Source organism: Lemur catta, chromosome 1 (genome assembly GCF_020740605.2).
Source record: "Lemur catta isolate mLemCat1 chromosome 1, mLemCat1.pri, whole genome shotgun sequence".
Taxonomy (NCBI): domain Eukaryota; kingdom Metazoa; phylum Chordata; class Mammalia; order Primates; family Lemuridae; genus Lemur; species Lemur catta.
Window position 1 is genome coordinate 102,915,424 of NC_059128.1, and position 140,056 is coordinate 103,055,479.

Genomic DNA, 140,056 nt, shown 5'->3' on the forward strand with positions numbered 1-140,056 from the left:
ATCTGGGCTCCAGAATTAGAGGGTAGACCCTGTTCAGCATCTCCCCAAGGAGGCCCACCAACAAGCAGGATGTCTCTTAGCACTGGCTTTGGGGAACAAGAGAAGAGGGAACCCCAGGCACTAGGGAAAGGCTGGAGCAATCAGAAGCCAGGCACCCATTCCATCCCAAACAAGAAGCCAGTGAGTAAGGCGGAGACCAAGGATGCTGTGTCCAAAGCAGAGAGGAAAGGGCAGGGTGGTGCTGACACCCCAGCCCTGGTTCTGCATGCCAGAGCCCCACTCACCAGATCTGAGTCCCCAGAAGCCCCTCTTACTCCCTGCTTCATTCTCTCCTGCAGGGGCGAGTCTGCGGCTTGGCTGGGAGCTCCAGGGACTAAGCGAACCCTACAGCTGTGGGACCCGCGCATAGCTAAAACCCGGCGGGCCCTAGGGCCCCGCGGAGGAGGCCCCAGCAGGCGGACCAGGCAGCCGAAACCTCCCGGCGCTCCCAGCCTGTTGCTTATTCATTCAGAGTTGGAAAGCGCCGGCCCACGGACAGCCAGTGCCGGCCGGCCATGTAAGGCCCCTAGGCGGTCCTGCCTGCTCCGTGCCCTGCGGAGAGCCTCGTGCAGCCCTGGGCGCCGCCCCTACCCTGCCCTGACCCCTTGGCCTCGAAATGCTGTCATCGGAGGAGCCGTCCCGCTCGGGACAAGGCCAGGATGGACAAAGCTAAAGCCGGGACAGGCAAGGAGCCGTCCTGTCCGCGAGGCCGTGGGAAAAGCAGCACGCACAGGGGGCCACTTCTGCGAGCCTCTCTGTCCACCAGGCCTCTGCAGAGGGGCCACCATGGCTCTGGGCCGAGCCAGCTGGAAGCTGGAGGCCCTGGTGTGGGGCGCCTGCTTGTGCGTCCTGGTACACGGGCAGCAGGTACAGCCAGAGCAGGGCTCGGACCCGGGGCGCTGGCGGCAGCTGATCCAGTGGGAGAACAACGGGCAGGTGTACAGCCTGCTCAACTCGGGCTCAGAGTACGTGCCGGCCGGGCCTGCGCACGCCGAGAGTAGCTCCCGGGTGCTGCTGGCGGGCGCGCCCCAGGCCCAGCAGCGGCGCAGCCACGGGGGCCCCCGGCGTCGGCAGGCGCCGTCCCTGCCCCTGCCGGGGCGCGTGGGCTCGGACACTGTGCGCGGCCAGGCGCGGCACCCATTCGGCTTCGGCCAGGTGCCAGAAAACTGGCGCGAGGTGGCCGTCGGGGACAGCACCGGCATGGCCCGGGCCCGCACCTCCGTCTCCCAGCAACGGCACGGGGGCTCCGCCTCCTCCTCGGTCTCGGCCTCGGCCTTCGCCACCACCTACCGCCAGCCGCCCTCCTACCCGCAGCAGTTCCCCTACCCGCAGGCTCCCTTCGTCAGCCAGTACGAGAACTACGACCCCGCGTCGCGCACCTACGACCAGGGCTACGTGTACTACCGCGGCGCGGGCGGCGGCATGGGCGCAGGGGCGGCGGCCATGGCCTCGGCGGGCGTCATCTACCCCTTCCAGCCCCGGGCGCGCTACGAGGACTACGGCGGCGGCGAGGAGCAGCCCGAGTACCCGGCCCAGGGCTTCTACCCGGCCCCAGAGCGGCCCTACGCGCCGCAGCCGCAGTCCCCCGACGGCCTGGACCGCCGCTACTCGCACAGCCTGTACCACGAGGGCACCGCGGGCCTCGAACAGGCCTACCCCGACCCCAGCCCCGACGCAGCGCAGTCCGCCGGCGGCGCCTACGGCGGCGACCCCCGCCTGGGCTGGTACCCGCCCTACGCCAACGTGCCGCCCGAGGCCTACAGCCCGCCGCGCCTTGTGGAGCCGCAGCCCCCCTTCCGCGTGCTGGAGCCGCCCTACCTGCCCGTGCGCAGCTCCGACGCGCCCCCGCCAGGCGGGGACCGGAACGGCGCGCAGCAGGGCCGCCTCAGCGTGGGCAGCGTGTACCGGCCCAACCAGAACGGTCGCGGTGAGTACGCCCCGGCGCGCTGGGCCCCCTCTGTAGTGCTCCCGGTCGCTGGTGGACTGCTCCAGGCGCCCAGACCCCCTCCTGCATCCCATGCCAAAGGCCTCCCCTGAACTGCTAAAGCAAGGACCCCCCTCCACACCCCACCCCAGCCAACAGCCCCACAGCATCTCGCCTCCCCGCCGCCCCCCAACCCACGCAGCATCAGTGTCAGGGGTTGGCCAGGCAGGCATGGGCCGCGACCCCGGCTTTGAGGGTAAGGGGGCAGAGGGACCAGCTGGGCTTTGGGAGACCCCTTCCAGACCTGGCTTGGGTCGTCTGGGGACAGAGGGAAGGAGCCATTCTCCCTGCCTCTCCCTCCTTCCAATCAGGGCACCTCCTTCTTCACCTGTAGGTGCGCCTGTGCCAGCCCACAGGTGAGGCAGGGAGCATCTGAAGCCTGCGTCTGCAGGGCCAGCAAGGGGAGGTGTGACAAGTGCCTGTTACGGGGCATCTGTGAGCTTGGCCTGAGTGATCAAGAGGTTAGCGGGGCCGGGCGCGGTGGCTCACGCCTGTAATCCTAGCACTCTGGGAGGCCGAGGCGGGTGGATCGCTCAAGGTCAGGAGTTCGAGACCAGCCTGAGCAAGAGCGATACCCCATCTCTACTAAAAATAGAAAGAAATTAGCTGGACAACTAAAATATATATAGGAAAAAAAAATTAGCCGGGTATGGTGGCGCATGCCTATAGTCCCAGCTGCCCGGGAGGCTGAGGCAGTAGGATCGCTTAAGCCCAGGAGTTTGAGGTTGCTGTGAGCTAGGCTGACACCACGGCACTCACTCTAGCCAGGGCAACAAAGCGACACTTTGTCTCAAAAAAAAAAAAAAAAAAAAAAGGAGGTTAGCGGGGGGCCTTTGCCCGGGCAGGAGCCCACACTAGATGGCCAGAACTCCCTGAGGGAGCCTCTGCAAGGCCAGGATTAGAGATATCAGTGAGACACTGACCTGGGCACAAATTCAAGGGATACCCCAAACTCAGTAATGGAGATAAAGTAATATCTCAATGCATTATGTAAAAATCAAAATTAATGCAAAAAAATCCATGATGAAAAAAATATTCAAATTGTATTGTATTTTATTATTATTTTTTTTAGTGACAGGGTCTCACTTTGTCACCCACCCAGGCTGGAGTGCAGTGGCACGATCACAGCTCACTGCAACCTCAAACTCCTGGGCTCAAGCGATCCTCCTGCCTCAGCCTCCTGAGTAGTTGGGACTACCAGATGTGAGCCACCGTGCCCAGCCAAAATATTCAGATTTTAAATAGAATCAGTAACAGTGCTATACCGAGCCATATTGGAATTGAGGCAAACTGAAAAAGCATCAATATAGATCCTGTCTTTATTTGAAATTTGGATATCTTGTTGCTCACAGATTTTTTTGGCATTAATTTTGATTTTTAAAAATATTGCATTATATATTACTTACCTGGGCTACTGAGGTTTTTGGAGCCCCCTTAAATTTTGCACTCCAGGCCAGTGCCTCTCTGCCTCACTCCCCTCACCCTGGTCCTGGCCCCGAGGGACAGCGTCCCAGCAGGCAGCTTGGACAGGTCTCCCTCTGGCTTTTCAGGGAGTGAAGATAGAACCCAGTCTTGGGAAGGCCCGAGCCATCTGCACGTGAGGGCACAGTGGAGGGACAGCCTTCCTTTTTCAGATGGGCAGTGCCCACACGGAGATGGAACTACCATGGCAAGGGCCTGCTGGTGGGTCTGGCCCCTTGTCCTCTGTCCTAGAGTCCCCCTTCCTGCTTTTCTCCCTCAGGGGCAGTCAGCTTTTTGGTCAAGGTTTTCCGCTCAGTCCCTGATGCTTATTCAGTCCACCCCCACCCTACCTCTGTCAGGCTGGAGTCAGTTCCCTGTATCCACGATCCTCCGCTCCCACCGAGGTTGCTGTGCCACGCCCACGAGGTGAGGGCAAGCCCTGTGGGGACCAAGGGTGCAGGTGCGACAGCCACAGCCTCTGCTCTTCAGCCTTGGGATGATGCCTTGTCTCCAGCCAACCTGACCTCGGGTGAGGGGGCTGCTGCAGTGGCTCCTGCCTCCCTGGGGATTGCTGGAGCCCAGGGCTAGGGGAGAAGAGTGCCCACAGGTAGCACCCACTTCTCACACTGAGGTGCAGCCCTTGAGTTGGGTGCTGAATCCCACTTTGAGAACCAGCAGGAGCTCAGGCTGTATCAGATGATGGTCGTTCTGTGGTGTGAGGAAGGGTGCATTCACCCCTCTGGTCCTCACCTGGAGCGTGCATGAAGCATGCCTGCAGCAGGGTGTGTTACAGCCATGCGGCAACTGCTCTTAGAGCCCCTTGGAGGAGAGGATATTTTCCTTACAGGGTGCTAAACTTTTGCGGCAGCTTTTCTTAGAATGCAAGACCTCAGCAAGAGGCTCAGGCAGAAGGGCCCCACCTCTGGGCAGAGGAGAAAACCAAGGCCTCAAATGCCACAACGCTGGCAGACCCAGGCCTGGGACTCAGCGTCTGGGCTCCAAGCCAGTGAGTTTTCTAGGGCCCCTCTTTGGCCTGTTAGTTCTTAAGGAAGCCAGTTGGTTCAGAGGCTACAGGGCAGGGCAAGGCCGTGTCTGGAGTGGGGGGGTGCCGGGTGCTTAGCAGGGCTTCTGGCCCCTGCCCCGGAGCCCCACAGTTCACTTTGGGTCAAAGCTATTTCTTCCTGAAAGGCAGTATCCTAGGTGCCAAGCTGAGTGTGCTGACATGCATCCAATCTGGGCCCTGCCCTGGGGGAAGCGTAGCAGGGGGGGCTCCTCAGTGCTGGGATTAGGCAAGCATTGGCGGGGCCAGGGGCTTTGGGAGCCCAGAGGAGGCTCCTCCTCAGTCAGGGGCTGGGGTTCAGGAGGACTTCCAGAGAAGGAGGTCTCCAAGCATTGCTGCAAGAGGTGGTCGTCAGCACCCGCCAGGTACCCTAATCATTGAGGGCGTGGGGTGGGAATGTGTGGGGGGTGGTGCAGGCCAGTCTGGGGCTCATGAAGAGGCCAGAGAGGGAGCAGTAGTCTCCCCATCCTTGGTACCTCCCTGTCCACCCTGCTAGGCCGGGACCATGGAAAATCCCAGCCCAGGGAAGGCCAAGCCTTGTACTTGAGATCAGACCCCCAGGCCTGGTTTGGGAGCCCAAGACAGATTCTCCGAGACTGACTTCATTCCTCCTGGCCACACACCCAGGGGTCTGAGGCGGGTGCTGGCAGCCTGCACATGTGTGTGGGCGTGGATGTGTCCTCACAACACCAAACACATGTGAGCACCGCCCACATCCCTCCATGGGTGGGTGGTTTCCAAGTGCCTGTCCGGAGCCTGATTCCTTGGGTGCCTGCACCCTCTGCCTTCCCACCCTGGGCACTGGGACTGCCCGAGGCCTCCTGCAGTTCCATTGTCTCCAACTCTGAAACATGTAACTGCAAGGGATGAGAGGAAGAAACAGAAGCCCAGAGAGGGTCACATACTTTGCCTGACTGTCATAGCCAATGCTCCAAGAGAGGCCTTGGAGGGTGGCCGGTTGCTTCCCAGGCCCGGCTGTGTGCCCTGTGCCATGCCAGCTCCCATGATGTGACCTCTCCCTGTACCACCACCAGGCTCTTCTCTCCTGGCATGCCCTGCCCCAGCTCTTGCCTCCTACAGCCTCAGCTTCTCTGAGCTGGGGGTCTTAGTGCCAACCAAGCAGATGACCCCTGGCCCCAGAAGGCCAAAGCTCCTCTGCCAGGGCCTCCCCTTCCATCTCCGGCCTGACTCACTGGCTTTGGCAGCCCCGTGAAAGGAACATGGAACAGGCTGCCCTGGGCATCCTCCCAGGGCATCTCGATGGCTGTGCCAGCCTTGCCTGGCATGTGTCCTCTATTCCTGTCCTCACATGGCCAACTGGAGGCCAGGAGGGAACAGCAGCTGCCTCCTCCCTGGTCCCCTGCTCCCAGTCTCTCTCTCTCCCGTCCGTCCTACTTGGGGGGCAGATAAACCCTTGCAGTGCTGGCCAGGTTACTCCCTGCTCAAGAAGATCCTGTGGCTCCCCAGGGCCTTCAGGACAAAATCTAAACGTCTCAGTCCAGCATTCCAGAACCAGAGGTACCTCCTTCCTCTCCTTTCCTCTCCTTCTTCCTCTCTCAGGCCTGCACAGCCCCCACGGGACTCTGCTGCTCCTGGGCCTAGATGTTCCATCCCCCTACACACACCCGAGGGTGTTTCTAAGGTACCCCCCTCTCTGGACAGCCTCCTGCTCCCAAGAGGCCAGACTGGGACCCTCAGTCTCTGAGAGCAGCCCTGGCTCCCACAACCACCCCTGCTGCCTGGGCTGCGAGCTCACCTGGGCCTGCCCCCCAAGCCACCTGCTCTTCCAGGTCACCTGCCTTCCTCTGCAGGGCTTGGAGGAGATGCAGGGAGAACCAAAGCTGGCCTCCACTCCATGCTTCCAACTCGGCCATTTGCTGAGGAGCACCTGCTGAGCTTGGTGGCTTCACTGTGCGACTTCATTGTTCCTCACAACCTCCTAGTGAGGGGGAGATTATGGTTTCCCTGGTACAGATGAGAAAACTGAGGCCTAGGGAGATGGCACAGCAGGGTGCTCCTGAGCCAGAATTCAAAGCGAGATGACCCAGGATGCCACGCTCACCCTGCGGGCTGGGCAGGCAGGCACAGGCGTGGGCCCTCTGCCAGCTGTGCCTCTCTGGGCCTCAGCTCCCCCACCTGCATGCAGGGGAGAATGCATTTACCGGGCACTTTACACATCATCTCCTTTAATTTCCAGGTCCCAGCCAGGTACTGCTATTTGTCACCTTTTATAGATAAGGTGACAGGCTCACTTGTTGACTTTCAGTAGTGACACTAGCATTTGCGTCTCTGTATGACTCCCTGTCTTAAGTTCTCAACAACTGTGTGTTATTTTTAAAAATACGTTCGCTCATCCTGTATACCACATTCATTCACTCGTTTAACAGCTATTTGACTGTCTTCTGTATTCTGGGCACTGGCTGTGACAGAGTGAGATGGGACAGTGGGTGTGAAAGACTCCGGGAGCAGAGTCCCTCCCCAGTGTGGCGTAGGGTAAAGCCCTGTGATTCTCACTCCAGACTCGGAACGCTTACTCAACAAGCACTCATAGAGCGCTTACCGAGCGCCGGACGCTGTTCTTGCAGCTTTACAGTTAGAGCTGCTTAATCCTTACAACCCTAGGAGGTAGGTACCGTTACTGTCCCCATTTTGCAGATGAGGAAACCAAGGCCCCGAGAGGTAAAGTGACTTGCCCTGGAGCCAGAAGCACAGATCAGCATCCCTCCTTCCTTCCTGCTCCTTCTGAAAAAAATCCAGTCTTCAGGCTGAGAGAGCTGTAGAGGGGCCTGGGTCCTCCTCCTGCCTCCCTGTTTGTCCACGGAGAGTCATTAGTGCCTGAACAAACTCGTGCTGTCCTGAGCGGCCCATCCCAGGCAGACTTCCTGTCTCCTCTCTTATCACTGGCTCGCAAGGCGCTTCCTCTCTCTCCTGGTCTCAAACTGGACTGTCCCTGCAAGAAGAGACAGCTCCTGTTTTAAATAAGAAGACGAAGAATGGCTGATATTTATTGACTGGACACCATGCCAAGCATTTTATTTTCTTTTTGTCCTTTCTTTGTCTCATTTAATCCCCCTAACAACCTTGTGAGATAGAATTATGTCCACTTTACAGATGAGGAAACCAAGGCTCAGAGAAATTCAATAACTCGCCCAAGGTCTCGGGGTTAATGAGTGGCAGCTGGACCCAGGCTGCCTGTCCCCTCCATTAGGCAGCCCCGGCCTCAGCCTGTTCTGCCTCTCAGGGAAGGGTGTTTTACAGTTTGTGTCACCTGTCTCAGTCTTCATTGTTTCTCTCAGGTCTAAACCCCCTGAAAAAAACAAGATTTGGATTTTTGCCTCAAGTTGGCAGGCCCCACAGTCGTTGGGGATGGTGGCAGGGCAGCGGGGAGCCATTAGTGCCATTACCGGTGCCAGGTTACTGCTGGACTCGGCCTGGGCATTCTGGCCTTTTGTCACCTCTCCTCCCTGTCTCCTAACCCCAGGGGTTCCCGTCTCACAATGTCCTCTGCTCTCAGAAGTGGCACCCCTCCGCAGTAGCTCCAGCCTGAGTCCATCCTACTTCCTTTCCAAGCCAAGAACACATGGAAAAGTCCCCAGGGCAGTGGCTGGACCGGGCAGGAGAGGGAGGGAGCAGGGAGGGAGCGATGGTCTGCCCGGGCAGCCCACACCTGCTTCCAATTGCTGTGCCCCGCATTCCTGCGGGGGAGCAGTCAGGGCCTCGGACATGTCCCCTGCCCTGGCCTAAGCACCTCCTCGCCACAGGCAGCTGGACCAAGAGGGCCTCTTTGTCTGAACTCAGGACCATAAGGTGGGGGTTGGTCCTGGGGCCCTCTTCCCCTTGCTGATGGGCACCCCAGAAACGGGGCATTTCAGTGTCACCTGGACACAGGGTGAGGGGTGACAGAACGCCAGAGCAGGAAGGGACTAGGGTTGGTAAGTTGATGTCCGAGAGGCCTTTGCCATCAAAACCTTGGGAGACAACCCACCCTTCCCCCTGTTTGTGGGCCAACATGGGTTTTCCAAGCCCCAAGCTAATTTTTTTTTTTTTTTTTTTTTTCAAAAGAAAGGACTTTTTGAATCAATTCCAGCCTCTGCTTGATAATGAAGTCTGTGCTCCCGCAGGCAGATGCCACCAGACCCTTTGTGGGATGCGGGCATTCACACACACGCTCGCCAAGGGCATACAGGTGCCAGGCCCTGGCATGGAGGATTCAGGGACGCCCCAGACCCATCCCTGCCTCACCAAAGTCTCAGCCTGGCAGCGAGAAACCAGCAACCGGGATGCAGAGTGGCCCAAGCCCCTCCGTCTCTCCAGCTCCCGGCACCTGCCGTGCACCTGTGAGACCTGGCTGGGCCAGCAGCTGAGTGCAGGCAAGGACGATCCTGCCCGCCTCTGCCCTCAGGGGCTGTCACCTGGTGGAGATAGCACATACCATCTCATGAGGAAACACGTTCATTCAACAAATATTTATCGAGTGCCTTACTGTGTGCTACACTGTTCTAGAGCTGGGTATTCAGTAGTGAAAAGAAAGACAAAATCCTTGCCCTTGTGCACCTTACATTTTCATGGATGAACATAATAAATAGGTAAATAATAGAAGATAGTAAGTGCTCTGGAAACAATAGAGATAGGTAAGAAAGATGCGGTGGGTCTGGGAGGGGCAGGTTGCAGAGGTGGTCAGGGCAGGCCTTATGAAGGTGACATTTATTTGAGCAGAGACTTGCAAGAGGCATATGAGTGGGCCGTGCAGCTCTCTGCAGGAAGAGAGGGTTCCAGACAGGGGAAGCAGCAGCAAAGGCCCTGAGGCAGGAATTCCCTGGGCTTTTCATATATGTTCCAGTGTGGTTAGAATGGAGCGGAGTGGAAGTGGGGGCATAACAGGAGGCAGGGCAGAGAGGTAATGGGGCGCTGACTGTGGAGGGCCTTGGGGGCCACTGTGAGGAACTGGGCTGTTTCTGTGCACCAGGAAGCCACTGCAGGCTTTGAGCTGAGCAGTGACATTTGAACAGGACCCCGACTGCCTTGCCAGGAGTGGGCAGTGGGGAGGTGGAGAAGGGGCTGCTGCAGAGCCCCAGGCCGAGGGAGCGGCGGAGGAAACCGCTTTGGGGTATATTCTGGAGGCAGAGCTGCTGGGATTCCTGGTGGGTCGGATGTGGGGGTGAGAGAGAGGGGTCAGGGACAATGCAGTGGCTTATGGCTGTGCCACTGGAAGGTGCAGTTCCGTGAGCTGAGGTGAGAAGGCTGTGGGCAGAACAGGCTTTGTAAGAAAGATAAAAATTTCAGGTCACTGTGCAGGGTCTGAGCAGGCAGGGAGTGAACCCCTGAGGCAACCGAAGCATCAGGGGAGGCTTCCGGAGGTGGGGTAGGGGGCACCAGGCTGGGCCTGCGTAGGTTGGGTGGGCTTTGGGGGCGGGGGCTGTGTTTATAGGGGGAAGATACATGCAAGAGGTGTGCAGAGGCGGCCTAGGCTTGGCCTGAGAAGGGAGCTGACCTCCCCAGAGGGTAACCATGGCCACCTCCCCGCTCCCCCCATCCTGCTTCCTGGGCAGCTGGCTCCACCAGGCACACATGAAGGTTCCCTTCTGCACAGAGCGAGCCTTCGCTGCCACTGGGCTGCCTCTCCCCATGGGGTGGGGGGGCTGGGCAGCGCAGGTGAATGCTGTAGGAGGGTGCAGGGGGTGGTGGAGGGGTGGTCAGGGCTGACAAGGTAGGGTTCGGGGCATGAGCAGAGCTGGGCTGTGTGCGAGGTGGGGGGCTGTGGTGATGTCTAGCAGGGAACTCTAGGACAAGGGCACCATGGGGTCAGAGGCTGGGGGGAGAAACGGTCAAGTCTGCTGCTAGGGACCTGCCTGTTGATCCTTAGGGTTAAGAGTTCTAGAGGCCAGCTTAAAGCCAGATCACAGAAGGCCTTAGTTGCCACCCCGAGACTTCTGGGCTTGAGTCCGTGGGCAGTTGGGAGCCATTGAAGATTGTGGCCCTGGCTTTATGGCCGGCATAGCTCATTTGCTGGACTGGGATTGCCCCTTCCTGGTGGGGCAAAGCAGACTGTGCAGCCACCTCACCTGCCTGCTCTCTCCAACAGGTGTGGTACCAACAGGTGTGGTACCGCCAGGCCTGCGCTGACAATTCAGTGTCCTGATTATCAGATAATCATTTCCTGGGGTGCCAGCGGCCAGCTCCCCGCTGGAGGCGCTGTCTGGCTCATCATTATTCCAGGCCCTGCTCGGTGGCGCTTTCCGCTGCTCCCCCACCTAGGGGCTCCTCCGGAGTCCGGCTGCGCTGGCCAAAACCCCGCTCAGCACATATTTCACAACGACTGACCGGTTCCTGCTGGACTTTGTTTATCCTCCAGCGCTGGGCTCAAGAGATTAGGGCTCTTTCGCATTCCACTTTCCATCGTCTGCTCCTCGTGAGCAGCGGGCTTGGGGAGGGTGGATTTCAGAGATGAGGTTTATCGAACCCACAGAAAAAGGGAAGCCAAGAGGGAAACAGGTGAGGTGTGGACAAGCGGTAGGAATGTAGCCACAGGGCCCTGGCGCTGAGCAGCCTCCAGGAACCACTGGGCAGGAGGGAACGGATTCCTAATGAAGCAGGAAGGATTTAGATCAGACGGTGGGAGAATTTCCTGCCTGCTAAAGTATCGTCTGTGAGGTTGTGAGAGGTCTCTGGCTCTTGCCCAAGGTTGGAGAGTGGACTAAATAGCTCCCCAAAAGTATTTTAATCCCCAAGTGTTTATCAAGCCATCCAACCTGTGCTCAAGGGCAGTTAGTCCAGTCTCCCCCATCGGGCAGATGGGGAAACTGAGCCTCAGAAAGGGGCATGGGGAGGTTGGACAAGACGGTAAACTCACCTCTGAAGTCTTACCCCTGAGAAGGCCCCAGGTGGATCCAGCCAGGGAAGGGGCACATGGTCATTGTCCTTGGGTTCCCAAGGGCTGGCACGGGAGCTGTCAGTATCTCCAGACCCAGCCTGGAGCAGAAGAAAGGGTGAGCCTGCCTTGAGCACATTGGCCCCAAGAGTCGTGTGACGGTTCTCCCTGCTGAGGTCCTGAGGCCCCCACAGAGGAAGCTCCAGGGCACAGCAGGGACGCAGAACACGGGGCCTTTCCCCTCGGCTCTGTGCCCTCACTGCCCTGGAGGGTCTGAGGGCCCTGCCACAGCAGAATGGCTCCCCCAGACCAGTGGCTGGCTGCCTGCGGAATGGCCCCGGGACCCAATTCACTCACGACAGCCCCTCCCCAGCCGAGCAGCCTGGCTTTGGCCATCCCAAGGGTCTTTGCTGCCCTCTGACCCCGTGTCCCTACGATGAATCCGTAAGGTCAGCATCTTCTGGGGAAGAGCACCCGTGGGGGCCAGCACAGGGCTCTAGGCCTCGAAGGGGGTGGAGGACAATTAGAAGAGGACAAATGGAGGCTATAAAGCCCGAAGAGGGGCTCAGTCAGCCCAGGGCCACACAGGTGTATGACAGAGTAGGGTAAGAACCCAGGCTCCTGTCTCCCTCCTGGGAGCAGGAGGAAGGACTCTGGTGGTGGCCAGGGCCTCCCTGGGTAGTCTGAGCAAGACCCTCGGCCCCAGTGGTGGTCAGACCCCTCACCCCACCCCCACCAGCGGTGCTGGGGACTTGGGGGAGCTGCACAAGGCGGGAGGTGAGCCGGGAGCTGGTCGCACAGCCTCGCCAGGTCCCGGAGGGGTCTGTGCAAGCTGTCCACTGGAGCACGTTTGTGGAGCGGGGAGTCGGAGGTGACCTGGGAGTCTACACGGGAGGCTGGCCAGGTGGGACATGGCAGAGACACACTGTGGAATCCTAGTGAGCAAGGCAAGCCAGGTACTGGATAGATCTTAAAGGTTTACATTGACTGCAAAATCAGGAAACAGAATGAGATCCATACTTTAAAAATGCATACCCACCCCCAGGGCACCGCAGATGCTATACAGACAGCACAGACGGTCACGGACATGTCTGAGGGTCGGGGTGAAGATGAAGGTAAAAAGAATTTGATAAGACAAGAAACAGGCCTTGTGTAGACCAATGATCATGGTTTGCTCTGAACTGAGAATTAGGATTAATTCAGTTCTCTGCATTTATAAAAACGGGAGTCTCTGGGGAAAGTGCTCATTGGAACCCACTTTTTAGAGTCTCCAGTTCGAGGCCCAAGGGCTGGATGACGCCATATGTGCTGGCAAAAGAGATCCCAGCCCTCCTCAAAATTATGTCTCCATGACGGATGGCTGCTCCTGCGTTTGGAGTAGGCAGAAAGGCCCTTTCTCCAGGATCTTTCTTTAAAAGGCACACGTGTTGGGGTGGGGGCCTGATCACGCTGTTTGGCTGTCACTGGACTGAACCCAGCATTGGCCACCCTGCCTGGAGGGCAAGCCCCTTCCCACATCACGCAGCCCCCCACCTCCAGCCCTACAAAGGGGCTGGGATCCCGAGCCCGCAAGCCTGGCTGCTGACGAAATGTCCCCTGGGAGAGCAGCCCGGAGAAGGAGGCATTGTTCCTTCCTGAAAAAACATACCAGCCATGGGAGGGAGCCTGCTGTTCCTAGGGACCTCAGCAGGGGATCCCGAAGGTGAGGGGGGGACCTGCCTGAACTCCTGAGGCTGCTCTTTTCCAGTAGCTTCCCCAAGCTGCTGCCTCTCGGGGCAAGGAGGGTATGGGGGGAGCACAGCCAGGCAGGGGGAGGGGGTGCAGAAGGCCCCAGTAATGGCCTGAGATAGGGAACAAAGAAAACTATAAAATAATGGTAAGACTAATCCCATCGAAAAGGCATAACTAATCTCTGGTGATGGAAAAGCAGATCCGTGGTTGTCTGGGGTGGTTGAGGGGCCAGGGGTTACTGGCAAGGGGCGGGGGTGATGGAAACAGTCCATAGCCTGACCGTGGTGGTGGTTACATGGCCTTATACGTTTGTTAGAACTTATCAAACTGTACACCTGAAATCTGTGCATGCGACTGTGTATAGATCATACCTAAAAAAAAAAAAGAAAAACTTAAAAAAGTTTACTTTTGTAAAAGGAAGAATGACAAGAGGAGTCCTGGGAGGAGGTCAGGAGTTAGCATCTCCTCCTGGGGCTGCCCTGACCCGCTGTGTGACCGTGGACAAATCCCTTGCCCTCTCTGAGCCTCAGTCTCATCCAGCACTTCCAGAGGCCGAGGGGACTTGGGCCCGTCAGTCATCCCCAAAGCACAGATTCCTGAGCACCGTGGATGACCCTGCTGAGTTTCACTCACGTGGGACTCGGGCCCTGCCCTCAGAGAGCCCAGTCCAGAGGGGAGGCGACACCAGTAGATACGATGAAATCCAATAGTCTCACTCCGAATCCCCACATGTGGTATGCTACAAATGTCCCTCCCCCCAGAGCCCTGGAGCTCATAAAAACCCCCATGCTACTCAGTTTCATCAAAAAGGATTGAGGGTGTCAAAGCAATTCCTTTTGTAAGGCTTTTTTTTTTTTTTTTGAGTACAGAGCCTTAGCACATCATCTGGGGACACACAGCAATGAGAGTGAAGTTCAGAATTGTTGATGGCTATCAGGACTCAGTCTGTAGGCTTTAGTCTGTGACCAGGGTCAGACTATGTGACCAGGAGCTGGGCTCAGTATGTGACCAGGGTCAGGGCTCAGTGTGTGACTAAGGTCACATCTCAGTGTGTGGCCAGGGTCATATTTCAGTGTGTGACCAGAGTTGGGGCTCAGTGTGTGACCAGGATCAGATTTCGGTGTGTGACCAGGGTCAGGGTGCAGTATGTGACCAGGGTCGGGGCTCGGTGTGTGGCCAGGGTTGGGGCTCAGCCTGTGACCATGGTCAAGGCTCAGTTGGAGGCCAGGAACAACATCGGCACTCACTGGCCCCACCTGGCCTCTTACTCAGCTGGCTCTTCCAACCTCCCTGGATTGCACAGCCAGCTCATGAAATGGCCTAAGAGGAAGGGTCGGGCCAGAAAAGCTTTGTGGAGCCATCTGTGCAGTATTTGTTGAAACTGGGCCTGGGGTGGGGGCGGCAGGCTGTCTGGTGCCAAATGCTGGGTCCCACGAGGCCTCAGGCCCGGCTGCCCCACCCCTGCACACTGCTGAGGGAGCGGCCCTCGGTGGACCATTCCTCTCGTCCTCAGCCCCCAGCCCCCAGGCTTCCGGGGACCAGAGGATGAGAACCAGCTCCCAGCTGGGTTTGAGGGCCAAGGGTCCCCTGGGAAATGACTGCAAACATTCCTGGAGGCTCGAGTAATAGGGCCTAGGCTGGCCAAGAAGTCCCCCATCAGCCAGGAGCCACCTCATCCTCACCCACCCTCATCCTCCAAGCTGCTTCTTCATTCCCAGTAGGTGAGGTCACCCTGGCTGCCTGGACCAGGCTCCCCCATGAGCCCAGGCCCCAGGGAGAGCAGGGCTTGGGCCTGGGAGCCCGGGGTGTGTGTGTTGGGGGTGCAGGCCGACACCTCTGTCAAAGGCTGGAAGCCAGACTTCCCCTCCTCTGCCTCAGTCTCGTGGACCTCAAGCTGATGAGATGAAGGGGTCTTTGGCAGCAAGACTCAACCCCTCTTGCTTGCTGTCATCCTTCCCACTCCTCCAGGAGCAGAGGGCTTGGAAAAAGCTAAGAGGAGCTCACAGCCTCATTCCATCATTTACCTCCCTGAGGGGAGAGGAGAGGGGGCTCAGAGGCCCCAGGCCCACTGCCCTTTAAGTTGGCGGCTGAGCTGGGATAGGGCCCAGGGCCCCCTTGCCCACTCCCAGCCCGCCTGTGCCCCCGCACTCCCAACGTTAAGATCACTCCTCCTTTATTCCAACGCAGGATGGGGTCTAGACACCGAGTTTGGTTTCTGCTTATTCCTAATAACTCTTAGTTGAATTAGTGCATGCCCTGTGGGGAAGGCGGAGGGGCAGAGCAGGGTGGACAGACCTGGTCTCTGGCATGTCCTGGGGAACAAGTGATCACAGGGCTGGAGCAGGCTCCAGACTCCCCCGGGCCTCCCTCAGGTTGGAGGCCAGAGGTTGCAGATGGGGAGGTTGTGGTCAGGTCTGGGGGGGCCGATGGCAGGAAGTGGTGGCAGGTGATGGGGGAAGGAGGGGCTGTGCCAGGAGGAAAGGAATCATGAGCAGGTCGGGCTGGGCGCCCAGGCTGCGAATCCTGCCTAGTCAGCAGCCCACTCTGGGGAAGTATTTTCCTTCTAGCCCATCCCTTCCTGCCCTCCCTGACTCCTGCCAGCCAGCATCCACCTGGCTCTGCCCATGAGGCTTCTGGGGCCCACTTCGGGCCAGAAGCAAGCCCAGGGCTGTCTTGGTGGCTCACGCAGAGCGCTGGCTGCAGGGGTGAGAGGAGCAGAGGGCGTCTAGGGGCTGGTGTCCAGAGGCCCGGGGAATAAGGACACGGAGGGAGTGTCTGTCAGGAAATTACTTGGTTCACTCGGTCCTGCCTTCAGGCCTTTGTTCATGCTGTTCCCCCTGCCAAGAACACCCTTTCCTGCTCCCTGGCTCTAAATTCCACCCCGTCTCCCAGATCTTGCTCACGTCCCAGCTCGCCCCACCATGGAGCTCCTGCTGCCTGACTTCCCTGACCCCACACCCGAGCCCAGGACCCAACGCCCAGGGAGAATGGAGGCGGGTGTTTGGGTAGGGAGCGGTCTCTGGGCATGAGCAGTGGCCAGCCTGACCCTCTCCATGTCACCCTTTCCCCCCACCCCGCTCTCTCCCACTGCCCACTCCAGGTCTCCCTGACTTGGTCCCGGACCCCAACTACGTGCAAGCGTCCACTTACGTGCAGAGAGCCCACCTGTACTCCCTGCGCTGTGCCGCGGAGGAGAAGTGTCTGGCCAGGTAAGGGGCCGAGGAGGAAACAGAGAGGTCGGGACAGTCCCTGGGAGTTGCCCAGCACCAGTGCTCCTGCCAGCCAGTCAGGCGACCCTGGCCACATGCCCAGGCCTCTCAGGGCCCTGACCTCTTCCTGTATGAGGCTGGCCTGCCCTGACACAGTCAGGAGGGGCGGGGAGGAGCAGGCACCCCGCATTTCTGTGTGCTGCGCGGCCCTGTGCAAGGACTCTACCTCTGCTGGGCATTTCATCCCCGCACGAGAGCGACGAAAGGAACTCAGACTTCTCAGATCTGAGCTGCCTGGTGAGCAGGTCCCTCATGGGGAGCCCAGGAATGCTCACACGAGGACAGGGAAGTCCGGCAGGGTGGGCAGGCCTGCGGGATACAGGCCGGGGTACGGAGCCATGTCCACAGAGGACAGCTGTGACTTTGGCTGGCCCAGGCTGTCTCTGCCTGGTCACAGTGGGCATGGTGACAAAGAGGCCCCATTCTGTGTGGCACTGGAGAGAGGGAACGGAGGCCAGTTTACGTGCACCCAGAAGGTGGGCAGAGCCGACTCGTTATTCGTGGTGCTCCTGCCTCCTGCAGAGCTTGCCTCTGCGTTTATTAGCAAGTTTCTGCTCTGCTCACATATGTGTGCTTGGGGGATACGTCCCTGTGCTAAAAGAACCAGTTAAAGATCGCATGGCTTCTTTGCTTGTATCCCTCTATGTTGAAAGCACTCATTTTTCTTAATTACTTCCTTTTTTTGACATTGGAACTCACTATTTACTTTTACTTTTTGCTGCCTTTGGAATGTCAGCATTTTCTCATGTCTAGAGCTCCTACTGGTAACAGTTCTAATGGTTCGCTGCCATGCAGAGAAGCTGACCGCTGACTGTTACCAGTCTGTGACAAGATAAGGAGCTTGCCCCGGATGTAACTCAGCTCGCTGCTTCCTTCGCTGGGAACGGCTTGCTTTTAAAACAACAGGCGTCAGCTGAACCAAGCAGGGTGCTTAGTACCCTCGTTGATTTACATTCTGGCGCAGGCTCCTAACGTCCTCACAGGCTGGCAGCACACGGGTGCGGGAACTGGCCCTGGTCGCGTTGAGTACCCCACAGCTGCCTGCCCATGCGGGACTTACCTCGACCCAGTTGTCCCCAGGAAGAGAGCACAGTGTCCCTGCTGTGACTCCACCAGTGGTGGGGAGCTTACAGCCTCATTGACAGCCTGTCCAGTTTTGAAGCGTTTTAGTAAAAGCCAAACTACCACTACATCTCCGCGGAGCATCCCCAGTGCCCAGACCTGAGCCCCCAGATGGGGCGAGGAGGCGGCCCTGGCCTCTGTCCTGGAGGAGGTCCTGGGCCAGCTGGAGAACATGGCCCTCCCCCGGGCCCCCGTGACAGGACCAAGCCACAGGTGTGGGACGAGAGCCTAAACGAGTGGTTCACAGGCCAGAGCTGTGCGAGATCAGAGGAGGGAGAGGTGGGCAAGGGCTGGGGCATCAGAAGAGCCTGGGCGCAGGAGTGCAGACCTGGAGACCCCCGCAGAACCGGAGCCCTGGCTGGGGAGGGCCCTCCAGGATCACTTGAGTGTGGCCCGCATGCCGGTGCCAGTCCACACACAGGCGGAACCCGGAGAAGGGAAGGGACTTGCTCCAAGTCTCGCTGCCAGCTGTGGCCAAGCTGGACCTAGGATCTAGACCCTGATGGTTTCCCACGGTGTGCGGAGCCGAGTGGAGAGGCAGGGTTTAACTGAACAGAGGGAAGGAGGATGTTTTGTTTCAACCCAGACACAGACAGATTCCAAGCCTCCCCCAGACAAGGCTGCGGGCCTTACGTCCTGGCAGACAGGAGTCTGAGCCGCCTGTTGTCCAGACATACTCTCAGAGAGAGCGCTAATCCCCATGACTGGCCACCGCTCGCCTCTGGCCTTGGGACTCAGACTTTAATGAGCTCCAGGGAAGCGCCCCTGAGGCCAGCCAGGGCAGCTGTCAGCGGTCAGCTAAAGAGGGGAGGAACCTCCAGCCAGCCGCCCTGCTCCTACAGCCTGTGTGTGTGTGTGTGACCGCCTCTGTATGAGCATGTGTGTGTGTATGCGTGTCTCCCCTCACTGCTGTCCCTCACTCCTCCTTCTGTCCTTCTCCTGCCTCAGTTGAGAATGTGTGGTCAGCAGTGGACTGCGAGCAAGCAGTCCACACGGACCCTGCTCCCTGAATGGAAAAAGGTGGGTTGCCAGCCCCTGAAGCCATGCAGTCACCAAGAGGTGGCCTGGTCACACCCAACCCAGTGCAGGGTGCAGGTGGTGACAGGCTGTGCTGCGGGCAGTGCTGTAGAGCTCACAGGCATCAGGAGTCCCCTAAGTGAGGCAATCAGAGCAGACTTCCTGGAGGAGGGGACTTGGGTTGGGAAACAGACTTGGAAGCAGGAACCCAGGTGTGCGGTGGATGGGGGTCAGAAGGGCAGATGGGACCAGGAACATGCAGAGGCTCTGACCGAAGGAGTGCAAGCCCCCTTTCTCAGGCCCGCGCCTGAGACGTGGCCTGCTTTGTCAACAAGTAGGGCCCTGTCTAGAGTGGGGAAGACTTATCAGAATCCCTGGACAGGGCTATGTTTAAATTGCCCTCCAAAGGTTTTTCTATGTCCCTGCCCCCAGGGGCCTGAGTCACCTACAGGCATCGGGGACTTTCCGAGGGCCATTGCGAGGCCTGATGCTACTTTAGAAAGACCCTGTTGGCAGCATCAGCCACGTGGTGGAGGCCAGGAAGGAGGAGACAGCCAGGCACTGATGGGGTCAGGAGAGAGAGGAAGAGGCCTGAGCCTCTGCCACAGTGCGGGGTGGGGTCAGATGAGAGGACCTTCGGGGCAAGGGGGTGCCAGAGGACCAATGGCCCCAGGGCTGGGGGTGGGGGCTGATGCAGCCCATGCTGTGTTCCGGTGTCACTGGACCCCAGCCCCACTCTACTCTCCCCACCTGTGCCCACAGCACAGCCTACGCCCCCGAAGCCACCGACTACGACGTGCGGGTGCTGCTGCGCTTCCCCCAGCGCGTGAAGAACCAGGGCACGGCGGACTTCCTCCCCAACCGGCCACGGCACACCTGGGAGTGGCACAGCTGCCACCAGTGAGTGGGGTGGGGCTCGGCCAGGGGCCTGGTGCCTAAGCTCCCCTCCCCCCAGTAGCGCCCTGGAGACCCAGATGCCGGCTGGAGGGCCCCGGGGAGGTGGTGTCTGCCGAGGATCCAGCGCTGGACCAGGAGTTGCTCAGAGGAACTTTAGCCAAGGCTGGGCTGGAGAAGGGGACATAGAAGGACTGGTTTTGGTGAGGGATGGAAATGTCTGGAACACGGGGTATTGCCCAGGGGAGGCCAGCACAGGTGGGAGCCCAAAAAGGAAGTGAGAAGTCCTAAGGTGGTGCTCTCCTCGGGTGACCTGGCCAGGTGGGGAGCACCAGAGCTGCCACGCTGTGGGGCTCAGGGGATAGGAGAGCCCAGACCTGTCAGGAGGCTGTGTCACAGCAGGGTCCCCTGGGCCCATCCCAGGATGGGGACAGGGTGAGAGGCCCAGGGGATGCTAGGCCCTCTTCTCCCTCCTCCCCCTCTCCTCTGCCCCCAGACATTACCACAGCATGGACGAGTTCAGCCACTATGACCTGCTGGATGCGGCCACGGGCAAGAAGGTGGCCGAGGGCCACAAGGCCAGCTTCTGCCTGGAGGACAGCACCTGTGACTTCGGCAACCTCAAGCGCTATGCGTGCACCTCTCACACGCAGGTGGGGCTGGAGAGGCAGGGCTCGGGGCACCAGAGGACGGGGCTGGGGGAGGCAAAGAACGGTGCCAGCCAAGGCAGGCTCATGCCAAGGCTGAGGACAGGCTGGTGCCAAGGCTTATGGCCACTCAGCTCTGGGCAAAGCGAGGTCTTCTCACCAGTCCTCAGGCCACCACAGGGCCCTGTAGGGACTGTCCCCTCCCTTCCCAGGCCCCTTCCTGCATAATTCTAGGGGTGTCTGCTCATGGAGCGAAAGGAACATTGCAGCAGGTCTGGATAGCATGATGTCCCATCTGCCTGTGTGTCCACCCACCATCTGCAGACTGTCCGTCTGTCCAGTCTGTCTCTTTTTATCCATTGTTCCGTCTTTCTCTCCCTGGCGGCCCCCTGCCCTCATTTCATCCCTCCCAGCTGGCTATTACGTCTCTCTGTCTTCTCTCTGGTCCAGTGGCCTTGGGAAGGGGCAGACCCACCCTGAGCAGCTGCAGGTGGGCAGCACCCCACCCTCTCCACCTGTCCCTTTCCAGGGCCTGAGCCCAGGCTGCTACGACACCTACAACGCGGACATCGACTGCCAGTGGATTGACATAACAGACGTGCAGCCCGGAAACTATGTCCTCAAGGTGAGTCTCCCGGCCCCCGTCTGCAGGCGGGGCAGACTCTGTGCCACCTGGGAGAGAGATGGAGAGAGACCTCAGCTCCTCACGGGGCCCCCTGCAAAGCCAAGGGCTCCTGTGCTCAAGAGTCCTTTCTAGCCTGAACCCCTCCCACCCCAACGTACACTCACTCCTTTGTCCCTTCCCTTGATGGGGGGACAGGTAGAAAAGTGTGTGACAGCACAGCCCAGCTCGGTACATCCGTGCAGACCACCCGGTCATGGCCTCACCTGGGAAGCCGAAGCTCAGCCTCCTCCATGCAGGCACAGTGAGGGGGGATCATGCTACCGGTTCGCTTGGGCCCACTCTACGCAGAAGCTGAGTAGAGGAAGAACAGTGAGGGGGGCCTGCGGAAAGGCGGCTAGCGGAGACAGGCGTTCAGAACACAGTCGCCAGAGCGGTTCCTTGCAGGCTCCGTGCGTGCAACCCTGGTGGGCCTCACCGGGGCCTGGGGCTGTCTAGTGTGGTGTGTTCGTTCCCCTCCCTCACACATCAACTCATCGAACTCGAAGGCCCCTCTGAGTTCTAGGCACTGGGCTCGCAGACCGCATAAGCGGTACGCGGTTCCTGCCTTCCAGGAGTGTGCTTGGATTAGAAAGTAACATCATCGCATCTGTTCTTAAACGTTTTGCACATAACGCTGCCGCCCCCCCCCCCCGTTAATCCAGCTTTTTTAAGTGTTGCGTCCCAACAGCTCCTTTCCAGGCAGAAAGCAGAGGTTACTCTTGGACTGTCACCTCAGTGAACGTCGACAGCTCGGGCTCCAGAGCAGGGGCTGCCGTCTGGCCTCAGACAGGCCCTCGATGGGTCACCTGCACAGGGATGTTTGTGAGCAGCTGTGAGCCTCAGAGTCAGGGAGGCCGGGCATCGAGTCCCCGCTCGGCCCTCATTCCTGCCTTACCTGAGGCCCGCCAGGCGCAGGCGCAGGCTTCGGGGCAGCTCATGATCTTCTGATAAACGGGATTGGACTTTATCTTCCTGAACCACCTGCTGCCTCTTCTCTCCTGTCCGTGTCCCTAGCAGTGTCCCCGTCTCCACGTCTCTTGGCCTCACGTCGTCCTTCTCCATCTCCCTGTCTCCCTCCCTCTGTCACCTCCGTGTGTGCCTGTCTGTCTGCCTGGCCACCCCCTGCCCTGGTGACCCGGTGAAGTGCAGTCTCCCTGACCAGACCCGCTCCCTCTGGGCTGCCCTCCTCCGCAGGTGCACGTGAACCCGAAGTACATCGTTCTGGAGTCTGACTTCACCAACAACGTGGTGAGATGCAACATCCACTACACAGGTCGCTACGTTTCTACAACAAACTGCAAAATTGTCCAGTAAGTGCTGCCCACCACCCTTCCTGCCCACGCCCCTTTCTGGCCTGGGGAGCAGGCAAGGCCACCAGAGATACCTAAGACACCTGCACTCTGGGTCGCTCTGATGGCCAAACACAGCTGTGGCTGGGCCCAGCAGGAACAGCTGAGTGCTCGTGGTGGGGCTCAGGCTGTGGGCTTTGATCTGTGGCCCGATCACGTGGTTCCCCTTCGGGAATTTCCCAAGTGGAAACCAGGAGAAGGCAGAGTAGTTTGGTGCGAGCACATGGGCTCTGCAATCCTAGTTCTGTGGCTTCCTTGCTCTGTGACATTCAGTAATTCACCTCACCTCTCTGAGCTACTTTTCTCAACTGTCAAGTGGGTACTTCCCACACAGGCTTGGGTGAGGATTTATAGGCCTGATGTCTGTGTCTTTAAGAGCTCAGCACACAGTAGCACCCAGTGTGATCATTAGTGTCCTCATCAAGTGGATTGGATTAGACAGTCCCAGATAAGAAGTGATTCTGGCTGGAATGAGTGAGCCATCACCAGTCCCTAAGTCCCTACTGTAGAGGAAGTTAACAAAATCTGGGGTCAGGCTTTTGGCACATGGCTGCAGGGCAGGGTCCTCAGCTGCTACTGTCCTGGGCTTGCTGTCCTCAGTCCCTCTACTGATTCCCCACATGAAATTCTTTGCAGAGGGACCCCTGCTTACAAGCTCACAAAGAAATCCCACCCCATTCCGTGTGAATTTAAAATGTTTGATCAGATCAAAGCAACTCTTTTCCATTAAAAAAAAAAAAAGAAGAATAGTCTTAGAGCTTTAAGTTTTGACCATCAACTGGAAGAGTGGTCGAGACCCCAGGGTCCAGAGACGCATCTTTCCCCAAACGTTTATGCTTGTTAATGGATGGCAGGTGCGAGGTTCCGCCTGTGACCAGGGTCAGGGCTCGATGTGACTAGGGTCAGGGCTTAGCATGTGTTGAGGGTCAGGGCTCAGTATAACCAGGATCAGGGCTCAATGCATGACCAAGGTCAGGGCTCAGTGTGTGACCAGGGTCAGGGCTCAGTATTTGACCAGAGTCATTATTCAGTGTGTGACCAAGGTCAGGGCTCAGTGTGTGACCAGGGTCATTACTCAGTGTGTGACAAGGGTCAGGGCTCATTTCTGCTACCACTAACCTGACCATCCATAACATGCCACCACCGCAACATGAGTATTAAAAATGTGGGCCAGGTGTGGTGGCTCACACCTCTAATCCTAGCACTCTGGGAGGCCGGGGCGAGTGGATTGTTTGAGCTCAGGAGTTTGAGACCAGCCTGAGCAAGACCAAGACCCCGTCTCTACTAAAAATAGAAAGAAATTATATGGACAGCTAAAAATATATATAGAAAAATTAGCTGAGCATGGTGGCACATGCCTGTAGTCCCAGCTACTCGGGAGGCTGAGGCAGGAGGATTGCTCGAGCCCAGGAGTTTGAGGTTGCTGTGAGCTAGGCTGACACCATGGCACTCTAGCCCAGGCAACAGAGCGAGACTCTGTCTCAAAAAAAAAAAAAAAAATGTGAACAGCAGCCTCTGGTTCCATGCAGAGATTCGGTTCCTCATGAGTAGGATTAGACCCAAATTACCCAGGGCCCAGAGTGTGTTCGCAATGACTGACTCCTGCCCCATCACTGGCAGTTTGGCTCTGTGTGCACCTCGGTTTCCGGCACCTTCTGCTCCTCAGGGCCCGTCTCAGTCGCCATTCAAAATTCAGGGGTCGCCTAAGCAGCAGAGGCAATTCTAGGGAAGGAAGAGGAGGAAGGCAGGCAGGGGCATTCAGGAAACAGGGGGCCAGCTGGGGACTCAGGAGGCCAGGGAGCCCACATCCCCCTCCGGCCCCGCTTGCTGCGGGGAGAGGGGTGGAAGCAGCGTCCCCCGTCCCCCGCGGCTGTGTGAGCAGCCGAGGGCCCTCAGCAGGGCGGACAGAGGAGCAGCCCTTGCCTCCCTGCCGGCTCCCCGGAGGCCTGCGGGCAGCAGCAGAGGCCAGGGCCCTTCCTTCCGAGAGCTCTTTACATAAGTGCTTGGAAAGGCCCAGGTCTTATTAGAGCGTCTCCACGACCCTGACCGCAGGCAGGCGGCTGGGCCAGTGCGCACAGGAAGCCGGACGGAGCGTTCCCAGAAAGGCCACGGGACTGACGCCTGTGGGTTTCCATCATGTTTCTGAAAAGGAAAAAGGAGGCTTAAAAAAAAAAAAAAAGAGTATTGGGTTAGAAAAAACAAGAAAGTATTTCCAGACAGTAGCAGCTCTGCTAATGGCCTAGAAAACAACCCGGGACTAGGGCATGGGTGGGGGACAGGCGAGACCGTGCTCTGGCTGGGTGGGAGTGCAGGAAACCCTCCTTTTGGAGCTGGGCTGAGCGGTCGGCCCCTTTCTCCTGAGCCCAGAGTCCTGAGGGAAGTGGAGGTCGTGGGACCTGGGCCATGGGGCCGCAGGGGCCCTGCCTTGTGGCCGCCACTGACCCACTGTCTCTCTGCCCCCAGATCCTGACCTCCTCAAGGCATCGACGGCCGATCTCTCCCCTTCCAGAGCAGCCCCTGCTTCCCCGGGGCCTCCCGCCGAGGGGCCCAGCCCCCAACCCACAGGCAGGGGCATCCGTCCCTGCCGGCCTCAGGGAGCGAACGTGGACCGAAACCACAGGGATTCCGGATGCCAGACCCATTTTGTACTTAACTTTTCTCTACGACATTGTTTTGTCGGTTGTTGGTTTGTTTTTATTTTTTATATTTTGGCCATACCACAGAGCAAGTTTGCCCAGGTCTGGGCTGAATAAAACAAGGTTTTTCTACTCCGTGGCTCTGCGCGTGTGGCCTGCTGCCTGGCCACAGCTAGGCTGGGCCCAGGGGACGTCCCTGGGCTTCATCCTTCCCCTTCGAATGTGGGAGGGGCAGCCTCCACCCTGTCAGCACCACGGTGACCTCCAGGGTGTCCAGCCGCTGTGGAAACCCAGGGGAGTTTGGGGTGAGGCCGAGCCCACCGCATGGCGGGGGTGGGGGGGCCTCCTCAGCCTGCAGCCTCACACTCCACTAACACCTCGGGACACCCCGCAGCCCCAGGCAGTCACCACCTGCACCAGCCACTTACTCCCTTGCAATCGCACGTCCCCCGAGTGCTGGGTGCTACGTGGGGCACACACTGGGGCATCACAGTCCCTGCTCCCAGGGAGCTCACAACCACACGGGAATGGGGCGAACACCACACCTAGTGAGACAGAACCTGGGGGCCGCCAGGAGCCTTCACATGGGAGGTGGCCTCCTTCCAGGAAGGGTGGAAAAAAGAGTATCCCTGGCAGAGGGGACAGTGTGGGCAATGGCAAGAGGTGGGCTTGGAGGCTGACGGGTTGGGAGTGGGAGGTGGAGGGAGGCCCCGTGTCCATGCAGCCCCCTCTCCTGCCTGGCTGTGGCATCCAGGGGTCCTGGACACTGGGCCTGGTCAGGAAGAGGCGGGGTGCCGGCCCCTTCCTTCCCCTCCCATGAGCCCTCAGGGCACCTCTGCACCCTCCCATGTCCCCACGGGAGTAACACCAGTGAGAAAGGGAAAGGGACTGGTCCAAGAGCCAGGGCTCTGGGTTCCAGGGCCAGTCTTCCTGCTCACTGGCTGTGTGACTTTGGGCAAGTCATGCTGCACCCGTGGGTCTCAGTTTTCCTGTCAGTAAAATGGGAATGCCCTCCTGCATGGCTCACACGCTGACGTGGAGAGCCAGCGATCTGCTGCCCCGGGGGAGACCGGGTGGGCTACGGGTGTTGGCGCCCATCCCTCCAGGTCACTGCGTGCCTTCCAGCCCATTTGTACTCGGGGATCCTGCAAGAAGGCGTCCCCCACTTTTGGATCTGATGCTGTCCTTGCCTCAGAGTCCCTGGCAGCAGCTAGGTCTTCTGTTGAGAGGGAGAGGGAGGGCTTCTTGGAGCCATGTTGTGCTTCCAGAAGGGTCCTGGCCCCAACCCCCTGGAGCCCTTGGGCCACTCACCAGCCTGGGCAGCAAGGTGGAGGGGACGGTTGCAGCCCCTCCAGGATTTCACTCTCTCCTGGCACAGGGTAGGGGCCACGGCCCTCACTCTCCTGCTGGGGCTGAGCCAGGGGGACTGAGCAGGGGCACAAGACTGTTATCCAGGGTCACCATTCTGCTGCGGCCCTGCCCACATGTGCCTCAGAGATGCTGTCCTGATCAAGGCCCCACCCCCTCTCCCTTCCAGGTGCCCCCAGGAGTGAGCAGGGGAGGGCCAGGCAAGGTCACCCAATTCCAGACTGTCAGGAGGACTATGAAGTAGAGTCAGAGGTCCCCAATTCCTAGATGGGAAAACTGAGGCGTGAGGCCACAGGCAAGTGCAAGGCAGACACAGCGCTGGAACTCGTGTCTCCAGGCCCTAGGCGGGGGCCAGACACCGGGTGAGCAATTTTCTGGAGAGAAGATCTGCACCTTCAGGGGGGCTCAGGGGGGCCAGGCCTGAAACATGGGGTAGGTGGAAGGAGAGAACAGGGCTGGCTTTTCCAAAAGGAAGCACTTTACAAACTGTGGGGAGGTGGGGACACACGCACACAGACACTCCCAGACACGGTGTTCCTGTGTGCACAGGGCCCCTCGACCTGGAGTTCAGGTCCCAGGGGGCTGGCAAATGTCCCCAGGCTTGCCCTCAGGGTGGGGACACCCAGGCCAGTCCCCACGTGCTGATAAGACTCTCTGAGATGAGATTTCTGGGGAAGGGTTTCACCCCCATCCCTCAAAAAATTAGAGGAGGCTTCCACCCAGAGAGAGAGAGACAGAGGGGATGGCCTTGACGTGCAGGGACCCTGGGCAGCCCTCGCGCTTCCCTGCAGCCCCGTCTTGGCGTCTGGATGCCCTGTCAGTCGGCCTCACGGCACCGCCCCGCTGTGGAGCCTCTCTGGTGGGAGATGTGGCCTCTTCCCACCTGGGGCAGTGACAGGGCCTATGCCCGGGGAGTGGGGAGAGAAAAGTTGCAAAGATGGCAGGGGCTTGGCAGGGGTGTGGCTGTCAGGAGGCGCTAGGCTGAGTAGGAAGGCCAGGGAGAGGGTGCTCTCCCAACCTTAGCCTGGGCCTCTTGAGTTGTGTCTGGCTGTGTCCCTGGCGAGGAGCGGCCTGCTCTGTCCTCACTGTCACCTGGCTCCAGCCCCTCCCTAGTGCTTACTGGTGGGAGGGCATCACCTGGACCCCTCCCCACAGCCAGGCCCCAAGAGGGACATGTAAGGCCCACACGAGGCCAGGTCACATGACACAGAGACTCAGGCCCACTGGCCCCCTCACCCCTGTCTGTCCCTTCAAGGGACAGTTTAAGCCCCAATTCCTTGAAGCCTTCCCCAACCATCCCCCTCCCCCTTAAACTGGGGTGCACTGTGTGGCCTCCCCCAGGGCCTCCCATCCCATCCCTGCCATGGGCACCAGGGCCCGGCATGTGGGACACACAAAGGGTACATAGGTGCTGTCTCCACTCCTGACCCAGCACCTCCCTCGGGGCTGCACAGACTGAAGGTCTCCACCAGTGCACCAGGACTCCAGCTGGCTGCAACGGGCCTTGGGGTCACCTGCCCAGTATCCCCCCCGTCCTCTTCCTGCTCAGCCCCAGTGCTGAGAAGCACACCCCCTGCCACCTCCCCAGACACTGGCATTAGAGAGGCCTGAGGGGAAATGGGCCCCTGTGGCCTCCCCTCAGTCTGGCCACAGGGTCTGCTAAGTGACAGCAGGAAGGACAGAGAGAGCAGAGGCAATGCAGGTGACGGGGGCCCTGACTGCCCTCCAGTGGGCCTCAGTCTCCCCACCTGTCCCGAGGGGCTGGGCACCCTGGGCCCCCGGTGCTACTCCTTGACGGGCCGAGAAGAGGGACGAGCAGAGGGGAGGGAGGGCTTGGGCAGCGGAGAAGGAGAGGGAGAGGTGGCAGAAGTCCATCCGGGGGCAGCAGGGGACTGCCAGGGAGCCCAGAGCAGGGCAGCGAGCAGGGAGACTGCAGGGGCTGCAGCCTGGCAAGGGCTGGGCGTTATCCAGCTTGGGGGATACTAGACAGAGGCCTCAAGTGGGAGCACTGGACCCAAACTGGAGGCTGGGCCTGGAACCTTCAGAAGGGCTTACTGATAGGAACTGGTGCCTTGGGCCTGGGCAGGTGGCGTGGGCTGTGGGAGTTGGCACAATGGGTGGGCCCAGACCATCTGGCCACAGCGGTGGCCTCCTCCCCTCCCCTCGCTCCAGGTGCCTGTGGTGCCATGCCGTGCCCCTAGCCCGGGCAGCAGCACCCTGCCAGGGGGCCCCAGACTGACATGCCACCCATCCTGCTCCTCTCTCGCTCCACACAAACCCCACCTGCTTTGCGAATCGTGGGTGGGCTCGTGTTAAGGAAGCCGCCGATAACTGAGGCGTCAGTGGCAGCGCTGGCCTGATGTCCTGCCTGACGTTCGGATGCAGAGACCTTCATCCTCCAGCAAATGGCTCCTGAAAGAGCCAGGATGGTGGGCCTGTAACGATATTCGCAGATTCCTGAAAACAAGGCCTCCAAAGTTTAACCCTGGGAAGAGAGGGAACCCGGGGCCCCAACTGCTTACCCCGAGCCTGTCTCTGCAGGGAGGGCTCTCGGCCTGGTTCCGTGCACCTCACGCCGGCCCACGGGCCCTGGCTCACTCCCGACAGCCCCCTCAGGCCGGGTGGCATGGCCAGGACTCCCTCAGCGCCTGCCGAGGGAGGCTCCCACTTTCCCTGTTTACTCTAGGTGGAGGGGCGTCGGCCACACGCCCCTGCAGCCCTGGGGAGGGGCCTGCTTCCCCGCTTCCACCACGGCTGAGCCAGGGGAGGCCAGGCCCCTTGGATGTCCACACACAGCCCTGCTGCTCATGCCCAGGGCCGGGCCCTCCCCCGCAGCCACACACCTCCCGCAGCCCCCCGGGCATCCCCAGACTGAGTCACACAGGCGGTGCCTGTCTGCCCGCACACCAGGAACCTCACCGAGGCCTGTGCTCAAGGCTCCGGAGAACAGCCAGGTCGTGGGACCCAAGGGTGCGCATGACACATGCCACCCTGAAAGTCAGAGCAGAACTCGCTGAGTAGGATGAGAAAGTCCTAGAAAAGTTCAAATAACAAAACTCAACACGTGGAAAGCAGAGGCGGCAGGTATGGGTTCCAGTCCCCATTCACCCTAGTTATGTGAAATCACTTTTCTTAAAAAAATTTTTTTTCAAAATCAAATTTAATACGGTTTGAGCCCCCCAGCTACCAGGTGGGAAATTCAATGTCTTGAGTCATTCACTCCCATCCTGGAGGCCTTGAAAGACCCAGAACATCAGAGAGGGGCCTGCAGGCTTCAGTCCCCCGGTCATCACGCACAGGCTCATCGACTGACCCTCCAAGAGCGGTGTCTCCACCTCCCACAAAGCTTGAACACAAGGATACAATGCAGCCGTGTGCCCCGAGGTTTGCCCCCTCCCCAGGACACTGCCAGGATCAGGACACTGTCCTTGCCACCAGCAGAGCCATAGCCACCACCTCCCCAGTCAGGGGACACTCTCCCAGCCTCTTCCTCTGCCTGCCTCCACCACCCCTCCTACTGACTCGCTCCTTCCCTCTTCCTCGCTGGGGCAAACATCACCAGCCACCCCTGCCACGTGCCTGGGTTTGTGGAAGCTGCTTTGGATTCTGGCCCTTGGGGTGGGGACCACAGGTACCTCCCAGGAACAGGGAAGAGAAGACCCAGCAGGGGGTAGGAATGATAATGACACTAGCTAGCTTCTCGAACACCTAGCCATGTGCCAGGCCCTGTCCTCAATGCTGTACCAACATAACTCATCCAATCCTCACAACGACTCTAGAGGGGGGTGGCGAAGGGTAAGCTGAGGCACAGAGAGGTCAGGTGACTGGCCCCAGTTCCCTCGGCCAGGGAATGAGAGAGCCGGGATTCAAATAGGCACATTTTTGGAGACGGGGCCATGGGTTCGCCACATCCTCAAGGGCTCTGGGCCCAGACAAGAAGCCACAGGCCTGTGCTCTGACACGACCCAGAGGCTGAGCACCGTCCAGACCTTCACTCCTCCCTCCGTGAGCTCTCTAGAATCACACCCGGCCCTGGAAACAGCAGCTCAAAACGGGGATGGGCAAGGAGAACCATAATTCCTCCCAGAAGCAGTATAGTTCAGACCTAGAATGTTCTTTATGGACGGGGGAGTGGGCAAATTGAAATAGATAAACCATCAGCTAGTCAATAAAATATGAATACAAACTACAAGATTGGAAGGGAATATGAACACAGCCGTGGAAGTGACTTTTGAAATTTAAGGAGACTAGTACATGCTTACAAATTGGAGTGTTTCGACATTAAATAATACTTCTCTAGGAATATATTTCTGAATTGCCAAAATTGCACAACGAGCGAAAACCACAAAAAGACCAATTACCGCAGAAAAAACTTTAAAATTATCATCTCTAAAAGAGACACCAGACCTAGAGAGTTTTACCATGAGTTCTTTCAAACTGGAAGAACAGAATTTCTATGTTATTTAAACACTTCCAGAGCATATGGGGGAAATGCTGAATTGATGTTGTGCTTCTGAATTGATTTGATGAAGCTGACATAATCCTGACACCAAAATCTGACGAAGACTTGCCACCCTGTCCCACCCAACCTCACACTGATAACCACAGACTAATTTTACTCCTGCTACATATACAGAAGTCTCGGATAAAATGCCAGCACATGGAATCCTATACCATCGCGTTGTCAAATGCAGCCAGTGTTTGGCATGCTTTCTTCTACCCTAAATCTGTGCTAGGGCAAATCTGGAACTCAATATCCTGGTCCAGGCAATTTGGACACGACATTCACTTGTGTGGTGCTAAATGCCCCTCTCAGGAAGCAAAGAGAGTAAAATGAAGCAGGCGTGCAAAGCTTGCAAAAATACAAAAAGGCTACAGCGTGGACGACTGCGGCTTGCTAGCAACGTGGTTAGCCAGAACATCCTGTTAGGTTGATAAGTTGTCATTTCTTTTCTTTTTGAGTTCTTAAGTGTTTTGTTTTGTTTTGTTTTGTTTTTTTAATTAATAGGCGGTTACCTTCTCTGCCTTCTCCCTGAAAACTGGGGAACAGTGCTTGTGGTGCCCTGTGCAGCCGAATCTTGGGCCCAAGGAACTTGGTCCAGCTGGTAGTGCATCCATGCCCGATAAGAGAAAGGGACCTGGGCCTCTGCCTGGGGACCCAGCAACCTGGGGACTCCTCAGCAGGGGACAGATGGGCACTGCACCTGACGGCCACACGGGGAACGGGATTCTGTTTCCCTTACACTCTATGTCAGGGATAGGAGACATCAGATGCCTTCTCCTTTCTGATTCACAGCCATTGTCTCTTTCACTTCACTGTAATTCAGGTATATTGAGGACGACTTTGCATACAGTGAAATTCACCCTTTTTAGGTGTACAATTTCATGAGTTTTGACAAATATATGCAGTGATATAAATACTCCTACGATCAAGATGTAGACTCCTTCCATCACCCTTACAAGTCCCCTCATGCCTCTTTTTAGTCAATTTCCTTCCCCTCCACTCCCAGCCCCTGGCAACCACCAAGCTGTTTGCCTTTTCCAGACTCGCATATAAATGGAATTATATCGTATGTAGCCTTTTTGTATCTGGCTTGTTTCACTTAACATAATGCTTTTTTTAATTTAAGTTTTATTTTTAATTGTAAATTGACAAATTATAGTTGTGTGTAGTTATGTAGTAGGGAGCAATAGTATGATTTATGAATTCGATGTGAAATGATTAAATCAAGCTAACTGACATATCCATTGCTTCATCCATTGATCCATGTTGTGTTATCAGTGTTTTGCTCCCTTCTCTTGCTAAGTAGTACTCCATTGCACGGACTTGCCAGAATTTGTTTTTTCATTTATTAGTAGATGAATATTTGAACTGTTTCTAGTTTGGGGCCATTATGGGGAAAACTGCTGTAAACATTCACACACAGGTCTTTGTGTGGACATATATTTTCATTTTTCTTGAGTAAATACCCAGGAATGAAGATACTGAGTCATATGATAAGTGTATGTTTAATTGTATGAGAAACTGCCAAACGGTTTTTCAAAGTGGCTATTGTTCTACATGCTTACCAGACACACTGTGTCATCTTTTTACAGCCATTCGAGTCAATATACAGTGGTACAGTCGTTCCTCCGTACCTGAGGGGGGAGGGGTGGTTCCAGGACCCCTGTGGATACCAAAATCAGAGGATGCTCAAGTCTCTTGTATACAATGGTGTAGTATTTGCAGATAACCCACGCAATCCTCTCATACACTTTAAATCATCTCTAGATTATTTGTAATACCAAATATAATGTAAGTGCTATGTAAATAATTATTATACTGCACTGGTTTTTATCTGTATTATCTTTGTTGTTGTATTGTTCTTTTTATTTTGTTTTCAAATATTTCTGATCTGCATTTGCATTGTGGTTGGTTGAATCTGTGGCTGTGGAACCCACAGACACGGAGAGCCAACCGTACTTCACTGTGGTTTTACTTTTCGTTTCCCCAATGACTAATAACGTTGAGCATCTCTTCCTGTGCTTGTCTGCCATCATATCTCTTCTTCGATGAAGTTTCCATTCAAATCCTTTGCCCATTTCTAATTGGCTTGTTTGTCGTATTATTGAGTTAGAAGAGTTCTTTATCTCTTCTAGATACAAGTCCTTTATCAATTACATGTTTTGCAAATATTTTCACCCAATCTGTGGTTTGTCTTTTCGTTTTCTTACTAGTACCTTTTGAAGAGCAGAAGTTTTTAATTTTGGTAAGAGCCAACTTATCAGATTTTTTTTCTTTTATGGGTTGCGCTCTTTGTCCAATCTAAAAAATCTTTACCTACAAAAGGTCACAAAGATATTCTATAAGCACTGCTTTAAATTGTGTCCAAAAATCTTGATATGTTGTATTTTTACTTTCATTTAATTAAAATATTTCTAATTATCCTCGTGGTTTCTTCTTTGAGCCATAAATTATTTAAAAATATGTTGTTTGATTTCTAAATATTTAGGGACTTCCCAGACATCTTTCTGTTATTGAGTTATAGTTTAATTTCATTATGGTGAGAGAACATGCTTTGCATGACTTCAATTATTTTTAACTCGTTAAGATTTTGTTTTAGGGCCCAGAACATGGTCTATCTTGGTGAAGTTCCACACGCACTCGAAAAGAATGCGTATTCTGCTGTTGTTGGGTGGAGTGTCCCATAAATGACAATCAGATGAAGTTGGTCAATAGGGTTATTCACGTTACCATCCCCAGACTGATTTGCTGTGTACTCCCCCTACCAAACTCCTGCCAGGAGCGGATTTATCTATTTTTCCTTTGGGTGCCCATGTCCTGAGACTGTCCTCCAACGCACACGCATTGAGAGCTGTCACGTCCTCCTGACAAATCGACCTCTCTGTGTACGGTTCTTTTCTCTTGGAAACATTCTCTGTTCCAAAGTCTACTTCGTCTGATATTAATACAGGCACTTGAGCTTTCTCCTGATTGGTGCTTGCCTGGCACGTCTTTTCTCCACTCCTTTGCTTTTAGCCTGTCTAGGTCTTTAGATGTAATGTGAGTTTCATTTCAAACACCCCAGGTTTCTCGGCATTGGGGCTCCACCGTCCACTCCCTGCCCGCTTGCACCCAAGGGCCTCTGTGCTCTTGCTCCCCACCACCCCCACTGGGTGCGGTTGCTGCCCGTCAGTCTCGTGGTGGGGGCAGTCTGTGGCTGTGTGTTACCGTGTGCGGGATGCTGGGGTGTTGGGGGTGCTGGGGTGTTGCATGATTCTCCTGGCCCAGCCTCCACAAAGCCTGTGTTCTGGGGTGTCAGAAAGTGTGGCCTTCGAAGTCTCCTGCCCCTTGCCCCGGTGCCTTCTATCTCCGGTGAGTCTAGGACTGTAGAGGCTGTCCTGCCCCCGCTACGGGGCAGGTGCTGTTTACTTTGGTCCTGCCCCAGAAGCAGTGGGTCTTTGTTTCCGCCTCTCCCTGAGCAGGCAGGCCTGGCCTTCCCACGTGGCTTTGTCCAGGAGAACCCTCCCGAGGAAGCAGGTGCTGTTTCCTGCCACAGCAGCCGGACCCCTCGTGCATGCTTGTGCCACCAGCGCGGATGGGGGTGTCTCTCCCCTCTCCCCTCCTGCCTCCAGTCTTCTGCAGTGAAGGCCTGTGGACAAACACTAAGGAGGGGGGACACTCCCTCCCGCCCCCCACATGCTCTGCCCAAGGGAAAACAGTTGGTCCTGCTCGTCCTTGGAGGGGCTTGTCACTCTTTGGAATTCAGGTCTCTCGGTGCCTACGACCTAGGCTCTCTGATGGGTTCAAGGAATTATGGTTTTGCAAATTATTTGGCTTTTTCTTATTGTTAGACTGAGAATGACATCCTCTTCTGGCTTTTTCCACCCTAAGAGGAAGTGAAACTCCTCTCTTCACTGTTAAACCAAGAACACAGGGGTTTCCCCACACCGCAGGCCCTCCCAGTGACTCCTCGTGCCCTCCAGGGCAACGTCCCTGCCGTGCCTCGTGGTTTTTCTCGTTTCTCCCACAGTCAGAGCTGTACTTGCCACCACTCGTGTGGCTGACATTTACCAAGCCCTTACTGCGTCCCAGCACGGTTCTAAGCGTGTGGACTCCTTCAGAACCATCCCTGACTCCTCTTTCCCTCAACCCCACGTCCAGTGTGTCGGGTAATCCTGTGGGCTCCACCCTCAAAATATAGCCCATTCTTTTCAAAACTAACGATAGACTTACTGCAGGACCAGCCGTTGCACGCTGGTGCATCTGTCCCAGAGAAATGAAAACTTATTTCCACCATGGAACTTGCTCACAAATGTTCATAGCAGCTTAATTTATAATAGCCCCAAACCAGAAACTACTCACAGACTGTGGTACATCCATACCACAGAATACTACCTAGCAATAAAAAAGAATGAACTATTGATATAGGCAACAACTTGGATGAACTTTTGCTGAGTGCAAAAGCCAACCTCGAAAGCACACATACTGCGTGATTCCACGTGTGTGTCGGTGGCGGAAGAACATAATTACAGGGAGGGAGAGCTGACGGGTGGTGGTCAGGGCTTAGGGATGGCGGGGAGGGGAGGGTGTGGCTGTGAGGGGCGGCATGAGGAGTGCCATGATGATGGCGCAGTAGAGAGTCCTCACTGCCCTGGTGGCTCCTCAAGACTCCACATGGGGATAAAACCACATAGATCTACTTCGTGGTCTTCGCCCTGGCACCGAGTCAGTGGTCACGTTTCCAACACCAATTTCCGATTCCCCAACACCAACTAGGTGCTCAGCAGTTCTATTCTGACACTAGTTGTCTGGAATCAGTGTTAGACAGGTTAAGGGCTCTGTCCCACAAGATTGCCCCCGTTGAGAGGCAAGTCACAAGTACCAGGTCCCCAGGTTACTCACACTTCTGCCCTGCTGATGACAAATGTGGAGGTTCCCATGGCCCCCATCACTCAGGTTTGAAAATTTGCTAGAATGGTTCACAGAATGCAGGAAAACACATTGCTTACTGTTGCTAGTTTATTATAAAGGACACAAGTCAAACAGGCAAACGGAAGAGACACATAGGACAGAGGGAGGGGGACCATGGTGCAGAGCGTCCTTGCCTGCTCTGGGCACCACCCCTCCCGCATCTCCATGTGTGCACCCACGCGGAAGCTCTCCAAACCCCATTGTTTAGGAGTTTCATGGAGGTTCCATTACGCAGGCACGACTGGTTAAGTCCTTGGTCATTGGCGGTTGAGCTGAATCTCCAGCCCCTCTCCCCTTGCTGGAGGTCAGGGAGTGCGGCTGAAAGTTCCAACCCCCTAATCACCAATCAAGGCTTAGTCACTCTGGTGACTAGCCTGTATCTGGAAGCTATCTAGGGTCCCACTAATAGCCACCTCATTAGCATGCATTCAGATATGATTGAAAGGGGCTTGTTACGAATAATAAAAGACACTGCTATCACTTGGGAGATTTTAAGGGGCTTTGTGGGGCTCTGTGCTGGAACCCAGGGACAAAGACCAAATATATTTTACCCATTATATATACAATTTCCCATTTCCCACAGCTACACACAAACACACAAATGAGTGCTTGTAGAACCGGTGGAATCTGAATAAACGCTGTGCGTTGTGCCAATGTCAATTTCTTGGTTTTGGTATCGTACTGCGGTTAGATGGGATGTTGGCGGGGGGAGCTAGCATAGGGGTGCGTGGGACTTGCACATTCCTTTGCAACCTCCTATGACTCCATAATTATTCCAAAATAAAAAATGTAAAATGCATATAACCAAAATTCAGCTCCTGTGCTGCTGGCACGGTCCCTGTCACTATCATCTCTTGCCTGGATTATGGCAGCAGCGTCTTAATGGGTCTCCCTGCTTTACCCACAGCCTGTTCTCAACAGAGCAGCTTTGTAAAATGTGAGACAGATCCTGTCATTTGTGGAAAGGAACGAAGACCAATCAAACGAGAAACACAAATGCTATTTATTCAGAGTTTGCTATGGCAAGGGAGTGGGTCACTATTACTTTTGCTTTTGTAAGGACTCAAGACAGATCAAGGGGTGGGAAAGCCCTATAGTGGGAAACAGGGAAGGCTTCGGGAGCGTCCAACTGGGGGATGTTGGCACGGGAGGCTGAAGGTGGGACAATCAGGAGGGGCACCTGCTGGGACTGGTTGGGGTGGGGTGCACATTTGGCTCTCTCTGGTTGGCCCTAAGTTAGACTCGGGGACACAAATGAGAGAAGCTGTCAGACTTTAATCAAGCCCTGGCCATTTGGGGCTGATTGTTACAGAAGCTATTGTTTTGCTTCCTGGATGGTTGCTAGAGACTGCAATCCGGCTTCCTGCAAGTCTGGCTTAGAGCAGGCTGCCCCCTGGGCTGTTTGTCTTTGATAAAGGGTTGGTTTCCTGGGCAGGTTGCTGCAGGGGATGGGTGAGAGCTCTAGTTTACACACAGTCTGGCCACTGTGCATTTGTGTTCAGTCCCTCACATTCCTCTGCTCAGAACCCTGCAGTGGCTGCCTGTTGCAAACATCCTTCCAGGGGCCCACCAGGCCCTACAAAAGCTGGTCCCCCTTCCCCTCTGGCCTCATCTTCTGCCACTCCCCCTCTCTCCACCCCAGCCACACTGGCCTCCTCGCTGTTCCGGACCACACCGGGCCCTCTCCCAAGGCACTGACAGCCTCCTAATACACTGTATGCCTTTCTTGTTTTCAGTGCTTCTTGTTCATGTCTAGCTCTCCCAGCTAGAATGTAGGTTCCAAAGGACAGGGCTCTTGGTTGGGTTTGTTCGCTACTGTTTCCCCAGCACCTCCAACACTGCCTTGCCTAGCACATAGTGAGTGCCCAGGAAAACATTTATGAACGAATGAATAAATATGTGAGTATGTATGTGCAGATACATTTACCAACATCTCGTCTTTTCCATTGGGTGCTTGGAGTTTGCCAGACACTGTGCTAAATGATTTCATCTCTCGTCCCATTTTTATTCTTTATGGCTTTCCTATGGGTAGGTATCATCAGGGCCACTTTTTTTTTCAGGTAAGGTTGTCCCGAGGGGCATGCCCAGAACCCCTGAGCTACTCAGGGACCTACATAAATGTTTAAAACCCTGTGAAAAATCTTGCCTCCAAAATGCAAAAACTGCAGAATAATCCAGATTTAATAAATGTTTAATCAAATGCCTACAAAGTGTCATCGATTGTTAATTTATGTCATTAATTCTATATCAGCCTCTTTAATTATTAAATGTAGTGTTCATAAGAATTTCATTACATTTAGAAAAGAATTTATAGAATAGATGCTTTTTAACCCTTCGAGTACCGTCATCTGTGGCTTAACCATGGGGATACCTTCTGAGAAATGCATCCTTACATGATTTTGTTGTTGTGCGAACATCAAGTGTACTTAGAGAAACCAAGATGGTGTAGCCTACTGCACACCTAGGCTGTATGGTATAGCCTCCTGCTCCTAGGCTACAAACCTGTATGGCATGTTGCTATATTGAATACTGTAGGCAGTTGTAACACAATGCTAAGTATTTGTGTGTCTAAACAAATCTAAACATAGAAAAGGTACAGCAAAACTATGGTGAAAAGATAAAAAATGGTACACTTGTGTAGGGCCCTTACCATGAATGGAGCTTGCAGGACTGAAAGTGGCGCTGGGTGAGCCAGTGAGTGAGTGGCGAGTGAATGTGAAGGCCTAGGACGCTGCTGTACACTGCTGTAGATTTTATAAACACGGCACACTTAGTCTACAGTAAATTTATTTTAAAAGTTTTTTTCTTCAATAGTATATTAACCTTAGCTTACTATGACTTTATAAACTTAACTTAAAAAATTTTTTTTGATTCTTTTGTAATAACACTGAGCTTAAAACACAAATACATTGTATAGCTATACAAAAATATTTTCTTTCTTTGTATCCTTATTCTATAAGTTTTTCGTTTTTAATGTTTTTCTTTTTTTTTTTTTTTTTACTTTTAAAACCTTTTTTAAAAAAAACTAAGACACAAACACACACAGTAGTCTAGGCCTACGTGGGGTCAGGACCATTAATATCACTGTCTTCCACCTCCACATCTTGTCCCACTGGAAGCTCTTCAGGGGCAATAACAGGCCTGGGGCTGTCATCTCCTACGATAACCGCACCTTCTTCTGGATACCGCCTGAAGGACCTGCCTGCGACTCTTCTTGAGGAAGTGTCAGTCTTTTCAGAAATATGTCCATGGTGGTTTGCTTGGTTCATTTCTTTTTTGAATCTTAGATTTGCTTGAGTAGTTCGTTGCGCTATGACGTTAAGATGGTTACAACGTCACCACATGTTAGGAATTTTTCAGCTTCATTATAATCTTGTGGGACCACTGTTGTATATGTGGTCCATCGGTGACCTGAAACATCGTTATTTGGGGCATGACGGTACTTGAAGAATGCAAATGAGCACCCAGGAGGGCTGAGAACTCATGGGTAATTGTATCGTAAATGAATTACTCTTAGCCAATAATTTCCAAAGCAAGCATACAAAACTCATTTCATATTATCTTACAGTAATGTTATATTTAATGTAGGAATTCTGTGCATTTTAATATTTGATAAGATGTGGGAAAGAACCTTCAAAAGTAATAGCACCTGGTCCTAGGAAGGTCTTAAAATGCCTCATTTTACAGGTTTAACCCTGTGATCTGGTCACTCTAGTCAGCCTCCCCCTGTTCCTCCTGGCCAAAGCCTCTCTTCGCTCCCTACCCCCCACCCCGCCAAGCCCACCTGGACCGGGTACAACAGGGACGTTCGTGTGTGTATTGGAAAGGTCAGGGAAGGAGAACATCCCCTGGCTCCTCTCTTTCCTTTCACCCCACTATGGTAGCTGGCTGCCCCCAAGACCCTTCCTGGTCCTCAAAAGCCACCTCGGGTGGAATGAGGGAACCAGCTATCTCCCATATTGCCACCAGATGGCACCACAAGCCTGGGACTGGGCTTCTGTGGGTTCCCTTCAGGGAAACAGGATTCAGATCTGGGAGCCTTGTCCCAGGGAGGCCTCTGGGTGCCCCTTTCCTGGCTTCTTCCCCTCAGGGGTGACTCTGGCCACTCCGAGGTGACCCGCGTGGCTTTGATTTCACCGCTGTGGCAGGCACAGTGGTTTGGGTGCCCGTGGGGCCAAGAGCTGGCAGGTCTCTCTTGGGTCACTTTCTCACACCCAGCGTGAAGGCCAAGGTTGGGATGGAGGCTGAAAGGGGGTCACAGCTCCCGGACCCCAGACCAACTCTGAGAGCACCTCGCCATCCTTCCCACCCACAGGCACCAGCCATCCTTCCCGCGCCGTCTCTGCCTCCCCTGTGTTCCCCGTGGTCCTGTGCTCCGTCTGTCTCTCCCCAGGCTGGCCTGCTCCCCCTGCCATCCCGCTGCTCCTGTCTCCCAGTTCCTTTGTCTTTCTTTGTTTACCTTCCTCCCTCTCGCTCTCTCCCCCCTCCCCTGTTCTTCCCTCCGTCCCTCCCTCCTTTCAGCTTCCTCAACATCTAAGGTTTCATTCTTCTTATTCAACAAGTTAATTTTAAAAGCCAGGTGTTGGTGCCTGGTATACAGCAGACACTGTGCCAGGCTCTGTCTAGTCAATGACAGCAAATTGGCCTCCCAACCCGGAGAAGCTGCTCCCAGCACAGGAGAACTGTGGTGGGCCGACCCTCAGGGCCTGAAGGGTCTCTTTTATCTTCACTGCCCCCCCCTGGGCCCCCAACACACACACTCTGCTGGCTGAGTGGGGAGGATCTGGGGCCGTAGAGTAGGGACTGTGTGCCCCTCTGCCCCACCCACCCCCATACAGTGGCATCAGCCTTGGCAGAGCAGCTGGAAGCCCCAGGAGCTTGAGCCCCTCTTTGTTCTAACCCAGTTCCACCTCCCCGCAGTCGCAGTCATGGGCTGGAAGCCATGAGACACGTTCAAGAACTAGCTATGCCCCAGATTCCTCTAGGAAGTTCTGCTCTGGGTCCCAGTCTTCCCATCTGCGCAATGGGCTGGGTGGATCAACAATCTCCTGCCCCCTTCCCGTTTCCCACCCTAAGGCTTTCCTGGACTATCCCTTTACCTGTTTGTAGCTTCGCCTGGCACTCCCAGCTGCCCTTGCCAGTCCTGGGGACATTAGCCTTTGGTCATCACCAAAAGACATGCTGTCCTAGTTGGCTGCCACTTGGCCCAGGACAGGAATCAAGCACTACCCACCAGAAAGAGCCAAATGCTTTCTCCTCCCAGCCTCCCCCACTCCAACATACAAACAAATCTCCCCAGCGCCCCCTCCTCATCACTCCCACTCTGTGATTTTGGGCTGGGAGACCCCACTGAGGGGCTGACCCAGGGTGACCTGTGTGAGTGACCCATGACCAAGAGTTTTCCATTAGCACTTCTTACCCTTGAAGTTGTTACATGTAATGAACATCCCAGAGCCTAGGGAGGGAGATGGACCACCCAGATTTTCCACCTTCACCCAAATATTTACCCCCACCCCTATTTCCTCCCTTCTTTCTCCAGGGCAAGGTGTCACTCCTGAGTCCCTCCACTGGGGCTCAGCACCCCAGTCCCCTCTCTTGGTCTAGAAACTCTCTCTCTCTGTCTTCCATGGGACTGGCCTTTCCTCTCAGCAGGATAACCTGTCACAACCACTTCCATCTTAAAAATACCCTCCTCTATGCATGCCAGTGCAGTGAGACAAGGGAAATCATTTTAAATGTTAGATAAAAATTATAGGAAGCCATTGGTCTGGACTGAGCTCCTGCACTAGGCCCCACAGACCAAACCAGAATGAAATCACTCGTGCCTAAGTTCCATGTCACCAAACGGACACTAGGGTATGTTTATCCAACCTTCCAAGAAATGAGAAGAATGAGAGTAAGTAAATAGCCCAACTCCCAAACAGGCCGGTTTCAATCAGCATGGTAACGAAGTTCATCTGCCTTGAATCCTTACAACACAAAGTTACTTGCAGTAACCTGACCTTAACCAATCAGTTATTTTTCTACTATTCTGTTTCCTTGTTCCTGCCTTACAAGGAAAGTAACTTTGAAACTACCAATCTTCTCTTTGTTCTTTTGTTACAGCAAGTGTTACAGTGACTGGTCCCAAAGACAAACCGAGTGGCACACGGAGAGTCGGAGAATCAGGGTTTATTCGCCGGCGGGCTCAGAGGCATCTCGCCACCAAATTCTGAGCCCCGTCTGCCCAATTTTTCTCACTTTTATTAAGTTGGGGTGATCCAAGGGGTGGGGTCTCAGGTGACTAATGCCTGCCAGGTAATAGGTTAGGTTAGTTGCTGCACCAGGTAATAGGTTTAGTGTTATGCTGATGTGCCAGGTAATAGGTTTAATGTTATGCTGATGTGCCAGGTAATAGGTTTAATGTTATGCTAATGTGCCAGGTGATAGATTAGTATTATGCTGATGCGGGGTGGGGGGGGTCTCAGGTGGCTGCTTTGCTAAGTAATAGCTGGGGGTTTTCCTTATCACTTTGTCTCTGCTTTGTTCAGCACTTTCCTGTCTATAAACAACCTCCTTTGGCCAGCTTAGTGGAACACTCACTTTGTTTTACAGAACTCAATGATGCCCAATTTTTAAATTACAAATGAAGCCAATTAAGATCTAAACTGAATTTGTTGTAATTTTGTCTTTTTGTTACCAAAAGCTCGACACTTGTCTATGAGGCCACATCAGAGGAATGAGGACAAGTGGTTGAGGAAAAAGAAAGAAATTTATTACTTTGCTGGCAAAGAATAAAATGATAGACTATCATCTCCAAATCCAAATTCCTGTCAATAAGCAGAAACACAGAGCTTTTAAAGGGAGGGCCCTCGGTGCTAGGCTATTGTCATTTAACTACAGTTAATGATTCCAATTATCCCATCTCGGCCAAAGACAAAGCCAGGAACTTCTGCCCACCAGGGAGGCCCACCCAGACCTCCCCCAGCCTGGAGCGGGCCTGGGATGGAGCCTGCAGTTCAGCTGAGCTATCTTCTGCAGCACAAAAGAACAAGAGACATTCCCCTGCCCCTCCCAGAGGAGGCAACGCAGGTCTCATCTCCCAAAAAGAGTCAGGGAAATTTTAAGGAGACAGAAAACATCTTTTGCCGGTTTCCTTCCAGGCCATTCCTTCTGTTACGTATTCCCCATGCTCCATTTTACGCTTCCATATCTACGGGAGGAGACACAACTGCCCTGTTACATATTCCCCCTGTCAATTTTACCCTTCCATGACTATGGGAGGAGGGGCGACGTAGTCATCAGGCTACTTCCTGCTAAAGCCAGCGATGTTTTAGATGGAAGGTCCATACTTACGTATGTCATTGTGAAGCTTTGGCAGTATATTTACAACAACAGAAAAAAGTCATAAGCAATAACTGCAACGGTGAGGATTGGGAAGGCAAAATGGACTGTTGCCTTGCACCCGATGTCCGATGCAGGACATAGGAAGACACGTGGGTCCTCTGAGTACAGAGCTATTAGCTGCACCCTGTAGGTGATCCGAGAGACCAGCTGCTGTAAATTTAGAAATCACATACAGCACTGAACAAGGTTTAGGAGGACAAACCGAGCAGCAAGACTGAGCAACAGAAGAGGCAGTATCCCGGAGAAATCCTAACGCACCGTCTCTCCATCCTACAGACAGAAAAAATAATAATCAAAGAATGATTAGTAAAAATATTAACATTTTCATTTTTTCCTTTCTTTAAACAGTCACTTTAGATTGCCTAAAGTGTGGCCCCTCTGCTGGGGGCTTGCATGCTCTTCTTCCGTGGGACACCTCTTTACTCTGGTGTGATGGACCCAGGGTTTCATTTCTGACAATTTTAACAAGGTGTGAGTTATTAGAGGCACTTCATAGGGTCCCTTCAACTTCTCTATTTCCAACTGGGGCAGGGACCTGAAAGAGGCAAACTCATGCATAGTGGTTAGCACCTTACCCGCTCATTTGACAGACTGCTTTACTCGCATTTTTTTTTTTTTTTTTTACTCATGGTTATATTACCATACTTGCCTTGGGGTGCTAGGAAGGGTGTCTCATAAACTATTTTTTAGGGGCTTAACCTAAGCCTGTTTCTAGGGGTACCCTTATCCGGAGGAGGGCAACGGATAATACCCTATCTCACTTTCCTGCATCAGTTCCAGCATGCATGTAATTGCTATTCTAGATGTAGGACTCTGCTTATTTGCTGTGTTACCGCTGATTCAAAAGAGGGTCTGTTATCACTCTGCATGGAGGAGGGGAGCCTATGAACATCCTGATGACCTGCGTGATCATGGAGTCTACTGCGTCCAGCTCCTTGAAGAAAAGTCTCACCAGGTTCCCACTGAGGCTCTACTCAAAGAAGTTCATGGGTGACCACAACCACGGGAAGTAACACCACCATAGAGTTGTCACCTTGTGAAATGTCCGGGGCTCCCTGGGCTCCTGGGTCCTGTCGGCAATGGGGCTGTCAGTCCAGAGACTGAGCCAATAGTTGGAAGGCAGGGCAGCAACAAGAAAGGGAGTCCCAGGACACAGGCAGCTTGACCTTCCCTGTCTGAGCCTCGTCTGCCTGCATCGGTTTCCAGGTCCCTTCCTTCTTGGCCTCACATTTCTGCAGCTCGGCCATGATGCTGTGGTACCCGCTGACATCCTACTGTAGGAGGAGGAGCTGCTGAGCTGCCTCCGCAGCTGCCTGTCCATGGCGTCCATCACCGGCATGCCATCCTCCACCTGCTTGGCCTCCTTCCCTGGACTGCTCATGTCTGTTATCCCATCATCCTCTGAGGCCTCTTCCTGCTCCGTGCTGGTGTACATGTGCAGGATCTCGGCAAAGGGCCTGTCCTGGGCCAGCATTTCCTGGTAGGAGCCCATCTTGGAACTTTAGACTGTCTCTCCATTTGGTAAGGACAAGCCTCTCCCCAGCCTGAAAACTGCCAATCATTGAAAGGGTTGGGCCCCCCATGTTGGGCTGTCTGTGCAGTGGGTCACCTCTCTGTCTTTGGATTGTTTCGAGCACACAGTTTGTTGCACACGGGGTCCTCCCAAATGAGGTCCCGCCAAATCCATTAAGGCATCATGTCTATAAGGCGTGCGTTTGTGCAGGTGCCTAAGAGGCCAAACCAAAGCTTTAGGTGTTAGAACGAGTCCATGAGAATTTTGTCTCTACCTAGCTGTGCCATCCCAAATGTCAGAGCCCGGGGTCTAAGTCTAGCCAGGGTATCAAGGCCCCGGAGAACAGATTGCACCCAGTGGCCTCCTTCACTGCTCTGCCAGTGGCCTGACCTCGTTCCACCATGCTGGCCACCTGCTTGGGCTCAGCCACAGCCTGTATCAAGACCATTATTTCAGTGGCATACTTAATACTCCTATTTCCCGTCACCAGGAGACGCCTTTTCTTTCAAATGTCACTATAAGCATGTACAATAATAAAAGCATATTTAGAGTCTGTATAAATGTTTATCTTTTTCTCTCAATAACTGCAACTCAGCTTCCTGGGCTGAAGTCCCAGGGGGCAGTGTCACCGCTTTGATCACCACATATCCAGTCCCTCGTGGTCCATAAAGCTGTTCCATCAGTGAGAAAGATCCCAGTCTTGCTCTGGCCTCAGCTGATCTGACGGATCCATCCTGCTAGAACGCGTAGCCTCCGAAACTTATAAATAGTCATGTTACAAAGGCTTATTCTCTTTGGCTGGCAAGGGGGTGGCAGGATTGAAAATATTGTTCAGTGGTGGAATAGTTTTCAGTCACTGGCCTGGGACGGTCTCAAGGACCCCGTATGAGGGCTTTACCATCAGTCCAAAGTCTGGGGTCCAGACGCCATTCCTAAGAACCCCAGATAAGTTAACACAAGTTTGCAAACCTGTCTGATTGCAGGTGTCACAAGTCCCCTGCCAAGCTCCTATCACACAGGTAGGAGAGCCCTTTTAAACACATGAGGCAGCACAGTCCCAGGGTCCTGCCATTTAAATGTAACTGATTATTATTTAAAAGTTTTTTAGCCACTTGCCTAGGGCTGCCTCACTGCCACATGGCCCCTTACTCACCACTCCCTGTCTAGCTCACAAGGTGGCTGGAGCTGGGGTCCGGGCTGTGGCCTGAGGAAGGAGCCCCCCAAACTGCATCTGTCCACGAGGGTTGGCACCCATTGAATCCCCACTCTCAATTTTTCCCAGGGCTCCTGTGGGGATATTTGGAGGCAGGGGGCTCTGGCTCCCTCCTTTCCCATCTGACTTATAAAAACATTTTCTCTCCTGGGGGCTTCTTGCTACCTGGAGGCTTTTGCAACTTTTGGGCAATGCTCTTTCTAATGTTCTTCCTTTAAAAAAATAAATAAATAAAGGCACACTAACTGTAAATTTTCCTCCTCTGGTTACAGGCATCCCCTGGCCAAATGGAGCTTTCTGCTGGGAGAGGCCATTCCAAACTGTGAGTCATAACCTAGTGGGGGTGGGGCTGGAGAGTTCAAGGCAAGCCCTTCCCAGCCCCTCCCTCGGTGTCAGGGTGGCTGTGGCAGGCATCAGTTGCCCTGGGCCAGGCTCCGGACTCCCTGTGCGGAACCGGCTGCCAGCCTCTGGCAGGGGGCCAGGCAGTGGGAGCTCAGGCCTGCAGTGCCTTCCTGCAGACTGAGTCAACTCCTGCCCTGTAGTGCGCCTAGGGGTGGGGGTGGTCCGGTAATAGTTGCTCCCTCCCTGCCTTTCCCCATTCCTGTGCAGTGGCAGGCCATGCTCCTTGGTCCCCTCTCCCGCCAGGTCTGCCTCCAGGGCTGGGGTCCTACCTGTCACTTTGCCCCAGCAGCAGACCCGGAACTGGTGTGGACGAGCTGTTTAACAACCTATCATGAATATCCCACCCACCGCCACTAGAGGTCTCTCTCTTGTACCATTAACTTTCCCAGACCTTTAACATTGTATTAAGTCATTATGAAATATCCAGCCTCGAACCAAACAAGGGCATTGAACATTTCTTACCCAATACCTATGGGATCTTGTCTCATTTACCTGAACTTTGACAAAATACTTCCACTTATAAAACAGTATAATGCAAGGTTGCGTTTAACAGACCCTTCTCCTCACACTCCAGCACATATATTGGGTTACAATAACACCATTCTCTTTACACATAGATTTGTAGTGATGAGTTACTCATTCAGCCAAAATTTTTCCCAAGGGACTTTTAGATGGAACTTTCTCATGTTGCAACAGAACTTTACAAACACACAAACACAGACAGTACAGGGAAGCCCTAACACCAAATGCCAGGGCTATCAAACAAATAGGAATCCAAAGGGGCAGAGGCCACCCCACAATGCCCTGCTATAGGGCTCCAACAACTGCCCTGCCACAGAGCTGGAAGGTTCAAAACCCTCCCCAAATGGTGGCTTGGTCCCCCTATTCCCTGGGAACCTCAAATGAGCTCTGAATCCAAACCAAGCTTCCGAATTCCACTCAACCCTGCAATTTCACCCCCCAAATGGCACACCTCCAAAAACCAACAGAAAGGTATGAAAACCTCCCAAATGGGGGAAATTAGGTTCTCGGGGCATACCCTGGGGAACTTACAAAACAAAAAATAATGGCTATGGCATCTGGAAACTTCCCACATCTATTTCTTTCCCCTTAATGCAGTTCAGGCTGTGAGGAGCCACACCTACTTTGGGGGACAGAGACAGGAGTTCGCCGGGGCTAAAACAGGCTCCAGCAGCTGCTGGGAAGCATCTTCTGCCAGTGAAGACCCAAGGCTTGGTCCAGGGCTGCTCCCCTGCTTTGCGGTGCCATTTCACTCGGGTGCTGATTGGCTATACAGGGATGCCAAAATCTGTTACCAAAAGCATGGCACTTGCCCGTGGGGCTACAGCAGAAAAACAAGGAAAAGTGGTTGAGGAGAAGGAAAGAGAAGTTTATTACTTGGCCGGCAAAGGAGGAAAATGGTAGACTATCATCTCAAAATCCGATTTCCTGTACATAAGCAGAAAAACAGAGCTTCTAAAGGGAGGGCCCTCAGTTCTAGGCTATTGTTGTTTAGCTACAGTTAATGATTCTAATCGCCCCATCTCTGCTGAAGACAAAGCCATGACTTCTGCCCACCTGGGAGGCCCACCTAGACCTCCCCCAGCCAGGTGCCAGGCCTGGGATGGAGCTGACAGTTGAGCTGAGCTATTTCCTGCAGCACAAAGAACCAGAGACATTCCCCTGCCCCTCCCGACCATCTGCCCAAGGCAGGGATACAGGTCTCAGCTCCCAAAGAGTGGGGGAAGTTTTAAAGGACAGAAAACATCTTTTGCCATTTTTTTCAGGGCATTCCCTCTGTTACATATTCCCCATGCTCAATTTTACACTTACGTATCTATGGGAGGAGGGGCACCTACTCTGTTACATTTTGACATAAAGTATCAGAAAAGAAGAGATAAAGTTATCACCATTGGCATACAATATGACTAATGTAACTACACTAAAGATGAAATACTAGAAATAAAAATACATTAAATTAGTGTGATAATACAATATATATTTTTTTATTTTCGACCACAGTTCCTGGCTCACAGCCCCTATAACCCTTGTAATTTCCTAAAAGACTAGGGCAATAAGAGTATCTTTCATCAAAATATTTGGCCTTTTGTCCTTGGTTCCTGAAACAGCTGTGGAGTAGCTCCAGGGCAAGCATTAAGGTCAAAGACAATCTTGTTATCTATAACCACGCCTGACATTATGTTAACGAGGTGATTTTTGGAACCCTACATAATCTCTGGATGGGGGGCTGGCTGTCAAGGGAACAAACCTTGTGCTCAGAGGGTTGGGACTTCCCTCTGAAGAGAGAAGAGGGGCTGCAGGTTGAGTTGGTCACCAGTGTCCAATGACGTAATCGATTGTGCCTATGTAATGAAGCCTCCATAAAAACCCATAAGGACTGACTTCGGGGGCTTTCCAGAAGTGAACACAAGAACACACCCATGTTTGAGGAGAGTGGCACACCCCAACTCCACAGGGATGGAAGCTCCTGTGTTTAGGACTCTGCCAGACTTTGCTCTATGTATCTCTTCATCTGGCTGTTCATTTGTATCCTTTAAAATATGCTTTATAATAAACTGGTAAACATACGTAAGTGCTTTCCTGAGTTCTGTGAGCAGCTCTAGCAAATTAACTGGACCCAAGATGGGGGTCACAAGAATCCTGATTTATAGCCAATCATCCAGAGACACAGGTAAAACAACCTGGGGCTCGCAATGGGCATCAGAAGTAGGGAACAGTCTTAGGGGACTGAGCCCTCAGCCTGTGGGATCTGACACTATCCCCAGGTAGATAGTGTTGGAACTGAATGGGAGAACACCCAGCTAGTGTCCACTGCAGAACTGACTGCTTGCTTGATGAGGGAGATTCCCCCCTCCCCACATCTGGTGCCAGAAACATGTTGTAAGAGTATAGTAGGAGAAATTGAGTCGTTTTCTACTCATACACAGAGGTATGAAATTACTAAAGAGCAGTAAATTGCACTCAGTTCAGGTAATATAGTGGAAGAAAAGGCCCCATTTATAGTTGTATCAGAAGAGATAAAGTACCTAGGAATAAATGTTCAGAACAACATAAAGAACATACTAAAACTTCTTGTTAGGGTGGAAATGTACTAGGTGCTCACAGCAGGTTGGAGAAAGAATTCTCACACAAAGTTTAGGAAAGAAAGAAGTACGAAGTTTATTTATTTTCCTGAGAAGGAAGGAAGGAAGGAAGGAAGAGGGAGAGAGAGAAAGAGAGAGAGAAGAAGAAATGGCCACGGCATATAGAAAAAGAAGGAAGTCTTGGGTAGCTGAGGAAAGTTGCTTGGAGTTTTCAAAGGGTGAAAATGGCTTTTTTTTTTCTCTGCTTCAGCAGACTGACAACAGAATTGGTGGTGCGATGTCAGCGAGTTCTTTATTTTTTTTCTCTGTGAGGTCAACTTTATCTGATTCCTTGAAATCTTTTTTTCACCAGGAACTGAGGCAGAGAGCTGGAGCAGGGACCTCACATCCCTACTGTCTGCATAGGGCTCTTCAAGTCTGAGAAAGAACTCTTAGAGATAGCAAGTTAGGTCACCGATATTGTAATTAAACAAAGGGTAGTTGTGCTGTGAGTTTATTTCCCTTACTTTCTGTTAGATAGGTTATTTTCCTCTGTTAGATAGGTTATTAGTAAGGCCACCTTTCACTTCTGAAGGACACAAAAGAAGAAATAAAAACATACCATGTTCATGGATAGGAAGACCCAATATCATGAAGATTGCAATTTTCCATGAGTTCTTTACACATTTAATGTGTTCCCAGTAAAGATACTAACAACTTTTTTAAAAAACTAGATTAGGTAATTCTAAAGTTCATTAAAAAATAGGCAGACTTTCTTAAGAAACATTAAAAAGAATTAATCCTACAGAATTTAAACATTTTATGAAGCCTTGATGACTAAAAAAAAGTGGTCCTAGAAGATGGACAAATATTAGCCCAATAGAACAGAACAGAAATGCCAGTTATAGGCCCCAATACAAATTTATAGTGTTGAGAAAAATGTGGATCAATATTTTATATTTTATGCTCATTTAAATTCCAAATTTATATGTAAATTTCTATTTACATATTATATTTATATGTTAAAAATTTATATGTAAAAAATGATATAATGATAGCACATGAATTCTTTTATGATCTAAGAATGGGTTTTTTCTTATGACTTAAAATCCAGAAGTCATAAAATATTTATCAACTCAAATACATTTTTAAAATTTCATGGGAAAACATTGTAAGCAAAGTCAAAATAGAACCAACAAATTGAGTTAAAAAGATGTTTACAGCTAGTATCAAAACTAGCTAATCTCCCTAACAGATAATAAAAGCTCCCAGATGTCAAAAACAAAAATAGAAACAACCAACACCAGAAAAATGGGCAGAGTAGATAAAATGACAGTTCACAGAAAAGGAAGCACATGACTCTTAAACATATTATAAACATATAAACATATTATAAGATGCTCAACTTCACTCAAAATAAGAGAATTAAAAGATTTTAAGGTAATTCAATGGAGAAAAGATAGCTTTTAAACAAAGAGTGCTGGAACAGTTCATATCTACATGGGAAAACCTCCCAAATCTCAAACTTTAATTCACACCATACACAAAAATTAATTCAAAAATGGATCACAGGCCGGGCGCGGTGGCTCACGCCTGTAATCCTAGCCCTCTGGGAGGCCGAGGCGGGTGGATCGCTCGAGGTCAGGAGTTCGAGACCAGCCTGAGCGAGACCCCGTCTCTACTAAAAATAGAAATAAATTATCTGGACAACTAAAAATATATATAGAAAAAATTAGCCGGGCATGGTGGCGCATGCCTGTAGTCCCAGCTACTTGGGAGGCTGAGGCAGTAGGATCGCTTAAGCCCAGGAGTTTGAGGTTGCTGTGAGCTAGGCTGATGCCACAGCACTCACTCTAGCCCGGGCAACAAAGTGAAACTCTGTCTCAAAAAAAAAAAAAAAAAAAAAGAATCACAGACCTACAACTAATAGCTGAATCTATAAACTTTTAGAAGAAAATCTTTAAGACATTGAGACAAGCAAAGATTTCCTAGACCAGACACAAAAACCTCTAACCATTAAAAGGCTATAAATTGAACTTGATCAAAATTTAAAACTTTTGCTCTTCAAGTTAGAACCCTAAAACGCTAGAAAGACAAGTTACAGACTGGGAGAAAATACTCCTGCTAAAAGACTTGTGCCTAGAATATTCTAGGAAATCTCTCTCTCTCTCTCTCTCTCTCTCTCTCTCTCTCTCTCTCTCTCTCTCTCTCTCTCTCTCTCTCTCTCTCTCTCTCTCTCTCTCTCCCTGACTATATTGCCCAGGCTGGCCTCAGGAGTAGTATTGCCTGGGCTAGAGGGCTAGAGGCCTACAGTGCAGTGGCATCATCATTGCTCACCGCAACCTCAAACTCCTGAGCTCAAGTGATCCTCCTGCCTCAGCCTCCCGAGTAGCTGGGACTACAGGCACACACCACCACACCCGGCTAATTTTTTTCTATTTTTAGTAGACACGGGTCTTACTCTTGCTTAGGCTGGTCTCGAACTGAGCCCAAGTGATCCTCCCACCTGGACCTCCCTAGAGTGCTAGACTGCTAGAATTACAGGTGTGACCCACCGTGCCCAGCCCTATATTAAGAACTCTTAAAGCTCAATAATATTAACAGCCCATTTTTTAAATGGGCAAAATATTTGAACACACATTTCACAAAAGACATATACCCAATAAACACATGAAAAGTGGCTCAACATTATCAGTCACACCCACTGGAGTGGTTAATGTTAACAAGACTGACAATAGTGGGTCAACAGGCACGGAAAGTTCTGTGGCTGCTTGAGGCTGGAGGTGGTGAGCACTGACTGGGAAGGGATGGGGAGCTTTGTGAGCGCACAGAAATGTTCCGCACTTGATTGCAATGGCTGGTGGTTTCTCAGGTGTTCCTATTTGTCAGAACACATCAAAGGATACATTTTTTTTTTTTTGAGACAGAGTCTAGCTCTGTTGCCCTGGCTAGAGTGCCGTGGCGTCAGCCTAGCTCACGGCAACCTCAACCTCCTGGGCTCAAGCGATCCTCCTGCCTCAGCATCCTGAGTAGCTGGGACTACAGGCGTGCGCCACCATGCCCGGCTAATTTTTTCTGTATATATTTTTAGTTGTCCAGATAATTTCTTTCTATTTTTAGTAGAGACGGGGCCTCACTCTTGCTCAGGCTGGTCTCAAACTCCTGACCTCAAGTGATTCTCCCACCTCGGCCTCCCAGAGTGCTAGGATTGCAGGCATGAGCCACCAAGCCTGGCCAAAGGGTACATTTTAAATGGGTGCATTTTATTTTATGTAAATTATACCTTTTTAAAAAAAAATAAATAAATACTACGGGAAGACAGCAAAAATCTTGTGCTTTGCTGGGGCTAGACATCCAAATCTTACAAAGCAATAAACAGTTGAACAATAAACAAAAAACTACACTGGAAAAAGTTTAATAACACATTGTGTTGGCATGGCTATAAGAAAAAACACTCTCAATCACTGATGATGGGAGTGTAGATTGGTAAAATTCCCAGACAGGGCATTTTGACAATATTTTGGCAATATTTATTAAATTACGAATGCTTTGACCCAGCAATTCCACTTCTAGGATTTTATCTTTTATTAATAGATAGACTCAACCACAAGTGAAATAGCACACGTTAAAGATTATTCACTGCAACAGTGTTCCAAGTAGCAAAACACAAGAAATAATCTAAATGTCCATCAATACAGGACAGATTAAATGAACTTTGATACATCCATAGGATGGAATCCTATGTAACTGCAAAAAAGAATAGAGAAAGTCTGCCTGTGTTAACATGGAAAGATCTTCAAGGGGGTAATGTTAAGCGACACTGTGTGTCTATGTTGCCATTTGTATAAAAACAATAACAAAAACCCAAAAGGTATATATTTGGATTTTCTTGTATATGTGGTTTTTTTTTTTCAAAAAAAAAAAAAAGAATTTCTGGAAGAATAACTAAGATATTAATAGCAGGGAGGAAGGTGGGAGAAATATGTGGATGGAGTTAGGAGTATGAGGGGCAATTTTCATAACATGTCTTTTTAATCTTTTTAAATTTTTGAACCATATGAATACATTAGCCAATCAAAATTCAAATAGTTATTTAAAAATAACATCAAAATAACACATATCAGTATATTGACCAGCATAATATAACTATTATCATTATTCACTGGGTTATCAAGGAAAAAATAATATATAGGAAGTGTCTAGTGCAGTGTAGGCATAAATTTGGCAAACCACAATGGTTACTATTTTGACCCCTGCACACATCTGTCCCCACACTCTAGGTTCTAGTTCCCCGAAGCAGAGATGCCTGGCTGCCTCTTTCAGCTGTGCCCTCGCAGGGACTTCCCCTCCGCCACATGGCCTTCCCCATCCCTTCTCATGGCTCATATGGCTGCGACATGGAGAACCTCACCTCCTCAGGGAAGCCTTCTCTGATTGACACACGCCCTTGCCCTCCCTGCCCACACACAACCCCTTGGGGTCCGTCATCCTCACTCCCTGTCCTCCCTCCCTGTGGCCTGCAAGCTCTCCTCAGTGTTCGCAGCCCAGGGGCCACTGGGCCCGTGGGTCCCATTCCTGGAGTGCTGCCCAGGAGTGAGCGCCCTCCCCGGGGCGTGTTCATGGCTGGCCGCAGGGCTTGCCCTCCACCCACGCAGACAGCAGGAAAGTTTCAGTTTCCTGTAAACGTTAAATTGACTTCCTACGCCCATGGAGAAAATCGGGGGAGTTTCGGTTTCCCTAAGTTTCGATATCATTTCTCCTGCCACCCTGCCCCGCACAGGCGTGGCGCTTTCATGGCTAGGCCTGGGGTCCCCCGTCCCCGTGCGCTGCATGCGGCTGCGGCGCAGGGAATTCTAGCGGGCGCAGGCAGCTCCCGGCCAGCAGGGCCGGCAGGCGAGCGCGCCAGCACAGCAGCAGGCGGTGCGGACTGCGCAAGGATGGCTGCAGTGGAAGGGAGCCTAGGCGAGAACATAGAGGACCATGCTGCACTGGGCCTCTACCGGTGGCCGCAGTGTGGCCGGTGGGGACTGCAAGGCGGGTTTTCGAACAGACAGCCCCTGCTGGAAAGCCCTGGGAGGGCCCAGGAGGGCCCCCAGATGAGCCGGGGGTGGGGGGGAAGCAGCAGGTGAGGCAGGCTGGGACTCTAGAAACATGGACCCCAGTGGCCGTGGCGATGACAGTGGGGTCTGTGCTGGGCTTCAGGGAGGTGCCTCAGGCGATGTGGAGGACCTACGGGAGGAGGGACAAGGCAGTGTCTGGCTGGGCAGGGACAGAGGGGCATATGGAATGCGCCTGGTGCCTGGGAGGCGGACAGAGGACAGGCTGAGGGATGTTCTTAAAGGGGAGGCTCTCATTCTTGTGGTTTTGTTTTGCTCTGCCCCACAAGTCTCTCCAGGAAGTAAGCTAGCTTTCTTAGGACTAGAGAAGTCACAGCCCCCTCTTCCCTGGGGAACCCGGGGTGTGGGCTGGGGCACTGGAGCAGAAATCCGGGCTGGCTCCTGAGGCCAGGCCTCAATGACTATTTTCTTCCCTCAGCCAGTGGACAAATGGTGACCCGGGTGTATGTGGGGAAGAAGCTGATAGTGGCCCCAACTCCTCTCTTGAATGGGTTATGAGCCCCCACCTGCCCACCATTAAGTTAACATATTTGCAGGACCGGCTCTGGCGTGCTTATGCCTCGCTTTCCTGGCGGCCCTGTACCCCAACTACAAACAGGAACAGAGAGCTCTCCACCCTGCCCCACCCCACCTCTGCTCCCAGGGGCTTTGAGACACTCAGGAAGAAGAACTTCAAATATTGTGACGGTCTGTGCCAGCCCCCAGGGCCTTGGTCCCTGCCTGGGCCAGCAGGAGGGGCATTGCCTCACGGGCCCCCCAGCCCACCCCACACCCCTCAGGCCCCCCGCTCACCACTTCTCTCCTATACATTGTAAACACATTTATTTGTCTGAGGTTGGCAAACCTCTGGTAAAAAGCATAGGAACGCAGGGCTCTCCTTCATGCTGCCCTGGGCCCCAGCTCGTAGGGCATGCAGGACGGAGCTGGGCGACAGTCCAGGCGTCTTGGGGAGCAGCAGGCCCTGCTCTTTCCCATTCCCCCCTCCCCGCTAGGCCGGGCCTGGACTGCAAGCAGGAAGGCAGCGGCCCAATCTCCAGACGCTTGGCTGCAGTGACCTCTTCTTGGAGGCTGTTCCTTCTCCTCCCACCCCTCGGATCCCGGATCCCGCCTTAGAGCTTAGAGCCCGAGCCATGTGCTTTGTTCCCTCACACAGGGACCAAGTCTGCTGCCGGCAGACTGTTTCTCTGGGTCCTGCCTCTCCCGTCAGGAAGCACACGGGACAGGGCAGGCCTGGCTCTCCTGTTGTCACTCCATGTACTCAGCTCAGGGCGGGGCACTCCGCTGGGGACAGGGATGGGCAAAGGCTTGTCCAGAGAACCACTGGAGAAGTACAGGGCAGCCTGGCCCAGCCTCTCCCAGCTTCCATCTGTGGGCTGTTGGCTGGGCCTGAAACATCTTAGGGCCTCAACTCCCCAAGGTGCAGACCAATGCCTCCTCCTCCAAGAAGCCCCCCCCAGCTTGGTGCCAGGCTCGGGGCTGGGCCAAGGATGGTCAGCCAAGGCTGCTACTTCAGAGCCTTGAGAACAGCCTCCAGCTTCATGGCCACAGCCAGGTCGCCCTTCACCTTCAGCCGCCCACTCATGTAGGCCCCCAGGGGCCGCAGCTCCCTGCACAACAGGGCCCGCAGGTCTGCCTCAGCCATCTCCACCACCACGTCAGGGATGCCATCAGGCACCCCATGTCCCACCTTTCCTTGCCCTGTGGGGAAAAAGAAAACTGCGTATTAGCAGAGGGACAGCTATGGGGGACGTAGGGGTTATCATGTCCCATTGGGAGGAGTAGAGAGTACTGGTTAAGAGTTCGGGTGCCAACACCCTGGGCTTGAGTCCTATTAGTTGTGTGACTAGTTGGAGCCTCGGTTTCCAAATCTGTGAAATGGGGATGATGACAATCTCTAAATCATATTTGAGATGTAGGTGAGGTAACGCGCAAAAGGTGCTCGGCACAGAGCCCTCCTGCAGGGCCCCTGCTGTCGGAAGCCCAGCCATCCGAGTTGTCCTGCTGATGGCGGGAGACCAAGGCCTGGATAATCGCTGTCCAGAAATGGTGTCTGAGCCCAACTGCTGTGGGTTCACCCCAAACCGTTGGCAGGAGCAGGGGTAGTCTAAAATAGTGCCATGGGGGAGGGTAACAAGCAACCTGGGTGGCAAGGAGGGCACAGAGGGCAGCCGCACCTGTAGTGAGGTCCAGGAAGTAGATGCTCTGGGTGCCACCAGGCAGGACGACATTGAATTGGTAGCAGGCCCCGACCTGGCTGACCAGGGCCTCGGACAGGAAGGGCTGGAGAGCAGTCAGCAACCCCTCGGCCACAGGCTGCTTCGGGCTGGGCCCAGCACCGACGTGAGCAACAGGCAGCTCAACTTCACTCACCATCTCCAAGGTGTCCGCTGGGGGTGGCCAACGGGGTTGGGGAGGGAGGCAGAGAGAAGGAGGTCACTATCACTCACTGTGGCCTCCGTACCTTCTGTGGCAGTTTTCTCTTATATCCCCTTCAGGCCTCTGTTCGACCTCCTCCTCTGCTAAAATGCTACCCCTGAATTTTCAGCCTGAACTCCCAACCCTGTTTGAGCTACTCCAGCCTCAGATGTAAAACCCTTTCCAGCTGCCCTTCTGGTGCTGTAGCCTCCTCCCATGGAGGCTGCCACAGGCCTCTACACACTCGCAGACATCTGGACTCTTCTCACTGCCTTAGCTCTAGAATCAGCGTGGGCCGAACGCCTGGGCTGTGCGCTGGACAGCAGGGCTTGGTTAAGGGAGCAAGTAGCAAAGTCTGTACTGGACACCAAGTGGGTGAGCACCTCCACCCTCCTCCCTGAGGCTCCTCACCTGGCCCTGGAGGAGGGGCGCCTCCTGCGAGGAAGTGCAGGGCCAGCTGCTGGAGGGTGCTGTCCAGGCTGGGCCCGGCCGGGCTGTCCTGGGGCGGCTGGAGCACAGCCTCCACTGCCAGCTCCACGCGGTCCACCTCCAGCCCCCAGGCCCTGGTCACGTCGTTGATCTCCAGCTGGAGGACAGTGTGGGGAGAAATGGAATTCATTCAACAAACCTTTCCTGAGCAACTTTTTTGGGGCAGGCCATGACGACCACGCGTGGCCACGGAGACACCACGCTCGCCCTTGAGCAGCTCCCAGCCAGGGACATAGGCAGAGGGCAACCACCACGCAGCTATGGTAAGTGCCAAGGCAGGAGGGAGGCGGTGGGGACCCCCCGCAGAGGGGGGCAAAGCCAGCAGGAGGAGGGAGTCTCCAGGTGGAGGAGGAGCCTTCCAGGCAATGGGACCAGCATGTGCGAAAGCCTAGACAGGAGAACCTGGAATATTCAAGGAGCTGGGAGTCACCAGAGTTCCAGTTAGCCGGATCCTCAGGTGTGGGCTGGGGACTGGAGACAGCTGAGGGGTCAGAGGCGGGTTGTTCCTGCTCGCTTGGATTCATTCCAAGGCAACAAGGAGCCCCAGCAAGGAGTTTAAGCAGGGAGGTGACGGAGCAGACTTGCTTTCTGGAAAGATCCTGCTGGCTGCTGTGTGGACACTGACTTGGGGGGGCGGAGGGTGGAGACATGGAGACCAAGTAAGACATCATTTTAAACTGCAGCCAAGACATGCTGCAGATCTGGTACAGGACAGAGGGTGGGCTGGGAAGCCCAGATGCGCTGAGGGGGACACAACTCTGCCAACCGTGCCGAGCTCCAGCAAGATGCTAGAGAAGCACGACCAAGGGCCCAGAGCTGCCTGGCTGTGCGGCACGGGAGGGCCATGAGGGGGAGGAGGAGTCAGGTTTCTGGCGTGGGTTCCTGAATGGACCATGAGCGTGGCATTCACCTAGAGAGGACACACAGCCGGTGAGAGGAGAGAAATGATTTTTTTTTTAAATACTGTAAGCTTGAGGTGTCTATGGGAGGGTCAGCTGTCCAGCAGGCAGCTGGAGAAATGGGCCCAGGGTGCAGGAGCAGAGTGTTGTGAATAAGCGGTGTCCAGAGGTAGCAGGAACCCCCAGGTGGATGAGCTCTCCCAGCAGGTCACAGATGAGGTCACAGAGTGGAGGAGGAGGAAGAGGACGCAGAGGTGGCTGGGCTGCCAGGAGCTGAAGTAAGGGAGGGGCTGAGAACTGAGAAGTGCCCACTGGGCTGGCAAGTAGGAGGTCACCATGATGTTGGCCAGTGCTGTCTCAGGAGCCTGAGAAACCCAGACTAGGAGTGGGGGTATGGGATGGAAGCCTCGCAGAAGGCAAGTGGAGAGGGGGTGGGAGCAGACTGGGGCAAAGGGAGGGCTTGTTTCTATGCAGAAAGGAGAGGAGAGAAGCAGGGTGAACAGAGAGGGAGGGTGTCCTGGGAGAGGAAGGGGACCCAGAGCACTGCAGGGACGGGCCTCAGAGGGAGGAGGGATGCAGGAAATGAGGCAGAAGAACAGCGCGGAAAGTAGATGGGTTTGAAGGGGTGAAGCTGAGGAGGCTGAAAGAGTGCTCATCCTCCAGTCCTTCCTGCTGTGCTGCACAGCGATGGGGGGATGGGGGATGGGGGATGGGCGGGGCTGGCGGAAGGCAGCGAAGGGGTGACCCAGCCCAGCCGCCTGCAGCACTGGTGGGTAGGGAGTGGGTGGTGGCTAAGGAGGGTCCAGCAGATGAGAGGTGGGGCATCTGCAGTCCCTCCAGATAAAGAGTAGGGGAAAAGGAGAGTAAGAATGAGAAATGTATACTGGAACCAGGCTTTGAGGGTGGTGTGCTGGATTTTCTGAGCTTTTTTTTCAACCGCAGGCACCGACCCCACTCTACCAGGCGCCAGCTCAGTCTGGGCAAGGGGCCCTAAATGACTTGCACATCCTGGTGTGAGACTGACTTCCCCAAACTGCCTCTCTCCTACCAAAGCAATGTGCAACAAGGCCAAGATCAATTTTCTCTTCCTAAAGGTGAATTAATATGGGATGTGGTTTTATGATAAACATTGTTATCCATTTGTTATCTGAGTTGTGCTATACTGAACACTGGGTTGTGGGGGGTGGTGGAGGAGGCAGGGGAAGGCCAGGTGGTCTGGCTGTGGCTCCGCTCTGCCCTTGATCATGGTCAAATTATTTCTGAGGCCTCCCCTTCATTCCCTTGGTGGTGGGGGGCCCAGGATGGGGACTCTGGAGGGCCAGGGAAGGAGGCTGGCTGGTTTCCTCCCTCCAAAATAAAACGGTAATTAATACCAGCCCTCTTACAGCAACAATGTGACTGCTGAGACACACGGGGGCAGACAAAAGGACTCTGTAAACCATAAGATGCTATCCCACGACAGCTATTGTTAGGATCACAAATAGTATTTTCGCAGGCATTTCACCTGGCTGGCTGCTGCCAGTTTGCTTCCTGAAGTGATGGGGCCTCCAGGACTGGCGTTTATCCCACTCCCTCTGGGGCCTCTACCCCAGGTCCCCTGGGGAAAGCGGAGCTCAGGGCAATGAGGGAAAACTCCACCCACGTTCCCCTGTCAGGACCTGGGAAGAAGCACAAGTTGAAGTGGCTGCAAGGACATGCTGCCACATGTGTTTTTATTTCTACCCCATTTTGTAGCAGCAGGGATTTAAGGTGAATTCATGTAGATAATTTCCCATGCTCATGGAGAAAAGGCAGGAAAAAGATCCCAATGTCCTCATGTCCCTTTGTTCTGTTCCAAAAAGGAAACCAAAACCTAAGAATGCACATGCTGCGCCGCGGGCGTGGAATTCCCCAGAAGGTGGCTGGGCTGGGTGAGTCTGTTTCCTTCACCCACCTGCCTACGCCGTGAATCAGATCCGGAAGGGGGACTGCAGAGGCCCAGTGCCATCATGGCAGAGCAGTGAAGGGCACAACCTCAGCAGCCAAAGGCAGGGCCCCAAGAATTTCTGCTGGGGCCACTTCCCCTTCTCAGGGAACTTTTGCCCAAGATCGCTATGGTCTGTGCCCACCTTGTGTTCCTCAACTCGTAGCCCCACCCAGATGCTGGCTCTTCAAAGGTGGTTACACTCTTGGGACACAGAGTACACTGAGTCCAAGAGGGCTGTGAGGCTTTGCTCACAGTGACTGCAGGTGGAGCCAGCCCCATCCCAGCCACCGAGCCCTGCGCGGAGCTGCCTACCAGGAGCTGGTCGCTGATCCTGAGCTTCTCCATCTGGATCTCCTGCAGCGGTCTCTTGAGCAGGGCCTTGGTCATGGCGTTCTGGGCTGTCATGCGCGTGGCTGTGTTCAGGTCCTTCACAGTCATCACCGACAGCACCGGGTCCCAGATACGAAACTGGACATCGGCTCCCACGGACAGCACAGCCCCATCCTTGGAGGCCAACTGTGGGGGGAGGCCGTGAGAGAGGAGACACTCAAGGGGCTGGGGCTGCAGGGAGGTCAGGTCCACTGGGGCCACCCAGCATGACCGACCCACCTGGAGCCTGGCTCCTCAAGGGCAAAATGGTATCCCCAAGTATGTGGGGTTAAGTGTAAGGTACAAGGACATCCTCCGAGCCTCCATCCATTTTCTGTTCTCTTCCCCTCCTCCCCTCCAGGGGCCAAGGTCCTTGCACCCACAATACACTCTGCACAAGTCCCCACTTCCTCTGTCCAGAGCAGCTGAGAAGCCCCTCACCTTGCAGGGAGGGACGTTGAAGGCTCGTGTCCTCAGATCTACCCTCTGAAAGGAGTCAATGAAGGGCAGGAGGAGAACCATGCCAGGGCCCTGGGGTGTGCGGATCCGACCCAGGCGGAACACGATCATGCGCTCATAGGTGGGCACGATCTGTCCACAGTGGCAAGGGAAAGGGTTGAAAATGGTCAGCTGGATGGCAATGACGTTTGCCCAGGCCCCTTCCTCCCTTCTCCTCCCCTCGCCTTGGTCACAGTCAGGTATCTTACTTCTGTTTTTAGATGAGAAAACAAAGGCTCAGAAAGGTTAGGTGACTTGCTCAAAAATCACAACGCCTAAATGAAATAAGCAAAGTTTGAAACCAGTTCAAAGACCAGTAACTCCAAACACCACGCATCTCAAGCACCACACTGCACTGACTTGATCCTTAGAGAAACTTCACCTCTGTGGTCTGAGCTAGACATGACTCACACCAGAAAACTGTTTGCCCTTGGATTAGTTAGGAGAAAAGCCTGGGCTACAATAATAACACCCTCGGGCAAAGGACTTTGCCAACCATCTTCAGGTCCTTGGAACCCTTAGAGAAGCAGTTATGTCCCAATTAAGAAATGAAGGCCCAGAGAGGCAAAGCAAATTGTCCAAAGTCACACAGCATTTGTTTCTGTGGCAGTTTTAGGAGTAGGATCTAGGACCTTCTAAGGACTCCCTTCCAGACTACACCAAACCCAGAGGCTTTCTAGAGAAGCTGACTGTTGCCTAGGGCCACACAAAGGGCCAGGCCTGCCTGACCTTCTACCTTCACCCCAGGTTTTAGATATGATGCTGAACTATAGCTCTAGTATTCATCTTTTTCCCAACTGCACCACCCTGTGTTGAAAACCAGGCCTGAATTCCTACTATGCATTAAATCCTGCTGGGCCAAATTGGGTGTTTTCATTTCTAATTTAGCTTAACCAAAAAGGAGGATGATTTGACAAAGATATTTGTGCACACCTTAAAGCCAGTGTCCAGACCCCAGAAATTGGGAGTTTAGGTAGACTTGTTTCTTCCCCTTACTGGCTCCCAGTATGACTCTGGACAAGTTTGAGCCTCAGTTTGCTCATCTGAAAGATGGGAATGAACAATCCTTGCCTAGCCCATTTCACAGAGGTGTAATAATACAGTGTTTGGGGAAAGTGGGGCAGAGGGAAAATTCATTCATCAATGCCAAAGCTCTCAGTGTGGCCCAACCACCCTGGGGACTGACCCCACCAGCCTTACCTTCAGGGCAAACCAGCCAGAAATTGGGAAGGTGACCAAAAGCAGCAAGAACCCCAAGAAACTGATGAAGCCATGGCAGAGGCAGGAGGGCCAGCTCTGGGGTGCATCTGGGGGCAAGAGAAAAGAGCAGTCAAGGAACACCAACCGGGCCTGGCAGAAAACCTGCAAGTAGAGTGAACTTGGTCAAGTGCACCTTTTGCACACCTTCCCCTTTAGAGGCTCCCTTCTTCTCAGGGCTCTCAATTTGGCCCTTTACCCAATGCCTCCTTATCTTTGGGCAGATGCTAGTTAGGGATTGTTCCCTTCTCCCATACATCGACACTAATCTGTCCCAAGTCCAGCAACCCTCACAAGGCCTCACTCTCTGCTAGGCAACAGCCATTGAATCTGAGAATCCAATCCATGTGATGCTCTCCTCACTGGACTGAGCAGGGGTCAGTCTCCTCATCTAATTTATATTGCCCACCCATACCTGGCACAGACCCAGGAGAACCTGGGCATCTGTAAAAGCGCTGGGGTGAACTGAATGCTGATGGCATAACACATTCCTCCTCTACCATCAGCTCAGAAGCCTGCTTTCAACCAGTCCTTACAGAGACGCCTTGGCCTACAGGGATATAGCATTAATGGCTCATCATAGGAGCCACAGATGTTTTCTATCCCTCACCCCATTTTAATGCCCTACGGACCATTCAAAATGCATATTTCAATTCAAGCAATTTGTTGGGGAGTGGGGACTAGGAGAATGAGGCTCATCCAAGCCAAAGGTCCAGACCCTGGAGAACCAGGAGCCCAGGACAGGATTGGAGCTGAGGCAGCTCCAGAATCTGGGAGGAGGTTATTTGCTGCTTTCCTTCTCCTCCCAACCCTGGATAGGAAAGCAGGAGCCTCTGCTCCATCCTTCCAGGAAGCCCATGTCCTCTGGGCTCTCTAGGCCCCAGGGCACGGAGGCTCCAGCTTTCTGCCTGGCTCTGATCCGTGGGGACTCCGTAGGAAAAGCATCCTTGGATAGGGGCAGCTGTCAGTACAGGAGGGCCAGGGAGGGATCGAATCCGCCAAGGTTTAGTGGTCAGGCTGAAGACTGTGGGATTTGGCCTGTGGGCCGAGGGAGCCAAGGGACAAGACAGAACCAGGGCAGACACAACTGGCAGTTGAGGGCCTGCCTTTTTGGTCTATGTATCTGGGAGATGTCCTGTCCTCGGGAAACAGGGAGATGCTTGGTCCCAGGGCTTGTAGAGGTGCCCGCTAGGGTGAAGATTGTTCCATTTCTCTGTGGCAGGTGCCCTTAGAGAGGCCGGTGGCCTCCGCTGCCTAGACCTCGGTTTCTTTCTATGAAAAAATGGAAACTTGAAACCTCTGGCCAGGCCTAAAGGGCTGATAAGAGCCAACAAGAAATGTGGTGGGGCAGGTTTTGGAGGATGGGAGCTACGCTGGCTCTGGGGCCAGAGCCCCAGGACCCTAGGGGAGACCAGCGCTAGCACCCCAGTGCCCGGTGAAGCCCCCTCGCCACATCGTATCCTTTTCTCGGCCCCTCCGCTTAGGGTTGGAGGGCGCCAGGCCGGCCGACTCCTTAGAGGCCGAGAGTTTGGGCCTGGGGGTGCCGGCCGGTCCCCGCTGAGTCCGCCGTGCTGGGCGGCCACTCACCGGCCCCTGTCCCCACGCCGCCCCGCTCCGGGGACAAGCAGCCCTTCTGCGAGCCCAGAAAGCCGAAGCTCGACTGCTGGAAGCGGTCAAAATCCCCCAGGGGCAGCGCGCGGTACCCAGACCGGCCGAGCATGGCTCTTGACAGGGGACACGCCCCGCGCCCCTGCGCAGTGCCCGCCCTGACCGGCTGGCCTTCACACGGCCCCGCCCCTGCTGGCCGCGGCTTCCGGCTTCACTTGCGCGGCTGCAGGAGGAGAAGGCCGTCCCGAGCTCGCTCCCGCCGCCGCACAGCGCCCCCTGTGATGGGAGGACCGAACTGCGGCCCTGGCCGGGGGGCGTGGTCTGCGTTCCGGGAGCCCCCAGGGGTCATCGCCGCCTTCTCCCTGCTCCTACTTGGCCTTAGAAAAGCGGGAGGGGAAGCTGGGCTTCTTAAGAGGAATCGGTCTCCAGAATCAAGGAAATGCTGTCGTCAGCCTTCTTAGCACTGCTCTCTAAGCGCACACCCTGGAGGGAGCGTGCCTTATCTAGACTTAGGGTTTCTCCAGGGCGTGGTCGGCAAGTTACTCCTCTTTGTGTCCCCCAGAGCTCAGCAAGCAGGGCCCGGCATAAAGCAGGCCTCAGTACTTATGTGTTGAATGATGACAGCCAGGTCATTGCGGTCAAAGTGGAGCGGAACGGCCTGGACTGTAGCGCAAAAAGAGAAATTTCATATGCTGACCTCAGGGAGCATGTCAGAGTGAGGAGGAAGGGCATAGCACACAGCTACGGGGCTGGGGGAGGCAGGGAGATCATCACAGCGGTGGGTCCCTCAGTCCTGCAGGTCCAGAAACAGCTGCCCCTTGATCCAGGTACCCAGAGATAACTTGCCACTCCATGGCTTGAGAAAACCCAAATGTAAATTGTGAATTTACTCTGAGAAGTGTTAAGTTCCAACAGGAACTTGGGACAGGCTGGGAGCAGGCTGTCTTCCAAAGCAAGCAAAGAAACTAATAAAATTTTCCCAGTGCTGCCTTCTCAGCCACCCCCTCCACTCCAGCCCCCCATACTGCCAGCCCACTTCTGGTCCCTTCGCCGGTGGCTGCCCACCATATTTGGCTTTTCCCACTTTGGTGGACTGATTCTAAAGGCCTGGGGGTACTGACCAGGCTGCAAAGTAGCCAGGTTCCTGAGGCCTCTCACAGTCCCTGGGAAGTTGGGTCTCCCCTAACCCCTGCCCCTCTACCGGCCAGACTGTAAGCTTTACAAGAGCAAGGCCCTGTCACCATCTCTTCTAGTCTAAGTTCGAACAGAGCACAGAATGGGTACACAGGGGCCAGCATAGTGGTTGGGATGGTTTGAAGTTTGAAGCTGGGGCACTGGCCCAGTATGGCCACCTGGAGCTGGGCTCCTTTTCTCTCAACAGTTGGGGGTCTGGCATGCTTCACCATTGGCCAAGAAGCCCTACTTTGCTCGCCCCTCACCCCCTTCATACCTGCTGCCAGCTCTCCCCCTCCCTCCCTGCCTCCAGGGACTCACCAGCCTTTCCAGCTGCCACTCAAGGTATCGCCCTGTTCCCTCAACCCCAGTCAGTGTCCTCCCAGTGTCTCTGACTCGGGTCCCCCCTCTGCATCCTAGACCAAGCCACCTGCTCCTAGGTTGTCAGAGGGACTGTCCCAACATGCACAGTTGATCATGTTGTTCCCTGGTTCTAAACCCTTCACCCACTCTACCACCCACAGAACTGGTCCCAGCTCACCCCTTAGCCGTAATTTCTGACGAGTCCCCTCTTAAATGTGAAAATGGCCAAACTTAGTTCCTGATCAGGCTCTCTTGTTTCAAACCTCCGTGCCTTTTGCAAGTGTCCCCACACACATCCAGGAATCCCTGAATCCCTGATGTGCATTCCTGAATCCCTGAATTCCCACAGCTCCTTCAGGTCCCAGCTGAGGGATCTAGTTTCCAGAAAAATCTCCGTTTGGGGGCTTCTCGGAAAACAGGGGCCGCGTGTGGTTCATCTCTGTGTGCGCGGCTCCCAGCTGGAGGTGGCACGCAGCTGTGCCAGTGTGAGCTAAACGAACGGATCAAAGCCGGGTTGGGACCGCCTCCCTCCCGGCCAGCTCTGCCTCTGTCCTTGTACCGGGGCGGGCTGTGCGCCTGCTCCTCTCCGGCCCCTTCCTCCTCCCGGCTCTGGGCGGGATTTCAAATCCGACAGTCCGCCTCTCTGCCCCGGGAACCGCCCCCTGCTCGGGTCTCACTTCCTCTCGGGAGGCGGGCCCGGGCCGGCACCGCCCCTTTCCGAAGCTCGTGGGGCTCAGCCTTCCTGGCTCGCGCCTCCAGTTCAGCTTTTCCTTCCGTCCTCCGATATCAAAACCGAGAATCGAAACTACGCTGGAGTCCATGCAGCAGGAGCCCGCGCCATCCCGGTCTCCGCGGCCCCAGCGGGACCCCGCCTTGTCCCACACGCCCACCATGCCTCCCCCGGAGACCCCCGCAGAAGGCCAGCCGTCCAGCCCCAGCCCCAGCCCTACAGAGGTACTGTTGAGTTCGGGGATGGTGGGGTCAGGCTTTGTGGGTTTGCTGTGGTAGGGGAAAGGGTGAGAAGAGAGTGGGTCTAATGCGCGACTTGGTCAAGTACCTTAAAGAGTGACACAAAGAGGCAAGAGCAGACACCAGACGCTCTTGTCTGGGACAGGGGTAGAGAGGGTAGGATGGAGTAGAAAAGGGGACCAAGATGAGTTGCAGGGGGCCTCTCTGGGTTGCGGCTCTCCACTGAGCAGTTGGGTAAGATGCCGGAGTCAGGGGCAGCGGGACAGGGCTCCCTTGCCCACTCCGGACCTTGCCGCTTGGCTCCTGCCTCAGATGAAGGAGCACAAATCGGAGAGAACAGAGGTTGTAGCCTTGTTGCGCTGGCCTGGAGCCAGGGGAATGCCCCGGGCATGGCAAAACTAAAACCCAAGTTCCCAGATCAGAGGTGGGAAACTGGCCAAGGCCTCCCGGCTCTTGTGATTTCTCAGAAATCCTCTTGGAATGCTCTTCCTGCCCTCCTCCCGCCGCCATCCCCCCCCCCCAAAGGGACTACTTAGGTCTCTCGCTCTGTGTCCTTCCAGCCTCATCAAGAAAGTACAAATAACACTATATTACAGTAACTTTTATTATTAGCATTATTGTAATTAAGAACAATATTGCTTAACAATACAAGTTAACATTTTTTGAGCACTTCATATGTGCCAGGTACTGTATTTAAGTGCCTTCTTTTTGCATTTTTTTTTTTACTGTGGTAAAATATATGTAATGTAAAAGTTACCATGCTAACCATTTCTAAGTGTACAATTCAGTGGCAGTAAGTACATTCACAGTGTTGCGTAACCATCACTACCATCTATTTCCATAACTTTTCAATATCCCCGAAACTCTGTACCCTTTAAGCTGTAGGGGAGGAAAAAATGTCTTCTGTCCTAGGTTCCTTGGCTGGGCTGTGAGTTAAATTGACATAAGACAGATTAACAGGGGAAAACCCATATTTAATTATATACATACACTTGCGAGTCCCACAAAATGTGAAACTGAGAGTCAGGTGGTTGAAACTATCTAGATAGCATCCTGAGGTGCTGAAGGGAACAGAGGTTGGGGACTGCTGGGGGTGGTGGAGACAGGTTATGATAGGGCTGGGGAGGAAACTGGTGGTGAGTAAAAGTTGTCTGGCTATGCAGATAAAAAGTTCTCAGGTAATAAAAGTTGTCTTGGAGCAGCTTTCTTCTGCTGTAGATACTTTTACTAATGTAGATTTCCTTTATAGATGTAAATTTCTTTTTTTTTTTACAAAAGGACAGCTTTTCAGCACTATTCCTGGGCCTGCAGTCTCTCAGAATAACCAGCTCAAAATATGCAGAAAAAGATATTTTTGGGGTGGCATATTCTGGTCTCCTACAGTCATATTTTGGAGTGGTGTGTCCTGAGTCCCAACAAAGCAATAGCTCCTCACTTTCCTCTTCCCTTAGCCGTTGGTAACTTCTCATCTACCTTCTGTTTCTATGAACTTGCTTTCTAGATACTTCATTTAAGTGGAGTCATACAGTATTTCTTTCACTTAGCATAATGTCTTCAAGGTCCATCCTTGTCACATGTATAAGAATTTAATTCCTTTTTAATGCTCAATAATGTTCAATTATATGAGTGGCCATGTTTTGTTTATCTATTTATCTGTGGATGCTTGGATTATTTCCACCTTTTGGCTATTGTGAGTAGTGCTCCCATGAACACTCGTGTACAAGTATCTATTTGGGTCCTTGTTTTCTTTCAGGTCTTTTGGGTTTATATCTAGGAGGGGAATTGTTGGGTCATATGGTAGCTCTATGTTTAAGTCTTTGAGGAACCCCCAAACTGTGTTAAGTACTTTATATGAGGTTGGTACTTAGTGTATCTACCTTCCAGACTGAGTTCCTTGAAGGCAGGATGTATCCTGCACATTCCTGTATGTCTGGGGCTAGTACTGTGCCTGGTGGGAAGTAGGTGGTCAATCAGTTGTGCTCTAAGGCGTGAGTAAATGGGGACATTGAGGTGCTGATAAGCCAGGGTTTTGCATCATCCAATGTCAGGAATGGAATATGAGGTCTCAGTCTAGCCTTTAGCCATAGGGTTGGATAGCTGGTGGGTGGGGACGCCTGGGACTTCTCTAGGCCTCACCCCTGTTTCTGGTCTCCCAGCAATCCACGGAGGAGCAGGAGGAGGAATTCCAGTTCCTGCACTGCCAGCGCTGCAAGGTGGAAGCCAAGTGCCCCAAGCTGCTGCCTTGCCTGCACACGCTGTGCTCTGGATGCCTGGAGGCACCGGTCACAAAGTGCCCCATCTGCCAGGAACCCTGGCCCCCGGGCTCTGACTTGCTGCCCTTGGATAACGTCTTTTTCGAGAGTCTGCAGCGGCGCCTGTCGGTGTACCGGCAGGTCATGGATGCGAGGGCAGTTTGCATCCGCTGCAAAGAGTTGGCGGACTTCTGGTGCTTTGAGTGCGAGCAGCTCCTCTGTGCCACGTGCTTCGAGGCCCACCAGTGGTTCCTCAAGCACGAGGCCCGGCCCCTGGCTGAGCTGCGCAGCAAGTCGGTGCATGAGTTCCTGGATGGCACGCGCAAGTCCAACAACATCTTCTGCTCCAACCCCAACCACCGCTCCCCTGCGCTGACCAGGTGAGGGGGCTGGCGCGGTGTGGGGTGGCGGCTCAGGGTGGCGTGGCGCATCCTGAGAGCCAAGTAGAGTCACAGCTGGGGACAGGGAGCTTCTAGGGCCTTGCAGCTCAAAATTTGGTTTGCAGACATGCAACATCTGTAGAGATGACCACAATTTATGCTACTAGTCCCCACGCAGATGGATAGTAATACTTTCCAATTTCCCCTTCTAATAAATAATGCTGCAGAATCCTCTTTGCACCTTATCCAGTGATTTCTTTAGGATATATGTTTAGAAGTGCTATTGCTGGCTGGGTGGGGGGGTATGAAAATTCTACATTTGATACATGTTACCAAACTGCCCTTTAGCAAGTCTTAGAGTAGAATTTTCTGTAAGCCTAAGGGAATCTCAGTAAGGCTAGACTCTAGGATCAGATGCAGGTAGTTTTATTAATAGTTTCCATCTGAAAAGTCGAAGCTGTAACATCCGGTAGTGCTATCTGCAAATGTATGAAAAAAAAGTCAAATCCAGTTATTATTTTTATTAAACCGATTTTAATTCAGTTTCTAAATAGGTAATATATTCAATTCATATGGTTCACAAAATTTATAAGGATAGAGAGAGAGAGCAGAATCTTCTGTCCATTCCCATCTGCCTAATCCCCAACACTTCTCCCATCCACAGATAACCATTGTTACTAGTTTTGATTTTGTCACAGAGCTTCTTTTTTAATATATACCCAGATAGGAGTAGTCCTATAAGGTCTTCTTTGCCCCTCTTTTAGCATAACTATGTGAAGTTTTGACCACCCAGAAATAGATGGCTTGTATGAAGTTCTTCCGTGTACTGCTTCTTAGGGATCCACTTGCAAAGCCAATGTGTTCTTCACGGGTTCCTGCCACAACTCAGAGCTACATACCTGCTAAACTACATACCTGCTAAACGGAGTGTGGCTCGTTTCTTGTTTCCAGATCTATTCCCCCACTGCCAGAATAAGCTTTCCCCTCAGATTCCTCAACAGCTGATATTACTAGTTTAATTTGCATTTCTTTGCTTATTGTTAAAGTTGAGTGGCTTTTCCATTTGTTTATTGGCCATTGTGTTTCTTCATCTGTGAATTGCCAGTTTAGGTCCTTTGCCTGTTCCCCGCCCCTTTGAGGAATTAGTATCTTTATTTGTACAAGCCTGTTACAGTGCAAATGTTATCCCCTCCCCCATCCCCCATGTTGACCGTTTGTCATTTCACTTAGTATGTGGTATCGTGTTTAAAATAAATCTCTAGGCCGGGCGCAGTTGTGGCTCACGCCTGTAATCCTAGCACTCTGGGAGGCCAAGGCAGGCAGATTGTTTGAGCTCAGGAGTTCAAGACCAGCCTGAGCAAGACCAAGACTCCGTCTCTACTAAAAATAGAAAGAAATTATATGGACAGCTAAATATATATATAGAAAAAATTAGCCGGGCATGGTGGTGCATGCCTGTAGTCCCAGCTACTCGGGAGGCTGAGGCAGGAGGATCGATTGAGCTCAGGAGTTGGAGGTTGCTGTGAGCTAGGCTGACGCCACGGCACTCTAGCCAGGGCAACAGAGTGAGACTCTGTCTCAAAAATAAATGAATACATAAATAAAATAAATCTTTATTTTATGTACTCAAATCCATCATCTCCTTCTTTATCGTGTCTGGCTTTGATGCATCCCAGGAGAGCTTTTTCCATGTCAAGATTAAAAATATTCTTTTTCATATTCTATTTTAATAATTGTTTTGTTATTATACTTAAATCTTTAATTTGTGTAGAATTTATTTTTGTGCATGGTATAAGAGAGGAATCCACCTTCGTTTTTCTCTCCAAATGGAAATCCAGTGGTCTCAGAAGCATTTATTGGATAGTCCACTCTATGCCCTTTTTACCATGTACTAAACGCCCATGTAGTCACTGGTGTGTCTGTAGATCTCTGTTCCATGCCAATGATCTATTCCCGCTCTAACCCTCACAAGCTGTAGGATTTCTGTAGCTTTTCCCCATTCTTCTTCAAAAATAATTTTGTTTTTCTTTTGCTCTTAAAATTTATGCAGTTTCAAAACTTATATATTCATTGGGATTTTGATTGAAATTGCATTAAATCTGGGGAGATTTTATACCTTTATTCACATATATCTTGAACTCACAAATTTATAATATTTAATAATATTGTGAATGGAATCTTTTCACATTATAATTTCTAACTAGTTAAATTAGTATTCACTAATGCTCTTAATTTATGTATCTTAATATTATATTTAGCCATCTTTATTGAACTCTTTTATTCGTTCTCGTAAGTTTTTTAGTTGATTTGTTTGGATTTTCTAGGTAAACAGTCATATCATCTAAAAAATGTGGAACTTTTTTCTTTCCAGTATTTGTACATATTGCTACTTTTTATAGCTTTGTTTCATTTTCTAGACCCACCAAAACAATATTGAATTATAGTGGTTAGAAAAGACAACTTTATTTTGTTCCTGTCCTTTTATTTAAAAAAAATTTTTTTTAAATTGGGGAGGCACAGCCTTCAGAACAAGTGAAAGTATACTTTCCCAATTCTTGTCTTTAACGAGAAAGTTTATGTTTTCTTGTTAAGTATGATGTTTACTGTTGACTTCCTTAGGTAATTTTTAAATATCACATTATGAAAAGAATGTTACTTCCCATTTGTGGTTTACTAATGGTTTTGTTGTTGTTATTTTGTTTTATTTTTAACTCAGAAATAGGTGTCTTTTTGGACTTTATGAAAGTGTCCTTTCACTTTTTAGTATGACAAATTAAATCAGTGTGTTTATGTTGAACCATTCTTTAATTTACAGGAGGAAAAACCCTACTTGCTCATGATATACTATTATCTTAATTTATAGCTAGGTTTCATCTAGTAATATTTTATTTATGCTATTATCTGTATTCATAAATGTAATCAATTTTGTATGAATGTGTGTGATTTCTTCATCAGGTTTTCTTACCTATTTTATACTAATCTCTTTTAATGAATTTGTAAGTTTTCATTTTTTTAACATGGTAATACTGTCGTCCCTCAGTGTCTGTAGGGGAGTGGTTCCAGAATCCCCCACAGATACCAAAATCCACAGAGGCTCAAGTCCCTGATGGGAAAATGGTGCAGTATTTGCATATAACCTACGCACATCCTCCCATACGCTTTAAATCATCTCTAGGTTACTTATAATACCTCATACAATGGAAATGCTATATAAAGAGTTGTTACACTGTACTTTTAAATTTGTATTATTTTTATTTTTATAGTGTTATTTTATTTTATTTTTTTTTTTTTGAGACAGAGTCTCGCTTTATTGCCTGGGCTAGAGTGAGTGCCGTGGCATCTGCCTAGCTCACAGCAACCTCAAACTCCTGGGCTTAAGTGATCCTCCTGCCTCAGCCTCCCCAGTAGCTGGGACTACAGGCATGTGCCACCATGCCTGGCTAATTTTTTCTATATATATGTTTAGTTGTCCGGATAATTTCTTTCTATTTTTAGTAGAGACGGGGTCTCGCTCAGGCTGGTCTCGAACTCCTGACCTTGAGCGATCCACCCGCCTCGGCCTCCCAGAGTGCTAGGATTACAGGCGTGAGCCACCGCGCCTGGCCTTATTGTTTTTTTTTCCCCCAGTATTTTGATCCTCGGTTTGTTGAATTCACGCAGCTCCCGAGGGCTGACTGTATATTTAAATTGTTTAGCATAGTGCCTGGCACATATTAAGTACTCAGTAAACATTAAAATTCTATTGTAGTCTCTCTGTTCTAGAACAGTTTAAAGAACATAAGAAACAGGCTTATAAAAGTTTTTTGAAAAACTATCAGGGGACAGTTGCTTTTTTTCGAAGAGTAGATTTTTGAGAACAATTCCCATGTTTGCCATGATATTGATCTGTATTGGATCTTGAGTCAGATTTTCTGGAAGATTTTTCAGTTCATCCTGAGTTTCTTTCATAATTTTAAGATTTTCTCTATACCTGTAATTATAGCCACTTTCTTATTTCTAGTGTTGTATATTTTAAATGGTCTTTTCAAAGTACTACATCAGCTTTTAGTCTTACTGATATTAATATTCTCCTTATTTCTAATTAACCATTTTGTTTTTTTGTCTAATTTTTCTCATTTTTGTCATTGTTCATTATCTAGCTTCTTGAACATTTAATTCATTTATTTATAATCTTTATTTGTTATTAATAATAAAAAATTCTTAAGGTATGAGTTCTTTGCATACAGCTCTGGCTGCATGCCATAATTTTGATAAGTAGTGTTCTCATAGTCAGTTATTTGTCAAATACCATTTCAGTCTTTTCTTAAAAATTTTCTCTTAAAGACTTTTAGAGAAAAATCTAAAATTTTTAAGTGGTTTTTGATGTTTGGTTTCTATTATTTGATATTAATAGCTACAATATGGTCAGTTAATATAGCCTGTAAGACTTCTATATTTGAGACTATATGGAAATTTTCTTTTGGAACCTAGGATATTTCTTGGACTAGTAAATTTCTAGCAATAATCCTTGGACTTAAAGAATTGTATTTGTTGGCCAGGCGCGGTGGCTCACGCCTGTAATACTAGTGCTCTGAGAGGCCGAGGTGGGTGGATCTGAAAAAAAATGTGAACTTTTATCCAGATTATTACCAAACTTTTTATTTTCAGCATCCTTTCTTAATAGTTACAAAGTTTCATGATCACATTACAACTCACTTCTTAGCCATAACCCTAGACTTTAATTGGTTTCAATGCTCACAATAATGTTTCCTACAGCTTGTCTTTCCCTTTCTTGAATTATTTAATGTGATTAATTTTCCATTTGGTGGGAATACCACATCCAATAATTTTTAAAAAGTTTTTTAGAGTTTATTTTCTGAGATCTTAAGTGTCTTAACTTACAGGTGTTTCTTTTGTTGTCACACATAAAGGAAAGTTTAGCAAGGTGTAAATTCTGAGGTCACAATCACAATTCTTTCATCTTGGAACATATAAACATTGCTTGATAAATTTCTGTCTCTGGTTTTGCAGATGAGAAATTCAGTTAATGTGTAATTATTTTTCCCCATGAGCATCCGTTTTTGTTTGCTAAGGATCTTTATATAATTTTTTTCTTCTTGGAAATCCTTGGTAAATCTATATCCAGGTATAGATCTTTTTCTCTTTTCAGCAATCCTCCATGACCATTGTTAATCTGAAAACTCAAGTCTTTCTTCACTCAGGAAAATTGTCTTCTACTTTTTTACGTATTGATATCCCTTCATTTTTTTTTTTTTACAACTATTGTTATGTGGCTATTAGGACTCTAAATCCATCTTTTATATCCTTATCTTTTTTCCATATTAATTCTGTTGCTTTGCCTTTTTTCTTCCAGATTCTTAGAGAGCTCCTTGAATTGATTTTCTAGCTCTCTGGCTCATTTTTGTCAGCAGACTTCATTCTACTTGTTACCATCTATGGGCCAGACATGGTGGCTCACTCCTGTAATCCTAGCACTCTGGGAGGCCAAGACAGGAGGATCACTTGAGCTCAGGAGTTCAAGACCAGCTTGAGCAAGAATAAGACCCTGTCTCTACTAAAATCTAGAAAAAATTAGCCAGGTGCGGTGGCTCACACCTATAGTCCCAGCTATTCAGGAGGCTGAGGCAGGAGGATCGCTTGAGCCCAGGAGTTTGAGGTTGCTGTGAGCTAGGCTGACGCCACAGCACTCTACTCAGGGCAACAGAATGAGACTCTGTCTCAAAAAAAAAAAAAAAAAAAAAAAAGCACTCATTATTTACCCTCTGTGTTGAGTAGTTTTTCCCCCCAGCCAACATGTTATCTTTTTAAGTGGCAAAAGAGCTTAATGGTTCTAGGATGCTTTTTCTTAGCAGCCTGTTCTTGTTTTCTAATGTAGTATGTTCTTAAACCTCCCTGAAAAACCCACTTGCAGAGTTTTATGTTCCTTGTACTATCCCTTGTCAGTGGGGGCCAAGAGACTTGCTCAGTTGGGCCCCAGTCTTGGCTGCCGATTCCCTTCATAGGTCCTGTGGTTGGTGTCGTCACTCACATGGACAGGCTGGTGTCCAGATTGTTCAGTGTCAGTGGCTGCTGTGGGCTGGCCGCGAGCGTGTGAAGCACAGTTTACAGAGGGGCAGGGCCCCTCCCCCAGGGCCCCAGAGGGCAGGAGCTTGTAAGTGGCCCCCCCACCACGGGAGTCATGGTTGGATTTCTCCCCAGTGTGGGGGAAGAAAAAAGGTCTTTTTCCTCTGCCCATTTTAGATTCTCCGCTAGGGGCTTGTTAATTAGACTAACAAGGGATAGATTAACAAGAGAAAAACAGAAGCTTATTAGCATGTACATCTCGCATGTGTGCCATGCTCATACGTGGGAGTTTCCAGAGATGAGTAACTTGAAAAGGTGGTTAGAACTTCAACTTATGTAACATCTTAAGAAAAGAAAAACATGTATAGAAAAGTAGAAAAGGGGTTTTAGGCGTTCACGGGTCGGGAAATTGTGGGAGGGTGAATGCATAGGGACTGCTAAAGGAGCAAGGCTGGTTTGTGCCAGCCTATCCCGGTTCCCAACTGTCCCTTCCCGTCGTCCTCATGACCATAAAATTCCCCTGAGGGAGAGGATTCATGGCAGTCCTCGGTTCTTAGAAGTTTTTGCTTTTAATCAGAAAAGGAAGCCATGGGAAGGCTCCTTTCTGCATCTGTTGATTCTTATTTGCCTCCAGCTCAAAATAATTGTATGCCAAAGTGGCATATTTTGATCCCCTACGCCAGGTACAGTGGGCAAGCCTGGTCCAGCCAGCACGAGAGCGCGATACCTGTCCCTTGAGCATTCTGCGTGGCTCATGAACCCGAACACTCATACATACACACGATTCGTAGTGTTTCACAATTCACCAGGGGCTACTAGAAACACTCAGCTTATTTTTTCTGTGCAAAACTTCAGTGCCATAAGTAACCTATAATTTCTTTCTGGTCAGGAGTCAGTAATAAACCATCCCATTCTTTGATGCCGAGCTGACGTAGAGCTCACCTTGGGGAGCAGCACCTGAGGTGGCTTTAAACCTCAGACTTGGCCTGCGAGTGTCTGCCCTGGGGCCATTGACATTTGATCCACATGCCTGTGGAGTCCCTTCTTTGAGCCCATGTTCATGTCATGCCTACTGTGTGGCATGTTCTCTGCTAGGGGCCGGAGTATAAATATGAACAGACACAGCGCCGGCCGTCCTTGCGGTCACGGTCTGGTGGAGGAATGGATCAGCAGTTAACGATCAAGGCTGCAGAGTGCTGTGAGGAGGCCTGTGTCGCTGTGCTATTTACTGTGTCCATGTTGTTGTTGTTTTTTATTTTTGAGACAGGGTCTTGCTCTGTTGTCCCGGCTAGAGTGCCGTGGCATCATCACAGCTCACTGCAACTGCAAACTCCTGGGGTCAAGTGATCCTCCTGCCTCAGCCTCCTGAGTAGCTGGGACTACAGGCACACACCACCACGCCCGGCTAATTTTTCTATTTTTGGTAGTGATGAGGTCTCGCTCTTGCTCAGGCTGGTCTCAAACTCCTGAGCTCAAGGGATCCTCCTGCCTCTTCCTCTCAGAGTGCTAGGATTTCAGGCGTGAGCCACCGCGCCCGGCCTATTGTGTCCATGTTTTGATAGTTGCCCTTATCACACTGCCTTCTGGATATTGTTTGCCCTTGCCAGTGCCCTTTGTCCAGCACAGGCCCGACATCCGGTATGTGCTCGTCAGTGTGGAAAGGCGGAAGGAGGAAGGAAGACAGGCACAAAGGCCAGTGAACTCAGAAATGTCTCACTGCTCCACCTAGATTGGCTGGGGAAGGCCTCTTCCAGGAGGGTGCTGCACTTACTCAGCATGACATGTAAGAAAAGAGGAAGGCCTTAGAGAGGAGGGAACACGTGTGCGAGACAGAGGCGCTCGTGAGTCTGCCGCGTCTCAGGAACTGCAGTGTTAAGGTCTATGTGAAGGCAGCGCCTGGACGGATATGCTGGGGTCAGACACGGTGTGCTGGAAAGGAGTTAGGACTCTATCCTGCAGTTTCCAGAACATTCAGTGTTCTTAGTTTGCTCCTTTTTCCTACCGTCTACTCTCCTCGCCAGCGAATGTCCTGTAGAATACCCTGTGAGTGGGCACAAGGGGGGCTCTGCTGGAAACCCACTGACGGGTGTTAAAGACCGGATCCTCTCGCTGTATTCATACTGCGACTGAAGTGGGCAGGTGTGGGAGCAGGGGACCAACCAGTATTTATTTCTTTGGCTGCATACTTATTTATATGTCACCTGTTCCACAAAAAATTAAAGGGATTTACCATCATATGTTGGGTGAAACTGAAGCAAAGAATCTGGACCAGGGGAAAGGGAGCAGCATTAGGAGCCCGAGGCCATGGTCCAGGTGGGGTGAGGCCACAAGGATGCAGAGATGGAGGGGTGGGGAGAGGGCCAGGGTCTCACACCGCCTGAACCAGCCAGTGCTGCACGTGCTCAGGAGCGTGGGCGGGGCTTCTACACACGAGTGATACAGGTGTAGGACTGCAGGTGGGGCTGAGACTGTCTGTGTCTGGGTGCCAGATCCTAAAGCTTGCCAGATGGCCTGGGGGAATTAATCCAGGACCATCAAAGCCTGTAGCCAGAAAGAGCTTGAACTGTAGTTGAGTGCAGAAAGCAAAGGACCTATTAATCAAGTTGAAGAGGTGTGAGGAGATCATAAACTAGGAGAAGAGTTCCCAAGACCGGAAGCTGGAAAGATTGGTGACAGGTTGGGGAGAAGCACAGGGGACAGCCCAGGGGAGGGTTCACCAAGGACATGCAGCAGCAAAGCTGGGGCAGGGCAGGGAAGAGTTGCTAGCTGAAGAAGAAATGGAAAAGACAGATGCTGATGGGCCTGCTTAGGGCGGGACTACGGGGAGGCAAGCCAATTGCCAAGGGTGCAGACTGCAAGGAGGCTGTCACCTGCCTCCCCCCTCATGAACCCACGTGAGCATCTCCCCGAGTTTGCACCCTAGACATCTTGCTACCACCCCTAGTCCCAGCCCTGCCGGGTGCCTGGGTGCCCTCTGGGAAGATACCGGTACATTGCATCTTACCAGGGATTGACAGTGTTTTGGGGATTGCTTCCTGGCCTGTGAGGAGCACCACATGGACAGAAGAAAGGCAGCTGCCCAGAGTTGGGTGACATGACGGAAGGGACAATCAATGACCCATTTCTGAGTTCTCTATGAATTTACCCAGGGAACTGGTTTCAGAGCCAGGAGCTGCTGTGTTTCTTTTCATGGAGAGGCCTTGAAGGTAGGTTTGTTAGAATAACATGTGGATAAAAGGGACTTTTTCCCCTGGTTCCCTTTGATGTTTTGGAGAAAGAAGCAAGAAATTTAAAGTAGCCCAAGCCAAGATCAGGGTTAGGGCTGGTGTCCCTTTCTCAATTCTCACGAAGGCCAATCTCCTCTATTTTCTGCAGCTGGGGAATGGGCTTTGGCAGCTTAGGGATGGAGGCCTGAGACACTTGACTTGAAATTAACAAGATTTCCTCATTGATTCTTAACTGATAGAACTAAACTGACTAGAACCACATCTACCCATCCATCCATTGAACGATCGTTTATTGAGCATTTATTTCATGCCAGGTATTGTGATAGCTTTTGCCAGATGAGTCATCATCCTGTCTTTGAAGTCTGACTCTAGGGAGTGTTTCAGACTGTGGATAAGTGTGCAGAGCCTTGTACTGTATGGCAGGGACCCGTAGGTTCCAGAAGACATGTTCAGATAAAGTGCTATGGCCGTTTTAAAGAGGGGGAAGTTGTGCATAGTTGGGAGGATCGAGGAAGCCTTGACCTCTTAGTCAGTGTTGGAGCTGTCCTTGAAGAGGTTTGTTGGACTATGAGTTTCATCTAAAAAAAATTGTCTAAATGAGTGACAACTTTTTAGTGAGTGGCTTAAGCAAGAACCGGATTGATGACTTATGTAAGTGAATAATGGGAGTGGAGCTGGCCTCTGACCTGACTTGATTAGAGATATTCAGGAGGTACTTCCTCTGTATTTCTAGTGGCCTCGCTTCCTTCCAAAGCTGTCTCATTCACAGAAGGATGTACCCCTCATGGTTGCCAGGGGATTGTGGCAGCTCCAGAGGTCACACACCGTCAGCCTCAGATTCAAGGGGAGAGAGTGTGAATCTCCCCCAGCATTCCATGCCAGGTTTCAGTGAGTCTCTGATTGGGTCAGGTTCCTCTCCATGCAAAGAAGGGTCTGTCAGGCTACTGGGGGATACACAGATTGGCTTAAGCCTGAGTCACACGCTCCCCCAGAGCTCATGAACTGAGAGCAGGAGTATGTGGCTCCCTAAAAGGAGAGTCCAATTCCATAATGGATCAAGAAGAAAGAGGAATGTGCCTTTAATACATCTTAGAAAAATGTCCAGTAGCCACTGCAAATGAAAGCAAAGAAGAAAAAATATTCCAGGTGTGTAGAACAGAAACAAAAGTGCAGGGAACCGGTTTGAAGCCAGCCTCAAGGGAAGCACCCTAACTCCTTGGTACCCGGGCAGCCTCTTTTTAATAGAAAGCTTTCCCTTGGCAACACAGTAGGACACTACCCTGCCTTTTGAGATGTTCTTTCCTGTGCTATCATCATCATTCTTGTACCCTGCTGTAAGATTACTGAGGAAGAAAGAACTATTCCCGTTGTACAAATGAGGTGAGAGGCCAGAGAGTTAATGGGAGCTGCCTCAAAAGGAGAGCTTGCCCGAGCCAGGACCAGAACTGGATACACAGGTTTTCTGACTGCAGACTGGGGGCCCCTTTCCTGTTCCTGCTGGGCTGTATGTACATCAGGCAGCCCACAGCCAACGACTGTGCTGAGTTGCAAAAACATTCTGCAAGTTGTTTGTCTAGAACTCAGAGTATTCTTTTTTTTTTTTAACAGATGGAGTTTAACTGTATCACCCAGGCTGGAATGCAGTGGTGTCATCAAAGCTCACTGCAACCTCAAATTCTAGGACTCAAGCAATCCTCCTGCCTTAGCCTCCCAAGTAGCCACTGTGCCCTGCTAATTTTGTAGAGATGGTGTCTTGCTCTTGCTCAGACTGGTCTTGAACTCTTGGCCTCAAGCAGTCCTCCCACCTCAGCCTCCGAAAGTGCTAGGATTACAGGTGTGAGCCACCACACTTGGCTAGTCAGAGTGTATTTTATATTATTAAAAGTAAGCATTCTGGCCAGGCACAGTGGCTCATACCTATAATCCTAGCACTTTCGGAGGCTGAGGTAAGAGGATCACTTGAGGCCAGGAGTTCCAGATCAACCTGGGCGTGACCCTGTCTCTAAAACAAAAAAAATTTAGCCAGGCATGGTGGCGCATGCCTGTAGTCCTAGCTTCTCGGGAGGCTGTGGCAGGAGGGTCCTTGAGGCCAGGAGTTCGAGGTTGCAGTGAGCCATGATTGCACCACTGCATGAGCCCAGGCCTCACAGCGAGACCTTATCTCTTAAGCAACGTTAAACTTAACTTTCCTTGACGTGAACAGAAGCAAAAGAAACTGAAAATTAGAATTGTTAAACTTTAAAGAAATATTTCTTCATCTTAAAATATTTTGCTAAAAGATCCCTCTAAGATTCAGCAAAAAAAGAAACATTAGGCCTAAGGAGGTGGCGGCTCATGCCTGTAATCCCAGCACTTTGGCAAGCTGAGGCCAGAAGATCGCTTGACACCAGGAGTTCAAGATCAGCCTGGGCAACATAGCAAGACCCTGTCTTTACAAAAAAGTAAGAAAGAAAAGATAAAAATTGCTAAGATTTTTATCAAGAGATTGGACTCATATATGTATATGTACAGTCTGATTATTTTTTAAGAGACAAGGTCTTGCTGTCGTCCAGGCTGGAGTGCAGTGGTGTGATTGTAGCTCACTGCAGCCTGGCTCAAGCCATCCTTCTGCCTCAGGCTCCCGTGTAGTTTATTTTTAACAAAATGCTTCCATTTTAGATGGTAGTAACTGAGTCTGCTATGAAAGATCAGGGTGCTCCTATCCTTTCAGCTTTGCTTCCATGTCAAAGGGCTGTAATGCTTAGCCCTAGTCCTTTTACTTTGACATCTCTTTTCCCAGATTCTGTATTTTAATTGAGCTCTTAATTGGACGGATGTTATTAGTAAGCAGTTTTTCCAAGAAGGACTTCTGTGTTCTGAATTCCTTGAGTCTCTTGGTATTGAGAATGTCTTGCATTGCTCTTATTATACTTGAGTGACATGTTGGCTGGGTATAGTATTCCTAGGTCACACTCTGTTTCCTTCAGAATTTTGTAGACATTGCTACATTGTCTTCCAGTATCAAATGTTCAGGAGAAGAGGTCTGAGGCCATACTGATTTGCTGTGTCTGTCTTGATACCTAAAGATATTTTTAATTCTTGGAGTTTATTACTTTAACCAAGCTGTCTTGGTGTTGAGCATTCTGTATCAAATTATTCTAGAACCTGGCATGCGTTTTCAATCTAAAAATTCTGCTTATTTCAATGAAATTTTCTTACATTACTTCTCCTCTTCCATCTTCCTTTTCATCCTTCTCATTTTTCTGTTTTTCTTGCTCTGTTACCACTAGTATTACAGTTTTTAATTTATTAATTTTAAGTGTTTTCAGATTAGTAATCTAATAGCGTTACTACAGTTTGAGAGGGGAGAATTTATTTATTTAATGGCTACTGAATGAGTAATGAAGATCAGAACTACCATATACATTCAAAGCTATGTAAAAATCATTTTTTATTTTATATACATTTTTGTAAAGTTATTTGAGAATATCAGAATTATTTCTGTCACATAAGGAGTTTTCTGTGTCACCAGATTCTATTGACATTTAATAATTAATTTTTGTCTTTGAATTTTGTAACAAATTCCTGCTGTGGCATGTTTTGCAATTTGGATATGTTCTGCCAAAGCTACTAGAGTTGGTGTGGTATTTCAAGATTGACATGATTGAATAGAAGTGGTGCCTGTTCTCACTATGTGTTACTTAACTAAGATAGTATTATGTTATTATTACCTTAATCATCAAATATCTTTTTTTATTCATGGCTTTAATTAATTGATTATTTGTGGTATTTCCATCTCATTTACTAAAAACAAATCAGATTTAAATAAAATAGCTTGATAATCACTGTACTTATCTATGTGATACACTTTGTCGTATTTCTTGTAACATTTACTGTCGTGTAAATCCAAATTGTGTTGATGTTTACCAATATTCAGTACTATGTAATTGTAGTGTATTGTTATAAAAGTCAGTGGCTTTCCCCAGGTGATCTACCCTTGTTCCAAAAATGGAATCTCCTTTATTAACATACAACATGTGATGCTTAAAAAATTTCTCACTCCCAATACTATTTTGATTGCACTTATGAGGGTCATCATTGCCATCACCTCGGCACAGGAGGATAATCATGTTTTAGAAATACCGTGTTGGTGGCACTGGGCAGAGTTGGTTGGAGCTGGAGCGACCAGAGGCAGGGAGGCTTATGAGGGTATAGTGCTCCAGGAAGTAAGCAATAACTCAAGCAAGAACAAAGGCAGTGGCAGTGGGAACTGCTGTGGCAGATTTGGGCGCCAGGATTCTGCCTTACTCATCTTTAAGATCCTTGCCCTGTGCCTGGACATAGTTGATACTCAGTCCTTTTTTAAGTAAATGATGGCAGAATCCAGAAGACCTAACGAGGAATTATCGTCGAAGCCACAGAGGAGAGGGAGGCATCTGGGGTGGTCCCTGGCTTGAGTGGCCTTGAAAGGTGGTGCCATTCCCCAACATAAAGATTGCAGGAGAAATAGGGAACCCCCGTGGCAATGTGCCTGCTACCTAGAGAGTTATGTGGTCCCATGGTACACTGTTGACCAGCCATGTGTCTTGGGGGCTGGGACCTGTACAGAAAAGAGCTGGTAAGGAAACACACAAACTTTCTCTTCCTCATTCTTGGGTGTGGGGCGGAGCCTGAAACAGGAGGTGCTTCCTCCTCTCACCGCTTTCCTTGCTGCTTCTCTACCTTCTGGTGTCTCCCTCTCTGAGACCTCAGCCTTTCCCATTCCCAACACTACCTTCTCAAGCAAGGAATAGTTAGAGGGGAAGTCGGTAGGGATAATGAATTTACTCTCTTTAAATATTTCAGGCTTTAGAATTACCCATCTCTTCTCCTGGTTTCAGAAATCTTGTTTCCTCAACTGTGTCAGCCGGGAGATAGCAGGAAATCAGTCTTCTTAAATGCATTCATACTACAGGGTAAATGACTGATAGAGCCTTGTAACTGTCCTGTAGTTTTCTGATTTTCCAAAAGAGCTGCTCCTTTGCCACTCCACCATAGTGAAAGCTCCAAGTTGCTGCCTGGAGGTGGGGCAGGTGGAGGAGAGTTTTTCGGTTGTCATTCGGGCAAGCCAGACCCTCCCTAAAGTCCTGCCCTGGTGCCAGCTGGTCCTATTTTCATAGATTTTTCCTTCCTGCATTTCTAAGTGACTTATTTCCTAGAACACCAGAAGTGGCATGCTCCTGGCCCCAGCAGAAGATGTGGCTGGACTAGGGTGGCCTGACCATACTGGGGAGGGGACGGCCCAGAGAACACTCTCAAGTGATATTTCCTTACTTCCTGAGGTTGCCAGGGTCACCTATCAACAGCAGAGCTAATCCCCCACCATGTATAATGCTCCTTCTTCTTTCACGGCTCCAAACTGTCCAGTGTGTACCTGGCACTGTGCTGGGACCTTCACATACTCCAGCCTGTCTTTTTCCTTGTAGTAATGCTTCCTTGGGGGAAGCATTATTACTTTCATTTTACAGATGAGGGAATTAAGACCCAGAGAGAGAAAGTAATTTGTTCAAGGCCTCATAGCTAGGAACTGGAAGAGCTAACCTGTACCATTTCTGGCATCGCAGTTTAGACACAGGAAGCCTTGGGATATGGAGATTGAGAACCCAGGAAACATGTTGAGGCTTTTATTAAAATATACTACTTGGTGGCCAGGCACAGTGGCTCACGCCTGTAATCCTAGCACTCTGGGAGGCCGAGGCGGGAGGATCGCTCAAGGTCAGGAATTCGAGACCAGCCTGAGCAAGAGCGAGACCCCCGTCTCGACTAAAAATAGAAAGAAATTATATGGATAACTAAAAATATATATAGAAAACATTAGCCGGGCATGGTGGCACATGCCTGTAGTCCCAGCTACTCGGGAGGCTGAGGCAGTAGGATTGCTTGAGCCCAGGAGTTTGAGGTTGCTGTGAGTGAGGCTGACACCAGGGCACTCACTCTAGGCCAGGCAACAGAGTGAGACTCTGTCTCAAAAAAATAAATAAATAAAAAATAAAAAAAATAACGGCAGTTCTATAAGGTGTTACCTGGTGGAGAAAGTTCCCCTTCCTTACACTGATTTTCCAAAAATTTCTTAGCTATTTCAACCGTTTATTCCTTCATATGAAATTTAGAATCAGTTGGCTAAGTTTCAAAATCTCATTCATAATCTGATTAAAATTGCTTTAAACCTTTATGTTAACTTGAGGAGAATTAATAATCTTACAATATTTAGTCTCTCTAATCCAGATTTTGATATACTTTTCTGTTTTTAGACTTTCTCTATATCTCAGTGGGTCTTGTCATTTTTTTCATATAAGTCCTACATATTTCTTGTTTGGGTCACGTTTAGGTATTTTGTAGCATTTTTTTGAATTGCTGTTGGGAATGGAATCGTGGAGTTTTTGCCCATATTTCTTTTCGTTTGCTTTGCTGAGATAGAATGCAGCTATTTTTTTCTCACTAATTCAGGTGTAATCCAGACACTTTGCTGAGCAATTTCTTATTAATTCAGTGGTGTTTCAGTTCATTCTTTTGAGTATTCCGGAGCAAATAACTGCCATTTTGCCTTTCCAGACACACAGCTCTCTGGGCTAAGTGTGTGTTCTTGCTGTGGAGCTCCTGTGGGCAGGTGCCCACCTCACTTCTGTCTCCCTCAAAGTGCCAGGCACACAGTAGGTGCTCAATGAATGTCCCTTGAATGAGAGCAAAGGAACCACTCAGCTAAGGAGGTCATTCTGGCCCTGGATGGCAGCCCTTTAATGGGTCGCTTCAGTTCAGGGTCTGCACTCCCGTGTTACCAGAGGGCTGGGGCTTTCAGGCCCAGGGTGTCTGAGTCAAGCTGACCAGCTCATGGGCACCTGCTGCCAAGTGTCCATTTCCGTCTGGAGGGGAGCAGGGGCCGGTTTCCCCAGGGAGACCCCATTCAGGGCGGAAGGCGCTTAGAAATAGAACCCAGCAGGGAGAGGCTGTGGTTGTGCAGAAGGTCTTGCCCTCTGTCCAGCCAGGCCGCCTGAGGTGCGCCCTCCCAAGCTGGGTGCGCTGTCCCCAAGGAAGGGGACCCAGCATCAGACGCAGCCCCTCTCCCGTGGGTCTGCAGCAGGAAAATGACAACTGCCTGTCGTTCTCCTCCCTTTATTTCTACACCCTCTAGAGTTGCCCACACTTACTAGTATTTTATTTTTAACTTAAAAAAGGTAATATATTCATACATTCACACGGTTCAAACATGAAAGCAATCTAAAAAGGCATACGGTGAAATGTCTCACTCTACCGCTGCCCCACCTCGTCCTATAACCTATAACCTTTTATTAATTTGTGTCCTTGTAATATTTATTTAAATATAATCAAATATGAATATATTCTTATTTTTCTCAATTCTTACACAAAAGGTAGCATCCAATACACTTCTGCACTTTGATTTTTTTACTTAAAATATATATCATAATAACACAAATAGCATTTATTGAACACTCATTATATGCCTGTCACTGTTCTAACCTTTTTATATATAATAACTCATTTAATCCTTCCAATACTCCTATTATTAACCTCATTTTTCCATGGAGGTTTTTTCATATCAGTACCTAAAGAGCTTCCTCAATTTCTTACAGCTGCGTAGTATTCCATTGTTTGGGTGCATCTTAATTTATGTAACTAATTGCCTAGTTACTAACGCTTGGGTTATTTCTGATTCTTTGCTATTACGGACTGTGCCACAGTGAATAAATGGTACGGATGTCATTCTGGATGTGTGGAGACAGGGCTGCAGAGTAGGTACCTAGAAAGAGCATTGCTGAGCCAAAGGATAAATGCTCTTGTAATTTTGGTGGATGCTGCCAAATTGCTCTCTGCAGAGTTTTCAGTTCCCTTCACAATTGCTTAGAATTTCTAACTAAGGTTATCCTTGCCGAGCACTGTATTTCGTCAGGCTGGCCAGCAGGCTCTCTGTTGGCAGTTCCAGGACAAGTTAGTCTCAAGGCTGTCCCAGCCAAGACCCTTTCTCCTGGCCTCTGGTGGGCTGACTTATTCCTACCATTGCTGGTGAGGGTAAATTCCAGCAACATTTCTGGGAAAGTAACTACCAGTATTTTTCCTGGTAACATTTGAAGAAGCAGGCTGGGCGCGGTGGCTCACGCCTATAATCCTGGCACTCTGGGAGGCCAAGGTGAGTGGATCGTTGGAGCTCAGGAGTTCGAGACCAGCGTGAGCAAGTCTCTACTAAAAATAGAAAGAAATTATCTGGACAACTAAAAAGATATATAGAAAAAATTAGCCGGGCATGGTGCCACGTGCCTGTAGTCCCAGCTACTCGGGAGACTGAGGCAGAAGGATCGCTTAAGCCCAGGAGTTTGAGGTTGCTGTGAGCTAGGCTGACGCCATGGCACTCTAGCCTGGGCAACAGAGTGAGACTCTGTCTCAAAAAAAAAAAAAAAACATTTGAAGCAGCAGCATTGCAATGGTTATGAGCGTGGACTCTGAGCCAGACTGCCTGGGTTTTATATTAGTTTCTTACTGCCACTGTAACCGATTACACACATTTAGGGGCTTAAAACAATACAAATTTATTGTCTTTTAGTTTTCGAGGTTAGAAGTCTGAAATGGGTCTCACTGAGGCAAACTTGAGGTGTCAGCAGGCTTCGTTCCTTTGGGAGGCTCTTGGGGAGTATCCGTTTTCTTGATTTTCCCAACTTCCAGAGGCTGTCCGGATTCCTTGGTCCACGGCCCCCTTCCGTCTTGAAAGCCAGCAACATAGCGTCACTCTGACCTCTGCTTCATCAAATCTCCTCTCACTCTCTCGCCTCACCCCTCTGTCTTTCATAAGGACTTTCATGATTGCATTGGACCTACCCAAATCATCCAGAATAATCTCTTTATCTCAAGATCCTTAATGTAATCACACCTTCAAAGACCCTTTTGCCATAGTAAGGTAACATACTCACGGTTACAGGGTATTAGGTCATGGATTTCTTTAGGGGCCATTATTCTGCACACTGCAGTTTGTATCTGGACTCTACTACTTATTAATTGTGTGACCTTGGACAAATTAGTCATATTTTGCCGCTTACATCAGTTTTTCCATCCTTAAAATGGGGATAATAATAGTACCTATTCCATTGGATTGCTAGGAGAATTAAGTGAGTTAATTGTCAAATGCTTATAATAGTGTCTGACACATACTAAATGCTAAGGAAGTACCTGCTAGCTAAAATATGTTAAATAAAAATATTAAAATACAAACACAAATTCTTTGATCTAGCAGTCCTATTATTTGTAATCTATTTTCATAGAAAAAAAAGTGTCCATGATTAGGCTATATAATGTGGATATTACTAAAGCATTGTTCATATTAGCATCAAACAAACAAAAAAAATAGAAAAAAAAGAGAAAAGAAATAAAATGCACAAACAGAAAATCAACTGAATGGCCATCAAAAGGAGAGTGATTGAATCAATTGTGGCCCATCTGGAGGATAACGGAGGTATTAAAGAGAATGCATCAGATCTGTGCCTATAGACCTAGAGGAAGATCCTGAATGAAAGTCACACAAGAGGGGGAAATTACAAAGTAATGATATGGCATGATGTCATTTTTTAGAACAAACCTCAACCCCCAAAATTGTTGTAAATATTTGGGCCAATTTTATAACGTCGGTATGTCTGTTTCTTCATCTGTGAAATGAGGAGCTCAATACTGCTCCCCTAAGGGGCTCTTGCAAACGCTAAATGAGAGGGTCGGTATGTGTCGAATCCGTGAAAAGCTGCGAGCCCAGCACAGTCGGTGTTTGTGTAAGGTGGTTTGAGTGGAGAGAGGTGCAGAAGGGTGCACTCCACAATGCTCACCTGGTGCCTCGGTGGGGAAGGGAAGTTTAGAAGTGGTGCAAGGAGATTATTATTTTCTTTTTGTATATCTTTGCGTTGTGTCACGGATGTTGAAATCGTTGCTGTAGCAACTTTTTATACTCTAATGTTTGATTGGTAGTTTGGATACTAGCACCATAACCACAAACATTGAATTGGGGAAAAGCACGAATGTAGAAACATACCATGATTCAAAGTTTGGTAATTTGGGCAGACGAAGTTAATAATGAAAATTTAATGAAAAAATCGTGTGTCCGCAGCATCTACTGCCGGGGCTGCTGCAAGCCGCTGTGCTGCTCGTGTGCGCTCCTGGACAGCGACCACAGCGCGCTCAAGTGCGACATCAGCGCGGAGATCCAGCAGCGGCAGGAGGAGCTGGAGGCCATGACGCAGGCGCTGCAGGAGCAGGACGGCGCCTTCGCCACGGTGCACGCGCAGCTGAGCGCGGCCATCGGCCAGCTGGCCCGCGCGCGCGCAGACACCGAGGAGCTGATCCAGGCGCGCGTGCGCCAGGTGGTGGCGCTCGTGCTGGCGGAGGAGCGCGAGCTGCTGGAGGGCGTGACCGAGCGCTACCAGCGCGACTACGAGAAGCTGGCGAGCCGGCTGAGCAGCCTGGACGCCGTGCTGCAGCGCATCCGCACCGGCGGCGCGCTCGTGCAGAGGATGAAGCGCTACGCCTCGGACCAGGAGGTGCTGGACATGCACAGCTTCCTGCGCGAGGCGCTCTGTCGGCTGCGTCGGGAGGAGCCCCAGAACCTGCAAGCCGCCGTGCGCACCGACGGATTCGACGAGTTCAGGACGCGCCTGCAGGACCTCGTCTCCAGCATCACCCAGAGGACAGGTAAGCCACCCTTGAGGGCGGCCTCTTTATCATTTAAGGGCTTGAAGGGGAGTCAGAAAAGATCATCTCCGTTTGACAGAAAAGGAAACTGGGTTTTTACTAAGTCTCTTGGGTTGGTCAGGTCTTAGGTTTAGGGTGCAGAGTATAGGGGGAGAGGAGGCTCTGACTTGGGCTGCAGCCATCCAGAGGGGACACGTTTTAGTAATTTACAAACCGTGTGGATTAGCTGTGACCTTGTAACCCCTGTGGAACATGTGAAAGTTGAGAAACTGCAAAGCCGAGAATCTGTCCCACATCATTTTAGCCCCAGAGGGAACGAGCACTTCAGGAGGTTCTCCAAAGCCTCCCTGTGCCCAGAAACAGACAAGGCAACTGGGATGTGGGGTTAGGGCAGAAGGAGGCTAAGAAAAGCCCCTGGGTGGTTGACTGCTTGCCCAAAAGCCTGCAGTGACTCAGTGGAGGATATCCCTTGTCCCTCTGGGGTTGACATGCCATCTGAACTAGGCCCTGCCTAGCATTGGGCACTTGGGAGGTCAGGAGACAGCAGATCAGTTCCTGATCTCTAGAGTTGTCCAGTCCAACTGGGAGAGGAGCCAGGGCAACATCACAGCTGGAGAATGGGACAGATGAGATAGTGCTCAGCTCTCCAGTGCAAATCCAGGAGTCGTAGCAGCTCAGTGTGAGTTGGAGACATCAGGGCAGGCTTTCAAAATGAGTGGAGAGAGAGTGCACAAGAGGGCCTCCAGGGCTCTTTGACTAAATCTCTAAGCTGGCATCTGAGCTCTGAGCTGCCAGTGTAGGATACCCTTACTGAGAAAGGGAAGAGAGCCTGCAAAATCTGAAGGCACGTGGGCAGGGGCCAGCAATGGGGGGCATACTTACTCCTCCTGGAGCTGGTGGACGTGGGCTCATAAGGGACAATCCTAGAGTGGGCGTGGACTTGTGCTTCTCCCCCTGGGCAGTGACGGTTACCCCATATCCAGGAAATGACCCCGCAGAGTTTAAACAGCAAGCCTTGGATATTGTAACTTGGCAGTGACAGAGAGAAGAGTTATTTTATTCTGAAGCATGAGACATTTAGATTTAAATAAAATAAAATTAAATCAATTAAAATAAAATTTAATTTTAGATTTAAATAAAAAATAGACCGCAGGTAAGGAAGACTATCACAGAGCTCTCCCTGTATGCAGAGAGTCAGTGAGCAGTAATGGTTTTATGGTTGTCCACACTTCGCCTTTCTGGTGGCCCAGAGGTGGAGGGAATTGCACTTGGGCTTTGGAGCTAAAAGCAAGCACGCTCTAAGGTCACCTCTCTCCTTTCTGGGTGGGTTTATGCACACAGCAGTTGAGAGAGTTTTCCTTCCAACTATCAGCCTCTCCTTGGAGCTGTCCAGTGCTGTGAGATGCCCTGGAGAATAGGTAGCCAGGAAAAGCAATAGGGACCAGCTCTCTGTCACTGTCTCAGATCAGGATGCCCCTCTGCTCCTCACTGAGGTATCCCTGACCTGCCTGTGACCCTCTCTGTGTTCTTCAGATGCAGTTCTCTCCAGGAGAGCCAGCCCAGAGGCTGCCAGCACTCGCAGGGACTCTTCTGACATTGAGTCGGTGAGATGGGTTTGAGGTCTGAAGGGGAGGCAGTAGGACCCAGCAGATCAGGCAGATTGTGAGTTCTGCCCTCCCTGAATCTGCAGGGAGAGTGCCTGGGAGAGGGACAGCAAGTAGCTGGAGTGGAGCTTTCATGGGAGGACATTAGGAAGGGTTGGCTGGCTGGCTCTGGGCTCCTAAATGCCAGAGTTGCTCCTGACGGGCCATGGGCCAGGTTCAGGGGTGGACAAGTGGTGAAGGAGGCAGTCACCGGCAGCAGCCCTGATGGATGTGTCAGATGACCTCTCCTCCCTGCACCAAGCCTAAATGTGTTAGCCTTTTCCTGGGATCAACACAGGTGGACCTTCCCTCTTCTTCCCCCACATACGCTTCTTAGAGAGGAATAGGGAATGGGGCCAGTAGTCAGATCTCAATCCCAGCAGTCTGGATTCTGCTGGTGTGATTCCAGGGCCATCATATATCTAAGAAACATAGTTTCTCAGGGTTGGAAGGCACCCATATGCCATGTAATGTTGGCATTCTCTCTGCAGCACCCCTGACCTGCAGCTGTCCAGCTTTCATGCACACACCTCCAGGGACAGGAAGCTTGCTCCTTGAGGCAGCTGCCCCCACCTCTGGACTGCTCTGACTTAGAAAGTGCTTCCCTAGGTGGAAATGCGGTGTCATCCCTTTGACTTGCCCCCTTTGGCGCTTGCAAGCATGGTCCTCTCCACCAGGATAAGCTTCCTCAGTTCCTTCCTGGACCTGACATCTGATCTCCTCCCCAGCCTGTCACTCGGGTTTGCGTGTACCTACCTGTCAAGGATCTGGGCCCAGGACTGACCAGTCCTCCATGGAAAGCAGGTCTTCTGGTGGGAGGAAGGGGGTGATATTCCTTCCTAGCTTTGTCCTGGGGCAACTTACAGTAGGCTGAGGCAATCAGGAAAGGCTTCCTGGAGGAGGCAGGACTTATAGTATGAGAGTTTTAGAGCTAGGAGAAAGCACAGAGCCTAACTCCTTTTTTATTATATAGAGGATGAAGCTAAAGCCCAGAGGGGGGAGGGGGTGTGACCCAAGGCCACACACAGCAAGTTAGGGACACTAAAAGCTAACCCTTAACTGCCTTAGGTACTACATCCCCATACACACAGTTTCAAAAGTAAAAAGGCATTTTATTTGTTGATCAATAATACAATCACATGGTCAGAAATAGACACATAGAAAATGCTCATGTCTCACTCGTACCTCATGTCCCATTTGTCCAGTTCTTCCATGCACCTGTCTTTATTCATTTCTTATATATCCTTCCAGAATTTCTTTATGTAATTACAAGCAAATATGATTATAAATACTTGCTTTTTCCACTCTGTTTGTACACAGAGGTAGCATAATACCATATATACAGGGTATTACACCCCGGGTTTCACCACCCAGCTATGTTGTTCTGGAATTCTTATCCTGTCAGTAGGTAGGGAGCTTCCTGATACTTTCCTGACACCTTTTTTGCAGCTGCATAGTGGTCCACCGAATGGATGTAGCATGGTTTATTCAGCCAGTTCCCTGCTGATGCATATTTAGCTTGTTTTGCTATTATAAATGATGCTGCAGTGGATAATGCCTGCAAAGAAATAATATGAAATAATAATGGGAAAGTGCCCTGGATCCACAGACACAGCCGTCTTCCGGATGCCAGTCGTCGGTTAATGAACACAAGAGCTCACATGATCAGGCATCTTGATCGGTCTTTGTCTTGATAAAGCCAGAGCAGATGTAGCCTCTCACGGTCAACTATGAAACAGTTTGAACTTGGGGCATCAGAGGAATGCCCTTTGGCAGAGCCTCTGCTTTTCACTTCAGTCTTCAGCTGGGGGCAGCGGTGGAGCTGAGGGAAGGAAGTGGTAAGGCAGTGTGAGGACAGAGGACGGGCGAGGCAGGCAGAGATGGGCTGTCCCTAGGGAAAGCGGCTCTACCGGCCATGCCAGGAGGGAGGCAGCTCTCAGACCCATGCTTCTGCCTTAGGAGGCAGGAGACAGGCTTTCAGTTCCAGCACTTGTCCCTCTTGAAACTGCATTCATTGCAGCCAGGTGCCTGAAAGATAGGAAGAGAAAGCATATCAGCGGGCTTAACTGGGAGGATTTGGGAAGGTTGGTGGCAGTGCTGAGTATTTTCCCTCTATTTTCTCGTAGGCTCTTTTTGTAATGATGTTACAATACTTTAATGAAAAAAAATAAATTTATTATTTTAAAGCTATAAAACAACTATAAATCTTTTATCATGTTTTTTCCCTCTCCTGAGCCTCCTGTGTGTCCCCTGCTTCATTAACATTGGTGGGAGGTCTTGCGGGGGATGGGGGATGGGGCAGAACCAGAGAGGAACCCAGCCTTGCCTTTGGGGAGTTCACAGCCTAAGTGCAAAGAGGGTCCTCTACATACCAGCCGTTTGCAGAGGCAGACACAGAAGGATAGAGCAAGACCTTTTAAACTCCTTTTTTTAAAAAAAAAAAATTTTAATTGTGGTATAATACACACTAACATAAAATACACCTTCCTAACCATTTGGAAATGTACAGTTCAGTGGCATTAAGTACATTCACATTGTTGTGCAACCATCACCACCATCCATCTCCAGAACTTTTTCATCTTCCCAAACTGAAACTCTGCACCCATTACGTACTAACTCCCCATTTGCTCCCCCAGCCCCTGGCGAACACCATTCTACTTTCCGTCTCTATGATTTTTACTACTCTAGGTGCCTCATATAAGTGGAATTATACAGATTTGACCTTTTGTGACTGGCTTATTTCACTTAGTATCATCTTCTCAAGATTCGTCCACATTGTAGCATGTGTCAGAATTTTCTTCCTTTTCATGGCTGAACAATATTCCATTGTATGTATTTTGCACATTTTGTTTGTCCATTCACCTGTGGATGGACACTTGGGTTGCTTCTACCTTTTGGCTATTGTGAGTAATGCCACTGGGAACATGGGTGCACAGATATCTCTTTGAGACCCTCTGCTTTCAGTTCTTTTGGGTATATACCCAGAAATGGAATTTCTGAATCATACCATAATTCTATTTAAATTTTTTGAGGAACTGCCATATTGTTTTCCATATTTGGCTACACTGTTTTATTAATACATTTCACCAACACTAGTACATAAGGGTTTCGACTTGTCTACATCCTCACCAACACTTGTTATTTTCTCTTTTTAAGAGACAGGGTCTCACTCTCTTGCCCAGACTGGAGTGCAGTGGTGCAATCATAGCTCACTGTAGCCTCAAACTTCTAGACTCAAGTGATCCTCCCACCCCAGCCTCCTGAATAGCTACAGGCATATGCCACCACATTTGGCTAATTTTTAAAAATTTTTTATAGAGATGGGGTCTCGCTATGTTGGCCAGGCTGTTCTTGAATTCCTGGCTGCACGTGATCCTCTGGACTACCAAAGTGCTGGGATTACAGGCATGATCCACTGCACATGGCCTCTTTTTTAAATAATAGTTATCCTAATGGTTGTGAGGTGGGTTAGACTCTTTTTTGATGACCACTCACTGTAAAAATATATGTTTCACATCATCACATGTAGTATATACACATACACACACATACCCATAGCTAAACAGAAGTTTTACAAAACAGAGTATGGTTATTACATGGAATGTACTCTGCGGGGAGTTAGCTATACTCCCAGCAAAAGTTCGGGTCCCTCAGACAGGGGTCGCTGCAAAGGATGAAAAAATAGTAGGAAACAGAAATAAAAATAATATACAGAGGCAAAGATATAGTTTATAAAGAACAGATTTATGAAGATAGGCAAAGGAGAGTACTCAGAGGGGTACACCCCTTCCCGTCAGGTGCAACCCTGACTGAAGTTTCACAGATATTTATAGTGCACAGTGTTTCGGTTGCCAGGGGTAACAGGATTTACATAATAACAGGTAGTTCGGTTTAGGTTCAAAGTCTCCCAAAAGGCTTCTACAGATCCCTTAACTACCTCTATATAGGTGAACAAAGGGTCATAAAATCTTCTTAGGCCAAACTTCTAAGTTTTAAGATAAAGCTATCACTTTAGCAAAAACAGAAACATCGTGGCTCTGGTTACTGTGTATTAGAACAGAGATTTCAGAAGTCAAGCATGAGCTGTCCCTTATGCTATTAACTTGAACCGCATGGTTTGTCTGGGCCTGTCTCAGGCAGCATATCTTATTGATCAGCTTTTATCTCTGATCAGTTCTCATCTCAGGCAGCTCTCATCTCAGGCAGGGCAGCCTGTCTTTGTTGATCAGCTCCCCATCCCGTGGCTCTATGCAAACCTGGTTTGTCTTTCAAAGCAGGTGAGAACCACAGGCTTGAGACTTGCACCTTGGAAAGCAGCTGCTACTAACCATTGAGATTTCTTCCTGAGGCGAGGCAGCTTTTGCTATGCGAACTAACATGTTTACAATTTCCTTCAGGGCAAAGCCTTGCAAGACTCCTGAAATCATTTCTATCTCTAAAAATATAGGGGGCATTTCTATAAATCAATATTTCTTAGGCCCAACAGTCCTCCAATAATTTCTATTCTATACTATTTTATTTAATATAAAAAATGTTGGTTGTGACTCACTAAATTGCTTTCATGATCCGTGAATGGGTCGCAAGATGTAGTTTGACAGACGCTTGCCTGGAGAGCTCAATGGTGAGCGTAGACCTTCCTGGAGGCCTGGGAGAGAAAGGCCCTGGGACAACCGTCACCCGCTGTTTCCCTTCCCCAGAGGGGCTCATGCACTCTAATCCAGGGATACCGTTCTCCGCCCTCTCTGTAAGATACTGAGAGGAAGGAAGGGAGGAGGGAAGGAGGTGAACCCATCCCCAGGAAGGAGCTGCCACAGGCTCTGGTACCCAGCACCTCCCCAAGTCGGTGCCAGGCTGGAGCCTTGCCCGCCTCAACTCACTTGCCGGCGGCCTCTGTTCCATCCTCCTCACCAGCCCTGGCTTGGCTGGCGTCCTCAGGAGGCCCTCATGGGAGGGACGGAGCTTGTCCCCATGAGGAAAGTAGATTCCCGCCACTCTCTCATTTTCAAAGAATGGTCCAGCGTGTGCTTCAGTTTCACGTAACGGAGAAAGACCTGGGGGGGGCGGCACAGGGGGGGGCGGGGAGGGATGTGAAGGGCCAGCGAGGGAAGAAGACAGCGCACAGTGGCAGGGCAGGGGGTGGGGGTGGGGACTTCATTTAGAAACCGCTGATTTCGCAGCAGGTGGGGCTCCTAAGGTGTGTGACCTTGGGAAATCACTTCACCTCCCTGTGTCTCCTCCTGCTCCGTGATCAACAATAGTCAGAGTACGCCACCTACTGTTTTTTAAACTATAATTTTTTTATTGTGATAAAATTCATAGAACGTAAAATTCACCAGTTTAGCTATTTGAAATGTGCAATTCAGCGGCATTTAGTACATTCACAATCTTTTAAATATTTTTTTAGAGATGGGATCTTGCTATGTTGCCCATGCTGCCCTGAAACTCCTGGGCTCGAGGGATCCTCCCGCCTCAGCCTCCCTGTATACTCACAATCGTGTATAACCATTACCACCTATCTAATTCCAGAATATTTTCATCATCCGAAAGAAAACCCCATACTCATGAAGCAGTCACTCCCCATTTCCCCTCCCCCATCTCCTGGCAACCACCAATCTGCTTTCTGCTCTGTAGATTTAGCTATTCTGGATACTTCATATAAAGGGAATCGTACAGTATGTGTTCTGTGCCTGGCTTCTTTTGTTTAGCATAATATGTTCAAGGCACATCCACACTGTTGTATGTTTCAGTACTCCAGTACTTTCCATGGCTGAATAATAGCCCACTGTGTGGCTGTACCACGTTTTATCCATTCATTGGTTGGTGGATATTTGGTTTGTTTCCTCCTTTTGGCTATTGGGAATAGTGCTGCTGTGGACATTCATGTACAAATTTTTGTTGGAACATCTGTTTCCAGTTCTTTTGGGTGTGTACCTAAGAGGAGAATTGCTGGGCCATAGAATTATGGTAATTGTATGTTTAACTTTTTTAGAAACTGCCTCTACTTCATTTGAGACTGGTACATGAAGCATTTAGCACAGTGCCTGGCACAGAGTAGAGATGAAAACTATTTATCACCATCCGTGTCGTCACCATCGTGAATGACACTTTCTAAGTGCCAGGTGCTCCTCTAAACATTTTACTTGTATTAACACATTTCATCCACATTACAGTATGAGATAGACATTGTTATTTGTATTTTACACAGGGGAACTGAAGCCTGATGAATTTTGAGTAATTTGTCCAACTTGTGGCCGAGGTAGAGTTAAGGTCAAGGGGACAGAGTTCAGGTCACAGGGAGGCCAGGTGCAGCTCAGTGGGAGGGTTTTTCACTGTTGGAACCTTGCAACTGTTGGAGGAGCTGCTTCCACCAGTGGTGAGCACTCTGTCTTTGGAGGTGTGTAAGCTGGGCCAGCTGCTGAGCATGTCTTAGGGGGAGCTGGGCAGTGTGATCCCTGAGGTATCTTCCAGTGCTGTTAGGACACACAAGAACTGAAGTGTCCCTGGGCACCAGCAACTCAGAGTCAGAAGGAAGGGACATCACCAAGGGTTTGGCAAGGACTCCTTGCCCCTAGTGAGCTCTGAGCTTGGGATCAGCGAGCCTGAACTTGTGACAGGGTGAGGCCCTGGGATTGGGCCGACCGCAGATCTGGGGTCCCTCGCCCTGAGCCTGCTGCCTGGGCATTTCTGACTCTATTTCCCTGACTTTGCAGCCTGAGGAGACGCAGAGAGTGCAGATGCAGGCACCAGCCCAGGCCTTGGGGCTGGCCGAAGCCCAGCCTGTGGCAGTGGTCCAGTCAGTGCCTGGGGCACACCCTGTGCCAATGTATGCCTTCTCCATCAAAGATTCCTCCTACAGAGAGGTAAGGTTCTGGCCGGCCCCTGCCTCCCAAATGCCCAGATTCCACCGAGCAGTGAGGGGCACTGGGGTGCGAATCCAGGCCTTCATCTGCTCTTCACAGGAAGTGCCACTCTGCACTGTCTCTGCTCCCCCCTTGCTCTTGGCTGCATGGCCAGGAAACTCCCCCTGGGCTGGAAGAGACTCGTGCTTGAGCCACTTCCAGCCCAGTGGGGACCCTGAGACGCCCAGGGCTGTCAGAGACCAGCAGGGATTGGTGCTTGGCAGCTGGGCCCAGGCTGGCAGGGCTTCTGGTCTGAAGAGAGGCATGATCTGCGTGGCCGAGAGCAGAGGAGAGGGTGTGGTAGCGGAGGGGCCAGTAGGAACAAAGGGGCCGTGGGCTCTGCCCACCAACCCTTGGAGGTACCTGACCTGGCCCTGTGGCTCCCCTCTGTGCAGGAGGTCTCCAACACAGCCACACCCCAGAAGAGGAAGTCCTGCCAGACCCAGTGCCCCAGGAAGCTCATCAAGATGGAGTCTGAGGAGGAGAAGGACGCAAGGTTGGCCCTGAGCTCCCCTGAGCAGCCCCGGCCCAGCACCTCCAAGGCAGTCTCGCCACCCCGCCTGGATGGGCTGCCCAACCCCAGGAGCCCCCTCAGGGGAACCGATTTCAACCTGCCCAACAGCAACCATGCGACCAGCAGCCCCGGGGAGGCAGGTAGGGAGGTGGGTAGCACAGCAGCCTGTGAGCTACCCTCTGGGGTCTGGGCGCGGGGGCCCTCTTCTGCACTCTGACCCCACCTAAGAACACTGAAGCCAGCAGGAGGCCCTTGTGTGTCCTGCTCTGAGCTACCACTGAATGGGGCAGGGATAGCCCTCAGTTTGCCTAGGGGTGAGATTTTGATACAGCCACCGTGTGTTCTGCCATGATTGCAATGCCGGGAGCCTGAGGGGCTCACCCGCCCAATTGCATGCGTCATTGCCCCAAAACATTAACCTTGCAGTGGCCAGTGCCACGCCTCTGTGCAGGGTGGATCTCCCCAAGAGATGCCTGTTGGTGGATGCGTAGCACTTTCCCAGAGTCCACACCCATCCTTTCCCCACATTTTTCTGCAAAGGCCACCAGCTGAGGATCTCACTTGTCTGAGTATCTCTTGTGGACAGACACCACCAGACAGGGAGTCAGAGTCCTGGGGCAGGAGCTGAGGTCAACCCAAAGAATTCTGGAACGAGAGAGTTCTTCCTGGATCTGCTTCACCCGAGTACAGCCCTGTTCTTCCTTTGATGTCCTAGACTGAGCTCCGGCCACAGTCACACACTGAGCCCTGATGCTCCTTACCCACAAACGCTGTTGGCAATCACAGGGTTTTGAACAGCTGGGTGAAGTGTCTTTTAACTCCATACATCCCAGCTCACAGGGCTGAGAATCGGGACAAACCAGTGTGCAAAAAGTCCCAAACCAGGTGACAGTTAAGCTCCTGTGCAGGGAGGAAACTCGGAATTCAGGGCCAATAGCTTAATTAAATATGCACAGGTGAGGCATGACAAGGGATGATGGAAACCCGTTTATGAATAAGTCAAACCCAAACACAGAGCAGATCCACACTGGCACACACGGTGAATGTTCACATCCCCGCAGAGCACCCAGCAGCCCTCTAGCCTGCAAGGACCCCACCCAGCTGAGCACCACCCCCTCCCACGTGCACCCCGGGCTGCGCCTAACCGTTCTCCCTGCCCTGTTTCAGAGGAGCGCGTCGTGGTGATCAGCAGCTCGGAAGACTCAGATGCTGAACACTCGGTGAGTGGCCCAGAAGTTCTGCCCAGGACTCCTGCCTGCCCCCATTCCAGGTCCCAGGGGTCACAGCCACAGCAGGTGACTCTCAGACTCACCTTGCACTTGGGGAATTCCCCAGCAAGGCAATGAGTGCTAAGCTGTCCTGAGGACAGTCTCCAAATGCCGGCCGCATGCCTGGACCGCCCCAGCCCTCCCAGCGGGCAGGGCAGGAGCCTTCTGTAGCCATATGTATTCTCGTATAGCACGCTTCCTTTCAGAGCCCTGTCTCTTTTCTGCAATGTCCAAGGCCTTTGTCTGGAGCTTCCTTATGCATTTTCTGTCCTCTAAGTTCTCCCGGAGGAGGGCTGGACAGGAATCCATTCTCTGGTTAAACGCAGCCAGCGAGGGCCAATGCAGGGGTGTGACACTATGGGGCAGCCCTGGATTGGGGCCAAACAAACGAGCTTTGACTCCATGTAAGAAAGAACTTTGAAGTCATCCCACAGTGACACAAGTGTCCCCAAGGGTAGTGACCCTTCTGTCCCTGGAGGTTTGTTACTATAGGCTGGGCTTTACCTGTCCTGGGGAACAGGGGATCTGAATAGAGTGAAAGGTTGGACTGGGTGGCCCCTGAGGTCCCTTCCAGCCCTCAGTCTGAGGTTCTGTATTGGAAAGTGCACGGAGCCCACGGAGAGTGCCCAGCCACCACCGTCCTTGCCAGCCCAGTCCCTGCTGAGAGCACGAGGAGCCTCCTGCCCCCGCCGGGCCCGCCGGGCCTCCCGCCTGCCCCACGGCACTTGCCGCCCCCCAACTTGGCTTCCCCAAGCCACCACCTCTGATGCCGCGTCTCCCAGCCAGCCTGCGGAGCACCAGGAGCATGCCGCTGTCCACCGCGGGATCAGCCACCTGTTGCACAGAGCTCAAAGAGCCATCCGCCTTCGCCACATCCACCACTTGCCCCTCCGATTGCATCATGGCCCAAAGTGGCCCTGGTCTTCCCAGGTGGTCCAGGCTACCACCCCTGCCCCCACAGGGCCCCCCAGCCATCTCGCCCAGGAGCAACCTGCCCACCTGTACAATGCCATCGGCCTGCGCCTCCGGGTGCGAGGGGCCAGGCGGTCCCGCAGCCGCTCCCTCCGGGGCTCCTACTTGTCCCAGTGGCTCAGCCGCTTTTTTGCTCTCCCTCTCTCCTCCATGGCGTCCCAGCTTGGTGCCTCTTCCCTAGGGGAGTCAGGGGGAGGCAGAGCACCCCAGGCTCTTGTGGCAGGAGTTCCCCTTGGGGATTCTGACAGAGCCCCCGTGGAGAGTCCCCAAGTCCCACCGGAAGCCTCTCCAGTTACATTCCCACCCGCCACCCTGGGCCCAGGCCCCGCTGAGGCAGGCCTCTGAGCGCCCTGAGTGCCTCCCTCCTCTTGCTGTCCTGCAGCCAGACGCCCCTGCCCCAGTTGCTGAGCTGCCTCCAGCCCATGCACTGAAAGCCCTGGGCGTAGTAAGCATTCATTAACTCTTGGTCAAGGAATGAACCAAAGAATGAATGGCTACGTGGACCTCTGGGCTGGGAGAACTGGGTCCTCTCCAGCTACGAGGGGAAGGCTGAGGGTGTGGCTGAGATCCAGGCCGCCCTTACAGGCCTCTTTGCCCAAGAAGGAAGCTTCCCTCTCACTGTGCGCCCTCCTGTGTCCCACCGGTAGCATAGCCTTCCGCACCCCGACCCTCTCCCCAGGTCTCTGGGCCTCTGCCAGGATCTGAGCCCATGATCACAGGGACTGCCCACCTGGAGACCCGGCAGACGTGGCTGCTCAATAAACGCGTGTTGAACGATCACCCTTGCGAACCCTTCTTCCATGACCATCCAGCTCCCTGATGGATTGAGCCCTTCCCTGCAGGTGGTTTTGTCTCCTCCCTACACTGGAACTAGGTTCTCCTCTGGGGAGAACCTCAGAGGCCCTCGGAGTTTCCCTCCATGTCCCCTCTTCCTCCCACACTCATGAACATCAGAGGTGGTAGGTGGGGTCCAGGCCCCCACATGCCCCTTGGAGTGGTCCAGTCCCCGCCATCTGGTACGACCCCCCATGCCCTTGAGGTTTCAGCTGTTGGGATGGACACCACTCTCTAGCTCATCTCAGACACCCTCCTGCCTCCCTCACGGAGGGAAGACTGGAGCCCTGCCTCCTAGGTGACTTCTCCCCACCCAGGTCCTGCCTTCCCCTGGTGACTTCTGCATCTATTGCCCTGACCCCCACTCCCTAAGCTCTCAAGGATCTTCCCCCCATTCCGCTTCAGCCGCCAGCCCTGTGGCCACACTCTGTTCCTCGCCGTCACCAAGCACTGTCCATCTCTCAGCTGTGCCCTCGGACTCTGACCACAGGCCCCTGTCCTTAGGCTCTCAGCCCCGTGCCTTCACCTCCCTGCAGCCAGCGCAGCCCCCGTTTCAGCCAGTCTTTTGCCAGGATCTCAGCTCCCTGCCCCACAGAAAATCCTGGAAGCATTCAGTCGCTTGCCGCCTCTGTGCTGCCACCAGGAGGCTGAGATCTGTTGGAGAAAAGCCACACTGCTGGGAAACTATAAAGGATTGCCCCTAACCACTGGGGGCTCCCCCGTACCCCTGCCAGCTCGCCCTCCACCCTCCTTGCTCCGGCCACATCCCGACCCTCACCACAGCTGGTGGCTGCACCTTCTGCCCCAGGGAGAAGACAGGAGCCCTCTGATGGCTTTGGGACAGTTGGCATCTCGCCCCTTATTACAGATTTGCCTGTCACCATCACACCCTTTCCCTGTCCCTTCCGTTAGGGTGGAAGGGACGTCCACCTCCCTCCAGGACTCACCCCTGTGGTCCTGGCCCCAGCCCCCCACCCCCTTGAGAGCCTCACTCTATCTGCCCATCTGTAGCTCCTGCATCCGCTAAGGCCACCGCTTCTTCTGAACGCAACACCCTGAGGCCTCACTCCTCTTGCACTTCAGCACCCTCCTCGCCCCTGCCTCTCCCGACTCGCCTGCGCTCCCAGCACAAGCGGCGTCCCCATGCCTCTAAGCCCAGGGTCCCATTTAGTCATTCCTCTTGACCAGCGTGGGACCCGCCTGCTGGAAAGATTGCTTCCCTCGAGGTCAGGAGGTTTCCCCTGCGACTCTGGGCACCCCTCACTCTCCTTTCAGGTCTCTGTTCCCTGAGATGGTGTGTGCCTCCAGCCTGGGCTCTGGGCCCTCTTCTCTTTTTAGTCTGTGTAGTCTCCGGGGGATCTCAGCCACACCCCCACTTCAGTTACTGCCCAGGGGCTGCTGACGCCCAGCACCGGCACCCGCCTGCCAGCATAGACAGTGGCCTTCCGACAGCTCTCCCTGGATGCCCTGTAGGTCCCTCAGACTCACCATCTCCTCCTCTCAGCGGATGGCTCCCCTGTCTGCCCAGTTACACAACCCAGGACACTGCCCCTCTCGACTGCTTCTCGCATCCAGCCAGCTCTTGAGTCTTGCCTTCCCAGGGTCTGGCTTCCTCTGAAATCTGGGCACTTCTTTCTCAGAATCTTGGTAAAATTAAAGCTACCACTGGCCCTGGGTGCAGGTAGAAGCCTGGGAAGGAAGGGTGGAGGGAGCATTAGAGTGCCAGTCGTCCCCCTGGACGTCACAGAGAATCAAGTGGGGAAACCTAAACCAGCCCTGTTTAGGAGGGAGGGGAGGGGAGTGTGGAATCTCAGGGTTCGGCAGGGGAGGTCTGAGGCTAAGTGAGGGGGAGGTATACACACGTTTCAAGTTTTGAAGAATTAAACAGCTAGGAGCCATTGCTTATTTTAGAGAACAGCCCTGGGGACATGGGGAAAGAGCCAGGGGACCACTGCTTTTGTGTATATATTCTTTAGACACATGTTTTAAAAATTAACCATTACAGGAGTCCCAGACTGTCAAAAATATATTTAAAAACCCCAACAAATTAGGTCTCCAGAATGCATGTCTTGCCCACCTTCCAGGTCCCTTCCAGATTCCTGGTGTCCCTAGAGCACCCTCAGCACCCCCACTGCAAATTGCTGCTCCCTGGGTTAGAGGGAGGGGGCAGGGTGATATTCACAAGGTGCCACCAGCTGGCATACCCCATCCTACGCCGCTCTGTGCCCTTGGGGGACCTCACAGTGAGTGAAGGTTGTAGACAGAACGCTGGCCTGCTAGAATGTCACACCTGCCAAGTACACCAGGGTATGCAGGGCCCCACCCTTGGGCTCCAGCTGTGTCTCTCTGCGGGTTTGGTGGGAGACCAGTTGCACAAGGAGGAGTGAGAGGCAGTGGGGCGCAGTTGTGGGGTGGAGGGGCAAGTCTCAGGCCTGGTTGTGGAGGACCTGGAGTGAGGACTTCTTAAAAACCGCAGGTGTGGGTCAGCAACGCCCCTGCTTTAGGACACAAAGCAGAGAAGATACGTGTTCTCACCCATTTTTGTGACAGGTGACTGGCTCCGGTGCCTCAGTGGCGGCAGCGGCAGAACCAATTGGAAGCAGGAGGGGGCCCAGGCGAGGGGCAGCCTGAGGCAGACCAGATGTGGGGGCGGAGGAAGGGAGGCCTGCGGGGAGCGGCTGGTGCGTGCGAGTCTGGGAAGAAGACACTGGGGTGCTGGCTGAGGGGCTGCGGCAGTAGGCAGAAGGGCAGCAGAGGCCACAGGCTAGCTGACGCGTGGTCTAGTTTACTGATCGTGTGTGATATCCCCGGGACCTTCAAGACTTTGCAAGAGCTGGGTTTTGTATCTGCCAAAAGCAGCAATGCATGTGTCTTGCCAGACTGGTCCCAGCGGTGGCGGAAGCTTGGGTGCTCAGAAAGTCCGTCAGGAGCTAGGGGGCTCTTGATAAGCACTAATGCCAGATACTAGATATCTTCAGCAGGCCAGGTGCTGACTGTCAGGGTTTGGCTTGTGTCTGTTGGGCTGATGAGCAAACATGGAATGAGTCAGTGATTAGGACAATCGTTCTCAAGCTGGCTGTACACTGAGGCGTTTCTTTTTTATTTATTTTTTTTGTTTTTCTTTTCACTTGCTCAGACACGTTGGCATATACACTGGGGAGTTTGAACAACTACAGATTCCTGGATGCCACCCCCAGAGATTCTGCGTGAATCAGTCTGGGGTGCAGCCTGGGCTTCCAGAGATTTTGAAAGCTACTAATGCCTAGCCGAAGTCAGGGACCCCTGAACTGGGGGTTCAGCTGCACAGCTGCGTCAGAGGAACACTGCTCGTTTGTCTGTGCAGCAGCCTCGAACAGAGGTGACATTTAGATACTGGGGTATGATACGACAGGAGAGAGGAGAGGTCGCGTCTTCCCAGACGAACCTCCTAGACTTTTGGAAGGTGATCAGAATGTCATGCCAGCTGCTTCCTATGAACACCGGTGGTGCAGCTGTTAGACCTGCCGTGTTGAGCTGGAATGCAGTTGGGCTGCTGAGGCTGTGAGATCGGTGATGCCGAGAAGTGGGACAGGTGTACTTGCGAACAGACTGCACGTGTATCCTAGCTGCATGTGTATCCCGAAAAAAATCCTGGCTCCCACGAGGCTCAGTGTGAGCACAGCTTTGCTTTCAAAGAAACACAGTCCATTAACCAAGTATAATAAAGAAATTCCAGCATTTACTTGCATTTTTCAATGCAAGGGAATTTCCTTTCCCTATGAAAGGGAATCTGGCTCATAACCACCAGCAGCGGGTCTTCAGTCCCTCTTCCCCTTTCCTTTGGCACCGGCGTGTCCCACTCCACGGTATGCAGAGCTTTCCCCCTTCGTTCCCTGTCCTCCCACACGGGTCGCGTCTCTGCTCTCCACTCATTTCCTTTTGCCCCCATTGCTTTTCTCTTCCAAGCAAATCCCAGCTGTTTCTGATGACTGTCCTTCTCTGTGCTCCCCCTCGCCCCCGCCACCTAGTTATCCTGATGTGTGGAAGAAAGCTGAGGAATGGGGGCTGGGGCAGAACAGGGGATTGTCCCCTGGAGAGCGGGGAGGGAAGATGCCCTGCACTGACCCTCTGAGTCTGATTGCCCTGCTGACAAACCAAGTCTTTAGAAAAGTCTTGTTTAAATGCCCCAGTACTCCCCAGCTGTGCTGCTGGGGTTTAAGGTGGAGCAGGGGAGAATTGTGAGTTCTCCATGGAGTAGTCATACTTTATGGAAGTCCCCAAGGGCAACAGGACTCTTGGAGGAAGAGGAGTCAGGGTTGAAAGATCCAGCCTTTCCTCCACCGATACGCTCAGTGGAAAGAGGGTGTCCTTTTGCTAAGGGAGCCAGTAGGGCCTCTGAAGGCAGCTTCCATAAGTTCAGGGTAAAGCACATTTCCCTGGCCCCAGAACAGTGGAAGGCTCTAAAAATGAGGTTCTGGTGGCTGCCATAGTGACCCTGGTGTAAAGATGGGAGAGGCAGCCCAAACAGATGGCTGTGTGGCTCTCTGGGGAGCTCTAATCTTAGAAGAGCAGATCTGGAGGGGACAAGACTGGCTCTAAGCCCTGAGGGACATTGCCACAAGGAGACAGGCGGAGGCACTTGGGGCCACAAAGGAGCTTTTGCAGTTATGTTTGGAGCAAAAAGCAGAAGGAAGAAGAGAAAGCCCAGTGTGCTCTGTCAGTGGGTGGCAGCATGGACTCAGCAAGGACACCGCTCTTCAGCTGTTGGCAAGAGAGGGAGCCCAGCCCCTCCCAGCAGCCCACGTGGGAACACGGCTCCTTGGGGACGCCTGGAAAGAGAAACACTGGATTCTCCCAAAGTGGGAGAAGGTGGATCCTGCGGTCCCCCAGCTAGCAACTTGGAGGAAGACTCCTTGTGGAAGGCTCCCAGAGCAGGTGGGGTCACTCTGAGCAAGACGCGTGAAGCCAGCTTTTGACAGCACGGCCGACTCCAGAGTCTGGAGGTGCAAGACGCTGGGCAGACTCTTACGTGATCCTTGCGCACAAGGGGCAGAAGCAGCTCTGCTGGAGTCACAGCAGGTGTTTCTGGCAGTGGCTGGGAGGAAGCTGGTGGACTGCAGCAGGCTATGGGATGCAAGTCAAGTCGTGCTTGGCCATTCCTAGGAAAATCCACCACAGTTAACTCACCTGTGGGCAGTAAAGCCTTTCTCTCGGCTAAAGCTTTGTTAAAAACAAATACTTCACCTGGACAGTGGAAGGGTTTAGGGCAAGGGAATATGCTAATTGTCTCCCAGGTCAGGGACGTTAGATAGAGGCCAGAACTCACAGAGGCTTCAGGCCCAGGTGACACCAACTCCACTGACAAGCCAGAGGCAGTCCATAAGGAAGACCTAGCGCAGGCCTGCCCCGGACTCTGTCCCAACTGGCCCTGTGACACTAGCCATGTCCCTTTCTCCTGGTCTCTCGCTAAAGTCCACAGGGGGCATTCACAGGAGGTTCTGAGCTGGTCACCAAAGACTGAACACCTGGGCGTGGCAGCTGAGCAGATGATGAGCATCCGACTCTGCTTATTACCACCAGAGGCTCTGCCTCCCTCTGCAGTCCCAGCCCCTGGGAAGATCTCAGAGCTGGAGCTGCTGCCTCTCCTCCGGCCTTCAGTGCTCCTTCCAGGACCTGAGTGTGGGAGAGTACTGAGGCTCAGGTGCCTTGCCTGGGGGAGCCTGGGACTCCCAGGTGTCGCTAAGCAGTCTGCTCTGTGCTAAATGACAGGAGGGCTCCAGGCTCCAGGCTCCGAGCTTTTCTGCTCTCTCGCTGCCACGGACCTGCGTGTCCACCTATATGGTGGCCTTCAGGAGGCCAAATAGCCCTCCCTCCCCTCTTTGTAGGGACCTCAGGTGGCTTTGGAGACAAGAAAGGCCAGGCTCCTGGCCCCTTCCAAAGAATCATCTGGGATTCAAGATGAGGCCCCTTCCTCCTGTCCCAAGTTTGTGGTACTTTTTCTGAATCTGCTCAGAGAGATGAAATTAGGAGAGGCCTCTCAGGCCCTGCCCACCGTAGCGGCGGCCCTTCCCGGAGCCCCCACAAGCAGCACCCCTCCCCATGCACACACTCACTCGCACACGCTCTCACACTTGCACAGGCTGGCCACGCAGGGGCACGGTTCATACCCCCTTGTGCGTGCGCACTCATGCCTGACACCCACGTTCATTCTCACTTGTGCACGTCCACCAACGCCCTCTCTCCCCTACTCACTAAGGTGTGTGCCCTGATTCACACACGCGACCCTCACATGTGACACGCCCAGTCCACGCCCGTTCATGCACACACACATTCTTTTTCCCAGTGATATATCCTCCCTCTGTACACGCAGATGAGGCCATCCCAGCGTGCTCGTGTGTCCCCCCACTCACACACACATGCACACTTGCTCCTGGCCCGTGCTCCCCTTGCCAGTGTGCGCCCTTGGCCCTCTGAACCCCTGACCTGTGGGTTTTTCTGTGTTGCAGTCCTCCCGAGAGCAGGATGACAGCAGCAGCGAGTCCATTGACCTCCAGCTGGAGGGCTCCTCCCTCAGGGTCCTGGACGCGAACCTCGACGATCTCCAAGCGGAAGACAGGCCCCTGGTTTTCTTTGACCTCAAGATTGACAATGAAAGTGGGTTCTCTCAGGGCCACCCCCACCCCTTTCTAGCTCAGTCCCCGAGTGGCCAAAAGAAGTGCAGGCAGAGCCATCTGTGAGGCCCAGGAGAGCTCCGAGCTCTGGCCAAGGACGGCAGCCAGCCTGGGCAGAGCGCTCCGGCCCAGGGGGCTCGCTGGGTGGTTTGAACAAGGACATCTGCCTTGACCAGCACCTGAAGTCGGGGGGCAGGGGTGGAGCAGGTGCCTCCACAAGTTCCCCTCTGACCAGTCCTTCCCGTGGACAGAGAGCCTTGGGGGCACCAGGCAGAAACACAGCGTGTGAGCCCATGGCTCTGACACCAGTCGGCCAAGCAAGGCCTTTGGCTGTGCCTGCACATTTCTGAGTTCAGGGCCCATCCCACAGGTGGCTGCACATGGCCACCAACAGGGCCAAGGTCACAGAGAGAGATGACTCCTTGTCTCAGAAGCCCCTGACTCCCTCCAGTGTTTGCCCTGGTCCTGCATTGCCCCTCCCTGAGCCAGAGCCCTGGGCCATGCCCTGTGGCATGGACGCAACACTGGGGCTAGCCCGGCCAGACAGAAGCAGCAAGTGTTTTCATAGCACAGGAAAGTCATTTGCAGACCTCAGCAGGAGGCTCTGGGCCATGCTCTGAGCGCAGTAGGACTGGGCAGGCCTGCTGTGTGCCTCCCAGGTGTCTGACAGGCTGGGCTCCTCAGCTAAGTGACTCGAGTGCATGGAGTAGAGGGCGAGGTGGACGAGCCAGGGATCTCTGATGCAGGGGGTGAAGTCGTAGAAGGCAGGAGGGACCGGTGGTGGGGTAGGGACAGCTGGATCCCAGGCAGGTGAGCAAGGTGTCTATGGGGCAGCCCAACCTCCCCTCTGACCGCTGTCCCAGCAGAGCCAGGGGCAGAGCTGTGTTGGGAGGCTGGTGTTTGGCTCCTGCCAGCAGGCCGCTTGGTGGGATCTCTAGATGGTGGGTCGGCAGCCCTGGGGGTGCCCCCTACTTCCACCCCATCAGCTCCCATGCCCCCAGGGCCTCACCCTGCCCTTCTCTCCTGCCCAGCCCAGAAGATTAGCCAGCTGGCAGCTGTGAATCGGGAAAGCAAGTTCCGTGTGGTCATCGAGCCCGAGGCCTTCTTCAGCATCTACTCCAAGGCTGTCTCCCTGGAGGTGGGGTTGCAGCACTTCATCTGCTTCCTGAGCTCCATGCGCCGCCCCATCCTGGTCTGCTACAAGCTGTGGGGCCCTGACCTCCTGAGCTTCTTCTGGGCCCTGGAGGACATTAACAGGCTGTGGGAATTCCAGGAGGCCATCTCGGGCTTCCTGGCTGCCCTGCCCCTCATCCAGAAGTGCGTGCCCGGGGCCAGCAGCTTCAAACTCAAGAACCTGGCCAAGACCTACCTGGCAAGAAACATGAGCGAGCGCAGCGCCATGGCCACCGTGCTGGCCATGCGTGACCTGTGCCACCTCCTCGAGGTCTCCCCAGGGCCCCAGCTGGCCCAGCACATCTACCCCTTCAGTAACCTGCAGTGCTTCGTCTCCCTGCAGCCCCTGGTGCAGGCGTCCATGCTGACCCGGGCCGAGGCCCGCCTCCTGGCCCTGCACAACGTGAGCTTCCTGGAGCTGCTGCGCGCATACCGCCAAGACCCGCAGGGGGGCCTGAAGAGGTACAGCTGCTACCTGAGCCTGCAGTCCACTGAGTCGTCCCCCACCCAGCCTGATCTCAAACTGCAGGCTCTGAGCTCCTACTTCGAAAGCCTACTGAAAGGGCCGGCCTCCACACGGGCAGAAGGCATCTCTTCTCTCCCTGGCCACAGCTTGGCAGAAGGGGCCTCCCAGAAGAGCTGAAAGGAGGGGATGACTGGCTTGGGGTCTCTGGTGGGCAGAGAGGAATGGGGTTTCCCTGAGCCAGGCCCCACCCATCACAGCATTCCTAGGTCCCGGTGCCCAGTATTCAGTTGTTATTTGGTCCAGAATCAGTTTCCTTTCTCTGGGATCAAATTCCTCTTCTCTAAAAATCCTACAGAGAAGGTTCCAAGTACAAGCACCCACCACCCTAGGGGCAGACCAGACCCCCAGCCCCTCCCTCCAGGAGCCAGGACCAGGGAGGTCCTGAGTGAGGAAGGCATAACCTCTGGGCTCCCTAAGTGGCCCCAGTCTTGCCCCAGCCCCCCCGACCTGCCACCACCATGGGTGTCCTTGCAGCTCCTCCCAGACCCCCGCCACTGCCTCAGGGCACCTGCTGACAGCTCCCACAGAGAGCAGTCTGAGGTCTGACTGCCTCAGCAGCCCCATGGGGACCCAAAGTGCCTTTCAAACCAGACTGCGCCTCCTGAGTTTGGGTTCTCCCAGCCTCTGCCTGCCCGGAGGCCAACTCTGTTCACTTCCCCTTTCCTCCTCACGCCATCAAAGATGGAAGATGTTGCCATGCATGAGCCCACTTCCAAAGTCTGACCCTTCAAAGCTTGCTTCCTTCCTCCTGGCCACACAAATGCCTCTGCCTAGTCCGGCTTTCTCTTTGGTCATCAGGCCACCAGCACAGCCCTACCAGCATGGCCCTTCCCAGCCCCCACCCTCAGTCCTCCCAAAGAATGTTCCACACCACTCAGCTTGTAGTGCAGGGATCTGCAGCATTGGCGTCCCCTGAGAGCTTCGTAAAAATGCAGACCCACGGGCTCTTCCTTAGACCTCTGGAGTCAGAATCTTTGGGGGTGGGACCCAGCGATCTGTGTTTTAACAGGTCTCCAGATCATTCTGACGCATGTGCAGGTTTGAGAACCTCTGCTCTATTAGACCGCACCTCTGAGGGGAAGCAGTGTGCAACAGCAGGGAAAGTTCTGTCCCTGTTCCTGACTGTGCATTGAGTGTGACCTAGGAAAAGGCCCCTTCCTGAGCTCCAGCGTCCCCATCTGTAAAATGGGTTGATCGGGCTGCCTGGTCTCAGAGCTCCCATCCAGCTGTGCCATCCTAGGTCATTAGGAATGGACAACAGGCCTCTGAGGCAGTGTACAAAAAGATTTCTCATCCTTGAACCCTAGCCTCCCGTTCTACGCCATTGGTCCCCAACCTTGTGGGCAAACCAGAGGTCAGCAGCAGAACACAGGCAGGTCAAGGCTGTCCCTCTCATTAGCAGAACCACTGTTCCTTCCTGCTCCCTCTCTTCCCTGATCCTGGGATGCTTCCCAGACAGCCCAGGCCTCCAGCCTCAATGGCTGATGGCCTCACCTTTCACGTCAGTGAAATGTGTGTGCCCTGCCTCAGCCCCATCCAGGGGGTGCCCTCAAGATCCACTAAGGAATTCTGTAGGAACTTGTTCCCCCAGTGGGAGTGCTGGCTTTAACAGGGAATTCAGATGCATTTAAAATAAGATTCTGATGCTAGATTGTTAAAGCCAGTGCTGGCTCTGAGGATCCTGTGGAAACAGGCTGATGGATGGAGGGGAGGAAGGAGGCTGGGACCCCAGCCTGGCTGTGCTGACGGTCTCAGCAGCTGTCAAGGCAGCACTTGGGCAGCTCCTCCTGTCACTGATTTCCAGTTGCACCATGCTTGCTAGCTTCCGATGTGGTTGAGGGGCGCTCTGCCCTGTCTCCACTGTCTCAGCCTTTAATAAAGATATGAATCTTGAATGCCTGACGCTCCAATTACGGACTGCTTGGCCCACCCCAGAGGAGCCATTGAGCAGCCTCTTGCCTGGAGAGGAGGAGGCTCTCCCAGGCACCGGTGAGTGGGTGCTTGCCCAGTGCAACTGTGCTTTGTGGGGGCTTTTCAGGACTTAGCAGAGCTGAGAGCCCCTCGTTGCTCAGTGCCGGGAACCTCAGAGATGTGAACCCCCCATTCCAAGTGGGGAGACCCAGGGTGGGCTTGCCTCGGAGTCATCTCCAAGGGGGAGACCCACATGGAGGGAAGGAAGCTTCAACGTCAAGAATTGCCTCCTAGAAGGAGCCAGGAACCACAGACAGGGTCTGGAAGAACTTTGCCACTGGCCTTTTGGATAATCTTGTACTCTTGTCTGTGTCCCTAGAGCAACAGATGGCAAAACCCTAAAAAAAGGGAGGTGGGGGAGGTCCAGGACATTGGCAATGTGTGAGTCATGTGCTGTCTTGGATGTCACGGATGGAACTTTCATTAGTACCTGCAGGAATTCCCATGGCACAAGCATTAGAGGAATTGCCCTCCCCTGGCCGAGTGAGCAGCCAGGTAACAGGAATGGATCAGTGCCACCACCCTGAACCCCACCCGACTGACCCAGTGCCCACATTCCAGTCCTGGAGTTTATTCTCTTAGCTTGACCCTTTGACAGAAAGACCAAGTCCAACTACGTGCCTGTGTTTCCTGTTTGAGTTACATCTGAGGTTTTTACATGTTGAGTAATCACGAGCTTTCTGGCCGAGAGGTCAGGACACAGTTCCAATCCTCCCTTAGTGGCCTGTGGCCTGGTCTGGAACGTTTAATTCTCTGGGATCCTCCAGGCCCTCCTGGGGAAGATGGGATAATGGGGGTCATTTTTTACTTCACGGGATCTTTGTGTGAACCAGGGAGAAAATATCTGTGAAGATAGATTTTTAATATATAAAGAACCACAGAGATTTAAGATCTTATTTCAGACACAACCACGATAACAGTGTTCTAAATTTATAAATTATGGGAAAATAAACATCTTAGATCTTAGCAAAAAACCACATGGGCTTGTCTTCAAGGGAGTGAAGAGCAAGACCTGGGACGGGCAGACAGCTCTGCCCGAGGTGCTGGGGCCGGAGGGAGCCGGGAGGGTCAGGGGACCCGCCTTGAGCGTCCGGGCAGCAGGTGGCGCTGTGCCCCGCCACACCCAGGTGGAGGTTTGGGCACAGGCCGTGGGCACAGAATACGGGGACAGTCCCACTCCAGCGCCTCCCTCCGAGGCCCGAGGGCTTAGTCACCTAACCAACTGTGATGTGGCTGTCGCTTCCACCTGCACCACGCCCAGCTGCCTGGCCCGCGCAGCGGTTGTCGCGCCCTGCGCCCTCTCCTCGTCCCACCCCAGGCTCACCGCGAGGCCGCCCGCCCGGCCTGCCCAGGCCGGGGTCTAACTCCCGCCCACGCTCCAGCGGGCCGTCTCCTGCTCTGACCTCGGGCTGTCCCCACCGCGCACCCCATGCCGCGGCTCCTGGCCCGGGGTAGGAGCGTCCTTTCTCACCTCGCTTCGCGCTCACAATTAAGGAAACTCCGCAGCGTGGGCGTGCGCCCCGGGCGGAGGCGCACCAAATGTCAAGGCAGAGAGGGTGGCACACCAGGGACTCTGCCCGGCAAGGGGGGGCGGTGGTAGCACATTGAGGATCCTGCCTGGCCGGGAGGGGAGAGAGCTGGGGCTGCTTCCAGGCCCTGCCGGCAGAGGGCGCTGCAGCCCCACCGGGCCTGGCGGGAGGCGGCCGCTCGCCCCGCAACGCGGGTGTGCAACGCGGGTGCGGGCGGCCCAGGCTCCCGCAGCTCAGCCCTTTCTAAAGCGCCGCGCCTACTTCCGGTGCATAGAAGATAACTTTAGGCAGGTGGCACATGGAGAAACATTTTTTAAATGTTAAACCTTTTGTATTTAACATCTATTAGAAACAATATAACCAACCTATCAAAACTGTGATTTCTGGGATAGCGTTACTCAGAATGATGCCAAAGTAGGATTCTTTAAAGGTCCACTTAGGACAAATATTAATTAACTACAAGCTCAGAAGAGACACAGGTATAGCAAAACTGGCTGTGACGTGAACGACCTAACTTGGGGAAATACTGGGTTACCCATGGAGTCAGGGCATTCGGGGTGAGGGTTGGAGCTAAGGTCAGGGCCCAGGTTAGAACCGGGGTCAGGATGGGGTGGGGGCTTAAAATCCAGGTGAGGCCTGAGGTTAGGCTTTGGGGTTAGACCCGATGGAGGGTCACATTTGGTGCTTAAGGAATGGAGTTAAAATTGAGTCGAGTCAGGAATTTAGTTAGGAATGGAGTTAGACTCTTCATGCCATGGGTCTTTGTGACTTTAGCAACTGAAAAGTCCATGAAACTGTGAACAGATAGGCACGGGCTCCTGGGGAGGCCCCCTAATGTGGCACCCCAGGTGCAGTCTGCCTTCTCCCCAAGGTCCTCTTCCCGAGGCACCTGGCAGGGGCTGTGCCCGAGCTCCTTTGAAGCCAAATAGGGCCAATGGAGGGACTGAGGAGTGGGCAGACCTCACCAGGAGTGACAGCACTGCCACGACCGGGTGATAGTGCCCCCAGCTAACAGGACAGAAAGGTAACTGTGTGCCACACACTACTTAACCCTCTAGCACAAGTAACCTCATTTAATCTTCTCAACCACCCTATGTGGTTACATCTGCAGCCTCATTCTACAGACGAACACAGGGGGGCAGCAAGGCTGAGGACCTGTCAAGGTCACTAAACTTGTATGCGGCAGAGCTGGGACTTGCCCAAAGGGAGCCTGTGTCTAGACTGGCACCATCTGTGGCCCACACTGCAGGGTGCGTGGCCGTGTGTTGGGGACAGGTTTCCTGTTCTCTCCTTCCTGTGCCCTCCTAGTCTGTCAGTCCCAGGTGATGTGAAAGGCAGGTCCCCAAAAGCTACCCGCCTATGCTTAAATTTATCCTGATTCTAATTTTTTCTTTAGGGCAGTGTTTCTCAACCTTTTTTTATTTTTTTCATTATTTTCCTCCTAAGGAGCCATTTTAGACAGTTCTTTCCCCTAACTGAGCCTCCCCCCAGGGAAATTTCAATACCATAGATACACTGTAGATTCCTTAGGATTTTCTAGATACGAGAACGTACCATCTGCAAATAGAGATCGTTTTTCTTCCTCCTAACACAGACGTACTTATGGACTGTGGTCCTTTGGAGGGTCAGACACCAGTGTAATACCTAAGATTGTTAGCTGCTCTCCCCTCCCTGCCCAGAACAAATTTTCATCCTCTGTAGGGTGGTATTACCTCTGTTGAGGACGCGTGATTAAGGGTAAGGTCCCAGACCCAGTTACAATGCAGGTAAGAAGTGGTCGTGGCTGGTGCCAGCCCCTGTGTGGGGGTGGAAGTGGGGCGGGGGGGGGTCAGGCTGGAGGAAGATGGAGGGAGTGTGGGCAGGATCTCTGAGGACATGCCCCCCTGTGGTGGCTTTGGTCCTGGTCCTGGTCCTGGTCCCAGGCACAGGCCCATGCTGAGCTGGGGCTTGGGGAAGGATGGGGCCACTACCATCATTTATTTTTGTCTCTGAATCCAAGTGTCAGCTCCAGGCCCATTGGACCTGAATAAAGCAGCTGTTGGCCGGGCACAGTGGCTCACGCCTATAATCCTAGCCCTCTGGGAGGCCATTTGCCGAGGAGGCAGGATCGCTCGAGGTCAGGAGTTGGAGACCAGCCTGAGCGAGACCCCGTCTCTACTAAAAAAACAGAAATAAATTATCTGGGCAACTAAAAATATATATAGAAAAAAAAATTAGCTGGCCATGGTGGTGCATGCCTGTAGTCCCAGCTACTCGGGAGGCTGAGGCAGGAGGATCGCTTAAGCCCAGGAGTTTGAGGTTGCTGTGAGCTAGGCTGACGCCACGGCACTCACACTAGCCCGGGCAACAAAGTGAGACTCTGTCTCAAAAAAATAAAATAAAGCAGCTGTTTATGGAGATTCTGTTTAGAGAAGGATCTAGAATTTTGACTGACTCTCTCCATACTAAAAACGAAAACAAAAACAAAACAACCCTAACCAACCAACCAACCAAGAACAAAAAACAGGAAGTTTAGAAGTCTATCTACCCTTTTACAATGCATTTGCTGTTAAGTGAGGGAAAAATTCCTTCATTCTTGGCTCAAGGAACTTCCTTAAATTCAGACCAGCTGCCTGGACTATGCTATAGTCCGTTTATAAATATTATAAATATCCAAAACTTGATAGCCAAGCAGATGACAAAAGCTAGCTAGCTAACCACAGACATTTTCCAAAAAGCTAGCCAGTCAGACGAGTATAGTAGGAGGTATTGTGAAATCCTGTGCTGCTTGTCTGGTTGTCCAGAACTGCGTGATTGCACAGGCTGAGTGCAGACAGCCTGGGTGGATGTACTCAGAGCTGACTCTCCTGTAGCTCCACAGCCTTACAGCCCTGGCTGGCCCCAGGGTGGACCCATTGTACAAGTCAGTCCAGCCAACAAGGAGACAGAGGCTGGGCCCACAGTGGGGCGCTTGGAGAGAGCCTGGAGCAGCTGTGCGTGTGGTAGTTAGAACATGGGCTTTGGAGAGACCTGGGTTCAAATCCCACCTCTGCTGTATGACCTTAGACAAACTGCTTAGCTTCTGTGATCTCATATGCAAATTGGGGGTGCAATCCATATTTCAAAAAGTGTGAGGATTAAATGACATCACATATAGAAAGTACTAAATTTAGCAAATCAGCAACACAATAAAAAATACATCCAGCACTCCAGAGAAGAAGGCATTGCGCTGACTCCCAGAATGCACCATAAGCACTGTCTGCCTCTCCCCTCCCCTCCCCTCCCCTCCTTTCTCTTTCCCCCTCTCTCTCACTCTCCTCTCTCTCCTGGTTCATTTAGGATCTGGGTGGCTCTATCCCCGACTCCTTCTCCTGGTGCCTACACCCCCATCCCTCCCTCCAAGCCACCTCCACTGTCTCCTCTACCCAGACAGGGTCACCCTGCTGGCTGCAGGCTGGAGGGATTTATAGCAGTCCCCTCCCTCCTCGTCCCCACCTGGCTAGGCTACCAGACGGTGGCAGAGATGTGGGTTGGACAGAGGGGGCCCTGGGAGAAGCAAATAAATACATCAAGTTCCCGGCTGGGTCTGGAGATAAGGACTCTGGGAGATGAGGCTGCAGCGTTCTTCGCAGACGCTGTGCTGCATGGGTTCACCCTTCCCAGCCCGATTCCTCTGGTGTCCCTGGGACAGCCTGTGTGGGGCACTTCAAAGAGGACTGAGCCCAGAGGTTGTCCTTCCTGGGAAGCACTGTGCTGAGGCACCCTTCCTCAGTTTGGATGTTGTAGGGACAGGTCTGAGGAGTGAAAATGTGACAGACCCCAGTCCAAGATGAGGCAGGCAGGTAGGAGGGATGTTTAGCCACACAGTGCAGGAGGGGAAACTGAGGCCAAGAAGGGAGAGAGATTTTTCCAAAGTCTCACAGAAAGCCAGTGGAAAAGTAGGGACAGCCCCCTAACCCCTGACTTCCTGCTCTGGACCCCCTTACACTGAATTGTGCCTGGCTGTCCCCAAGATGTGGCCATTAGAACTGGCCTTACCTGGGTACAGAATTGCAGGCGCCTCTGCAACATGCCAAGATACACATCAGGGAGGGCTGTCCTCCCTCCAAATCTCTGCCCCAGCCAGCTGCCGGCTGGAGATGCTCTCTCTATGAGGCCTGATTTGGGCTCAGCATCCTGTTACAGGTAACTCCAGGTCAAGAGCACAACCTCAGCCTCTGCCACACGTGGGCAGGGCTCTGATTCTGGTGCCCATAAGGACTGGGCAGGGGGGGTTAATACAGGAGACCTGAATTAAGGGCACTTGTCCCACCCCAGAAACAGCTGTCCTCACCATTGGCAAGGCCACATCTGCCCAAGAGTCTCAAGGGCCTCCTGACCAGCAAGCCCACCCATGGCCACCAACTCTGCACGTCCTTGACCCAGACTGTCAGGGAGGGGATCTCAGAGAAGCTACCTGCTGGGGGCATTTCCCAGCCCCACCTGCTCTGTGAACTCTCTTTTGGCCTCCGTCTCCTCTCCCTCTGGTAAAGTGGAGGGGTGGGGATGAGGGACCTCCAGGCCTCAAGCTCTGATGGACCAGGTCTGGGACTCTTTAAGGCTGTCATCACAGCTCCCTGTCTGTCCCTCCTCCAGGTGGGTGCAGGCCTCACAGAGTCTTTCCATGCTAGTAGAGCCAATTGCCTATAGGCACAGAGAGAGGGGGTCCCGTCCCCCAGGGGCAGCCCTTCACCAGTGTCTGACTGCCTGGAACCAGGACAAATTCTGAGGTGTCAGTTTTGCACAAGAGCTCTCTGGGCTCAGGCCGAGGCTGAGACTAAGCCTGAAATCACACCCGTGCTTGGCTTCTTCCTCTTCCTCCCTTGCTTCCCCTCTCCCTTACTGGCTTTTGCAGGGAATTTCCTTAATCAACCGCTTGCGTGCAAAACCTTGTCTCAGGTCAGCTTCTGGGAAATCATTTCCAAATACAAATGAAAAGGGCCTATTGATAGGGAGAGACTGAAGGTCCGAGAGAGGAAATTCAGTTTCATTCCGTCCTGCCACGTGCCTTTTCTGTGGTGTTCTGGGATTTGATGGGGACAGTGGAGGGGAAGGCCCTGGGCAGCCCTGCAGGAGCTTTGAGTCCGGGAGGTGGGGTGGGGTGGGGGGGATGGAGGAAGAGGAGTAGACCCTGGGCCCTGCCCTCCTGGACTCTGCTGGGGGCCACACAAGGTGGAGGGAGTCTCTAAATATGCGTTTATGGTGGCTTCTCTCCATGTCCTTTGATGGCACCAGGCAATGGAGAACTGAGCGTCACAGAGCAGAGAGGACTGGCAGCCTTGTTCTTCCTTGGTCAGCGCACCAGGCTCCTGAAATATTCGGTGACCAGGTTTTAATCTCCAGTAATATTACTCCCCTTGCCTCTGAACCTTTGAAGTGAAGGGCCTTTGGGAAGTGTTTTGAAGCAGGACGCTCCTGCCCACAGAGCAGCGCACTGCAGTTTGGGGAGGAGGTTTCAGCTCCTGGGGCCCAGAGTGCCGATGGCCTCCAGAGATGAGGCTGGTCACAGTGTGACAGGAGGGGAAACACAGGCACTGCTGAGGGGCATGAGGAGGAAGGGATGCAATGGTCCCAGACTTTCCAAGGACATCTTCCTGCAGGAAGCCCCATCACATGGCAGCCTACCCCCCAGAACCCCAGCTCAACCTGCAAACGGGCTTCTTCTAAAGCCACAGCACCCGAAGAACTGGGGTCTCAGAGAACAGCAGGCCTGGAAGGGCCCCAGGGCACATCTAGTCCATTCTCTGCCACTGCATGAGTGGAAACTTGGAAGGAGAGAGGGCAAGGAGCTGCTGAAGATCACACAGCAAGTCTGTGAAGCCGGAGGAAGTTTTCAGGTGGCAGAGCCCCAAGCCCGGCGTGGGCTCTCCGCTCTGGCCTGCCCCCACACTCCTCCGAAGACCAGGGAGAATTCTCCATCCTGTTTCCCACCTCGACAGCAAAGTGCCTGTCTTCTCTGCCATGGGACTGGGAGACATGTTCAGGATGCGAAGTCATGTAGGGACATCCTTGAGTTCATAAACATCTCCTGTTCATAAATATCCAACTAAAGACTGAAGCTTCCACTGCTCCCAAAATAGCTTTGGATCCCAGCACAGGCATTTCCAAGAACAGATTTTTATCCTTTTAAGAATTCCGTGAAAGAGCCGGGTGCAGCGGTGTGCGCCTCTAGGCCCAGCAACTTGGGAGGCTGAGGCGAGAGGATGAGAGGATCACTTGAACCCAGGAGTTCAAGGCCGGCCTGGGCAATATAGCAAGAGCCCATCTCTTAAACCTTTTTTTAATTTAAATAAATAAATAAAGAGTTCTGTGAAAGCAGAGAATCCTCTGGTTTGCATATCTACCAAAGAGAGTTTCCTGAACCTGGACACACACACTCCCCTGACGCTGACCCTGGTCACAGACTGTGGACATAGATTGGAGTAAGTTCCAGGTAAGGAAGTATCCAATATGGTTCCTTATAATTATGGTCACTCTCATTTCAATTCATTCTGACATGGTATTAGCTCACTCTGAACATGCAACCCCAGCCCTTCTATTTACAGCGGATTTCTTGCTCGTGGTGAATGTTGGGGTCGACTCCTCCATATCCATTTTCGGGCTAGATGATCACTCCGAGCCAATCAATTCCATCCCTTTCGCCAGTGACTGGTTCAGAGACGGGTAGTCCTACACCAGCATGTGTCAAGACCCAAGGAAAGGCTGTGGTTTTGTGAAAGAGAATGCAGTCTCTCCATCCCACTGGTCTGTTAACTGTAAGGATGTTATCCCAGCTGCTGCTGAAGTCCTCCAGTGGCACCAAGGGACTCAAGCTGTAGGCTGAAGCCCTGTTAAGGGTGGCAGAGGAGAGAGGCGAAAGAACCCCAGGACTACTGATGGCACTAAGCCGCTGAATCCATGGCCTGAAGCCAGCCTTGCTTCCTGGTTTGTGAGATGATATGCTTAATGGTTTCCATCCTTTGAGGTGGGAATCTTGTTATTTGCAGATGGAAACATCATACATGATCCCCAGTGTCACCCTGTCCCAGCCTTTAGCACAGTAAGCCCTGCTATGAAAGGGCTGGCTGCCTTGGGACTCTTCTGGGGGAAACCAGTCCTGCCTGGGCTGGGGTAGGACTGCTAAGCACGGGCCCCCTGCATGCAGGAGTGCTGCCTCTCCCAGGCAGGAGTTGCCCCTCTTCAGGGAGACAAGCACAGACCCGGATAATTACATGAGCTGCCACTGGAAGAGCTGTTGTTAATTTTGATGGCAATAAAAGGCCTTGCCAGCATGTTAAGCTAATTTCGTGAAAGCACTGGGAGGAAGGTCATGGGCTGGATCCCAGATTCTTAATAATGTAGAGCTTCATTTGAGCCATTCAGGAAATTCCTCCTGGTGGCCTCCAGCAAACTGCCACAGGTTGCTCCTTTCCTCTGACAGCAACAGTCTTCCTGTAGGCAAATGTGGATTTTTGTGTTTCCCTAGAAAATAATTAAAGTCACATTGCCCAATAAATACTTAAACAGAATGTGATTTTAATTAAAAACCTTCCACCAAGTCTGCAGCTGCAGGTCTCTTCTCAAACAGGCAGGCTGGGGACAGCCACAAGCATCAGAGTTTGGGTTTAAATATCTGAAACTAGAAATCTTTACAAATAACAATAGTCATTCTGATTACTGCCTAGACCCATGGTGTGTGTGTGCGGATGGGGTGGTGGCCAAGAGAGCGGTCTGGGGCCAGAGCCAAGGTCCTCCCCCTGGGGGAAAGGTAGGACACAACCCTGTAGGGGTGCGTGCAGCAGAACGTCTTATCATGCCTGTGCCGAACTCTACAAGGCAATAATAATGGCTAATTCTATTCAGCTATTGTTGAAAAAACTAATAGTTCATTTACTGAGCACCAAGTGCCAGGTTCTAAGTGCTTTGTATACATTGACTTCATTAATCCTCCCAGTGACCCAAAAACATAGGTACTCTTTTTTTCCTGAGGCACGGAGAGGTTAAGTAACTTGGCCAAGCTCACACAGCTAGTACCTGATGGAGTCTGATGCTGGAACCTGTCCTCTTAACCACCGCATAGAGTGCATGAAAAGGAGAGCTGGAAGCCAGGGGAGCATAAACAGGGCCTGGCTCCCCTGAGGAGTGATCTTTTGGCTGGAAATTAGAAAAGGAAAGCAGCTTCTGGGGGTGGGGGGAGCCGTGTGTGTGTGTGTGTGTGTGTGTGTGTGTGTGTGTCTGTACACGCGCGCTGTGTGCGCTGCAGAAGCTGAGAGTGGGAAGCAGCGAGTTTTTCAAGAGCTTCCGGCTGGAGGGCGGCGGTGGGGAAGGTCTCCGGCGCAGGCTGCTATGCTGGGGATGTCTGACGCCCACCTGGGCCCTGGCTTTCTCGTTCTCAGAGGCAAGTCCATTAAATCATCCACGTGCCACATTAAAATACAGAGGTACATACAACTCTGAATGCAGTTGCAACCTCACAATGTTACATGTCCTAACCATTCAGCTAAACATCTGTTATTCCCAATGTTTCAGTTTTCTTCACCCCTCGCTCTCAGCGGTTTCCTGGGCCCCCGGGGAGGCGCTCGGCCCACGCGGCCAGGCGCACAGGAACCCTGGTCCCGGCAGCGCAGAGCTCAGGGTCCGTGCCAGGGATCAGTCCCTCGTGGAGGCGCTGGGAACACTGTGGGACGCGAAGCAGGGGCCGCACCTGAGCTGGGGAGGGGAAGGTGCAGATTCCTGGGACGCAGGCAGGATGGGCACGGGAAGGCCGGCCTCCGGGCCTCGGTTAGGCGCGACCGCTGGAACTCGGCGCCGCGCTACTGCAGAGCCCGGCTGCGCTCGCCCCTCACCCGCCGCCCTTGCCCGCCTCTGTGCCGGCGGGCGGTGTCCAGCAGGGGGCGCGCGCGGACCAGCCCGGCTCCGACCCGAACAGGCTGCGCGGGGAGCAAGTCCCGGGATCCGACCGGGTTCAATCCCTCCCACGCCCCCCACACCCCGGTCCGCGATGTTGAAGTTAGAGTTCGGTCCCCAGAAAGCGGCCAGGGGCTCCAGCTCTCGGCTCCCGGGTCTGCCTGGGGTCGAGACCGCAGCCTGGTAAAAAGCCTTGGTTAGGGTTCGGCAGGTTCTGAACGCGGGGCCCTCCGGGCTCGCGGCTTGGAACCCTGTGTCCCTTCCCGCCCGGACCCTACTTCCACACTCCTGATTAGCGCCTGTTTCTTTAAAGATCAAAGACGTGGGCGGCGGGGGTGGAACGCTCCGAGTTCCCAGCCCTCCAGTAATTGTGTCGTTATTAACATTATGAACACGAGACCGGCCTTGCGCGCCAGGCGGCTCCGACGCGGCGCGCGCAGTCTTCCAGCTGAGCTCCCGCCCCAGGCCTCCGCGGACTCTGCCCTGGGCGACTCGGGCTCCAGCCCTGCCGAGGCGGGCACTGGGCCTCCGGGGTCGAAGGCGGGGCAAGGGGCGTCTTTCCCCTAGAGTAGGCTCGGGGAACAAAAAAAGCGTTTGCTGGAGAGTCGGCGAGAGTCGCCGGGGCCGCAGGAGTCAGCGCCCGCACCGGGGTGGCCACCGCGGGCGCCCTCAGCTGCCCTCCAGGCACCTGGAGCCTTGTCTCTTGGCCGAACCCCCGGGCTTCTGCAACGCCGTCAAGAAAGCAAGGAAAAAGGGGTCTTTCTTGGTCCGCGGGCCCTAGGGGTTACGGGGTGGCTTGCGGAGAGGGTCCCTGCCAGTCCAGGGACACTCTGGGCAGTTAGCTAGCGGGCCCATTCTCCGTTACACTCCCCAGACTCTGTCCTCCAGTCCCTCGTCCCTTCCCAGTTGTCCCCTCACCCCCCAGGCCTGCCGGCCCTTCCCAGCGGAAGGCAAAAAGAACTGGAAAAGAGGTGAAAACGGAGGGGAGGGTCCCCAAGCCTTGAGTCTCCACGCCGGAAGCTCTGCCTCCGTGCCTGGCGCCCCTCCTGCAGCCCCGAAAAGTCTCTGGACCTGCCATCCAGGATTGGACTCTCTAAGTCCCCACTACTGGGCCCCCACTTTCTCGGATCCCTCTTCCCAGGCCAAGGCTCCCAGCACCACCCCCTCAGGGTTCCTGAGATGCGGGCAGCCTGTCTAAGACGCCCCCCACCCTTTGCTCGGTAGACAAAGAAAGCCGTGCCAGTCAAGCCGCCTGCGTCACACCAGGGCCCAGAAAGGCCTAAAAACCTTAGGGACCCGCTCTCGGCTGTCCCACGCAGGGTCCCCGGTGGGAACGGGTCACAGTGCTCTTACCCTACGGTCCTTCTCAAAGTCACCTTCCCCCAAAGGGCGCCCTCCCCCTGGGTCGGCTGGGGGCACCCCAGACCCGAGCAGGCAGAGTGAAGTTCTGGGTTGGAACCCCGCTGAGCCGACTGTAGCGACGGCAGGAGTAGGAGAGAGGCAGTGACGCGGCGTGTGCCTGCACGTCTGTTCATATTTAATTTACAAAGGAGCCTCGGAACCCCGGGCCGGGTGGTCTCTTTAGATGCTGCGCTCCTCGCCAGTCTCCCTCTCTTCCCCACCCCCTCCCCAGCTCATTAAAATGCTCAGCACTCAAATAGGGGTATTGATCTCCGCAAAAGCCCCAAACCTGCGCCATCGACCCACCGTGAGAGATCCCCACAGCCCGGGGTGAGGGCTGGGGGCCCACGTGCGCCCAGGGAGCTCAGTGTCTACAGAAAGGACAGGAGGCATGGGAATTCTGCGTGTCTCCCAGGACCCGTACCCCTTTTCGGCTTCTGGCCAGCAGCTCTTTCTCCTGGGCTGCGGTAGGCAGAGCAGAGGGGCGGAAATTGGGTTTTAGCCAAATGCCTCGACATCCCCCCGCCTCCACCCCCTTGTCACTAAAAGAAATGTCGGGGTTTCGTCAGAGATAGCGAGAGTCGCGAGCAGCGAGTCTGCTGCGGCCGGCTGTTGTGCGAGGGTGTGAGACGGCGGGGCGGTGGCGGGCCACCACGGCTTTGAGGGATAGTGTGTGTGTGTGGGGGGGCGTTGATGGTGTGTTTGCGAGGCTGCAAAGATATTGGGTAGAGGGAAGGAATGCTCGGGCCTTAAGTCCCCCAGCCTGTAGTGCTCAAGCTCAAGAGGAGTAGCCGGTTGTAACCATCCCTGTCCGTGCCACTGTCCGCTCCAGCCTCGGTGCCCCATTCGCCCGGAGCTGCCAAGACCTGAGAGTGAGGAGCTTGGGTGCGCTCGGCCAAGCTTCCCCCGCCCCACCCCACTCCGCGGTGCGCACAGGCCAGCGCGTTAGGGAGTGGGCTTCTGGCCCTGGTTTAGCCACAAAAGACGAGACATAAAGAGTTCCAGCTCAAGAGGCGGGGCAGGGGCGGCGGTGGGGTGGGGAGGAGGGCGTCCCTTCCCCGCGCTCCCTGCAGGGCCGCGCGTTCTTGTTGCCCGCTTAGACTGGCGGGGGGGGGGGCGGGGAAGAACAAGGCTTGTATTAGCCCGGATCCAGGCAAAAATGGCAGGGAGGGTGAGGCGCTCTTCTAACACTATCAATTATGCATCGTGTTGAACGTGGCTTCGGGGAGGAGGCGCTAGCAGGGGGGTGCGGGAGGGAAGGGTCTGCGAGAGCCAGGCTGCGCGCAGCTCCGGCGAGTCCCGCTCGAGTCTGTCTGCGCCACCGCCTGCATTTGCAAAAAGAGTTTAAAGGCAAAGACGCGCCTCCCCCCCAATCAGCCGCGCGCCTTTCCTTCCCCCAATTTCCTCAAAGGTGGTTTGTCTCACGTGTTGCGGGGCGTAAGAGCGGCTCGCATTCAATTAGCAGCGAAGCTCACAGGCGCTGGCGGGACGGGCGCGTGAGGGTGAGTGCGCGTGAATGTGTGTGCATGAAAAAGGGGAGAACGGCGAGTGTCCCGGGTGAAGGTGTGCCTGTGAAAATGTGTGTGAATGTGGCGAGAGCACAGCACATTGGCGTGATTAGTACATGACGATGGATAATTCTAACGTGTGAAGGTCGACTGTGGAGGGTCTGTGTGTGTGAATGTGTTTGAACATGGGGGGGCCAGGGTGATGTGGGATGGTGATATTGTCAGCGGGTGTGTAAATATGGGGGGACGTGGGTTATAGGGGTGCAGTGTGCTGGGAAGAGCCCAGCCGAGAACACTGGGTGTGGGACCGATCGCCCTTGTGACCGACGTGTCTGGACCTCAGGGAGGGTCTCTATGGCTTTAACAAATGTAGAGGATGCAGGAGGTGGGAGAGGCTGTGCGCGTCCCCGCCAAGCCCGGGAGCGCGCGAGGACTCTCTCCAACCTACAGCCATAGAGCTGGGAGGCGGAGGGGGGGGGTGCGGAACAGAGGCAAAAGGAAAAACTGAAGTGGGACTTCGGGACCAGCGAGTCCCCAAACTCACCTGTTCCTTTCTCTGCCCCTCCTCCGTTTTCCCCACAGCCGCAGCAACAGATGCTGGAAGCTTCCTTGGACTGTGGTCCCTGCTCCCACACACTGAGTCTGGACGAGGCGTTGCAGCGCAAGGGCAGCCTACTGGGAGTCAGCGAACAGCGGGTAAGCAGTAGGAACCGCCCCACAACCTCGACCCTCGTGGGGGTAGGTCCAGCCTAGGGCTGCAGCCAGCCGCCGAGGGTGCTATCTGGGAGGAACCCGGAGGGGAGGGGTCCTCCCACTGGAGCAGAGGCGGACGGTGGGGAAGTGGGCTCCCAAAGATACGGTGTGGGAGGGGCTCTGCCAAACCTGACAGGTGCCCCAGGTGGAGGTGGGGAGTCTGTGTAAGTGCGTTTGTGTGACTGGGGATAAGGTTTCATGGGGGGGGGGCCTTAGGCATCGTGGAGCTGTGGAGAAAGGCACAAAGATCTTGAATCTTCTCCAGTCTCATTAGCTAGTAGCAATCCCCATGACTCGTTGGTTGGGGGCTCCTTTACCCAACCCCGCCCCCCCCCAGCCTTCTGGGCGCTCTGACCGGAACTGGAAGCTTTAGTGACAGTTCTTTGAATGCACCTGGCCAAGACATGGAGGAGGACCTCCCTTCCTATACAGAAGGCTGGCCAAGCAGCCTAGGGCAGGCGACTTAGGGTATAGCCAGAGAAGGGCATGGAGGTCAGCTTCTCCAGATCCCACCTCAAGCCACTGGGGCAAGTTCTCGGTATTGCTTATCTTCGGTTTCGGTCCCAGTGGAGGGCTGTGTGCAGGTACAAGTGCGCTCCTGTGTTCCTGTTTGTGAATCATTTCTTGTGAGAACTTGTGTCTTTCAATGCTCACAATGGAGAGGAAAGCGCTTTGTACCAGGGTGAAAAACACTTTACAAATGCTGGGTTTCAGTTGAGAGAACAATGAGGTCTCCAGGGTATATTGCATCCGTGTCTGGGGGACTATGTGTTTGTGTCTACGAAATGTGTTGTGAACCCCCTGATAGAGAATCAGGTCCTCTAAACCCCTGCAGAAGTTGGCAGTTTGATGGCGAAGCCCCAGCGTCTGTTTGTATTGTTGTGCGCCTGCATGGGCATCTGTGTGAGTGCTGTGCGTGGGACAAAGGGTTCCAGGGAGGACAGCCAGTCGTGGACAAAAATAGCCTTTCTGTGTATCCATTTCACCAGGTTAAACAAAGGTTTGGAAACACCGAGAGGGGTTCAGTGCAGAGCGCTTGTAGACCAGCTAGCAGTGGAGTCTATGGAGGGGCCAGCTCCCCGGTGAGGGGATAGGTGGGGAAAAAAGAGCGATGTAACCCGAGGCTGGCAAAAAGTCAGGGCCCTGAGAAGGAGCATCCATTGAACTTTGAGACTGTTATTGACCTCCACCAAGAGAGGATCCTGGCATAGAGGAGGTTACTGGGCACAGAGCAGCCCTGGGACCTGTGCTAGATGGGTTTGCAGAGGCCGACCTGGATAAGGGAAGAAAGCTGGGGTTCGATGAGTCACCTTCTCCCCTCTTCCCCCGGCTTCCATCTGCAGGAGCCGCGATGGCGCCACTTCAGGCCCTGTGGTTGGCCTGGGCGCTGCTAGGAGTGGCCAGAGCGTGTCCGGAGCCGTGCGTCTGCGTGGACAAGTACGCTCACCAGTTCGCCGACTGCGCCTACAAGGAGTTGCGCGAGGTGCCCGAAGGACTGCCGGCCAATGTGACCACGCTTAGTCTGTCGGCCAACAAGATCACCGTGCTACGGCGCGGGGCCTTCACAGACGTCACTCAGGTCACATCACTTTGGCTGGCGCACAGTGAAGTGCGCACCGTGGAGTCAGGTGCACTGGCCGTGCTGAGCCAGCTTAAGAACCTCGACCTGAGCCACAACCTCATATCCAGCTTCCCGTGGAGCGACCTGCGTAACCTGAGCGCGCTGCAGCTGCTCAAAATGAACCACAACCGCCTGGGCTCACTGCCCCGGGACGCCCTCGGCGCGCTGGCCGACTTGCGCTCCCTGCGCATCAACAACAACCGGCTTCGTACTCTGGAGCCCGGCACCTTCGACGCGCTAAGCGCGCTGTCACACTTGCAACTCTATCACAATCCCTTCCACTGCGGATGTGGCCTTGTGTGGCTGCAGGCCTGGGCCGCGAGCACCCGGGTCTCCCTACCGGAGCCGGACTCCATTGCGTGCGCCTCGCCTCCCGCACTGCAGGGGGTGCTGGTGCTCCGCTTGCCCGCCCTGCCCTGCGCACCGCCCAGCGTGCGTCTGAGCGCCGAGCCGCAGCCCGAGACGCCCGGCACCCCCCTGCGCGCGGGCCTGGCCTTCGCGTTGCACTGCTTAGCCGACGGCCATCCCACTCCTCGCTTGCAATGGCAACTTCAGATTCCGGGTGGCACCGTAGTCTTACAGCCGCCGGTCCCGAGCGGGGAGGACGATGGAGACAGGGCGGAGGATGGGGAGGGGAAAGGAGATGGGGACGTGATGACGCAGACCGAAGCGCCAACCCCGACTCCCGCACCCGTTTGGCCGGCGCCCCCAGCCACCCCACGCTTCCTGGCCCTCGCAAATGGCTCCCTGTTGGTGCCCCTCTTAAGCGCCAAGGAGGCAGGCGTCTACACATGCCGTGCACACAATGAGCTGGGAGCCAACTCCACATCAGTACGCGTAGCGGTGGCAGCAGCCGGACCCCCAAAGCATGCGCCTGGTGCGGGGGGAGACCCCGATGGGCAGGTCCCGACCTCTGAGCGCAAGTCCACAGCCAAGGGCCGGGGCAACAGCGTCCTGCCCTCCAAACCCGAGGGCAAAATCAAAGGCCAAGGCCTGGCCAGGGTCAGCGTCCTCGGAGAGCCGGAGGCGGAGCCGCAGGAGGAGGCAGGTGAGGGAGAGGAGGCCGAAGACCAGATCCCTGCGGACCCGGCGGAGAAGCAGCACTGTGGCCACGGGGACCCCTCTCAGTACGTGTCCAACCACGCGTTCAACCAGAGCACAGAGCTCAAGCCGCACGTCTTCGAGCTGGGTGTCATCGCGCTGGACGTAGCGGAGCGCGAGGCACGGGTGCAGCTGACGCCGCTCGCGACACGCTGGGGCCCCGGGCCCGGCGGGGCTGGGGGACCGGGGCGACCTGGGCGCCGGCCCCTGCGCCTGCTGTATCTGTGCCCCGCGGGGGGCGGGGCGGCAGTGCAGTGGTCCCGCGTGGAGGAGGGCGTCAACGCCTACTGGTTCCGGGGCCTGCGGCCGGGCACCAACTACTCCGTGTGCCTGGCGCTGGCGGGCGAGGCCTGTCACGTGCAAGTGGTGTTTGCCACCAAGAAGGAGCTGCCGTCGCTGCTGGTCATCGTGGCGGTGAGCGTATTCCTGCTGGTGCTGGCCACCGTGCCCCTGCTGGGTGCCGCCTGCTGTCACCTGCTGGCTAAGCACCCGGGCAAGCCCTACCGGCTCATCCTGCGGCCTCAGGCCCCTGACCCCATGGAGAAGCGCATCGCCGCCGACTTTGACCCGCGTGCCTCGTACCTTGAGTCGGAGAAAAGCTACCCGGCAGGCGGCGAGGCGGGCGGCGAGGAGCCAGAGGAGACCCCCGGGGAGGGCCTTGACGAGGACGCGGAGCAGGGAGCCCCAAGTGGAGGGCTGCAGAGGGAGGAGAGCTTGGCAGCCTGCTCGCTGGTGGAGTCCCAGTCTAAGGCCAACCAGGAGGAGTTCGAGGCAGGCTCCGAGTACAGCGATCGGCTGCCCCTGGGCGCAGAGGCGGTCAACATCGCCCAGGAGATTAACGGCAACTACAGGCAGACGGCAGGCTGACCCTCCTGCCCCCCCAGCCAGCCCATTCCCAACCCCCCCAGGGCCTGAGAGCAGAAGCCTAGGCTGACAGGACTTAAGCCCCCCGCCCCGACTCACTCACTCTGCCCCCTCACCACTCCCCAACCTTGACTACTAGGGACTTCTAGCAGGGAGGAGGCCCGACTTTACCTCCCACCACCCACTGCTGTCATTGTCCCTGCCGGCTGAATCCTCCCCTCCAGCAGTGCCCCCGCCCCCTGCGGTGGGACGGAACCTGTGCCCTCCACTCCTATCACGATTGTCTGCGAAGCCCGCGTCGCAGCCTCCCCGCGGTGGGCTCTGGAGCCAGGGAAACGGGGGAAGACATTGGGAACCTCTGGGCGGAGGGCCCAGGAACCGCCGGTGGATGTCCCTGGAGTGGAGCGCTGGTGGGGTCTGGCCTCGACCCCTGCTCTGCCCTTTCAGGGCTGCATGTCCCAGAAGCCGGCAACCCCTAGTTTTCAGTTCCAAAGCCCGCCTCCCGCAGGGAACCAAATCCTTCTGTCCCCCCACCCCCGTCCGCTTCGGTCCAGCTGGAGCCGAGCCGGGTGCCTGGGGCTCCTTTCAGCTCCGCGCCCAGATTTTCACATTTTCGTTGTTTTCAAAGACAGCGACACTCCGAGTCTGGTGCTAACACCTCCTTCCCAGCCTGTGGGAAAACGGGGCGTGTGTCGGAGGGCCGGGAGGGCACCCATTTTCTTCCTCGCTCCCCTAACTTAAAGCGCCGCGGGGCCGCGCGCCCCTTTTCTGCGGAGGGCTCCGCTTGGTCCCGGGCCAATTTCGTTGTCAGCGTGCCAGGGTTTCCGGAGATCGCCCGCTCGACAGCGCCGGCTCCCCGGCCCGGCCCCCAGCGGGAAAGCGCCGGGCGTAGGAGGCCAACTTGGGCCGGACTGCGTGTTCCGAGGGCTGCGCGGTTGGCACAAAGCCTGCGCGGGACTGTGCAGGGGATCCGGACGGAGCGAAGCCCCTCGGTCCTCGCGTCTCCCCGCCCCCCCTTCCGCGAGACAGTGTTTGCTGGCGTGTAGTCCTAGACGAGCGTGCTGTGTAGGAGAAAAGTCTGTGTTCTGTAAAGTGTGACCGTGTAGTGTCGGGGACGGGCGGTCAGGGGGGGCGGGGAGGGTGGGGAGAGGGGGACGCGGCGCGGCGACGCGGGCCGGGGTCCTTTCTTCGTTTTTGAAGGGAAGCGTTGGGGTTGGGTAGGGGGAGTTTCGGTCCTCGGGACCAGCCCTCTAGCGAAGCGCAGCACAAGCGCGGCCCGGGGCGGAGTAGTCCCTCCCCGGAACCCGCGCCCTTTTCTAAACTCGTCTGTATGTAAACAGTCAATAAAGCATCGATTTCAACCGGGCTCGGTGGCTTTTTGTCAGAGGACAGAGAGAGGGGCCCAAGGGGCGAAGGAGGAAACCACAGAAGGAAGGAGCCCCTGGGAGCCTCCTGTCGGGATCCTTTGCGTGATTCCGAGTGTGTCTGACCTGTCATTTCGTCAGGTGTTTGCACCAAGCCCTGCTGTTGGGGCCTCCAACTTCCGGGGTGGGGCGAGGAATGCACATGGGGTGGGGGCTGGAAGTCAGTGGGGAGAGGTCATAAGAAGGGAGGGGTGTGTGTGTGTGCTGGCACATTTGCGCTTGAGTGTGTACACCATCCTCTTCGGGTTGGGACTGTCATGGTGATGGGGTTGTATGGGGTGTTGGAACTGCCTAGTTTCTGAGTCTCAACATCAGCCTCTGAGCTCTCTCAGAAGCCAGTGGGGTGGGGAGTCATAGGAACAAGGCTGCTGTGGCTTGCACAAAAGAAGTCACAAATAACACAAGCTACAGGGCAGTAAATGATGTGGAGCAGAACAGGGGGTACCTGGCAAAGTGGATTCTACAGAACAAGCTGGCACCTTTACCCCAGGAGCCAAGCGTGTGTATCTCGGGGGTGGGCAGCTGTTGGGGTGTGCTAGGGTGGGTGCACATGCGGAATCAGGGTTGAAAGCACACTTATTTCAGTCCTTGAAATGGGGCTTCTGGGGGGCGGGGAACAGGAGAGGAGGGGACCGACAGCAGGTGCCGTGCTCCAGACTAGCTGAAGTGCCAGGCCAGGCGCCTGTGTGTTTCTGCAGAATCTCCCCATGTGGGATGGGAAGAGAGGGATGGAAGAGGAAAGGAACCGGGAGGAGCAGTGTCCAGAGTCCACCCCTCCGGGCCCTTCTTCCTGCTTCCAAACTCTTCTCCTCTTTCACCTTCTATGGGTATCAGGTCTCCCTAAGTAGACCAGTCCAGGCTGGGGAACAGACCCAAGTCCAGAAGCCCAGGGTTCTATCCTGGTCCCAGGCCTCTCTCCTGGCACAGGTGGTGGCTGTGACACTTCCAGGGGACTGAGCCCAGGTTCCTTTCCCAAACCAGCCAAGCTCTTGCAGAGAAAAATTCCCTCTGAGGGCCACAGCCTGAGAGCCCTGCTCCTGCATCCCACCCCACTGCCTGGAACACAACTCAGGAGTATCATCTGTTAAGAAGAGGGCTGCTTCGTTCTACCTGCAAACCCTGCTTTTGAGCAGGGGGCAGGGACTGGCTCCATTCTTAGGGCTGGTTCAGGAATCCACCCACATGATTGCATCTGGGAATAGACCTGTCTGGGCCACTGAGTGCTCAACAGTTTTGGTCCAACCCAATCCTCTAGTCAGGGATCTCCAGTGCAGAAAAGTGCTCCTTCCTGTCCCTCCCTGTCCTAAGGATTGGGGGCCCTCCTGAAGACCTCCTAAGGTATAGAATGCCCACTAGAGAAGGTGCAGAGGAGCTGAGAATTCTGCCCCTTCTTTGTCCAGGGCCAAGCTTCCTAATGGAAGAACAAACATTGCTCAGCTAGACCTTGTGCTCCCTGGGCAAAGCCAGGCCTAAGGTTCAGCCCACAGGACAGGAATGAGTAGGTGCTGGAGGCCAAGGACCAGAGTGCTGGGACGCTGCTGAATGTCCACTGAGATACCAGCCCTCTCAGGAGCTCTCCAGTTTCTGTCCAAATGTTTGGAATGGTCCCCGGCCTCTGGTCTTCCTTCCTATCTCCTTTTAAATTTTATTTCATTTCCTCCCCTTCGTTCCTCTCTGCTTTCTTTTCAGTTGTTCCAATTCAACTACCCATTTGAGGTTTAATTTCTTTTTATGGTGTCCCTATCAGGTGGTCCTGCAACCTTGACTTGGACTTATCCAGGGATGAGGAGCTCACCATTCACTCCCTCTGCCCGAGGAATCATTGTTGAGCAGTTTAAAATGCATCTCTCCCTCACTTCCACCCTCAGGCCTGACTGCCGCTGGCAGCACTCTGTGAGAACCAGCAGAGGTGTGGAGGTGTGACCCTGACCTCCATGCCTCGCTCAGGAACCCCAAGCTTTTCACTCAGTGCACTGTCTGTGAGCCTTGACTGCACGCTTCAGGTCTGTGCCGGCCTAGCTCTCTCCGGTGTGTTTGCCATGAAACTCATTTGGATACTACGTGGGAATGGAGTCCAACAAGGGGTGTGTGTGTGTGTGTGTGTGTGTGTGTGTGTGTCTAAATGTGTACTGGGGGACCTGGGATATGGCCAGAGAATGCAATATGACAGCAGTAGCCTCAGAACTCAGAGCAATTTATCAGGAGCAGTAATTCTGTGAGCTACAGAAACCAGATGCCCAGGACGTGCCCTTGAATCAGATCAGAAACCTGTCTTTGGAGCAGTGATTTGAAGAGCGCCTCCCCCACCTCTAAGTATTTCCTAAAGATCAGCTGGAATGAGAACAGTCTGGAAGATCACCACAGAAAGTCCATTAATAAAAAAGAGCAAAGGAAGGTGGGGCTTCCTTGGGAAAGAAGCAGCGGGGGTAGGGTCCTCTGCTTCCAGATCTATTGTCCAGAATGCAGCCCGCTACCCATAACATCTGAATAACACCACAACTAAAGCTAACATTACCAAAGATTAGCTTAGTCAATACATGTTTGGACTGTTACTCCCCCGTGGTGGTATAATCTCAGTTTTCCCTCCAGGATCTCGGGAAAATACATTTTGGTAGGTAAAGGGAAGGGAATGGCACCTTGCTAAGACTGCCTTATGCCAGATTTGCTAAAATCAGGGCCCCAGGTATGGGATACTCAGACTTGCTGTCTGTGCAACAAGAGGCATCACCTGCAGAGAAAGGACCGTGACTGTGTAAGCATGGAGTGAGGGAAATTGGGGGACCTGTCCTTTCAGGGATGAGGTGCATATTCCGCAAAAAGCCAAGCCCAGGTACCGGCACATAAGAAAGGCCCCTATCTCAGCCATGAATTGTCGAGTCTGACCTAACAAACACCTTTACCTTGTAAATCTCCAACATAAAGATATCGATATGAGACATTCTGCCGGGCAGCTGGGGTTGGAGCAAGTAAAGCTGTTTCAGTTGTAGTGTGTCAAATAACTGATTGCATTTGAAGCACACTCACTCACACTTACAGGTTCAATGACAAGATTTTGCCCTGGGACTCAATAGAGAATAATAGTATATTGAGAATGAAAGATCCTCTGTGGCTGGCATAGAGAAGAGATTAAATTTTTAAATGTCTTGCAATATTAGCATTTCATTCAAAATAGGACCAACACTGCTGAGACTTTATATGAATTTTTTTAAAAAGCCATCCAAAGACCACATGATGGATAGAAAATGAAACCAACTTGTTGGCTTAAATGAGTTGGAAATTTGTATCATCCTGGGATTGAATAAGTAATTTAAGTAATTTGAAGATGGTATGGTTTTTAAAATTGTGCTAATTATGTGTGCTTTGTTTGGACATGTGAATGTAAGTTTAATAATTAAGTTTAAGTCCACATGGGACAAGGAGAATAAAAGTGTTTATATTTTTATTAACTGTTTACTGCTTAACATAGCCCCATGTGTATTAGGAGTTAATTTGGTTTTGGCAAATTAGATGCATTTTCTCTTAGCAACACTCTTGCAAACTGGTTCTTAAATTGAGTCTAAAAGCCATTCAAAGCGTCCAACCACTTGAGAGGAAAAACTGCCATGATCATAGAAATTAGAGAGGAACTTTGTAAGGATTGATCAGTGTTGAAATGGGGAGACAATGAGAATGGGAAATTAATTATCAAATGCTTCTTAATAAAAGTAGCTTATCACATATCTAGACTGACTAAGAATACTAACGGTCACCACCTAATAGTGGTATAATGTTATAAATGTTATAATGTTATAAATGTTAGTAGCTAACATTTATTTATCCAATAAATAGTAGCTAACATTTATTGAACTCTTACCATATTCCAGGCATATACTATGGATTTTATAAGCTTTTTTTTATTAATCCTTGCAATAATCCTGTGAGGTGATGATATTATTCTAATTTGCAGGCAAAACTTGCTTGGAGGAATAGTATGTAGTCAAAGGATAGAGGAGGTTAGTAATTTGTTGAAGGTCACACAACTGTCTATTTGCAGAGTTGAGGTTTGTTCTTTGGTTGTCTGACTCCAAGGCCAGAGCTCTTAGCCACCAAGCCAAACCTCCTCCCAATACCTCTATAAATCAGATTAAGTGAGGGATAATATATTTTATATATTGTTAAATTTGCTGCTAATTTTAGTTTGTCTATAAAAAGGGTTTCTCCTGCTGTCTTTCTTATTTCTCAAAGTAGCATTTTTTCCCTGATTATAAAAGTAATGCATGCTTCAACCAGAACTCTGTTTTGTTGCTATTGGGAATGTAAATGGCTATAACCACTTAGGAAAAGGTTTGGCAATATACTAAAGTTAAAGATACATGTACCTGATGACTTAGCATTTCATCCTGAGTATATACCCAGTAGAAATGAGTGCTTAAGTCCATCAAAAGACATGAGTCTTTTGGTGGATACAAGTGCAAGGATGTTCATGGTGGCTTTATTTGTAAAACTCCCAAATTGGAAACAACCCAAATATCCACCAGCAGTAGACTGGGGAAAATAACCTGTGCTATACTCACACTGTGGAATACTACACAAGGAAGAACAAACTGCAACTACATACAACAACATGTATGTCATGCTGAGTGCAAGAAGCCAGACACCAAAGAATATGTAATGCATGATTTCATTTATAAGAAGTTCAAATACAGGCAAGACTAATTTTTGGTGAAAGAAGTCAGAATAATGTTGGAAGTTACTAACTAGGATTAGGAGAAGGGCTCAAAGGAGCTACCTGAGATGGCAGAAAGGTTCTATACCTTGATTTGGGTGGTGGTTACATGGGTGTGTACCTATGTAAAAACTCATCGAACTATAAGCTTAAGATGTGTGTACTTTATTGTATTTGTTATACCTGAATTTTAAAAATAGAAAAACAACCCTTGGAAATAAGGCAACAAAGTAATATGTGGTCATTATAGAACAGCACTGTCCAATACAGTAGCCACTAGCCACGTGTGGTTATTTAAATTTATAATTTAGTTAAAGTGAAATAAAATTAAAAACTCAGGTCCTCAATCCCACTAGCCACATTTCAAGTGTGCAGTAGCCACACATTGCTAGAGGCTGCTGTTTGTTTGGATGGCAGAGCTGGGGAACGTTTGCAGCATCACAGAAAGCTCTATTGTTAGTGCTGTTACAGGAATTGAAAAACATAGACATTTTGTAGAAAAAATAATTTATTATTTATAATTCCCTCAGCCAACAGAAACCATAGTTAACATTTTATATTCCTTCAAGTCTCTTTCTAAAATGATTTTTGATCAAATTACACGTAGCATGTGAATGTGTTCTTATACTAACATATTGATATACTGAAACTCCCTTTGACCATTGCCTACAACTCCAAAGCTCGCACCAGTGATAACCATCCTTACCAGGGTAGTATGTATCTTTTCAGACCATTTTTTGCATGCACATATAAACATGCATGTATCCGCATGGAAATATATGGCAGTGACATTAATACCACCCCAACTTAGGGACCTTCCAGCTGGTTCAGTTCAGTCTGTCCAAGTGCACGTGAAGAGTGTTATCACCGCCATCCACATCCCACCAGGTGTCTCCTCCCCTTCATCTTGAGTTGCTGTGGTCCTGAGATATTGTGAGAGGGGATGTCACCTGGGGCAAGTCAGATGGGCACCAGGCACAGTCTCAGCGCAGAACTGGCAGGTGCCACTCCTATCGCGTGTTCCCAGAGCAAGGTGTTACCTGTAAATCAAGTGGAGTCTTCACTCCATACTGACTGTGGAGAGCTGACCTGTGGCCAGGAGCCAGCCTGAACATGGTGCTTGCAAAGGTGGAGTCTGGGAGGTCTGCAGGCATGACTCAGCACCCACTGGATGCTCTCACGGAGGTCCTTTGCTGCTTTCATGAACACCACACTGGAGTGTAGGACTCTTTTGTGAGGCTGCCCAGGATCCCCTTGGCACCAACCTCATAATTTTCTCTCTGGTGGCCCAGCAGGGACGTAAGGCACAGCCTCCCTCAGACCAGACCAACGCACCTCTTTGTGTTTACTTTCTGAGTTCAGTTCTGAATTCATGAATTTTTAAACCTTCTTTATTTTAATATATGCATTTGTAGCCATTAATGTCCCCCTAAGTACCATTTTAACAGCCTCCCCCAAGTTTTGATAGTGTTTGCTTTGTCATTTAGTTTTAAATATTTTATTTGCACGAGATTTGTTCTTTGGCTCATGAATTATTTTAGACACATGCCTTTAAGTTTTCAAATGTATGTGTTTTTTTCCTGATGCTTTTGTTTTTGATACTAATTTCATTGTATTGTCAGAACGTGGACTGGATGATATTATTTGGTAATTATTAAAACTTGCTTGGAAAAATAGCAATTTTTGTAAATGTTCATACAAGTTTGAAAAGAGTGTTTATTCTTGAAGTGTTGGATTCACAATTTTTATATTTTAATTAGATCAGGTTAGTTCATTTTGTTGATTGCAAATTCTCTATTTCCTCACTTAATTTTTGGTTTTCTTGCTCTATTAATTTCTGAGAGAAGTGTGTGAAAATTCCCTTTATGACTGTGTATTTGTCAAGGTTTCCTTGTAATTTTACTGCTATTATGTTGTATATTTTTGAAGCCATGTCATAAGGTGTATACTTTTTTGGTTAAATTTTTATTGAAGTATGATATGTGTACAGAAAACTATTTTCACAAAGACAAAACACCTGTTATAGGTGCAAAAACCTGCATGTTGGTTTTTGATAAATCCTATGAGTTTTACTATGTAATGTTTTAAGTATTCTTTTAAAGTTTGTGTTTCAGTATGCGATGATGAAAATGTTCTGGAGATACACAATGATAGGAGTGAATTTAATGCCACTGAATTGTACACTTAAAAGTGATTAAAATTTTATGCCATATGTATTTTACCACAATAAAAAAGTTTGCAATTCTAGTTTGAATTTCCTCTTTAACCAAAGAATTTTTACAAGGATATTTTAAATTTTTCAGGTGTATGGTTTTGTGGTGGTTGTTGCCATTGCTTCATTTAGCTATTCCTTATTTTTTAATCATCATTTTATTCCATGTGCTTTGTGAAGGTGTCATGTGTGACTTCTGTTTTTTGAATTTTATTGATTTTTTTTGCGGACTAGTCAATGTTTAATTTTTTTGAAAGTCTTGTATGTGCTTGAAGAGAATATGTACTTTCCAATTATTGAATAAAGTGTTTTGGATTACTTTTAAGATCAGGCTACTTAATTGTCATCAAATCATTCATACCCTTACTTATTTCTTATCTAATCTGTAGACTTCTGAGACATGTGTTAAAAATCTCCCACTTGGACTGTAGATTTGTTTTCTCTTTATATTTCTGTCGAAGCTGTATCAGCAGATGCACAAATGTCTGTGCCTGTCGTATCTTCTTGTTGGGCTATGCGATCTATGAATACGAAATGGCCTCCCTGTTCTTTTTAATGTGCTTTGCCTTGAATTTATTTTTTCTGATGTTAATATTGCAACTCTCACTTTTTCTTTTTTAAAATATATGCCTAATATATCTTTTTCTATTATTAAGATTTACTTTTGATAAATAATTCTCTAAGGTTTATAATGAAAAAGCAGTCCCATACTTTACCCTCTGTTCCAGTTCCCTAGGGCTTTCCCTCCTATTTTCAACTTTTTCAGTTTTTTCTATTTCCTACCATATTAAAAAAAATTTGCTTTCTAGTTATAGTTTCTAATTTTATATATTATCTGTTGACTTCCTATGGAGGTTGAAGAATTAGCTCTCTCACAAAGACACACACACACACACACACTGAACTCTCCTTCCTCCATCCTTCCAACATGATGAAATTGCAATTTTTGCTGAAATCAATGTTCAATGTTTACATTATGATAATTACGCAAACACTGCTCACAGCTGGTCCATGTACTGAATTATGCTTCTATTAATATTTCTTTTCTTGTAGGACCTTTTGTTCTCCCTGGAGTTGATAATTACCTTGTTTTTTTTTTATTTGCTTATTTTCTTTGTTTCTATTACTACACCCCAAAACTTATTCCAGAAGTATACAATTCCTCTCGATATATTTTAAAAATTAGATATACAATGGGCTTCTTTCCCTTTCTTGGAGACACCCCAAGAGCCCTCCATCCTTCTGCTTCCATCTGGGCGGGCTGCTCTCCATGCCTGCTGCATGGTTGTCATCTTGGGACCTCCCCGCGCCGTCATCCCTGTTTCCTGGATCCTCTTCTTGGTTTAGTCCCTGTTTTTGATGGAGCACATTTCTCTAAAGAAGCAGGAGAGGGTCCTGATTCTGTGGGGTCAAATGCACACAATTATACGAAATTACAAATAGAAAATTACACGTCCCAGAAAATACTTCTTAGAGCGAGAAAAGAGATCACAACAAATTGCAATTTTTGAAAACGGTAACAATTACCACAAACCATGCAATCTAGGAAATTAGTCTAACATTAAACTCCATGACACCCCTTTATAATAATTTTCTCCTGAACTTTTAGTTGTATCTCTGATGGTCTTTGTATCAGTCGAGGTTCAATCAGAAGCAGATCCCACTAGAAGGAAATATTTCTCTCTCTCTCTTTCTCCAAAGGGATTTGTTACAGGGCTTTGATCTTACATGACTGTGGATACCGGTTACCCATACTTTGTAAGGTTTAGTTACCTGCCTTTGCATCTGATGCTGGAGCTGGCAGTTACAGGGCAGCCAGGGTGGGAAGGAAATTGGATATAAAAATGGAGGACTCATGTTGTCAAATGTCTGGATTTTCGAATAGAATAGTGAAAAACAACAATAAAAATGAGAGACAGCGAGGACAAGTTGGAACCCAAGAGCGTGAGCTGGGACCTACGAAGACAGACCAGAACTATCTTCGACCTCAATGATGTGGCTGTCTGGTGGAGGAGCTGGTGCCCTACCTTGCAGAGCTCAACACACCTGGCCCAGGAGTCGGAGAAGCGAGGGAGGAAGTGAGGGGGAGCAGGTGGAGGCCCACTGCTGCCCCACCCAGGAGGGAGCCGACAGGCAAGGGCTGGATGGCTGCTGCTTCTCCACCCTCCAAACTGCCATCAGAAATGTCTCCTGTGGCCACCCTACCTGAAACCATTTCAGAAAGGGAATTCTGAGAAACAGTTTAGAAACCGTGTTGACACATTACAAAGCCTCCATGCTGCTTCTTAATGGTAATGGTTTTGTAATAGTTTCCATAGGGATAATAAAAAGATAATTCAGTCTTTTCTTCAGCATGTTTGATCTAAACTTGCTTTTTATTATCAGTAGTTGAGATTTACAAAACACCTGACTTTACACAAGTGGTCTTGAAGTTACAGTTTTGTGTCCCATAAGCAGAGGGATTCTGATAAATTCTATTTCGTGTAAGTCTCACTCAAAAATGTAAAAAAGTGCCCTCACAATTAATAACTTTGCTAGGCATAGAATTCTAGGTTCAAGACTATTTTCCCTTAGTATTTTGAAGGGATTTGTCTATTTTGCAATATTGAATATATTCTTGACTGGAGAGACTGTTGGCTTTGACGAAGCTTCAATGAGAACTGAACACTCGCCTTACAAATTTC

General features: G+C 52.1%; 4 protein-coding genes and 1 long non-coding RNA gene across 20 annotated transcripts; 4 read left to right on the top strand and 1 right to left on the bottom strand.

Moving 5' to 3' along the window:
• The first annotated feature begins 468 nt into the window (after positions 1 to 468).
• On the top strand, positions 469 to 24,873 carry LOXL1 (lysyl oxidase like 1). The gene is made up of 7 exons (XM_045531707.1): positions 469 to 1,966; positions 16,244 to 16,352; positions 19,314 to 19,451; positions 19,942 to 20,098; positions 20,622 to 20,717; positions 21,951 to 22,066; positions 24,569 to 24,873. Exons 1-7 carry the CDS (start codon positions 826 to 828, stop codon positions 24,573 to 24,575), a joined length of 1,764 nt encoding a protein of 587 aa, XP_045387663.1. The 5' UTR covers positions 469 to 825; the 3' UTR covers positions 24,576 to 24,873.
• Positions 24,874 to 55,082: 30,209 nt separating this feature from the next.
• On the bottom strand, positions 55,083 to 65,853 carry STOML1 (stomatin like 1). Of its 5 annotated transcripts, XM_045531730.1 has the most exons (7): positions 63,758 to 64,001; positions 62,114 to 62,220; positions 60,857 to 61,006; positions 60,359 to 60,562; positions 57,104 to 57,278; positions 56,452 to 56,664; positions 55,083 to 55,975 (listed from the first exon to the last, which is right to left on the bottom strand). In XM_045531730.1, exons 1-7 carry the CDS (start codon positions 63,888 to 63,890, stop codon positions 55,782 to 55,784), a joined length of 1,176 nt encoding a protein of 391 aa, XP_045387686.1. In that variant the 5' UTR covers positions 63,891 to 64,001; the 3' UTR covers positions 55,083 to 55,781. The 5 variants fall into 5 exon arrangements, with proteins under 5 accessions (XP_045387686.1, XP_045387693.1, XP_045387676.1 ...); XM_045531737.1 differs by lacking the exon at positions 63,758 to 64,001 and adding an exon at positions 65,493 to 65,853 and having other exon boundaries at positions 55,883 to 56,664; XM_045531720.1 differs by having other exon boundaries at positions 55,883 to 56,664; positions 63,758 to 63,979.
• LOC123624144 lies at positions 56,585 to 59,226 on the top strand. Its single transcript, XR_006730074.1, has 2 exons — positions 56,585 to 57,444; positions 59,023 to 59,226. It is a non-coding gene; the product is annotated as an uncharacterized LOC123624144 (long non-coding RNA).
• A 175-nt stretch (positions 65,854 to 66,028) lies between the features above and the next one.
• On the top strand, positions 66,029 to 119,138 carry PML (PML nuclear body scaffold). Of its 12 annotated transcripts, none has more exons than XM_045531772.1 (9): positions 66,029 to 66,268; positions 68,440 to 68,915; positions 88,320 to 88,900; positions 90,434 to 90,504; positions 97,254 to 97,403; positions 97,838 to 98,096; positions 99,124 to 99,176; positions 107,516 to 107,663; positions 108,712 to 111,274. In XM_045531772.1, the coding sequence occupies exons 1-9, from the start codon at positions 66,134 to 66,136 to the stop codon at positions 109,494 to 109,496; spliced, it is 2,658 nt and encodes an 885-aa protein (XP_045387728.1). In that variant the 5' UTR covers positions 66,029 to 66,133; the 3' UTR covers positions 109,497 to 111,274. The 12 variants fall into 12 exon arrangements, with proteins under 12 accessions (XP_045387728.1, XP_045387744.1, XP_045387777.1 ...); XM_045531788.1 differs by having other exon boundaries at positions 108,717 to 108,810; XM_045531821.1 differs by lacking the exons at positions 107,516 to 107,663; positions 108,712 to 111,274 and adding an exon at positions 118,133 to 119,138 and having other exon boundaries at positions 97,838 to 98,104.
• A 7,658-nt stretch (positions 119,139 to 126,796) lies between these two features.
• ISLR2 (immunoglobulin superfamily containing leucine rich repeat 2) lies at positions 126,797 to 130,146 on the top strand. Its single transcript, XM_045555560.1, has one exon. The coding sequence runs from the start codon at positions 126,797 to 126,799 to the stop codon at positions 129,032 to 129,034; it is 2,238 nt and encodes a 745-aa protein (XP_045411516.1). The 3' UTR covers positions 129,035 to 130,146.
• The last annotated feature ends 9,910 nt before the right edge of the window (positions 130,147 to 140,056 follow it).

Bases quoted from the DNA above. Each gene is read 5' to 3' on its own strand.
- PML (XM_045531772.1), top strand. From the start codon at position 66,134: ATGCAGCAGGAGCCCGCGCCATCCCGGTCTCCGCGGCCCCAGCGGGAC. The intron at 97,404-97,837 runs GTAAGGTTCTGG...CCCTCTGTGCAG, and splicing joins AAGATTCCTCCTACAGAGAG to GAGGTCTCCAACACAGCCAC. The intron at 99,177-107,515 runs GTGAGTGGCCCA...TCTGTGTTGCAG, and splicing joins ACTCAGATGCTGAACACTCG to TCCTCCCGAGAGCAGGATGA.
- STOML1 (XM_045531720.1), bottom strand. From the start codon at position 63,890: ATGCTCGGCCGGTCTGGGTACCGCGCGCTGCCCCTGGGGGATTTTGAC. The intron at 60,563-60,856 runs GTGAGGGGCTTC...CTCCCCCCACAG, and splicing joins TCAACGTCCCTCCCTGCAAG to TTGGCCTCCAAGGATGGGGC. The intron at 56,665-57,103 runs GTGAGGAGCCTC...GGCCACCCCCAG, and splicing joins CGCCCCTCCTCCAGGGCCAG to CGGACACCTTGGAGATGGTG.
- ISLR2 (XM_045555560.1), top strand. From the start codon at position 126,797: ATGGCGCCACTTCAGGCCCTGTGGTTGGCCTGGGCGCTGCTAGGAGTG.
- LOXL1 (XM_045531707.1), top strand. From the start codon at position 826: ATGGCTCTGGGCCGAGCCAGCTGGAAGCTGGAGGCCCTGGTGTGGGGC. The intron at 20,099-20,621 runs GTGGGGCTGGAG...GTCCCTTTCCAG, and splicing joins CGTGCACCTCTCACACGCAG to GGCCTGAGCCCAGGCTGCTA. The intron at 20,718-21,950 runs GTGAGTCTCCCG...CCTCCTCCGCAG, and splicing joins CCGGAAACTATGTCCTCAAG to GTGCACGTGAACCCGAAGTA.